The 121,896-nt window shown below is 40.5% G+C and overlaps 1 protein-coding gene across 1 annotated transcript; it reads right to left on the bottom strand.

The window, feature by feature from the left end:
• Positions 1 to 66,163: 66,163 nt before the first annotated feature.
• PPP4R2 (protein phosphatase 4 regulatory subunit 2) lies at positions 66,164 to 118,077 on the bottom strand. Its single transcript, XM_072720427.1, has 9 exons — positions 117,802 to 118,077; positions 116,670 to 116,751; positions 81,707 to 81,877; positions 74,331 to 74,424; positions 72,718 to 72,755; positions 71,778 to 71,852; positions 71,383 to 71,526; positions 70,295 to 70,584; positions 66,164 to 70,041 (listed from the first exon to the last, which is right to left on the bottom strand). Exons 1-9 carry the CDS (start codon positions 117,833 to 117,835, stop codon positions 69,725 to 69,727), a joined length of 1,245 nt encoding a protein of 414 aa, XP_072576528.1. The 5' UTR covers positions 117,836 to 118,077; the 3' UTR covers positions 66,164 to 69,724.
• Between the last annotated feature and the right edge of the window lie 3,819 nt (positions 118,078 to 121,896).

Raw genomic sequence — 121,896 nt, forward strand, 5'->3', positions numbered from 1 at the left:
GGTCTATATGGCGAGATTATGGACAATATGCAGAAAACACAGAGATGATGACCCAACTTGGTTCAGATAAATCAGCATTACTGGTTGTTACATGTAATGATCTATAAATCAGCAATTCCACTTCTACTGTACATGTAAATTCATTGCAGAATTGCTTAGAGGAGCCCCAAATTTGAAACAACTTAAATATTTATTGTTATGACTAAATTGTGCTTCCCCGCATAAATTAACATGCTGAAGCCTAACCCCCAATGTGACTATTTGGAGACAGAGCCTATCTTAGGGGTTTTGGGTGTTCTTTGTTTGTTTATATTGATTTAGTTTCTGTCAAATGTAGTTTAAGAAGGGAAAGTACAAGTACCTTTGTATAGACATCACACCAGGGAGCCAGGGAGGGTGGAGGAGGGCACACATTTCCATGGAAACAGCAGCTCTAATCTCAGGAATGGTGGCAGAAGGCTGGGCAGCCGGAAGCACCCTCACCCGGGACCAACCTCAATCCCTGTTTTAGCTAGGTTCCCATTACCTGCATCTTCCCCTTCCCCCCAACTCTTTATACAGAGCCCCAGGAGTTAGGACTATGTTGAAGACATGTCCCTTGAACATGCACCGCATATCTGGGAAAACAAATATACACCATTGAACACCAAGCACATGAGAGAGGGAGAGGCAGCACCCTAAGAGGTGGATGAGCAGAGCCCCCGGCCAGCCCTGAAGGAGGCACTACTTCTAGCTGTTCTTTTAAAAAGGAGAAAATCATATAACCAAAGGGAAGGGGACAGGATGGGGGTCAGGGAGTTGTCCCATTTATACACAAAAAGATAATAAAGGTTAAGTGAGGTCATGAAAGTGGTCATAAGAGGTCAATCCTACAGGCTGAGGTCCTTATAAGAAGATAGAGACCCCAGAGATCTCTCCCTCCACCTAAGCACAGGGGAAAGGCCACATGAGGACACTGAGAAGGCAGCTGCTCAGAAGCCAGGAGAAGAATCCTCACCAGAAACTGAATCTGCTGGTACTTTGATCTTGGACTTTCAGAACTCAAAGAAAATAAATGTCTGTTGTTTAACCACTCAGTCCTTGATATCTTGTTGTGATAGCCCCAGCAGGCCAGCACCTGGTCAACTAAAACACCAATCAAAAATTGGCTTAATGAATTACAGCATATTTACCCAAATGGAGTACTATAGAGTCTTTAAGATGACACAGAAGCAGATTCACAAGCAAGACCCTGGAAAAATGCCCCACCTAGCCTTTTTTTTGTGCTGAGGCAATAAATGCCCCCCAAGTTTGCCTGTAAACCAGGACTTTTGTGCTAAAAATTATTTTATTCCTAGAGGCTTGGCTTTATCTGAGGGAGAATCCTATGTGATAAAATCCACCCCTTCTCCCATCCTATAAATATATTTCCCCACCTATATTATAATAATATTTTATTATAAAAATTTTCATACACGTACAAAAGTTGAATTTTACAGGGAATTTCAACATGCCCACCATGAAGGTTCTACAATTAATATTTTACTACCTTGCTTTATCAGCTATCTATCTACTGTTCATTCGTCCATCAATCCACCTTATTTTACAGATTTCTAAGTAGGTTGCGGACACGAGTACACTTCCCCTAAAATATTTCCACGTGCATAGCATGTAAGACTCCTTTCAGATAAATAAATACATAAATATATTAAAATTTTTCCATGCCAGAAGAGTCCACAGACCACACAATGTTACACTATTAAAGGGAGGGGCTTAAAAACAAATGGTGCTGGAGAGCCGGGGGCTGGGGGGCAGGAGGGGACCTACTTCAAAAGAACTAATTAGATTGTGTTTGCTACCTTGGTCCAGCCTTCACTGAGAAAGAGCACACCTCACAAGCCAAACATCAATATGTTTGTCATTAATCAAAACTGCAGTTTAAAAAAAAAAAATCAAAGGGAAAATAAAATAAGGGTCTGGATATATTTGTTGCTGTGTGCATTTTCCAGGAGGAGCTGGTGTCTCAGACTAGAAGGCTCTGCCTTGGTTGGCTCTTAGCCTTTAGCTTCTGGGAAGACAATACCAGCCAAGCATCCTTTCAAGTCCTTGAAGATATGGTCTGTTGCTGTTTTCTTACAAATATTTGCATGTTGATATCATTGAATGTTCTCGATTTTTTCAAGGGTTGTTTTAACTACAGAAACCTCAAACTCCAAACAGCCCAAGACAACTTTCATGCAACATACAGTGTATCAACTTTTCTACCCCGACCTAAGAGGTTTATTTATTCATTTTCAAGGTAGTTCCAGGTCTTTTAATTTCTAATTAGCAAACAATCTGGGAAGATTAAAAAGCCATGTGAACCACCTTTCCTTTGATAGAAAGGCCTTCCCCATCAGCCTAGTTTATAGGAAAGCAAAGCAATTTTTTTCCTAAACCAGAGATAACATTTCCTCTTGCTTTGATGAAGGTAGCCAGCATGGCACTGCCCCTAAACATACTTTGGAACATAACTGTACTCGTACATAACACAATTCAGAGTCTTTGCCAGAATGGTGCCACGCCGAGATTCCCACTGGAATTGGAATTGCTGAATGCCCTGGTCCCCACTCGGGAGTGTGACACTTACATGAAACGCCGCAGATCTTTTTTGCACAGCAGTAGATGCCTCCTGTCATAATGAAAACACCTAAAATTCCAAGGCTTTAGAGTGCCAAAAAAAATTCTGGGATAAACTATTCTTCAATAGAATAAAAACACCACTGGAACATCTGCCACGGAGATTAGAAAATCATTAGATTTAATTATTTCCCTACTATGGATGGTACATAGAAGTGCAGTCACGCAGGATTCCTGGGCGCCCGTATGGCACGCTTGGGTAATAGAGATGAGAACCAACGGGCGAAAAGCAGCTTATATGTCTTTTTAAACATATCTCTTCTAACTTTCACTCTCATTTTTTTTCCTATTTAAAATTCAAGAATAAATTAAAAAGCTAAATCCACTAAGACTTTCAATGGCCTTCACGGAAAGGAATAAATGACATTACATTTATCTGCTGAGAACATCAACAGAAAACTAATTTGAAAAAGAAAAGACTAATTAATAAAAGCAGAAATGACTACTTAACTTCCTTTGATCTTAGAAATTATTAAATAGTAAAATAAGCACTGCATTTTATTAGGCACAATAAAACAGAGAAGGCAAAGAACAGAGAGCGAAAAAGGTACTGACCTTTAAACACAGGGGCAAGTTCTCTGCCCCAGGAAATCTACCCCCAGTGGGGTTTCTGAGTAGAACTCAGGGCTCTTCGTGGAGCTGAACGACTGTGGGGCAGCCCATCTCCAGGTTTCTCGCTCAGTAAGGAGGGATGGAATTCACGTGCTCTGAAAATCCTAGCTGTTCCCATGAGTTGGTCCAGCTGTGAAGGGATGTGAAGGGATTACCCATAAAACCCTGGCCTAAGACCTGTGTTCAGACCCTATAAGTAGCCACAGCCCCTGATCTCAAATTCCTTACAGTCAAGTGACAAGATGAGAAAAACTCACTTGTAAACCAAAGAGACAATCTTGAAAAACAGGAGTGCAGGACAGAGGGAAGCAGTGAGAAAGCCAGGAAGCTGAAGAACTCTAGGGAGGAGGGAATCTGTCGCTGGACTCTCAAAAGACCGAAATTCAGGTCAAGCTCAAAGCCCTTAGGAACGTGGAGTCAACATCTGGACAGCCCAATGGCCCCACTAACTTGGATTCAGTTTATCTACACTTGTATAAATCAGACCAAACAAAAGAATCATAATATCAGAATACCACATTTCTACCCCTAAAAAACATGTTCTCTGCATATCACCCAAATGCTTTGTAAAGAGAAGGGGATGCATACAATTGCTTCATATTCGGGAATCATGCAATTAGGTCTTCAGCATTTGTTGTTGTTTTGGCTTTTTTCCTTGGGCTTAAGAAAATGCCTGGTACTTGGTAAGTGTCAAATTAAGAAGGCCTAAATGAATTGCCATTAAGATGCTAAAAGCTAACTGTCTATAATTGACTTGATATCACAAAAGGAACCAACAATTTTATATGCTTTAACTAGTTATATTTTTACAGTTATTTCAGTTGATTGAAAAAGAAAAAAAGAAAAACCATACAAAAAGTATTTTACTGAACTGAAATTGCTTTGGCCCTTAGAGAATTAACTATATGGAGTTTCCATAACTCAAAGTGACAAGAGGAGAAACAGTGGAAATCAGGTACTATGTTATTACCCCATTTTACAGGCAGGGAGATAGAAGCTTAAAAGCTTACGGAGACTGCCCAAGAACTCATGGCAGCTAAGACCCAACACTACTTTCCTTTTTTTTTTTTTTAAGATTTTTTATTTATTTATTCATGAGAGACATAGAGAAGGTGGGGGGCAGAGACACAGGCAGAGGGAGAAGCAGGCTCCGTGCAGGGAGCCCAACATGGGACTCGATCTGGGGACTCCAGGATCACGACCTGAGTTGAAGGCAGGCACTAAACCACTGAACCACCCAGGGATCACCTAAGCCCATGCTTTTAACACTCCCACTACATTACCCAAAACCTTGTCACAAGCAAACCTTCACCTCTAACTTGAACCACAGCATGTTTTCCAACACATGGCCTTAAAAAGGTCCTTTCTGAGAATTATAATTCTCCTATTCTTGTGTGGGTGGGATTCAGTCTAGCTGAGAGAGCCAATCCAAAATAATAGTAGCTAATTCACATAAATGAAGTCCAGAGGTGGACAGTGCAGGGCTGGTAAGGCAGTTTTAGAAAAGTACTCAGGGTTCCTCATCTTGCTGCACTACCATCTTCACAGCCTAAGATGGCTGCTGAACTCCAGTCATCACATTCATAGTCCATCCATGGGAAGCAGGAAAACAGTAATACAATAGTTCCTGGAAATCACAAATGCCTCCATTTACATCCATCATATGACCATGCCTAGATGCAAGGGAAACTGGGAAATGTAGCCTTTATTATAGGCTGCCATGTGTCCATGTAGAAACTGGAAACTCTATTGCTAAGAGATGAGGGAAGACACACTTCAGAGAAATATCTAGCATTTTCAGTCACAGGCATATGATTAACTTTAGTGGATGTGAGGACAGTGAGGCTAACAAAGCTTGGCACTCTATCCCTCAACCGAATTGAAATAAATAGGATTGTCATTTTGGTCTTGGTAGCTTATTCTGGTGGTAAAATAGAAAAGTTTTTGTGAATCCAATAAATAGATTTAAGTTTCACCTTCATCTTTGGAGAAATGTCCATTAAATTCTATAAAAAGCATGTGTCTGCTAGTAGCATGCACATCCATCTAAATATGTACTGAGTGCTAATGTACCAGGCACAGGCCCAGCACTGGGCATGAGTAGGAACCACAAGAGATCTGCCCTCTCCAAGCTTTGGTCTCAACACTACACAGTGATGAACATGGTCTTCACACTCCTAAGAACTTTGAAGTCCATTTCCCTCAAAAGGTCTCTGACAAAACCGATGTCACCTTCATTTCCCAGGCTGAGGAGATGAAGGAGGATGAGTTCCGTAATCAGACAGGAGTGCACAGCCAAGGAAGTACATCCCCGCTTCAGGTCAACTAGATCTGGAGTCCCCACTAAGCTCAATACAGGAAGAAGTTAAAACATTTACATAAAGCCACTAAGAAAAAAAAAAACCTATATCAGAACTGACATCTTCACAGGAAGTGCCTTGATCATAAACTACTATTGACATAAATTTAAAAGCCAGGACCCTTAAGCAACATTTTAGGGTAGACTCTTTTCCCCTTAATTACAAAATAAAGCATAGATGGTCTCTGCTCTCCTGAGGCTTCCCCTGAATTGCAGGAAGTTGGCTGTTTCCCACTCAATACTAACCCCACTGCACCAGATCAATAGGCCCTTTGGCTAGTGATGTAATTGGCTGCCTTCCTCCACCACAGAGCCAGGTCTCCCTCCCAGGGGTCTCAGGCTTCCTTCACCTGGAAAAAAGAAAAGAAAATAAGAGGAATCCTGAGTCAGTATTATGATACTCAGCCTTGGGCAGGCAGACCCATGTGACTTACAGAGGCAGAGATCAACCTGCTAAATAGAGCTACTCAAAAAGTGTGGTCCCTAGACCAGCTGTGTAAGCATCGCCTGGTAGCCCATTAGAAATTGAGAGTCTCAGACCCCACCCCAGGCACACTGAATCATAATCTGCATTTTAACAAGATCCTCAAAGGATTTACAAGCACACTGAAGCTTGCAGAATACTGTGTTTGAAGATGGGCTAAAAAGAAAAAATTTCAGCAGCAACAAGTTCCATAGATAGAAATGACTATTGATCTGGTTTGGAAGAAGTCCTTAATTACAATAAGATATTGCCTCCATTCACTGGCTTATCATAGTTAAACACAATCAAACGTGTGTAAGCCATCAGTGAGATGTTGGTGTTGGCGTTCTAATTATCACCTTGGGGAGTATGTTAAAAGTCTTGATTCCATGGCCTTGTGACCAGACATTCAAAAACCTGCAAGGTTTAATAAACTCACCAGGTGATTCTGATGCAGATGATCCCAAAATCACTGTAATACACACTACACAGTTTAACCATTATGCCATGAAATCAAGAAAAATAATGTTGACATTAGAAATGTTGGTCCCGGGACACCTGGGTGGCTCAGTCTGTTAAGCACCCAACTCTTGGTTTTAGTTCATGATCTCAGGGTCATGAAATCAAGTCCTCTATTGGGCTCTGTGCTCCCTGTGGAGTCTACTTGAGATTCTTTCCTCCTCCCTCCCTTCTGCTCCCCAATTCTAACATTAATAAATAAGTAAATAAGATCTTTTTAAAAAAAGAGAGAGAAAGAAATGCTGGTCCCTATCACCTAGAAGAAGGCACATTGGTACCATAAGGATAAAAATGGACAAGAGGTAAATCTTGTCTGCTCCTGAGTACGTTACACACATACACACATGCATGTACATCTAGGTGTGTGTTAAGTTGTACAGCAAGCTGCAAGCAATGTGAGATTCCCAGGTCGGGGAGGGGGTTAATAAGGTGCCTCATTTGGAATAGACCTATTCCTAATGAGAACAGAAGGGGGTGTTTGAACCACAGCTTGTGCACTTAATTGGTGGGAAAATTTGGGGCTCTGTGATTCACAGTTTAGGGAGTTCTATTTAGTCTAAGGTGACATATTATTTGTTGTAGATTCAGCTGAAAGGTGGGCAGTCAAATCGATGTTACCTCTTAGTGGTCGAGGTAAGACACCTTTTAGAGACATTGACAAAACAATTACAATTTCCAGCTGACAAGACTTTAGAGCCTCTGGTCCAGGCATGGAATGCCAACATCAGAATCACCTGAGGGCTTAATCAGCCCACAGCAGGACTACAAGAGTTCATGGCTTTTTAAAAGCCCCATGTAGTTGTGATCATCAAGTTTGAGAATTACAAAGTTTCATCGTCTAAATGAGAAAAAAGTGACATGCCCACAATCCCCAGCCCAGATGCCCAGATGAGCGCTCTCCATGAACGCTCTCCTGGGGGATGTGTAGCCACCCAGAAAGCCACTTCTGTCCCTGGGCCTTGCTGAGAACCAGGGAAGCAGAAGCACCAGCTTGAAGCTTTGTGCCAATCATGAATCAAATTCTACTCCTTATTTTTATTCTTTATAACCTCCTACTGAGTTTTTGGATACTTAAAATGCAGCTTCACAGATAATTACATTTTTTACAAATTGAAGGTTTATGGCAACCCTGCATTACGCAAGCTTACTGGCACCATTTTTCCAACAGCATTTGCTTTCATTGTGTCTCTGTGTCACATATTGGTCATTCTCATATCATGTCAAACGTTTTTATTATTATTATTACAGTTGTTCTGGTGATATGTGATCTTTGATGTTACTATTGTATTTGTTTCGGGTGCCACAAACCATTCCCTAATAAGACAGTGACTTAATAAAGATTAAGTGTGTGTGTGTGTGTGTGTGTGTGTGTGTGTTTCGACTGCTCCACCAACCAGCCTTTAGTACCTCTCTCCTTCTCCTCAGGCCTCCCTACTCTCCAAGACACAACAGTATTGAAATTAGGCCTACGATGGCCTCTAAGTGTTCAACTGAAAAGCAGAGTCAATCAATAATGCAAACTTCATTGTTGTCCCATTTTTTTAAATTGCCACAGCCACCCTAACTTCCTGCAATCACCACCCTGACCAGTCAGTGCCACCAACAATGAGGCAAGACCCTCTGCCTGCAAAAGATTAGGACTTGCTGAAAGCTCAGAAGATGGCTAGCATTTTTTAGTAATAAAGTATTTTTTAATTAAGGTACTTAACATTGTCCTTTTGGACATAATACTACAGCACACTTAATAGACTGCTCTCTAGTGTAAATGTAAGTTTTATATGCACTGGGAAACCAAAAAATTCATTTGACTCACTTTACTGCAATATTCACTTCATTGCAGTGGTCTGGAACCGAACCCACAGCATCCCTGAGGTATGCCTGTACAATCCGATCAGTCTCTGGCCTCACCCCAGAGCGTGGCTCCAGATCGTTAAGACTTGAGCCCTCGGGAAATGAGCTGATGTTTGTACCCACTCTACATCTGTTTAAGATTACACACAATGTTCAGAATAAGAGAAGAAGTAATAAAATTTATACACACGGTATCACATTCCCTTTCTAAATTCTGCTCCAGAGAAGAATACAAATGTAAATGTTAAAACTTACAAAGAAACAATGTGTTTCGTACACTACCAACTGTGTTAAGATGTAAAAGATAATTACATATACATACATAGCTCCTTTTATTTACATAAGATTTCTCCCAAGTTAGACAAGTAACTAGAGGCCTAATGGGCAAGGGCTTTTCACTGGAGTCTTATGCTTTTCCCGTTGCAAGCCACGCAATGGTATTGCCCACCTAAAATATTAAACTCACTTTTGTTTTTAGGAAAAGATTACATTAAGTGTTGTAAAGTCTGCCGTCTGTCTACAGCAAGAGCTGGCCTCAGTCCAGCGGGACTCTGGGACCCAGCAAGGCCAGCGCAACCTTCCTGTGTGTCACCCTTGCTGTCACTGACAAAGAGACGGATTGGGTCATGTGATACGGTCTCTTGGTCCCTAAATACATCCCTCCATCCCTAGCATGTCCCAGCCCCTATTCACCAGCTTCAACTGCACAGGATTTAGTTTTCCTAAATACCCACAGAACAATAACCATATAGAAACACCTGCACAGTAAGGAAGAGGGCCGATCAGAACACCACAGCCTGCACACCTGGAACCCTGTACCTGGCATCCTTCAGATACGGGCCAAAAGCTACCAAATAATCACAAAAACTCTCAGCTCAGAAGCTGTGTAAACCCTGGAGAACCATAACATGGTCTTGCATGGGAACCACGTGATCCCTGGGCATTTCTCCACTTAATTCTTCTTTCAGGTGAAAATGCTTACCCACCTCCACATAATATATATATATATATATATATATATATATATATATATATATATATACACACACACACACACACATACATATACATGTGTGTATATGTATAAATATATACATATATGTGTATATATTTATATTATAGCAGGAGTTCTTAATATCAGAACATAAAATCCAGACACTTCCAGGCAAATATATACACATATAGAGAGAGAGAAAGAAAGAGAGAGTTCTGAGAAGATTCTTAAGGACATTTCCAACTCCCCCCCAAATGTAAGCATCACTCTTCTGGAGTATGTATTCTTATGTGCAGTCCTAAGGCTTCCCATATCAGAACCACCTAGAATACTTTTTTAAATGCCTGTTTCTAAAGTCTGTCATCCTCTCGCATCAGAATATCTGCAGGTAGTGCCTAGGAACCTACCACCAGAACAAACATGCCTCCAACTTGGTCACATTGGAGAGTCAACAATATGAGAAATATTCAAGTCATTTCCCTATCTTGGCTATTTGTGGATAATGCTGCAATGAACTTGGGAAGGAAACAGCCTCAAGTGTTCATCACCAGAGGAAGGAATAAAGAAAATGTTGTATATACATACAATGGAATATTATTCAATTTTTAAAAAGGAGGAGTTTCAAACCCTTGAGACAACAAGGATGAAGCTTGAGGAGATTATGCATGTGAAAGAAGCCAGATAAATACTGTAACAAGATCTTGTTTACATGTAGAGTATGAAAAAAGACCAACTCATAAAAGCAGAGAGTGGGACGATGCCTACCAGGGGCCAAGCCTGGGGTGGGGGTGTGAGATGGAGAGAGAAATAAGGATCAAAGTGCACAAAGTTTCAGTTATTCGGGATGATTAGGTTCTGGAAATCAAAATACAGGGAATAAATACTCCACTTTTAAAATTTTCTAAGAGAATAAATCTTAGCTGTTACCACCACACACATAAAAACAGTAACTAGGTAAGTGATGGCTGTGTTAATCAGCTCGATTGTGGTAATCATTTCATGATGCACATGGCCATCAAACCATCAAACTGCACACCTTAAATATACACAAATTTTATTCCTCAAGTATACCTCAATAATGCTATTTAAAAAAATAAAATCAAAGGAGGAAAAAGCCACAACATTTTCTGCAGGTAAAGAATTTATATTCTCTCTAGAAAACTCTTCAGGATGGGATGGGAGCGAATGAAAGGAAAGCTCCCCAAAAAAGAAAAATTAGCTATTCATTTGATTGTTTTTTCCCTGAAAAACAGTGTATGAGTCAAAGTCAGGTAACACCACAACTGCAACAGCTTTTGAAATGCTGGATTCAAAGAGCTGACTTTCTAACTTTATTAAAACTTCTTCAAAAAACATGCCTTAGGGAGTAAAAGAAAGTCTGACTTGTTTATTTGATCATTCACTTAATCACCAAATATAACACTTTGCATTCTCCATGTGTGATTTATTAAGTATGTAAGCCTAATATTAACTCATGCCCAACCTGATACAGTGACAGATAGCCTAATACTTGGGATTCCAAACATGCTACTGTGTTTTTACAGCCTTCTAAGGTTTAACACCATCATATCTCTTGATTGAAAACCTCCCCGTCTCATCCAGAGGGGTTTTTTCCCCAAGTTTTCTTCTTACGAGTCAAGATCTATCCATGTAAAATTCCTTTTATGTCGGTATTTTAATTGAACACTAAAAAATAATAGTTCATGGAATACAAGATTTAGGGTAGCGCATAAAAAAATAAAATGACAATAATAAAAAAATATCTATCTTACTCACATAAATTAACGCAAAGCCCTAAAAACTCAACCTATGAATATCATATATTCTGCAGTTGGTTTTCCATTTTCACTCCCAAAATGCAATAAATTACAAAGTATTAGCATGCAGCAGTGCAGCTTGGGTACTCATCAGACACATAATTCTCCCCTAAAACATCTCGGCCATTTCTTACCCATATTTGTCTTTCCAAATCTTTATTAACTCCACCAAAAGAGCTTATTGAAGGCGTACCTTCGTTTTGACCTCAGGGGCTTTCAGCCAGTAAAAACAAAACAAATTAGAACTCTGATATTCACACGCATGGGGGGGAATCAATAGTTTTAATTTTCACATTGAGGCCTACAATTTTCAACTGACGGCCTCAGCAGGTTTTAATGGACACAAACAATTTACTTTTACTGTTTTAATTGTTTTTCGTCAATCACTTTTTATTGCCCCTCTACATCTGACTAAACAAATTAATCGAGCTGTATTCATAAATGATGACTCGGTAAAACGGCCGGTTATGTATATTTTACTATTTGAGTCTCAATTACAGGCGGTACCAGGAAAAGAGCTGGCCAAAAGGTGGCCGTGGTCATTAAGGCAGAAAAGAGAACAAGTCCAGAGGAAAATGACAGAACAGTGACCCTGTGTGGGGCAGGGCATCCTGGGGCAGTTGCTGGCAGTTCCCTCTCCTGTGTGAATGCAAAGTGGCTACCTGGTTGTCCCCGGGGAGGAGAGGTGGCACAGTTTCAGGAGACTGGGATGGCAGGTGAGGGTTGTGTGGGTCAAGTTAATTAGGAGATGCCACTGCAGCGCTGGCAAGCCTGCACGGAGTCGGATGTGCAGACTGCTGTGCACACCACCCACTTGCCTTGGAATCACAAAACTCTCTCCACTCTCCAAAGGCCTGGGATGTCCTAGGGCAGTAAGCTCTCACCTCTGAACAGTTTATTGCGGGCACCTTTGCATTTAATAGGCAAACACGAGGAAAACCCCTTTTCAATGAAAAAACTTGAGCACAATATGATGTTTCTAAAAGATAATGTCCCAGGCGCCTGGGTGGCTCAGTCAGTTGGGTGTCTGCCTTCAGCTCAGGTCCTGATCTCAGGGTCCTGGGATCAAGGCTCCCATCAGGCTCTCTGCTCTGGAAGGAGTCTGCTTCTCCCTCTTCCTCTGTCCTTCCCCTCCTTGCTAGTGCTCTTTCTCTCTCAAATAAACAAATGAAATCTTTAAAAAAATAGAGAAAAAGGTAATGTCCCTAAAAGTTGATCTGCAAGAGGCTTGCTTACCAAAGACAAATGTCTATACAACTGATACCGTGTTACATTTTACGCCATCTGCTTTGATCACATGGTCCAGCCCTGGGCTTCATTGGAATCATCAGTGAAAGTTAATCAATCTCTGCCATCATGGTTTACAGGACAGAATTTTCCACAAATGCCAACCAAGCACTTTCTAACTTTGAGAAGTCACGGCTTCTCACTAGAATATGGCTCTATCATAATGGGTTTGATTTTTGCTAATTCAATCACATGCACTGGCCAGGAAAAAAAAAAAAAAAAGGAAAGGGGAGGGTGAGGAGGGAAATAGTTGAAATAGTGTAAATGACCCTACCCTCCATGCACTTGCTGAGCACATGTTCTACAGAGAGTTGAGATCAGAAATATGACTCCACTGTCCCCACAGTCATTCTCTCACTCTCGGCCTTAAGAAACTATACCACATCTGGTGCTCCACTGAGACAGTGGAGAGTTAACTGTGTTGGACTTACTGACGGATGGGATCTTGGTTTCCAAAAAGGGGACTCTCCAAAAGATTTTCAAGAAATATTTGGCTGCCCTCAACATGCTCCTGATGCATTGCCTTTAAAACCTACCCCAGGGTAGGAGTCAACTCCTCTGAGCACCTATGGGCATCCCAACTAGAAAATTGTGCTGTGCCAAATTGAAATCTAAGCAGACTCTTCTCTAGAATGATTTATGTACACGCTACAGCAGTCAAACCCTCGAAATCTCTGACATGACCCAAAGGGCAAATAATTATTCCTTTTAATTGTGATAAATCACTCTGGAGTAGGCAAATATTTGATTCTCAATTAATTTCTTCGGCACTCCCAACAGTGTCAGTGCAGCTGCTCCATGACTCCTTCCACTGCCCTATTAGTACTGAGTACAGATCTGATTGAAGGGACAGGTGGCTGACAGTGACTTATAGGGGACAGCCTGTGCTCTCAGAGTATGTGATAAAAGCCTTGTGATAAAAGCAAAAAATATGAGGAAATTAATATGCGGTTCTAAATTGGCATTTAGATATATTAGATAAATCAGAGGCCATGCTCTGATACTGCAGAATGGCTAGAGAAGACAAAATGCTGAGTAGAGGATCAGCCTGGGTCCCCAGTGCCAATCTGAGAATTCAGATGCCTGTTGTATTATCCTCTCCAAAGACCATGGTTCTGCAGAGCAGCAGGGGACTAGAAGGGCATTTTCAGGCTCTGCTCTGTACTAGCTATGAGCCGGCATTCAAGTTACACATTCTCTGTGCCTCAATAGGAAACTGGGAATAGTCATAGCGCCAATTCTTAGGGTAGTTATTAAGACCTTATAAGGTTATATAAATACTTGTTGCATGAATGAGTAAGCAAATGCTAGCTGATATTATTATTACTCATATCAATATTATCTCCATTACTAGGAAAATTTAACATGCAGGGAATAAAACAATAAAGGACGTGAATACATGCTACACTTCCATGTGTCTGGCCTAATAACATGGCATAATGCCCTCCATCTACATTCTCTTTCCACAGGCACAACCCACTATATGAGGGCTTCTGTGTGTTGGGAGACTGTGTCACAGTCCTATTCTGTCTTCCTCCTATGCTCTGCCAAGAGAGCTATAAAACCCATCTCTAAGGTCTGGGGACATCTCACAGAGTCCAATCTCATAGCCTTCTTTGGCCTGGGTCCAAATGACCTCAGAGAAATGGAGAACTCCATTTGTACCAGCCAAGCTTCTCAGACTCAGAAGTCCTTACCAGACTTCTTAGCATTGAGGTTTGGGGACCGTGAGAATCATCTTAAAAGAAAGTAGAAGGGTTGTTTGTGACTCACTCAATCATAATACGTCGTAAAGATAAAAACATAAATCCAGATCACAATTACTTCCTGGTCACTGAAATATGGCTGCACGAGACATCTGGCTCCAAATTAGGGGTTGGAGACTCCAAACCAGAAAGCTACGGTGAAGAAGACCAAATCAACATCATGGTGACTAGGTGACCTAAAAGAAATGAGAGAGGCCCCGTGCCAATGCTGTTCAATTCAACACGTTTTATTGAACTGTCTCCCCTGGACACTGAAGACACAGCAAATAATGGGGCATATGGTCCCAACCCCCATGAGACTCAAAACCCAGAGACTGATCAAGTTTTTACCTAAGTATAAGGTTCAAAAATGCATCATCTAGATTCTTTGTTTATGAGCAAGAGAGACCAACTCCAACTAAGGGAAAAGAGGATGTAATTAGAAGGACCGCTGTGGTTATTTGCAAAGATGACCCTAACTTCTCACCCCTTCTGATCTCCATACCCTTTACATGTAAGCAGGCAGTGTCCACCCACCATGGCTGGACTGACTCACCCCTCCCTTTGACACTAGCCTCAACTGTGTGATTTGCTTCAGCCAGTGGAATGTTGCAGGACAGCATTAGCAGAGGCTACAAGTGGACTTGCAGAGTAACAAGGGAGCATAGATTCATTTTTCTCTGTATCTGCCCTCTAAATACAACGAAATACCCTGGAAATAATCCCAACAACCATAAAAGGTGGAGAAAGGAAGATGGATTGGCTAGGGACCTCAGGACTTGAAGGACAAAACCATGATAAGTTCCCTGGTTTCTCTTTTGAATTCACACATATTCTAGACTACATACCAGAGAACCTTCAATCCAGAATCACCAAGAGCCATTAAAAAAAATTGTTTTAAGTCCTGTTCTGACCCAAGTCCCCATCAGGGACTTGGAAGGGAGACCTAAGCCAGTATCAGTAGCAGCCTGATCTACCCACAGTACTGGCACTAGAGCTCCAGGGAACAACCCACTCTAATCTTCCCACAGCATCAACAAAAGACAAACCTGAGGAGGTGGAATCATCCCACTTTCCACACCTCATTTTACCAGCAGAACTTCCATCTCTGAACCTCTGCCCAAAAGGCAACCAAGGTCTGGCATCCCCAGCTCCCCACACAGCTACAGAAGGTAAACAAGGCCCAGGGTCTCCTGATCCCCTACCCAGTGGCAGAGAACCACCAGATCTTATGACTTTTAGTCTTCCACCCAACTACAGAAAGTGGTATATGGAAGGGCTTTCGTTTCCCAAGGCACCAGAGAGTGAGAAGCCCACCTGCACCAGATGGCTGAAAAACAGGCCAGGACAAACAGTCTCTGTCCAACAGGTCCAGAAACCCTCAAGTTCCACCTATCAATACCAGGTGCACAGGAAAGTGCCCACTCTCAAGTCCCCCAGGTCCTGAGCAGCACCAGGAGGGATATGGAAGGAGTTCTAGGAAGCCAGAAGAACAGAGCAGAATAGCATTGCAAGGGCTCAAAAAACTAAATTGCCATTGGAATTACAGCCCACAAAAGTAGGCCAGAATTTACACACTAAACCGAATAGAGTGACTTCCTGCTAAAATTAAAAGATTAAATAGGATCAAGAAATAGAAAATCTCAACTTGAACAAGAAAAGAGTCATCTGATACCAATGCTGAATAAATCAGATGTTGAACTGACAAAAATTTTAAAGCAATTGTCATAAAATTGTTTCAACAATTATTAATTCTACTGAGCAGATTAAAAGACACAAAACTTGGATAAATAAATAAAACTTGTATTCCAGTATTAAAAACTGGAAATTAGGGATGCCTGGATGGCTCAGTGGTTGAGCATCTGTCTTTAGCTCAGGGCATGATCCTGGGATCTGGGATCGAGTCCCACATCAGGGCTTCCAATGGGGAGCCCACTTCTCTCTCTGCCTGTGTCTCTGCCTCTGTGTGTTTCTCTTAAATAAATAAATAAATCTTTAAAAAAAAAAACGGGAAATTATAGAACTGAAAATACAGTAACTGAAAAAATTTCAGTGGATAAGCTCAAGAATAGACTGGAAATGACAGAGTCAGTAAACTTGAGGACAGATCAGTAGAATTAGCTCAATGTAAAAAAAAAAGAGAAAAACAGACTGAGAAAATTAACTGCCATTCAGGGACCTATGGGCCAATGTACATTTGTGTCTTTGGAATCCCTGAAGAAAAGAGAAAGAATGTGCAGCTGAAAAAATATTCGAGAAATCATGACTGAAAATGTCCTAAATATGACAAAAAATATAAACCTACAGATTCAGAAGCTGTGTGAACCCCAAATAGGATAAACCTAAAGAAACCAATGCAAGGTACATTGTAACTAAGCTCTCGAAAACTAAATACCAAGAAAAATCTTAGAAACAACCAGAGAGAAACTGGTTACTTACGAGCACTTACCAAGGATCACTAATTCAAATGAGTTCTTTCTTATCAGCAACCAGGAAGGCCAGAAGAAAGAGGTACATTTTTCAAGTGATGGGGGAAACAAAAAAAAAAAAAAAACTGTCAAACACGAGTTCTGGATCTGATGAAATGATTCTTGAAGAATGGAGGAGAAATGAAGACATTTCCAGATGAAAGAAAACTAAGAGAATGTGTTGCCAGGAGACCTACCCTTGAAGAATGGCTGAAAGAAGCTCTCAGACAAGCATGAGAATGGGAATGGAAGTAGCCTAACTTCACGACAGGAAGAACAATAGTGAAATAGGTAACAACAGAAGTTTAAAAATAGACTCTCTTTATCACCCTGAGTCATTGAAATCATATTTTATGGTTGAAACAAAAATTATAACACCATTTGTTGGGTGCCTAATGAAACAATCGAGACAATTGCATTTAAAAAATATAGAGGGTCAAGGAATCTAAATAGAAGATTTTAATATTCTTTTCAGTGTATTAAAGCACCAATATGAGTAGGCTCTGATAAATTATGTACATGTACTGTAAAACCTGGGGCAATTGCTAAAAGAAAAAAACTAAATAAATACAATTCAGGAAAAATATACTAAAAGCACAAATAAAAGAATTATTAAAAATATTCAAATAACCACAGGAAGGCAAGAAAAGTGGAGTAGAGAAATGAGAAACAGAAGAAACAAACATAATATAAATAATAAAATGGTAGACTTAAATCCTAACCTTTCAGTAGTCACTATAAATATGAGTAGTCTAAATATACCAACTCAAGGACAGGGATCAGCAGAGTGAATAGCATACACTGTGCACAAGAAACTCACTTCAAACACAATGACAACATGTGAAAGCAAAAGAATGAGGGGTGCCTGAGTAACGCAGTTGGTTGAGCATCTGACTTTGACTCAGGTCATGATCCTGGAATTGAGTCTCATATCGAACTCTGTGCTCAGTGGGGAGCCTGCTTCTCCCTCTCCTTCTGCCCCTCCCTCCTGATTGTGCAGTCTCTCTCTCTTTGTCTCTCTCTCTCTCCCTCTCCCCCCCCCCCAAATAAATAAATAAATAAAATCTTTTAAAAAACAAGAAAGTAGGGGCACCAGGGTAGCTCAGTGGTTGAGCATCTGCCTTTGGCTCTCAGATCATGATCCCGGGGCTGGGATCGAGTCCTGAATGGGCTCCCCACATGGATCCTGCCTCTCCTTCTGCCTATGTCTCTATTTCTCTCTCTGTGTCTCTCATGAATAAATAAAATCTTTAAAATAAATAAAAAGTAAAAGAATGGAAAAGGACATATCATGCTAAGATTAATAATACGCCAGGAATAGACTGGAACTGTCTCAACTTGGTAAACAGCTTCTAAAAAAAAAAAAAGAACTACAGCTAATGTCATACTTAATGGTGAAAGGTTGAATGCATTACCTCTAATACTGGAAACAAGACAAGATGTTCTCTCTCACATCCTTTTTTTTTTTTTTAAGATTTGACCTATTTATTTGAGGGAGAGAGAGAGAGAGAGCACGAGCAGCAGGGATAGGTAGAGAGAGAGGGAGAAGAAGGCTCCCAGCTGAGCAAGGAGCCCCACACATTGCTTGATCCCAGGACCCCAGGATCATGACTGGAGCAGAAGGTAGACTCAACCAACTGAGCCACAATTCTTATTTAACACATTACTTCAAGTCAGTGCAATTAGCAAGAAATGAAAGACACACAGATTGTAAAGGAAGGAATAAAACTGTCCCTATTTGCAGATAAAACTTTCTTAAATAGAAAATCTTGAGGTGGGCAGCCCGGGTGGTTCAGCAGTTTAGCGCCACTTTCAGCCCAGGGCGTGATCCTGGAGACCCGGGATCAAGTCCCACATCGGGCTCCCTGCATGGAGCCTGCTTCTCCCTCTGCCTGTGTCTCTGCCTCTCTTCCTCTGTGTCTCTCATGAATAAATAAACAAAATCTTAAAAAAAAAAAAAAAAAAAGGAAAAGGAAAAGAAAATCTTGAGGTATGTACAAAAAAATGACTCCTAGATCCAGTAAGTTCAGCAAGAATCAGGACACAGAATCAACATACAAAAATCAACAACAGGGATGCCTGGGTGGCTCAGTGGTTTAGCACCTCCCTTCGGCTCAGGTTGTGATCCTGGAGTCCTGGGATCAAGTCCCACATCAGGCTCCCTGCATGGAGCCTGCTTCTCCCTCTGCCTCTCTCTCTCTCTGTTTCTCTCATGAATAAATAAATAAAATCTTTTTAAAAAATCAACATTTGTGTACACTAAAAATGAATATTTGATAACAAATTAAAGACACAGTAGTATTTACATTTGCACCAAAAAAATGAAATGATTAGATATAAATGTAATTAAATAAATATAAGATCTGCATGCTGAAAAATCTTAAAATTCTGATTTAAAAACTCAAAGCAAACCTACATAAATGGAGAGAGATCATGTTCATGGATTATCTGAGTCTGGTAATACTCTACCTACCAACAATTTCAATTCTCCCCAAATTAATCTAGGTTTCATGTCATTTCTATCAAAATCCCAACAAATTTTTTGTAGGCATAGATGAGCTCATTCTAAAAATTATATACAAAGGATTAAGTCCTAGAATTGCTAAAATAATCTTGAAAAAGAAGAATGAGGTAGTAAAACCCGCTGTACCTGCTATTAAGCCTTACTATACAGCTAGAGCAACCAAGACAACATGGTATGGGTGGAGAGAGAAACACACTGGTCAATACAAAAGAATAAAGAAGCCCAAAATAAACCTACACAAATATACCTAATTCATTTTTCATAATGGTGCATAAGTGTTTTGACAGAGGAGGGATGGCCTTTTCAATAAATGCTAATGGAGCAAATAGTCAGATCTTGTACACTACAGAACAATCAACTCAAAACAGATCATGGACATAAATGGAAAACGAAACTATAAAACATTTAACATTAGAACAGACATAGGAGAAAATGTTTGCGATCTAGGACCAGGCAAAGTGTGTGTCAGCTTAACACCAAGAACAAGGTTCTTACGAAGAAAAACTGATAAATGGGGCATCATCAAAATTAAAATCTTCCACCCTTCTGTTAAGAGTATGGCCAGACTAGCAGTTAATTTATCCAACAAAAGATATATAGAACTCTCAAAACTCAACAGTAAAACAGCAAAAAACCCAAATCAAAAAAATGGGTAGGAAGAGACATTGCATCAAAAATTATATACAGGTCACAAGGGCATTAAAAGATTTTCAACCTCATTAGCCATTAAGTAAATGTAAATTAACACCATAATGAGCTATCACTTCACACCTATCAGAAGTACAGAGAAAACTAGATCATTCACACATTCCTAGTGGGATGTGAAATAGTAAAACCACAGAGTTTGGCAGTTTCTTACCTAAGAAAACATAGAGCCATCATGTGCCCCAGCAATTGCACACTTAGGCATCCATCCCTGAGAAATGGCAATTTACATTCCCGCAAAAACCTATATACAACAAGAGGCCGCTGTTCACAGAGCTTTACTGATAGCAGCCTAAAATGGGACACAGCCCATTTTTTTAATCGGTGAATGATTAAACAATCTGGGGTACATCCATACCATGGAATATGACTTAGCAATAAAAGGAAATAAACCACTGACATACTCAACAATTTGGATAAATGTCCAAAGAGAATCATGCTGTGAAAAAGCCAATCCCCAAAGGCTATAAACTTATTTATGATTTAATTTATATAACCTTCTTGAAATGACAAAATTATAGAAATGGAGAAAGGAGGGATACCTGGATGGTGCAGTTGGTTAAACGTCAGACTCTTCCATTTTGGCTCAGGTTGTGATCTCAGGGTCATGAGATGGAGCCCCTCATCAGGCCCCATGCTCAGTGTGGAGTCTGCTTAGGACTCTCTCCCTCTCTCTCTTTTTGCCCTTTTCCCCTCAAACAAATAAATAAATCTTGGGGGAAAAATGGAGGAAAGATTAGTGATTTCTGGGTAGGAAGTAGGGGACTAGAAAAAGGTGGGCATGGTTATGCAAAATTATCTCTGGGGTATGAGAATTGTATCATATCTTGACTGTAATAGATACACAAATCCACACTTGTGATAAAACTGCACAGAACTAAAGACATACATGCACCCAAGTGAGTACAAGTCAACTGAGAAAGCCTGAACAAGATCAGTGGGTTGTATCAACGTCAACATCCTGGTTGTAATACTGTGCTAAATAATTTTGCAAGATATCACTGTTGAGGGAAATTAGAAGAAGGGTACACAGGACCTTGCTGTATTTCTTCCAACTCCACGTAAATCTATAATCATGTCAAAATAAATTTTTTTAAAGGGGGAAAGTTGGAATTTCACTTTTTTAATGAGCTTGTATATTTGAGCTTTCTTGTGCCTCTGCCACTCCATGAAAACATGCCATGATTAGCCTGCTGGAAGGTAAGAGACATGTGGAGCAGAGGCAGCTGCCTTAGCCAAGGCCATCCCAGATGTGCCCACAGCCAGCCATTCCCCAGTCATGTGAGCAACCCAGCAAGGCACTGGGACCAAATGCCAGCTGAGCCCAAACACACAACTTAGTTTTGTGGAGGCTTAGTTTTGAATGTCACCGAAAGTTTTGTGGAGGCTTGTCATGCAGCATTATCACAACGATTGGTAACTGATACAATAGCCACATGTCAGAAAAGATAAAACCAAGGGAGAACCAGAGATGCAGGCAGCACTGTTAAATCAAGGTTCCCATGGAAAAAATTCAGCAGCTCCCACCATTTTTTGTGCTTGAGTTTTTTTGATTCAAATATGAAAGATTCAAATTCCCAGTAGAGTGTCTGCTTGACTTAGCTTGGACCTTGACTGCACGCAATGAGAGTGCATGGGACCCCCAAAGGAAAACTGGAATACAATAAAAAGAAGGGAGAACAGACGCTACGCTAGCCCAGCAAAAACGACAGATGTCTTGTGCCAAGACAAACAAGTTGTATTACTAACATCGCGATTCTGATCAGCTTCTGAAACAGATTTAAAACACACAGTTGCCATTTTGATCATTTGAGAGAAAAACAGCTTTGAGGAAGTAGGCCACATTGAGAGCCAGTGGGAAAGAACGGTTAATATTTGGACCCTGGAATCAGATTGTGTAGATTTGAATTCAGCTCTTCTGCAAAATTACAAATGTCTTCATTGAAGGCAATTAATTAGAAAATGTCATATCCTATATTCAGATAGTAAGGATTTATAATGCTGATTACCATATTAAAAGTTCTGATTACTTGGGGATCCCTGGGTGGCTCAGCGATTTAGCGCCTGCCTTCGGCCCAGGGCGTGATCCTGAAGTCCCAGGATTAAGTCCCACATCGGGCTCCCTGCATGGGGCCTGCTTCTCCCTCTTCCTGTGTCTCTGCCTCTCTCTCTCTCTCTCTCTCTCTCTCTCTCTGTGTGTGTGTGTGTGTGTGTGTCTCTCATGAATAAATAAATAAATCTTTAAAAATCAATCAATAAATAAATAAAAGTTCTGATTACTGTATTAAACAGTTCCAGAAAACTGTTGAAGTGGGATTAACCCAGCAGGTCACTCTGAGTCAGTACAACAGAATCAAAGCGTAGGCTCAATTTGTATCCTGGCTCTACCATCCATTGCCTGTGTGACCTTGGGTAGATCACTTAACCTCTCTGTGCCTAAGGGCCCTCACCTGTAAAATAGCGATAATAAGAGCACCCAGCTACTAGGGCTGTTGTGCAGACTTAATGAACGTATCGGCAAAGCATTTAGAACAGTGCCTATTCTAAATAACAGTATTAATTTAAAACATAACTTCTCAATACATATACTGCCTATTATTCTTTAATCTTTTGCTTAAATAAGGAAGTCCCTTGCTTTATCCTTTCTCCTGGCAGAAGACAGAATTTATAACATTTGACCTATGAGTTTTCACAACAGGAAAGGCCATATGGCAAATTTCATCCCCTAACAATTGGGGGAAACAGCTAAAGAGCTGCCATAAATCCCTAAATCTTTATTTTAATGGCTCCAGTGACTGATCCTTTGATACCCAACATCCCACTTTGCTATTGTAAATGTCCTATTCCTTTCAAGGTTTCAAAAGGATGTTTTATGGCCATTCCTTCATTGATCACATGGCTTATTGACACGCCACAGCTGGGCCAACTGAGTCTTCCCAGCAGCACAGAGCCACGCCCCCCACATTTGTAGGCATTGTGATTAATCGTCAGTGCCGCCGCAGCTACATGGTCAACTTGCATGAGGCCACATGGAATTGGATTAAGGGAAGGCTCCTTGTGTAGTGGGTTAAAGAAGTAATTTTTCATCTCTAGAGACCTAGGTTCTAACCTCACTGAAGCCCCAAGAGATAACATGTTTTGTGGCTTTAGTCCATCCCACAATTTGTCAACATCCAGCAGGAGTAAAATCCTTCTTAAAGGCCATTAATCAAAGAAAGTAGAGTCATCATGGTCAAGGATTGATGAGATATGGGGCTGCAGTTGACACCGTCAGCCTTGTTAGAAATGGCTTCCTTTCAAAATACAAAATAAAAATAATAAAATAAATTGTTTCCTTTTGTTAAAGCACTTCATCAGGTGAAGGCAGGTGAAGACAGAGACAACACCATCAGTCCCCACACACACACCCCTCGGGCCTCTGCCAACCACCCAGCTATACTCTGCCTCTAGGGACTTGTATGTTCTGGACATTCCACATAAATGGAATCGTTTGATATGTTGCCTTCGTGTCTGGTTTCTTTCACTAGGTATCATGTTTTTAAGACGCATCCATGTTGCAATGTCTATCAGTACTTTATTTTTTTTTATGGTGGAAAAATATGCCATTGTATGGATAGAGCACATTTCGTTTACCTGTTCGTCAGTTGATGGACATTTGGGTATGGCTGTGTTTGGGCCACTATGAATCACCCTGCTAAAAAAACTTCAGGTACAAGCTTTGTATGCATGTATGTTTTCAATTCTCTTGGAGAATTACCTAGAAGAAATCTGGGTCATAAGATAATCCTATGTTTAACTTTTTGAGGTATCGACAGGCTGTTTGCCAATGTGCCTGCACCATTTTACATTCCCACTAGCAGTGGGTGAAAGTTCAAATTTCTCCATATTCTCACCAACACTTGTTATGGTTTGTCTTTATTGTAGCCATCCTAGCAGAATGTGAAGTGAGAACTTGCTGTGACTTTGATTAAGTATCTTTCATGTGCATTTTGCTCATTTATATGTCTTTTGGAGAAATGTTTACTCAAATCTTTTGCCCACTTATTAATTGGGTTGTCTTTTTATTGTTGAATTATCAGAGTTTTTTGTTTATTCTGGATACTACTCCCATACCAGATATATGATTTGCAAATATTTTCTCCCATTCTGTGAACTACCTCTTCACTTTCTTGCTGGTATCCTTCGACCCACAAATTGTTTCGTTTTTTGATGTCTTTTGTTACTTGTACTTTTGGTTGGTGATTCCTTTCAAGTGGAAAAGCCACAGAGAAGAAAAGAAGGCAGGGAAAAAAAGGAGGCTTCTGGATCACTCACAAATCCTGGGCTGCCCGTTTGCTTTTATGAAAGGTCACAAATTTTCCAGCCCAATAGACCAGTAGTCTGAGGCATGCTTATCTTTTAGTTGGCCCACAGAGTAGTTCTGTTTTCATGGAGCCAGCATTTAAAAATGTGGATTTCTGGAATTTTCCGGAAGGCTCAGTGGTTGAGCCTTCAGCTCAGGTTGTGATCCCTGGGTTCCTGGGATCCAGTCCTGCATCAGGCTCCCCCAAGGAGTCTGCTTTTCCCTCTGCCTAGGTCTTGCCTCTTTCCCTGTGTCTCTCGTGAATAAATAAATAAAATCTTTTTTTAAAAATGTGGACTTCCATCATCACCAGAAACATTTGAAGGACAGGCTATATACAGTCATTACTTTCACTCTCCACAGGAACTGAGCAGTGTCTGCTGCTTTAGGTGGGGCATGCATTATCCTGTTATCATGCTCATCTGCCCCCACAGAGGCTCTCTACACATCTGAAGACTAGTTCTGGCCATGTCAAAGATTTCTCAAGTCACTATTTGCCCCATTTTAAAGGTGAGACCACTGAGGCTCAGAAAGGCAATAACTAGCCCCACATAGCTAGAATTTGATGGAAATGTGACTTAAGACCCATTCTTCCTCATTTCAAGTGCATAGTCTTAACCACTAGGCCATACTGCCTGAATGTCATCTATCTGGACTATGCTACTTTTCCCTTCTGCCCTCAACAATCACAAACCTTCTATAAAATTATGGTTATAAAAAAAAAATTATGGTTATACACCGAGCACAATTTTAGGTCCTGAGAATGCAACAAAAAAGAAAATCCCTGCCCTTATGGAGTAGACATCTTAGTGGGAGGTAGATAATGATAGGAGCTACAAAAAAAATCAAAGTCAGGCAAGGGGAGGGGTGATATTTTGAATAACAGGGCCAGGGGAGCCGTATGACACAGAACAGAAGTGCTAAAGGCCCTAGGAGAAGGATAAACCCAGTGCTATGGAAACTGCAATGTGATACTCAGGAGTCAGCAAAAGAAACCACTTGATGTTAGCTGGTGGGCTCCAGGTGATGTCATAGTAAAAACTAGACTTGGGCTGAGTCACAAATGTAAACTATTCTAGAATCGTCAGTGGTTGTCTATCACATTCACACCTTCCTGCATAATCCCTCCCACCCAGCTGCTGGAGCCCATACAGCCATGCTGTGTCCCCTACAGCCTGCCCCTCACCCCTACCTTTCTTAGACCAAACCAACTAGATGAAGCAGGGCAGCTGGACCCAAGGACAGACAATCAGCCCGAGTTGTCGGGTGACCACTGCCATGGCCTAGCACTTGAAATTGAGCAGAGCAAGCCAGGCTCTCCTGAGTACCTGTTTGATTTGGGAAACACAGGGAGACTGAAGCAGGGAGCTGTGCATGCTGCATGCAAAGAATGGCAAGCCAAGGCCACGTACAAGTTTAGGTTATGAAGGAGGAGAAGCAGAGTGAGCACAGCAAGTTGCTCCAACAGGCGTATCAAGATTGTGCTGCATAGACAGCGTTGTTGCTTGACATCCATTCTGTTTACTGGGTCCCTTCCTCTTAGACGTACCACACTTCCCAGAATGCCTTGCAGCTAGGGGTGCACATATAAACCTGGTTCTGCCAGTCAGCCCCACGTGAGAAATGTAATTTCTCATTACAGAGACAGAGAAGCAAGAAGATGAAAAAGAAATTAGGAAATAATGCTTATCTAGCATTTCCATTGTTTCCAATAATAGCATGCCTCTCACTTTTCAATGTCTCTTGAGCCCTCCTAGGGGGTATTCCTTTCCTTATTTTACATAAGGAAATTAAAAGAAAGAAAGAAGAAAGAAAGAAAGAAAGAAAGAAAGAAAGAAAGAAAGAAAGAAAGAAAGAAAGAAAGAAAGAAAGAAAGAAAGAAAGAAAGAAAGAAAAGGAAATTAAGTCCAATATAAATTAGTTACTTATCCAAGGCTCCCAAATTAACAAGTGGCTTTACTCCACCATAGATAACTCAAAAGTCCTCACTTGTCCCACCATTCCATACTAGGTTTTTTTGTTTTGTTTTTTGTTTGGGTGTACATTCGTTTTTCACTCCGGTGTGGAAAGGTTTAAGAAGTGCAGGGGAATCCGTCAGGGGCAATGCTAAGCTCTACCACCCAGAAACCCAGCCCCTCACATAGAAGAGATCCCTACAGACTTGGGCCAACAGATTTCATCTTGTCGGTGAGCCATGAGTCATTCAGATTTGCCTGAAATAATGCTGAGACAACATCTGAGAAGCCACCTCAGGTTCAAAGGGAAAATGATGCTGTGTATGGATTAGCAATCTCCACCATGAGCAAAGGACAGGAAATTAACTGTAAGAATCTAAGTGCTTGTTAATTTGACCCCAAAATTCCTAGGCAAGATTGCATCAACTTTGGTGCATTTTTTTAAGTTTTATTAAGTAATCTCTCCACCCAGCATGGGGCTTGAACTCATGACCCCAAGATCAAGAGTCACATGCTCCTCTGACTAAGCCAGCCGTGCCCCAATCCTGATGCTTTTGACTCCCAGCACCCTGTTTTTTGTTGTTGTTGTTGTTGTTGTTGTTTTTAGTTTCTATCTCTCTAACTTCCCTTTGAACATACTTTCCTAGAATCCTTCTTCCTACAACCCCAAGTTCCTGGATCATGGTCTTGGTTGAAACATCGTTAATTAATATCCCCCATCATTACACACTGGACTTCAGTATCAGGGTCTTGTGGCCACTGTTTTTCTCATTCAAGCAGAGATGTCATTCTACACTTATAAAGCTCAAAGTGTGATTGCAGCCTTTTTATTTATCAAGGCTTTCTAGGAAAAATCGGGTCTGCATCATGCTTGCCAGCACAGATTCTTCATAGCCCATACAATATATATCAACACATATAAGCAATTCATACATGAATAAATTCCATTGCCACTGAATACATGCATGGCTATAAAGAGCCTGCATATATGTGTATATACGTGCATGTGATCTTACATGTCCTTAACCCTAGTAGTGCCATAAATGTGTGTATATGTATGTGTGTGTGTGTGGAGCAAGAGAGGTAGAGAGAGACTGAGTTTCCAAATCTGTAAGTTCTGCTCCAGTCCATCAATGAGAAGTAGATGGGGAAAAAAATGGTGTTAAATCCATATAATGGGAAACCACATAGCCACAGTCATTAAACAAAGAAAGCAGGGAAGCAGTGGGTCTCTAAGTCCCAATATGAAAAAAATCTCCATGACAGAGTATTAAGCAAACAAAGCATATCCACGGGGAAACCTGTCATAATTTAACAGAGGTGTCCACAGATATTGGACAATCACAAACACAAATATCCACCAACAGGGAGCAAAGTAAAGATGTATGAATAGCTCCATTTCTGTTAAAACAGTAATATGTTAGTTGCTTGTACATTAAAAATAAATTTAGGGGATGCCTGGACGGCTCAGTGGTTTGAGCATCTGCCTTCAGCTCAGGGTATGATCCCAGGGTCTTGGGATCCAGTCCCACATCAGGCTCCCCATAGGGAGCCTGCTTCTCCTTCTGCCTATGTCTCTACCTCTCTCTTTCTCTCTCTGTGTGTCTCCCATGAATAAATAAAATCTTTTTTAAAATAAATAAATAAGATAAAATAAAATAAAAATAAATTTGGAAGAGGGGTACCCAAGTGGCTTAGTTGATTAAGTCTCTGACTTTAGATTTTGGCTCAGGTCATGATCTCGAGGTCATGGGATCAAACCCTGTGTCAGGCCCCATACTGTGCACGGAGCCTGCTTAAGACTCTCTCTCTCTCTCTCTCTGTCCCTCTGCCCTCTTTACCCCTTAGCCCTAAAAAAAATTTTTTAACAAAAATATAAAAATCAGTTTGGAAGAACCTACACCCAACCATGCAAAGTCATCACCCTTGGGAAATGGGACTACGAGAGACATGGTTTTAGAGGTTATATAGTTCCATGGCTGAATTTTTATTAACAGGATGTATTAAGATTTTTTAAATCTACTTCAAAAAATTCTAGCTGTCATTTAGAATTAAGAATTCCACTGAGGACCCCTTGCAGAAAGAGCAGGAGAAAGGGGAAGTGGATATTGAGACAAAGACACACAAAGCTCCCTTTAAATGCAGAATCCTAAGCACTTTGAGCCCTAGAAGGATATTTTCAACCACCTGCATAAATTAGAACTATCAAAGGCTAACTTTTTAAAGTTGGAAATGAAACACAGCCATGCTCCCAAATATAAACAGCCCTAAAGCCAGAGGCAGCAGCTGTCTCCCGCAATGCCCAGGGGAATTGTATTCCTGCAGGAGCCTTTCATTTCTCCATCACGGAGGCTTGTCAGCTTTGCCTCCAGGACAGGCCCCTCAGAGCTCAGATCTGAGCACTTCAGTTCCCCAGGGACCCACTGGGACCATGGGGAGCCCTCTGCCTCTGACCCTGGCACGTCCAACTGCTCAGACTTGAATGGGACGGGCAGGCTATTTGACCCAAACATTATTGCTCACACGGACATGTACTTCTTGACATTTTTTTCTCCAAATGATTTCTCCTTTAATTGCTCTTTAGGCCACTGGATGCCATCAGCCCTGTGATGGCAACTGGACCTTCCTGTGAACTGCCACAGGAGACACCCCACCACAATCTGCTCAGGGCCATTTGGTGTGGGGCAGGAAGTTGTCATGTCTTGGGACCCTTCATTCCCCCCACAAATTAACTCCCCACTCCCCTCATCCAGCTTCCCGCTGTGTTATTTCTGTGACACAGACGCATCCTTTCAGTTGAGGTGGTGTTTCATGGTTTTCTTAGAAACCTTGGTTTGCTACAATTTATGCCTTGATTAAAAATGTGCTGTCGGGTGAAACATGCCATTCAGGGGAGGGTGCTTTGTTAATTAGTAAAACAAATCAGGTCAAATGTTCCTCATAAAGATTTTGCATGTCTGCAATTCTGAAATGCCTTATATTTGGCTTAATTTTGTTTTATACAAAATAGAGAAAAGAGGAAATCTACATTTTCTTGGCGAGTTAAACAATTAGTAGCAAGAGAGACATAGCTCTGTTTTTTTTTATAAAATCATATATTATAAAAATAATTATTTTTAAATAATGACAATTTCAAGGCCAGTTTGTGTGTGTGTGTGTGTGTGTGTGTGTGTGTGCAGTCTGAACCACACATTTAGTGCTAATACATTCAGTGCTCATGATAGTCTCTTTTTTTTAGTCTTGCTATTTTTTTATTAATTTTGTTTTAATTCCAAGTCTTTTTTTTTTTCTTAATTTAAAAGTAGCAGCTACCTGCCTGAGAGAGGACATTGGCCTATCTGGTTCTTTGGGAAACTTTTTCCATTGTGCCATCCATCCAATATCTGCAAAACTTAGATCCTTTCTGGACAAATGGCCTCCAAACGCAGGGTTGAGTCCATTTATATAGTACTCCTTCACCTGTTCCTAAAATCATATGGGCACATTGTTTACCCCTCTCATTACCTCTTAATGAGAATAGGAACTCATCTGACTTTATTCCCAGGTCCACTGCTAACACAGTGCCTGCCAGGAAGTAGGTGCTCAGAAGACCTGTGTTGCATTCCTGAACTGATTTTTTGTTTTTTCAGGTATGTTCTCTTTTTGCTCTCGATTGACCTTCAACCAGGCGATGGCTCTCCCTAGCTTTAAAGAAGGACCTGAGGGGACAGACTGTCTTACTCGGCTTTCTATTCTTAGAAACCAGCACAGAGGTCCTTAACACTTTGTAAAATTTTTCGACCTCCAACTATACTCCAGGCATTAAGATACAAAAATAAGAGGCCTATGATAACCTGGCCTCTTATTGATAAAAATCAACAAAATAACATTATTTAAAACGGACCCCGTTCATGCTTTACAAGCATATCTGCCTTTCGTTATCCACGCAAGACTCACAGGCAGAGTTTTTGTTCCCACTTTACAAACAAGAAAACTGAGGCTCTAAGAAGTTAGAGAATTTGCCCTGGTTATAACTTGCTTAAGTCAAGAGTGAGCAGAGCAAGGAAGCCAACCCAGTATAATCAAGAATTGCTGGCAAGACCAGGCAGCGTATAGTTTCACACTAAGGACCACGGAGAGGCAGAGAAAAGGGCACAACTGAAAATCAGAAGAGGAGAGACATCTACTGTTTCAGCAAAAATCCTTTGGTTCCAAGTGACAGAATTAGAAATCCAACTCCATGTGGCTTTAAACAGAGAAGGAGGAAATTTACTGGCTCTTACATGGAAATGTCTAGGGATAGGAACATGGCTGGATCCCAGTAGCTCAAACAATGTCAGGAAGGCTGGTCTCTAAGTGTAGGTTCTGCTCGGCTCCACGTTCACTGCTAGGCAGGCTTCTGTGCTGACGATGGCACAGATGTCACCAGCTCAGGTGGACATCCATTGGCTGAGCAACCCCCTCACCCCCAAAGACAGGGCACCACACCCAGGAGTGCTTCAATGAAGTCCCAAGCCCAAAGCCTATCTGTAAACCAACCACTGCATGTCCCCAGGCACCACCTCTCACCACCATATTGGTTTATCTCCTCACCCAGCATGATATAATAAAGCAAATATATAAAAATCAAATTGGGGGCACCTGGGTGGCTCAGTGGTTAAGCGTCTGCCTTCGGCTCAGGTCGTGACCCCAGGTCCTGGGATCGAGTCCCACATCAGGCTTCTCCCTCTGCCTAGGTCTCTGCCTCTCTCTGTGTTTCTTATAAACAAACAAACAAACAGATAAATAAATAAATAATCTTTTAAAATAAATCATATTGAACACCAAATTCGATTAGTAAAAATAATTAGATTACAAGTTAAATAGTGAAAATAGATTATTTAAATTCAAAAGTAAGTAAATACAAATTTAAACTTCAAATAATTTTTTTATAGATTATTTGAGACAGAGCGGGGTGGGGGATTGGGGTGCAGAGGGAGAGAGAAGCAGGCTCCCCACTGAGCAAGAAGCCCAACATAGGATTTGATCCCAAGACCCCAGGATCATGACTTGAGCCGAAGGCAGAGGCTTAACTAAGACATGCATGTGCCCCTAAATAAATAAATTTTTAAACATTAAACTTTTAAAGCCACAAGCAGCTCTACAGTAGGTGGCTATGAGACGTAGATTGAAAAGGGAGAGAAAGTTGTTTGCAAAGAATTTCTTTTTGCTTATCACCAAGGCTAGCAGCATGAATGAGTGCCCCAAATGCATTAGAAGTACCCACATCTTATTTGGAAGGCTGGTAGCTGGTGAGTTAATCACACGTCCAAGTGAAGATACCAAAAGAAAAACAACTGGTAATGCCTCCATAGCATTTTTTAATAAACTTTTTTTTAAAGGGATGGGTGTTTTATTTTATTATCATTATCATTATATTATTATTATTATTATTATTATTATTATTATTATGGAAAGTGGTGGGGAAGTAGAGGGAGAGGGAAAGAGAATCTTAAGCAGAATAGAGCCCAGGATAGAGCCTGACACTGGCCTCCATCTCACTACCCTGAGATCATAACCTGAGCCAAAGTCAAGAGTCCAAACACCTGGGTGTCTTAGCGGTTGGGCATCTGCCTTTGGCTCAGGTCATGATCCTAGGATCCAGGATCGAGTGCCACATCGGGCTGCCTGCAGGGAGCCTGCTTCTCCCTCTGCCTATGTCTCTGCCTTTCTTTGTGTGCCTCTCATGAATAAAATCCTTTAAAAAAAAAAAATCAAGAGTTCAACACATAACCAACTGAGTCACCCAGGCGCCCCTTTAATAAACTTTATTTTGAACTGACTTTAGATTTACAGAAAGAGTTTTGACCAACAGGGCACAGAATTCCCATCACTCAGTTTCTCCCATCATTAACATCTGATATTATCAGGATACATTTGTCAAAACTAAACTCACATTGGCACATTACTATTAACTAAACTTCAGACTGGATTCGAGTTTCACCAATTTCTCCACTAATGTCCTCTTTATGTTCCAGGATCCAGGGCAGGCTACCACACTGCATTTAGGGGCATGTCTCCCCAGACTTCTTTGGGCTGTGAAAGTTTCTCAATTTCCTTTCATGGCCATGACAGTCTTGAGGACTATTGGTCACTGTCCTCTAGAATGTCCTCTAGTCTGACTGCTGTTCTTCTCATGATAAGATTAGGGTACCTACACAACATTTTAACTTAAAACATATAGATATGCCATCATTAGCCAACAGTTGGAGGAATGATCAATCCCTGTGAAGATGGGTCTCCTGACCAGGGTTGCATACCTTCTTTCTTGCATAAACCACACCCAGAATGCACCATCCATGAATCTTGAGTTCAAGTTCTTTGAAGAAGCTGCATCAATTAAGAATGCTTTGGACTACAACTAACAATGGCTTAAGTAATGCAAACATTTAACTATCTAATCTATGAAATAGTCTGAAGATATGAATAAACTTTTAATGAACTTTTATTAAATATGAATAGTCTTGTCTTAAAAGACTTTCTACTGACTTTCAGTATTGGGTTAGAGCCTCATGATCACAAAATGGTTGCTGCACCTCCAGACTCTCATTTAACACAGAAAGAAGATGAAACCATAGGGCCTAACACACCTCTTCCTGATTTCGGGAAGCAGTGCTTCTCAGAACCACCCCCTCCCCCAACACACTTTCATGTATTCGTTAATCAGAACTGGGTCACTGACATACCAGGCTCCAAAGAAAGCTGGAAATTCTTGGACTTGACTTCCAGCCTCTGTAATAGAGGCAGACAGGGAGGAAAGGGGATAGAAAGAGTCTCTGAGTCACCCAGCCAACAATATCTCCCAAGGAGAGAGAACCTAGAACCATTCCAAAGCCATATGAATGAAGAATTCTTCAGAATTTGAACAAATATTTTTCAATATTTCTTGCCCTTGTCCAATTCAACAGCAATGTTTTTCAGCAAATTATGCTTCCAAAGCATTCATCTTGGTTATCATAGAAATGTTAGATGTACTTTTATCTAATTGGATTACACAATATTCAATTTATTTATTATTTAACCCATTTAACTGAATTTATTCTAAATTACAACACAACTAACACGAACAGGTTTGGGAGCTCAGTCAGCTTGGTGTGCCGTTCAGCACAGCCTGGGGCAGTGGGGTGGACAACGCAAGCCAACAGCCTCACCTAGAGGGCTTCACTGAGGGAATGCATACATGTCATCAGCGGCCCATGGGTCTACGGTGAGAACTTCTACAGAACAAGCACCAGGCTAGTCTTTGGGGACAATTTAAACCAAAATTCAGAGCCTCCAAATAGCAAATTATCCATCATTCAAGCCTTTACCTCATGACAAAGATGGCACAAACATAGATGGGCTTGAACAATAGAAATACTAAGTGTTGGCACAAAAACAGGACTGTCCAGGTAGAAGGCCATAGCGGATGTTGCCAGTACCAGCCCACCTCCTCTGGGCCTGCCGCTACAGGGCACACAGTGGGACCACCAACAGCCAGCACCTGCATCTGCTTACCTGGGGCTTTCTCTATCACACCTTTCTCTAGCCCTGAGGGCTGCCGAATTCACACCTGGATCAACCTTCCCCCTGGGTGGCCAGCAGGAGCCCGTATATAAATATCCCAGCCCCCACCCCTAGTAGGACAACTCTAGGAAATGTGCTCTACACCATTTCCCAGAGTTTCCATCAAGATTTAGCTACATGATCCTCTTATGGGGAGAGGGGGAAAAGAGATTTTTAAAAATGTTCAAAATAGAAAGACTTAGCTCTAGTGCAGCCTATGATAGCTGGCTTGAAAACACAATCCAGCCTGGCTCTTTCAATGCCCTGTCTCCCATCTCAACTCCCCTCAAGATGATCCTGAGGATGACCTCCCAAATAAGCTACTTAGGACTCAAATCCTTATCATAGGATCTACTTCTGAGAAATACTAAATTAGGTTGAAGAGTATTTATAATAGCTTCCATTTACTGAGGCGTCAGATATGTGCCTGGAATCGTGCCAGACAGCCTACACATGTGCTCTCACTCATTTTCACAACGATGCCACAAAGAAGAAATTGCTGTTATTACGGTCAGGTAAAAAGCTGGGGCTCAGAGAGGTTAAGTAACTTGAGCAACAACACACAGCTGAAAAGTAGCAGACCTCAACAGATGAATGGATAAACGAACTGTAGACACAAACATACAATGGAATATTCAGCCATAAAAAGGAATACTGATACATTTGACAACATGGGTCAACCTCAAAAACATCATGCTAAGCGGAAAAAAAAAAATGAGAAGTCACGTGTACTATGATTCCATTTATATGGAATATCCAGAACAGATAAATCCACAGAGACAGAACTCCAATAGGAAAGGAGGGAGGGAATGGAGAGAAACTTCTTAGTGGGTATGAGACTTTGCTTCAAAATGATGGAAATGCTCTGAAACTAGATAAAGGCAGTGTTTGCAAACCACTGTGAATAAACTAAATGCCACTGAATTATTCACTTTCAAATGGTTCATTTTATACTATGCGAATGTCCCATTTATATATATTTTTTTTAGTAACACAGCTGGGAGTTTAAACCAGGGGCCTCAGACCAATAAGCTCTTACATCACTGATTCTCAAAGTGTGGTCCAAGGACCATTGGACACCTGGAGGAATGTGAGGAATGCACATTCCCAGGCCCCACCCCAGAGACCCCGACGCAGAAGCTCTGGGAGCAGGCCCAGCAATCTGGGTTTTAACAAGCCCTCCATGGGATTCAGACGTGGTACGGTTTGAGGACCAGTAGCTCCTGCCCAGAATTTAAAACAAGTCTTATTCTTAGCAACACTGAGTTGATCTCAGTCAAAACACTTCACATGAAAATGAAGTATTTGCTGGATGCACTGAAATTGGGATTTCAAGGGCTTACACTGGTGGGTTTTAATGTGTGTAAGTCATCCCACACATTCAGTGTTTCCCAGCCCGGTTGGGGTCAGGGTGCCCTTTCCTTCAAGGTGTGTGGACACCCCCAAAGCTCAAACTGGAGCAGGGCAGTGCTGCGCTGGCAGGGAGGTGGTCTCAGCTGGTCTGGTGAACACATGCCCCAGCCCTATCCTGGGCCTCCGGATAGACAGTCAGATGAAGATGGACGTGCCAGGCCAGCTGAGACCAAATTAGCAAATGTTTCTCCAAGATAAAATAGGGGACATTCTTGGAACATGCCAGAACTAATTCTCATAAATATCCCCAGGCTCCAAGGAGTTCCAAATCTGTTTTTTCCTCAGTACCAGAAAAACAGATCCAGTGAATTTACTAACCAAAGCTGTTAGGTAGAAAACCAAAATTCTTTCATGTTTTAAACTAGGTTTATAGTTTAGTTCAATGCTGGGTGAAGCCCTTCACCTATGGGGTCCTTCTTCCTATTTTCCGTAATACTGCTCTGGCTATAGGTTCTCTTTGGAATGGTCTCCCCCAAGGCACAAACAGATGCAAAAGAAATCAAGAACAAAGACTTCCAATAAAGATTTTTGAGCCTAGTTAATTAGGCCAAAGAGAATGAGACAAGGAGCATCTTTGAATTTTGTCCGCAGCCAATGTGATCAAAGGAACAGCAAAGTGTGGCCCCTTGGCTGTGAACAAGAGAAGAGGTGAAGGAGAAAAGCTCTAGCCAAATGAGGCTCCATCTCAAGGGGCCAGAAGAACCATATCATATCAGGCCACCAAGCCACGGCCGCTCATAGTCTCATCACTGAGGACTACTGCTCTCCAGACCACAAGGCCAAAGTTTCTCTTCCTACTTGCACAGGTTCTGACCTCTGAGGATTGCTGCTTTTAAAATAAGCAAAGAAAAGAAGCAACAGAGATTTTCCCCAGGTCTGAAGCCTAAGAGAAATGAGTAATTGCTGACAAAGCGTCTCAGAAGGCACAAGGGCTTCTTCACATTTACTCAAGATATACTGAACCTCTGCTATGTGTGGGGTGCCATCCTGGGACTCGGATTATGGCAGGGAACAAAACAGATAGTAGACACTGAAGAGTAAATATTCACTATAGGACGCTGTGCTGGGCACTTTACATGCATTATCTTATGTAGCCTTCAAAATAGGCAGAAGTTATTACTTTCTAGGTCTAGTAAATGTGAACCAAGAATCAGACAAGTTGGAATGCCTGGGTGGCTCAGTGGTTGAGCATCTGCCTCCGGCTCAGGTGGTGATCCCAGGGTCCTGAGATCAAGTCCCGCATCAGGCTCCCCGCAGGGAGGCTGCTTCTCCCTCTGCCTATGTCTCTGCCTCTCTCCTTGTGTCTCTCATGAATAAATAAAATCTTAAAAAAAAAAAAAAAGAATCAGACAAGTATAGCCACTTGCCCAAAGTCACACAGCTGGTCAAGGCTGGCGCCGGGCCGGGGTGGATTTTAGGGGGTCTGACTCTAAAGCCCACACTCAACCATACCGTAACCTTCAAGGAAGGGAGATGGAAATGTCTTACCTTCGCTTCTATCCTTTCTCACCCATGAGAATAGCTCCCATATGTCCTGAACCCAAAAATAATGCCATAGAGGTAATTTAACATTCTCTGAATTGTTTTACGTTCTTGCCATGATCATGTATTGTGATGAAGATTATTTTTATTTTTTATTATTTTTTTTCTCAAAGGAAGGCTAAATGCTAGTTATAAAAATAGAGGCAGTACAGGAAGTATTTGTGCCATTCATTCAACGAAGCTCTGAGCAGCTGTTGCATATGTGGGACACACGGCAGACACGGGAATGAGGCAGACACTGCACCCACCTTCTTGGAATTGATATTTTGGCAGGGGAATGACTGGGCACTTCTTTCAGTTGGGGTACAGGTAGGGGGTGCCCCAGCAGAGCCATTAGGCCTGGCAGCCTCTCTGGAGTTGGGGGAGTGGTCCCCTGAGGAAGTGATGACTGAGCCCACAGAAGAAGGAGAGGCAGCAAAGGCAACGTGGCTGCAGTGCACCATGAGAGTGAGCAAAGGCCTTGAGAGAGGAATGGACAAGGCTGGTTGGAGAAAAAGAAAGAGGGTCCACAGATTCTAAGAAAAAGCAAGCAGATCGGTTTGCCAAGGAGGGGACAGGTCAGGCAGCAGATGGCCTTGTGAGCGTGTCCCGTGAGGAAACTTCATCCTTGGAAAAGTGGGCATCACTGAAGGATTTTAGGCAAGAGAGTGAAAATATATAATCACTCAAATCCCACCATCCAGACAGGACAATGGTTAATATTTTGCTATGAATCTTCGCAAACCTGTTCCCGGCACTCATCGCCACAAGCATGGCCTAGCAGGTGACATGGGTACTGTTATTGTCAGCCTTTCCACATTACATATGTATAAACGGAGACAAAGAAAAGTTCAATAACTTGTCGAAGATCGCATGGCTAGTAATGGACATAGGACTTGAGCCCAGGCACAGCTCACAACAGACCTCCTCCCGCAAAAAAAAAAAAATCTCTTCAATGCAGAGACAGACTACAGTCTGTTGTCCAGTGTGCTTTTTTCTCTTAAGATATGGTGGTCATCACTTTAGGTCATGAAAGTGGCTCCAGGTCTTTATATTAACGGCTGCCTGGTATTCCGTTATATTAAGAGATCAAATTTTAGCTAACCGGCTCCTGGGGGTGGACAGCTACCTTGTTCCCATTTTCCTACATTTGTGGACAAACCACAACAGCCATCCTGACACACGCATCACACCCTGGATGTTTCCTTCAAACTCAGCTGAGTTGTCTCTTCCAGGACCCTCTGGTCATCTCAAAGGCCTGGCTTGCCCTTGATCTGAAGGTTTGGTGTCCGAGTGCCAGTTAGGTTAACAGAGATGTAGGGCTTCATTTGGCAGGCGTGACAATGACAGTTTCTACCCTGATCCAAAGCAGATGGAGGGACCCGGAGAGATATTAAAATAAAGAGGGAATTGGCAGCTGGGTCTTCCTTTGGGAATCAGAGAGGCCAGTAAGGATGAATTAAGTGTTTTAAAAAAAAAGGTGAAATGAGCTGGAATCCAGCCATAGGCTCATCTTGCATCTGACAGCAGCACATATGCCTGGGAGCTGGACTCTCATGTGGAGACTGTTGAGGCGAAGTTGGTGTGGTGGCGAGGAGCACAGGATCTACAGACCCAGCCCCTTCCCCTCCCCTGTCCCCTGTGTCTCTCATTCCCTCTCACTGAGCTCCAGCCTCACTGGCCTCCTGTCTCCTAAACCCTGTGAGTCGGTCCCCTGTCCAAGCTTCTGGGCTGGCTGAGCCCTCCTTCTAGAATGTTCCTCCCCAGATCCTGCCATGGATGGAAACTTCTCATCACCCACTCTTGCACCTGCTCTCCAGGAAGCCTTCCTTAAGCACTCTCTCCCTTGTGTACCCTCATCACCACAAAAACCTCCCTTTATTTTCTTTAGAGTGCCCATCAAAAGTATCTTGTTTTTTTATTGATCTAGAATCTGCCTTCCCTTATCAGAATGCAAGCTTTGTAAGGACAGGGGTCTCATCTTCCTTCTTCCTATTGTATCCCAGTCCCTTAGCCCACAGCTTAGAACAAACAGCACAAAACGCATGTCTGATGAATGAATAGAGTCACACCGACCTAGGCTCACATTCCAGCTCTGCCACTATATATGGCCCTGGCTAAGTATTTATTCTGAGCCAGTTTCTTATTTTTTCAGTGGGTGTGATAAAGGCTCCCACCTCCCTAAATTATCATGAAGATGAGCGAGATGATTCCCATGAAGATATCATGGAGCCCAGAGCCCTCAGCACCACAAGCATCGGGGCAGGGCAGGTGGATGAGAGAAGTCTTTCTAGAGGAAATCCTATGTCGGGCACTCTTGTTACCACCTTCAGCTCTTCCCTGGGCTTTCAGATCCATAATTTTATCTGGACCAGGTACAGCACAGGTTTCTTTGTGGGCTGCAGGAGACAGCTGGAGCTAATTATCAAACAGGTTCTGAGGACCAAAACGTTATTGTCATTTGATTACAACCTTGTTCAAAGATCAGTTTTTAACAGTGAACAGGGCCTCCGAGGCAGGTTCTGACTTACTCATTAAAGCCTGTATGCGCTGTCCGTCCACTCAGAGCTGAAAATGCCAATGATTACAACCAACCCGGTCTACACTCCTGAGATTAACAATGGTTTGTTTGTTTGTTTGATTTTATTTATTTTTTGATAAGAGACACAGAGAGAGAGACAGAGACCTAGGCAGAGGGAGAAGCAGGCTCCCTGTGAAAAGCCTGATGTGGGACTGGATCCCAGGACCCCGGGATCACGCCCTGAGCCAAAGGCAGAGGCTCAACCACTGAGCCTCCCAGGTGCCAACAATGGTATTAACTATTGACAGAATTTAATATTTGCATGGCTGGACATGTCTCTCCTTGAATTCTCCGATTCCCAGCAAGAAACCCCTCGCCTTATCTCATTAGCTGTTCCACGTGTGGAGGGAGATGACAACTCCCACCTCACACAGGGTTGGTTCTCCTCTATCAGGAACAGGCCTCTTTTTCCAGAATGGAAAGGAACCGGGTAGTTCTCAAGTATAGTGCGCTCTCTGGTGGTGATTATTCAGACTGCAGCACCAGCATTCAAACCACCGCCTTCCCCAGGGCCTGCTCCCAGGCACAAGGGGAAGTGGCCTCTGGGACTTCAAGATGACCTTTTACTCCAGATGAATGGAGGAACCTCCCCACTCGCACATGATTTTTATTAAATTACATGTGGGAGGAAGAGGGTAATGGGTACAGTCTCTTAAGATAATGGGAATTAAGGCTTTTGCCAAGATGAGGCCACACCTCAAATCCTCTGCTGTGGATTTCAAAGCAAACTTGAACCTTGAGGGGAAGGGGATGTGGGGGGGCGCGCTGGGGTTTGTTTATGCTGAGCAAGAAAGGGCTTCCCGTTGCCAAGAAGACCGGATCTAAAACGCTCAAAGCCTCACTGGGCTGCCAACCTTTCTTATGCAATCCCCTTTGATGACTCTGGTGCAAATTTACGGAACTATGTGGAGGTGATTTCCCGGGAAATCCACCCAGGATGGGGGAGGGTGAAGAAGAGAAAGCAAGGTTTGGGGCAGATCTCAGGGGCTGGGTCCTGCCCAACCTAAGACAGTTAGTTGGCAGTTGTGGGATGTTTGCCTGGGCTCCAAGAATAGATCCCAGATCATCTGAGTATCAGGGTGCAGTGGGGAGGGGATGCCAGCGCTGCTGGAAATCAGGTCACTGGAAAAACCCGCGTCAAGTTCATTCCTCTTAACAACCTTTTTTTTTTTTTTTTTTTTGAGGCATTTTCCAAAGAAAAACTTTTTCCCACGTTCTTGATACAAGTGTTTTCTGCTGCCAAAGTTGAAAAACCCCAACTTTCTTACCCTGCCGTTAACAACTAGATTCCTTCCACCTCCCCAGCATCCCAACTTATCAAAATGACCCCTTGATCCTCTTGTGGTCCTAAACTAGACACTATGCCAAAGCCCATCAAAGAGGGAACAGGTGAATAAATCATGGGTTCCGCACTATGGAACACCGTACACCATTAGAACAAGCGTAAGCCACGTCCACTGCCCTGGAGGGATGCTGTGTATATTGTTGCACAAGAAATGCTATGGAGTTCTGGGCAGGGCACCATATGTGGGAAGATGTAAGTGGGCATCTGTGTTTGTAACCTATTTGTATAAACAAGAGAAGGATACACTCCAAATCATGGACATCACCTTTTTGAGGGGGGCAAGATGACCAGGTAGGGGAGACGTATTTTCTTTCTCCTCTAGATGTCATTTCTTCCATAAAGAAGAAAATCCAACCATTCCCATATCAGGTGATCCCAAAGCTCACCCTTCTCCCCCCATGAAGCCTTTCCCTGTTTCCCATAATTAGGTACCATCCTTCCGACCTTTATTCCCCCCATAAAGCTTTTTTTTTTTTTTCGCCATTCTTTGGTGCTCCGTGGTGTATATTTTAGCATTGACAAGAGTCTTATCTGCCTCTAGATTTCAAGTGTTTGCAAGACCAGGAAGGAACATCATCTGTAGAGCCCATATACATAGCCCTGGCATGCAATAGGTGCTCAATAATTGTTTCCAAAGCTTATAAACAGAAGAAACATTTAATGATTTGGGGATGGATCCTAACAACAGGGGGGAAACGCAGGGTTTCAAACCACGCCACAGATTCAACTCCAGGTGAATTAAAGAACTCAATTTAAAGAACCAAATATTCAGTCTATCGCAGTGGTTCTCAAACTTCAGGGAGCATCAGAATCATCTGAAGGTCTTGTTAAAACACCGATGTGGGGTCCCAGGCCCAGAGTTTCTGATTGGGTAGGTCTGCAGTGGGACCTGTGCCTCTGCATTTCTCACAAGGTACCAGGTGAAGCTGATGCTCCCGAGACCACAGAACCACACTGGAAACAGCTGGTCTATGATCTTACGGTGAATTACTCCATTTTAAGCAAAGGAAGAAATCACAAACAGCAAAGGAGAATTGGACCAGTGGTTCACAGGCTTGGTTGCCCATCAGAATTACACCTCCACCCTCTTCAGCCTGTTGAACTACACAGTCCTATCACCATCTGAGGGTGACAGGAGAGCTAAACAGTCTACATTTTTGGAGACACATCCTTCCGGGCGAATCTAAGGCACAGCCAGTTTGGGGGACTACTGGATTTACTTATGCATAATTTAGAAGCTATATTCCTAGAATATAAAGGAAAAAGCAATGGGAAGGGATTTGCACGAAATGTGGGGAAGGGCTGAGGGACTTTGTCATATAAAGAGCTTGTTCAAATGTTTAAGACAAATTTTGAATCCCCAGTAAATAGGAAAAGACTAGAAAAGACCATTGGTAGCCACCACAGCAATTACCTACCAGTCCCCTCTGGAACTCTCTAGAACATTCTGCAGGTGACTTCTCTGATCAAATAATTCATCTAGTTCCCTCCTATGGGCTTCTTGCCCCAGAAGGAAGGTTTTAGAGGAAAAAGGCCCTCCCATATTCTCTTCCATATGCCCTGTCTCTGCACTTTTAGAAGCCCCACAAGACTCCCCAGAGCACCTGGAGACACAGAGATAGGTTCCTGCTTTGAGTCAGGATGTACCAAAAGCAACCCTTACCTGGGTGCACTCTTACTTGGCTACTCTGAGGAGGTATTTTTTACTTCTCTGTTGAGAAAATGGAGGCCCAGAAAGGTTTTCAATACTAACACGGGTAGCAGAGCCAAAGTTTGGGGCTCCTGAAATCTTCATTAGCAGCTCACCCCACTGCCGTTAAGAATGCCATCTTCTAGCCCATGTGAAGTGCAACACAGGTGCAGCTTCCAGACCCACCTCCCCAGAGAGCCCCTCTCTACGGCCCCAAAAAGATGCCACTTATTGGGCCCAGGCATGATCTCCCTTCCCACACACAGATTTTCCCTTTGTTCTCATAATGACCACGAGATGGTACAGTGATCCCTGTTTTACAGACGAGGAAACCACAGAAAAGTTATGCACTTAAAAAAGAAATGGAAAAGAAAAGTTATGCACTTTCTCTGAAGTCATGCTAGGCAGAACTCTCTCCCCACTCAAAGATTCCAGGCTGTGTTTTCTTTGCGTGTTTTTTTCCCAAATACAAGGTGGGATTTCAGCCCCAAGTAGATCCAGTCCCAGATCTGGGGTCATCCCCGCAGCCTGGGCTCTGGCTCCAAGTTGACACAAGTTGGGGGGCTGATGGGTGATGGTGGGAGGCTGTTAGGTCCAAGGGGTCTGGCAGGAGGCTCTCATGAGTCCCCAGTCCTGGCACCTGCCTCTCCTGCCCAGGTGCACCTCCTTGAGAACTGTGAGGGCAGGGTAAGTAGAAGCAGAGGGAAGGCCCCAGAGAACAGCCCACTCCCCGCAGCCCCTCGAGGTTGCCTGGGGCAGATGTGATTCCCCTCCACCTTCCCTTGCACCACCCCTGCAGTGTCCTGCTAGGATGACCAGATTGAAATTGCGTGTGTGCATGTACACACACACACACACACACGTGGGTTCAGTTTTAATTACAAATACACAACAATATTTGTTTAGCATAAGTATCTCACAAATACTGCATACAGAAGGAGAAATTCTTCTACCTGTCAAGGTCTTCCAGCTGGACTAAGGATTAAATTGAAATGAAACAAATTAATAGGAGAAAAAATCTGGAGCACCTGGGTGGCTCAGTGGTTGAGCATCTGCCTTTGGCTCAGGGCGTGATCCCAGGTCCTGGGATCGAGTCCCACATCGGGCTCCCTGCAGGGAGCCTGCTTCTCCCTCTGCCTGTGTCTCTGCCTTTCTCTGTGTGTCTCTCATGAATAAATAAAATCTTAAAAAAAAAAAAAAAGAAGAAATCCGAAGTTTTAGTACATGCGCATGGAAGCCTAAAAATGAAATTAAGACCTAAAGAAATGACCAAAGCAGGCAGTTTTTATACATAGTAGACAATAAATCCATGAGAAACGGATAGAACAAAGAAAACTTTGAGAGCTTCAGCTCGTGAGGAATTCTAAACAGGATTTGGGCTGGGTTAGTAAATTGGTAAAAATGTCACAAGAATCGTGTAAACAGCCTTCTGGGCTCTAACTGTCCCGTCTCTGATGACAAGGACGTCTCTTTACCCCCTGGTGCAGGGAGGGTACCTTTCAGGTGGGAGCTTTATTTCCAGCTCTCAGGGGGATGGAAGAGGAGTGTCCTTGCACAGGTTGTCTCCTAAGAAACTTCTGTGTCAACTAACTGGAACCACAGCCGAGCTTGTCCGCCTGATGCGCAGCTAGTCCGTAAAAACGAACGCCAAGCTCTCGCGGCGCAGAGGGCGAGCCCCTAGGCTGGTGCAGCAGCACCCAGACAACCTGGAGCTAATGCTGAGGAGGTGGGGGCCGTTGATCGGAAGCCCACGGGGCCATGCTAGCAGGTGCGGCTCTGCCTCACGGTTTTATCCACCTCAAGAGACTTGATTCTGAAAAACTGGCTTTACCCTTCATTAGGTACATCTGGCAATTCCGTCTCTGGGGTGGTGCTGGTGAACTACCTGTCCTACGGGCTCCTCTGAATGATAAGAAAGCATTCCTGCCCTTGCGCCTGGGCCTAAGTGGCCCTGGGCCGGCCGGCGGTGCCAGGGTTGAGGGGACCGGTGACCTGTACTGTTCAACCTGCCACCTGGACTGACAAGATGGATGCTAGCTTTATTATTTTTTTAAGATTTTGTTTATTTATTCATGCGAGACAGAGAGAGAGAGAGAGAGAGAGGCAGAGACACAGGCAGAGGGAGAAGCAGGCTCCATGCAGGAAGCCTGACATGGGACTCGATCCCGGGTCTCCAGGATCACGCCCTGGGCTGAAGGCAACGCTAAACCGCTGAGCCACCCGGGCTGCCCTCAGCTTTGTAATCTGTGTGCCATAGCTGCATGTTCTGCAGGGCCTACCTTGGCCCCTATAAGTATCTAAAATTCAAGTTGAATGGGGCATTCTGTGTTTTACGTACTTACTTACCTGCATCCTCAAGCCTCTGGGGCCCAGAACTGGTCTCTTCTCTGTCTGCTGGGGGTGGGGGGGCTGTTAGCCTCTCCCCACAGCCACCCATGCGGCTCCTTGGTCTATAAGCAGACTTGCTCTGGATCAAGCCAAGCATTGCACTAAGCACCTTAAATTTCCATTATGATTTATTTGTTGACCCCTAGGTGACTTAGAAATGGTTTGACATTTCCAAACACTTGAGGGCATTTCCATTTTTTTAAATTATTAATTGCTAATGTAACTGCACGGTGGAGAACGCACTGCTCTGCCTGGATTCCAGCCACACCGGCATCCTTGCTCTCTCACATCTAGCCGCTCTCACCTCAGGGCCTTTGCACTTGCTGTGCCCTCCTCCGAGGAAGCTCTTCTCGCAGATACCTGCAAGACATGCTCATTCACTTCCTTCCTTTTTTTTTTATAATTTTTTTTAATTTATTTATGGTAGTCACACAGAGAGAGAGAGAGAGAGAGGCAGAGACACAGGCAGAGGGAGAAGCAGGCTCCATGCACCGGGAGCCCAACGTGGGATTCGATCCTGGGTCTTCAGGATCGCGCCCTGGGCCAAAGGCAGGCGCCAAACCGCTGCGCCACCCAGGGATCCCTTCACTTCCTTCCTATGTGTACTCAAATGTCCCCTCTCAGAGGCCTGTCCAAACCACCCTATAAGTAATGACAGCCTCACCCAGTGCTTCCTGTCTTCTCTGCTCTGCTGTATTTTTGCCTCCATAAAAATGTTAGCATCACATGACATATTAGGTATTTGCCACAATTTTTGCTTATTATCCATCCCTGGAATGAAGATGGCAAGACTCTGCTCCCTTGGTTCACTGCTGTATCTTGGTGCCTGGCCTGCGGCAACACTCAGTACTGTGTTGAATGGCAGATGAGCTATGAGAGCAGTAATTTTAGATGTGCTGAGACTTGTTTTATGGCATGGTTATGGTCAGTTTTTAGAGCTATTTCCTGAGTATTGCTAAGGGTGTGTCTTCTCTAATTGAGAGCAGAATTTTACAAACTCGTCCATGTCAAAATTTCCCCCAGGATGGTAGATATAACAATTTAGCACATTACCTACAATATCTTATTGAATTCTCATCACAACCATCCCAGCTATTACAGCTATGTAGGATGTTGCCACCTAAAATTAATGGCAAAAGAAAACCAAGCATTTTGCTAAGTTCATAGGTTTTGTGGGTCAGTCACTCCTGTAGGGCAGTGTAGGGGCAGCTTGGGTCTGTTCTTGAGGGCTGGCCACTGCGACTATCTGAAGGCGTCTTTGTTCACAGGTCTGGTGGTTGAAGCTGCCCATGGACAGGAGCATATCACAGAGATGACCTGCATTTGGCCCTTCACGTGTGCTGGGTTGGCTTCCTCACAGCATGGTGCCTCTGTTCCAAGAGGAGGGTGGTATTTTTATGATCTAGCCTCAGAAGTGCCACAGTACCCACTCCTGCCATACCGTGGCCTGGGCTGGACTCAGGGACCAGACGCGGGCCCCATCTCTTGCCAGAAGGACAGTGGACCTCATTGGAAATGAGAGCATGTAGAATCGGAGATCACACTGCTACGATCACACAGTCTGCCACGGTGATCCTCAGAGGTACATTTTATTTTTCTCAATTTTAAAATGAGGAGAAGAAAGACACAGGAAGGTGAAATAATCTGTCCAGGGTCACTCGACTAGTAAATGGCAAGGTGAGGACTTAGTCTAGGTCTCCCCGACTCTAAGTCACAGGAAAGGTAGACAGGTGTTCATTTACGCTCAAGCTTATTTTTAAAACATAATTTAAGGTAGATAAATGCAGGGATGCCTGGGTGGCTCAATCAGTAAAGCATCTGACTCTTGGTTTCAGTTCGGGTCAAGATCTCAGGGTCCTAAGATCAAGCCCCATGTCAGGCTCTGCCCTCAGCTCGGAGTCCACTTAAGATTCTCTCCCTCTGCCTCTGTCCTACCCCCCAATAAATAAATAAATAAATAAATAAATAAATAAATAAATAAATAAAATCTTAAGGTAGATAAATGCATAATCATGTTTTATATCCAGGAAAAAATTTCCATAACTCATTCATCCACTACTAGTATTTTAGGGAGTTTAAAAAGGGACACTCTTAGGGCAACTGAGTGGCTCAACGGTTGAGCATCTGCCTTTGGCTCAGGTCCTGGGACCGAGTCCCGCATCAGGCTCCCCACAGGGAGCCAGCTTCTCCCTCTGCCTATGTCTCTGCCTGTGTGTGTGTGTGTCTCAGGAATAAATAAATAAAATCCTTTAAAAAAATAAAAAGGGACACTTTTGAGTTTCATTTCCCCTGGAAGAAGCTGGGGGTTTTGTTTGTTTAGTAAAGTCATTAGAAAGAAATGAACTAAATGAAAATCAATTGACTTTCCAGGGTCCCTTTGGTTCCTCCCGTAGTTTTGGACTGTCGTGGGGGTGACAAAAGCTCTCCCCTCTGCTGCCCACTCAGCCCAGAAAGCTACACTGGGAACCTGCAGGCTGCATCTCCCACCCAGCCTTTTGGTTTGGAAACTACCTAGAGATCACAGACAGATCAGACAGGCCAGGTGCACCTACATTTCCCATTCTCTTTTCTCCCCCAACCCAAGGAACAAAAATAATAACTCCTCCCATGGAAACCCCAAGCACAGAAGGTCACATCACCAAGTTCCTTCCAGAGCCCGAGTGTGGTTCATTTCTAAGAATTCCCTCAATTGCTTAATAGAAAAGGCCAGGGGGACCCCGGAGACACCCTGGCCTAGTGGTGCTTTAGCTTTTTGGAGCATCAGAACACCTGGGACCCCTTATTTATAACTCAGATTCCTAGGATCCCCCACAAGAGCCTCAGAACCCCCAGCTGGGGACTGGGCACATATATTCAAAGCTCTCTAAGTGGGTCTGATGGACACCGTTGGGTAAATAAACCTCTGCTCTATCGAACCCCCCAGTATACAGCTGGGAAAACAAGACCCAGGGGGAGGAAAGGACCTGCACGAAGTGGCCAAGCAGGTTAGTAACAGGGTTGGATATGAGACACAAGGATGGGGCCATGCACCCAGCAGCAGCCTCCCTAGGATTTTTTGCAAGTGACATTTGCCTGCTTGTCCTCTGACAAAGTCGGTTTATCAGGCTGAGCTGTTCGAAATAAATGAACAGCAACGACACACTGCCAGGTTGTAATCTTAAAGGTCACCAGATCTTGGGGGAGGCTGAACTGTCCCAAGAACACAGGTTTCATCTTTCCAATAAGGACAAATAACAAAATTACCATCATGCCCAGGTCGCAGTCTGGGAGAAAGAGATGTTGAGAGGACACCTGATTTGGCTGCTGCTTTCAGGGCCCCAGTAGCGAAGCCCACCAGTAGCTAAGCCCCTGGTGTTAGTCTTCCAGAGAGACCAACCCACTGAAGTATCAGATCAACCCTGGGAGGTAGGTGCTACTGCTATTCCTACTTAGCAGATGATGTGCTGATGATAACATGTATGGTGCCCCATGCCTGGCCATTTAATGAGCAGTAAGTCCTGCTTCTCCACCCATTTTAGCGATCAACTGAGGTGTAGAGAAAGAAGGAGCCTATTCACATTTGCATAGCTGCTGAATGCTTTGCCGATGCTTTGATGCCATGCCCCTGGAAGATGGAAACTCCCTGAGGGCCATGGCTCTGGCTTTGCACACCAATTTTCCCCAGGACCATGCACAGCAGTGAGCACACAGTAGGGCTTCAATTAATCCAATTCAGTGCAATTAAATCTAACACCATGGGACAAAGACTGAAATGATAAACCTGTCCTGAAAATCAATAGTACCTACCATCCACACCTTGCCTCCTCAGGGCCTGGCACCCAATAGGAACCGGGAGGGAGCCAGTGAACAGTGACCATGGCTTCCAAGAGAACGTGCTCTTGCCCCCAGTATGTCCTTGGAGAGGGTCTGCAGAGAGGCCTCTGTGTTAGAAACGCAGCAAGCCCCCAGCAGGCATGGGGCCCTTTGGGGGAAAGCAGAGCGAGAGCAGGCATGTTATTTTGTTTTTTGTTTTGTTTTTTTAATAATAAATTTATTTTTTAATGGTGTTCAATTTGCCAACATACAGAATAACACCCAGTGCTCATCCTGTCAAGTGCCCCCCTCAGTGCCCGTCACCCATTCACCCCCCCCCTGCCCTCCTCCCCTTCATAGCTGGGGGCATCACAATGCCAGATTTCAGGTTGTACTACAAAGCTGTGGTCATCAAGACAGTGTGGTACTGGCACAAAAACAGACACACAGATCAATGGAACAGAATAGAGAACCCAGAAGTGGACCCTCAACTTTATGGTCAACTAATATTCGATAAAGGATGAAAGACTATCCATTGGAAGAGAGACAGCCTCTTCAATAAATGGTGCTGGGAAAATTGGACAGCCACATGCAGAAGAATGAAACTGGACCACTCTCTTTCACCATACACAAAGATAAACTCAAAAGGGATGAAAGATCTAAATGTGAGACAAGATTCCATCAAAATCCTAGAGGAGAACACAGGCAACACCCTTTTTGAACTCAGCCACAGTAACTTCTTGCAAGATACATCCATGAAGGCAAAAGAAACAAAAGCAAAAATGAACTATTGGGACTTCATCAAGATAAGAAGCTTTTGCACAGCAAAGGATACAGTCAACAAAACTAAAAGACAACCTACAGAATGGGAGAAGATATTTGCAAATGACATATCAGATAAAGGGCTAGTTTCCAAGATCTATAAAGAACTTCTTAAACTCAACAGCAAAGAAACAAAAAATCCAATCATGACATGGGCAAAAGACATGAAGAGAAATCTCACAGAGGAAGACATGGACATGGCCAACATGCACATGAGAAAATGCTCTGCATCACTTGCCATCAGGGAAATACAAATCAAAACCACAATGAGATACCATCTCACACCAGTGAGAATGGGGAAAATTAACAAGACAGGAAACCACAAATGTTGGAGAGGATGTGGGGAAAAGGGAAGCCTCTTGCACTGTTGGTGGGAATGTGAACTGGTGCAGCCACTCTGGAAAACTGTGTGGAGGTTCCTCAAAGAGTTAAAAATAGACCTGCCCTACGACCCAGCAATTGCACTGCTGGGGATTTACCCCAAAGATACAGATGCAATGAGGCATGTTATTTTGAAACGATGGAGGTAGAGGCTTGCTTCCCCCCAGGGTCACCCTCCCACACTACCGGTTCCCTCCCCAGAGTCAGCAACGCAGGGAGCTTCCACCCGTCCCTCCTGCCAAGTTGGGCAGGAAGCTGGCTTCTATCTAGGTGTTGTTCAGACTCCAAGCTCTCGGCCCTGAAGGGACTTGGTCTCAACCCACGTGGTGCTTTCCACTAAGCTTTCTGAACTGCCATCGTCTGTCATGGCAAAGTCTCATGGGCCGGAGTAAGGATTGAGCTCTGTACAGGTGTCATTTTTGCCAGGCAGGGAAATCCAACATGAATTAGTATTTTCCTTCCCTTTGGATAAATACCTAGAGGTGGAATTGCTGGATCATGTGGTAGTTCTATATTCATTTCTCTGAGGATCTTGATGTGCTATTTTTGTTTTATGATGATACCCTATGATGTGTCCAATTGACTCAGAGACAGAGTCCCCAAACAGTGCTATGAACGCATGTTTTGCCCATCAGGATAAAGAGTGGATGAATAATGTTCCTGATAGAAAATTTGGAAAAAATCGTTTTCAGGATCCTTTCTGCAGGATCTTCAAGTTAGAAACCTGCACCGCACTGTTGATAGCAGAAAGCTGGTGCAGCCACTCTGGAAAAGTGTGGAGTTTCCTCAAGAGCTATCCTACCACCCAGCAATTGCACTATTGGGTATTTACCCCAAAGATACAGATGTAGTGAAATGACAAGACACCTGTACCCCAATGTTCATAGCAGTAATGTCCACAATAGCCAAACTGTGGAAGGAGCCATGATGTTCATCGACAGATGAATGGATAAAGAAGATGTGGTCTATATACACGATGGAATATCACCCAGCCATCAAAAAGGATGAACACCCACCATTTACATTGACGTGGATGAAACTGGAGGGTATTGTGCGGAGTGAAACATATCAGTTGGAGAAAGACAATTATATCTGGTTTCACTCATATGTGGAATATAAGAAATAGCGAAAGGGACCATAAGGGGAGGAGGGGAAACTGAGTGGTGAAAAACTAGAGAGGAAGCAAACCAAGAGAGACTCCTGACTCTGGGAAACAAACAAGAGGTCGTAGAAGGGGAGGTGCATGGGGGGAATGGGGTGACTGGGTGACGGACACTAAGGAGGAAACATGATGAGATGAGCACTGGGTGTTATACTGTATGTTGGCAAATTGAATTTAAATAAAATTAAAATAAAGCATAGTACAAAAGTGAAGAAAACAAAAAAATTAAATTGAAAAAAAAAAAAAGGAATTTGGCATCCTCACCTTGTCTTCTCCAAAAGCAGATGGAAGTTGGCCACAGTTTTGACCCTGATTTGACAAAGAACCTAAATCTTAAATATTCTCCATATAATCCTCATGCACCTTCTCCAGATGTTCCAGCACAGGATCCTAGTTCCCACTTGCAGGAAGGAGGAAGGAAAGGAGAAAGAGAGGAAGAGAAAGAGACAAAACAGAGACAGACAAGCAAAGGTGGTGGGGAAGAGAGAGGTGGAGGGAGAAGAAGGAAATAGTTCAGGTTATTTCAAAAGCAAAGAGCACATACACTTTGAGCCAGAAGTCCTACTTCTAGGACCTTATCTGACTAACATAGTTGCCTACTTGTGAAATGGTACATATGCAAGATTATTCATTGAAGGACTGTGTTAGCAAAAACAAAAAAAAAATGTTAAGAGCCTAAAAGTCCACTCAGATAGGATGAATTACATATATTATGGATTAAATTTATAACATTATAGATAAACTCATACGATGAAATACTCAGCAGCTGTGAAAAGAATAAAGAAGCTCTTTAGCAACTGTTGTGGGAAAAATCAAGATACACTATTGGGTGTAATAAAAAAAAAATCACAGTCCACAACAGTCCTATCAAATGCTTCTATTTGTGCGTGCAAGAATGAAGTAGAAAGCTGAGCTCTGTTTGGGTACTTGATTATATTTGCATTTAGTGTGTCTGCAAGGACCTGGAAGCCACTGGTAGTATTTACAGAGGGGCTCGGGGTTGGGATTGTATTTGTGCCTGGAACATCTTAAATCATGTGATTGCATTAGCCTTTCAATAGAAAGATTAAGATGGATTTTTTAAATTGTAAAGGCAAAAATAAATAAATAAATAAATAAAATAAAATAAAATAGTAAAGGCAGGGGTGCCTGGGTGGCTCAGTCAGCTGGGCGTCTGACTCTTGATTTCCATTCGGGTCTTGATCTCAGAGATCCAGCCCTCACTCGAGCTCTGCACTGGCAGGAAGCCTGCTTGAGATTCCCTTCCCCTTCCCCTCCCCCTCTACCCCTTACTCCCTGCTCTTTCTCTTTCTCAAAAATAGATACAATTACATTAATTAATTAATTTATTTATTTATTTATTTATTAATTCAGGATCACTCTCGGGCAGGAGTTGGAAAAATTCATAAAGGACCAAGACAGTGAATAATTTGGACTCTGCAGGCCTTGTGGCCTCTGTCACAACCCTCCGCCAGTCTTTGAAGTCTGAAAGCACCCTGTATGGGGGATACAGTGGATGTGGCTGGGTTCCAATAAAACTCTATTTACAGACATTAATTTCATATAATTTTCACACACTATGAAACTATTCCCTTTTGCTTTTTTTCAATTATTTAAAAATGCAAACCCTTTGTTGGCGCTCAGGCTGTAATTTGCCAACCCTGCTCCACCACGGGGTGTTGGTGGCCGGTTCCTCACTTCCACGGTGATGTCACTCTGCTTGGAGTGGTGCGTCCAGCAGGGCGGCACCGGGTTGCAAAACACTAGCCAGCAGGATGGGAGGAGCATTAAAGAAACTGGAGCAACTGATCCCAAGAGAAGAAAACTGGGGTGCGGTGGGGGGTGAATGCCATCATCAGGTATGTGCTGGGCTGTAGCACAGGGTCCGTCTCATAAGGAGAGTGACAAGTTACAGCAAGGAAAACGTGGGATTTCTCCCAAGGGACGCAGACTGGAGTCACTCGGGATGGAAGTGAGCTTTCAGGGACAAGGGAGCCCTGGAGCAGCGTCCGGGCAGCACCGGCGCCCCCCACCCTGCCCCCCACTCCAGGGCACCCCAGCCTCCACAGCCACCACCTGCATCTCCCTGGGAGCTCTGCGGCCACAGGTACCCCGAGGCCCCTGGGAGCAGCTCTTCACCACTGTCGCGGATAAACCCCCAGGTGCCCCTGGGCGGACACCTGCCTACCTGCCCTTGCGCCCTGTCCCCCAGGACTCCCAAGGGGCCATGACGCTGGTGAAGCAGGAGAGGAACTCCCTCTCGGGGCCACGCAAACTTTAAAAGCCTAAGAAGGTTTGATCAAGTACGATCAAGTGTGTCAATTCTTTGTTTTTTCTAACTTTTTGAATGGAAATCATAATCTGAGCCTACCACCCCTTCCCGCCTGAGAGAAGACAGCTTAAGCTCATCACATGCAGATCTTCTCCATGATTTCTAGGGCTTTCTCCATCTCCTGGGGTTTTAAACCCGGTCATTCCACAAGGCTCTCAGGGCCCCCTTCCCTCTTGTGGGGACTGATCAGATACCCAAGGGGCACCCAGGTGGGGGCTCGCCTATCCAGGAGGGACCCACTTCCCTCTTCGATCAGCTGCCTGGGAGTCACGTGTCCCCTGTTCTGTCCACATCTCCTTTCCTGGAACCCTGCACCTATGGAACCTCCCTCCCTTGGCCCCTCCCTCCCCGCAGCTCCTCCCTCCCCCGGCCCCTCCCTTCCCTGGCTCCGCCCCAGCTCCTCCCTCCATTGGCTCTGCCCCCGGCTCCTCCCTCCCCTTGGTTCTGCCCCCAGCTCCTCCCTCCCCTTGGCTCCTCCCTCTCCCCAGCTCCTCCCTCCCCCGGCTCCTCCCTCTCCCCAGCTCCTCCCTCCCCCGGCTCCTCCCTCTCCCCTGGCTCCTCCCTCCCCTTGGCTCCTCCCGCAGCTCCTCCCTCCCCTTGGCTCCTCCCTCCCCCAGCTCCTCCCTCTCCCCCGGCTCCTCCCTCCCCCCCGGCTCCTCCCTCCCCTTGGCTCCTCCCCCAGCTCCTCCCTCCTCTTGGCTCCTCCCTCCCCTTGGCTCCTCCCTCTCCCCTGGCTCCTCCCTCCCCTTGGCTCCTCCCTCCCCCAGCTCCTCCCTCTCCCCCGGCTCCTCCCTCCCCCCCGGCTCCTCCCTCCCCTTGGCTCCTCCCCCAGCTCCTCCCTCCCCTTGGCTCCTCCCCCCCTTGGCTCCTCCCTCTCCCCAGCTCCTCCCTCCCCTTGGCTCCTCTCCTGGCTCCTCCCTCCCCCGGCTCCGCCCCCGGCTCCTCCCTCCCCTTGGCTCTGCCCCCAGCTCCTCCCTCCCCTTGGCTCCTCCCTCTCCCCAGCTCCTCCCTCCCCCGGCTCCTCCCTCTCCCCCAGCTCCTCCCTCTCCCCAGCTCCTCCCTCCCCCCGGCTCCTCCCTCCCCTTGGCTCCTCCCCCGGCTCCTCCCTCCTCCGGCTCCTCCCTCTCCCCAGCTCCTCCCTCCCCCCCGCTCCTCCCTCCACTTGGCTCCTCCCCCGGCTCCTCCCTCCTCCGGCTCCTCCCGCCCGGGACTCCGCGCAGGTGTAGCCCGCAGGCCCGTCCGGCAGGAAGCAAGCCCCGCGGGCCCACAGCCACGCAGCGGCCGTCCGGTGGGTGCCGCCGCTCACCGTCTGCACGACCCGAGCTGGCGGTGGCCCCTTGGCGGGCTCCGCGTCTCCATCCCTTGGCGTCGCCCTGGCTCCTTCCTGCACCAGCCTGTCCGCAGAGCAGGCCGCCTCCCAGCTGTGTCCGGGACGTGACCGCTGCTTTCCCCCGGAGGGCGCCCGTTTCTCCTCAATTTCTCTCTCCATCCCATTCTGCTTTTTTTTTTTTTTTTAAGATTTTATTTATTTATTCATGAGAGACACAGAGAGAGAGAGAGGCAGAGACACAGGCAGAGGGAGAAGCAGGCTCCGTGCAGGGAGCCCGACGCGGGACTCGATCCCGGGACCCCGGGGTCACACCCTGAGCCGAAGGCAGATGCTCAACCGCTGAGCCACCCAGGGCTCCCCCATTCTGCTCTTTCACTTTCGCGGGGGGGGGGGGGGCCTTGCACCTCCCAAAGTCTTGTCTCGTTGCAGCTCCGCGAGGGCGGGGACAGCAGCCAGGACGCGCCCGGACAGACAGGGCGCGGGGGAACCGCGGAGCTTCTGCATCCCGAGGGTTTTATCTGGGGGAGAGACAGACAGAGAGAGGGAGGGAGGGAGGGAGGCAGAGGGGCAGGGCAGGGGGATGAGCCGACCGAGCGGAGCGCAGAACCTCCCCGGTCTCCGAAGGTGCGCGGGGAAGTCGGTTTCCCGCCGCAGCCGCGGGACGCTGGGCTCGGCCTGGGCGTCCCCGCGGTTTGCCGGGCCCCGCAGCGCCGCACACCTGGGGGCTGCTCACCCGCCCACCCCCTTGCGCAGCCCTATTGTCCGTCCTTCGAAACGATCCTGGCACGTTTTTTTTTCAGCAGGGCCCCGTCGCGAGGCTCCAAAACGCGCCTACATAGCCTCTGTTGTGGTTACTTTGAAGTTTGTTGAATTGTTTTGTTTTGACAGGACTGTCACGTCTCAAAATTTGTTGCTGACTAAAAGCATATGCGGGACCTCGTTTCCTTCCCTGCTTTATTCCTATTTGCAGAGAAGGGCCGCCCCGCCGCCCTGCAGCTAAGCACATGGCCGCTAGGGGGCACCGCGAGGCCGCGCTTCCGCGCCGCGGGGCCGGCCCAGAAATGCAGGCCCCGTGGGGCGGCCTGGACGCGCCCCCTCCCGGGCTGCGGCTTCAGGACCCGCGGCTCCCGCCGCTGAGGCGCCCGCTGCCCGGCCCCCGGCAGGCCTGGAAAACCACTAGTGCGACCCTGGCCACAGTCACACGCTGCAGAATTTGCAATTAATAGAACATGCAAAGTACCGTATTGACTCAAATATGCTCGTTTCTAAGTTCTTGTCATGAGCGGGGAAAGTGTCTCCATCAACTACCATAAGCATAGACAGAGGAAGTCCGAGACTCCTGTAAACTGCAGCCTTTGCAGAGGATTGCTCTGTAACAGACTCTCCGGACAAGGCAGATAGAGTAGGTGACAACAATGAGCACCTAGGGGAAAAAAAAGAAAAAAATGAGCACCTAGGGACTGTGATCTTAAAGGGGGCGGGGGGGGGGGGGTGGTCATTCAGACTCTATCACCGTCTTAGAGGGTGGCAACCTCAGAGGACCCTGTGTAATCCTGTAAATGGGATGATTGATGGGTTTGGAAGGATGGAGGGGTACAGAGGGAGGAAGAGGAAAAGGTTTTAACCATGCAGGTAAATGTTATAGGGTTGGGAAGAAGAACACTCAGGTTCTGACATCAAAGAACTCCCCCCCCCTTTTTTTTTTTTTTAAGATTTTATTTATTTATTCATGAGAGAGATAGAGAGAGAGAGGCAGAGATAGATACAGGCAGAGGGAGAAGCGGGCTCCATGCAGGGAGCCCAACGCAGGACTTGATCCCAAGGCCCTGGGATCACGACCTGAGCCAAAGGCAGACACTCAACCGCTGAGCCACCCAGGTGTCCCCGAGAACCCCTTTCAAAGCTTAACCAGCTGTGTGTCATTGGAGATACTAATTTACCTCTCTGAGAAACTTTTTTATTTTTTATTTTTTTATCTCTACAAGAGCAGTGATAACGGTCCCTACTTCCAGGTTGTGAGGACCAGGAAAAGTACATCTAAATCACTTGATGCCTAACAGATGCCAAGACGGCTACACTAATAACCATTTGTTTCACAGGCCCAGGCCGGACAGGTGGCATAACTTGAGAAATGCCACTTCCGGGCGTCAGTTTAAAAAGAAATGTCTCTATGTTGCTATTAATTATTGGGTCCCTTTTGAAATTCCTCAAGTGCCAGGAAGCGCCAGGAGAGGTTTCAGTACTTTTTAACTCCAATGGATTCGTGAAAATTATAACCCCTTGTTAATTGCCATTTGCTTCAGACATTCCTGCCACAGTGGATCAAGATGTGCGTAAGGATCTACTTTCAGATCGTGTTGATATCAATAGCAGGTCAACGGCTGAACTACTTTAGAGAGCATCTGAATGACACAGGTTGGGACGCCTGGGTGGCTTGGTGGTTGAGCTTCTGCCTTTGGCTGGGGACGTGATTTCCAGATCCAGGATCGAGTCCCACATCGGGCTCCCTGTGGGGAGCCTGCTTCTCCCTCTGCCTGTGTCTCTTATGAATAAATAAAATCTTTTAAAAAAAATGAATGGCACAGGTTTCACAGAACATTAGGAGCCTGCTTGGTGTACTATTTGTGGGGAGGGGGGTGAAGAGAGTTTGCAAAAAGCCCACCCCCTGCCCTGAAGGAGTCTCTCTCTATAAAGAAGACAGGATTTGCAGCAAGGGATATGCAAAAAAATTCACTGAAAGATCACATCACATTTTATTTTCAGTTTCTAGCAATCACGAGATTTGGCGGCCAAAGCTTGTAAGACGCTATTTGGGCAGAGCCAACCGCGCATACACTAGGGTGGGGTTTCCTACTGGTGCATTTCATTAACTAACACCTTTCTGATTTCTGCTGTGCCAAGCCTGCTCCGGCGTTTGGTTTTCACCCTCATGCTGGTCTCCTCCTTGGAGGAAGGTGGTTTCAAGACTCGGGTGGGAGTTACTGGAGAACAGAAAGCTAGGGGAAGAGTAGGGGGCGGAATAGAAAAAGACAAAGTGGGGAATCCCTGGGTGGCTCAGCGGTTTGGCACCTGCCTTCGGCTCAGGGCGTGATCCTGGAGTCCCGGGATCGAGTCCCATATCTGATTCCTCGAAGGAAGCCTGCTTCTCCCTCTGCCTGTGTCTCTGCCTCTCTCTCTCTCTCTCTCTCTCTCTCTCTCTCTCTGTGTGTGTCTCTCATGAATAAATAAATAAAATCTTAAAAAAGACAAAGACAAAGGGTACAGACGCAGATAACAGAGTACTTTGTCCTAGCAAGGAAGCCCTGCCTGCGTCTCACTGGCCTGAGCTGTGAGGCACGGCTGCTCGGCTGCTCGTTGGTGGCTGGGGGCCAGGACCTCCCAGCCTCTACCTTAGAGGCCGGCAAGAGGCAAGTACACGATCATAGCTCTGGGATACAGATCAATCATCCGCCCAGGGGCCCAACCAAGAGTTTTCAATGTTTTATTTTACCAACTAGGCACAACCACAACCACCAACTCTCCCCTCCACCAGCATTTCAGAGAAGATTTTAACACTGCGAAAAGAGGAACAATTTCAGCATAATGATGTGTTCTCCTCATTGCATCCATTTAGTTAGACGACAAACTTTCCACGTGGTCCACTTCTGCACAACACGTGCAGGGGGATGTATACCGCAGCACCAAAGAGCCCACCTCTGGCTTTTTGAGCCCCAACACAAGTAACTTTTTCCTGGCACATTCATATACATGACTGTGGCACACATTCTAGTGGAAATTAAGTCTTTTTTCCAGACTTTTACAAGCTATCCTAAGTGCAGGGGTATATTATTAGGCCAAACTGAGGCATCTGTTTCTGCTTTAGATCGGGATGAATATTCTATTAACAGAAACCGGGTTGGGATCTAGGTTCAACTCCTGAATGAGAAGTAGGAGCTGAAGTGGGATGAGGGGAAACTTTTTGAGAAAGACACGTGCATCCGAAAGCTTCCACAAGAGCAGAGCCCTTGGGCGGACTCCTGACAGAAAGGAAAGACCCTGCTGGTCCTCAGTGCCAGGGAGCCCCTGACATGAAGCGTCTGGCTGAGGGTTCCACCTCCACAGGGCCAGGACTGCCAAGGAAGAACGTGGAGGAGTGGTGGCTCCCAGGGGATGGTTGTCATTTTGCTTCTGAAAAAAGGTTACCTGGCCAGTCTCTTTCCTATCTTTCCCCAAAGAAGATTCTACACCTTTCAAAAGAAATAATCCCATTTAATGGAAAAAAGCAAACATCAATTGGAAGAAAAAACAGACTTTCAATCTTTTGTCAGTGGTACTGTACTGTAGGCCATTTCTCCACTGGATACATTCTAGGTGGTTCAGTTACTGGTTGCAACCCTTCGTGACAGTCTTCTGCTCATTTCCCTCAACCTCGGTGAGGTTCTGAATTGTCCTAAATGTAGGACCAGGCTAGTTGCGTGATTACACCCTTGGAGGATGTAAGTATGCATGAAAACAACAACCGCTGGGGCGCCTGGGTGGCTCAGTCAGTTGAGTGTCCGATTCTTGGTTTCGGCTCAGGTCATAATCTCGGGGTCGTGAGGTCGAGCCCCCAAGCCCAGCTCTGAGCTCAGTGTGGAGTCTGGTTGGGACTCTCTTTCTCACTCCTTCTGCCCCTCCCCATCGGGCTTGCACTCCCTCTCTCTAAAATAAATACATCTTTAAAAAATAAAATAAAATAAAACAATGACCACTTAGGACAAAAATTGGCAGACTTTCTGCAATGAGTCAATCATAAATACTTTAGGCCTGGTGGGCCATACCGTCTTTGTTGCAGCTACTGCACTCTGCTTTCGTGGTGAGAAAGGAGCTGTAGATAATACATAAAATGAATGGGTGCAGTTACATTCCAATAAAACTTTAATTATAGACACGGAGACATGCATTTCAAATAATTTTTCATGTTCTACAAAATACTACATTTATTTTCCATTTTTTTTCAACCATTAAAAATGTAAAGACTATTTTTACCTCATGAGCCATGTAATAACTGGCATGTACTCAGGAGCAAACTTAAGGAAAACACACAAACCTACAGGAAGAAATTTAAATTTTTTTCAAGTCATAAGTATAAACAAACAGAAAGATATACCATGTTTTATCCTTTTACATTCTTTTTCATCACAATAAGTGTACTCTTTTACACCATCACCTGTTTCACCCATCCCCCACCCCCCTTCCCTCTGGTAACCATCAGTTTGTTCTCTATAATTAAGAGTCTGTTTCTTGGTTTGTCTCTTCTTTTTCCTTTGCTCATTTGTTTCTAAAATTTTACATATGAGTGAAATCATATGGTATTTGTCTTGCTCTGATGGACTTATTTTGCTTAGCATAATACTCTCTAGCTCCATCCATGTCATTGCAAGTGGCAAGATCCCATTCTTTTTATGGCTGAGTAATATTCCATTATATGTGGATCTATACCACCTCTTCTTTACCCATTCATCTATTGATGGACACTTGGGCTGCTTCCATGGTTTGGCTATTAAAATGCTGCAATAAACACAGGGTTGTATGTGTCCTTTTGGATTAGTGTTTTTGTATTTTGGGGGTATACAGTAGTGTGATTCCTGGATCATAGGGTAGTTCTACTTTTAATTTTTTGAGGAACCTACATATGATTTCCCACAGTGGCTGCACCAATTTACATTCCTACCAACAGTGCAAAGTGGTTCATTTTTCTTCTTATCCTCACCATTTGTTGTTTTTTTGATTTTAGCCATTCTGACAGGTGTGAGGTAATCTCTCCTTGTAGTTTTGATTTGTATTTCCCTGATGATGAGTGATGTGGAGCATCTTTCATGTGTCTGTTGGCCATCTGGATGTCTTCTTTGAAGAAATGTCTGTCCATATCTTATGCTTATTTTTAATTGGATTATTTGGTTTTTGGGTATTCAGTTGTATCAGTTCTTTATATATTTTGGACATTAATCCTTTATGGGATATGTCATTTGCAAATATCTTCTCCCATTCCGTAGGCTGCCTTTTAGTTTTGTTGATTATTTCCCTTTTTGTGCAGAAGCTTTTAATTTTGATATAGTCCCAATAGTTTATTTTTGCTTTTGTTTCCTTCTCTCAGGAGACATATCTAGAAAAATGTTGCTAGGTGGATGTCAGAGAATTACTGACTGTGCTCTTTTCAAGGGTTTTTTTATGGGTTCAGGTCTCACATTTAGGTTTTTAATCCATTTTGAGTTTCTTTTTGCTTATGGTGAAAGAATGTGGTCCAGTTCCATTCTTTTGCATGGGGCTGTCTAGTTTTCCCAATAGCATTTGTTGAAGAAAGTTTTTCCCATTGGATATTCATTCCTCCTTTGTGGAAGATTTTTGACCATATAATAATGGGTTTATTTCTGGGTTTTCTGTTCTACTCCATTGATCTGTGTGTCTGTTTTTCTGCTGGTACCATACTATTTTTACTACCTATATTACAAAGAGGTAGTATTTGATATCTGAGATTGTGACGCCTCCAGCTTTTTCTTTTTCAAGGTTGCTTTGGCTACTCAAGGTCTTTTGTGGTTCCATACAAATTCTAGAACTGTTTGTTCTAGTTCTGTGAAAAATGCTGTTGATATTTTATCTATTTATTTCAAAGATTTTATTTATTTTTATTTTGAGCGAGAGAAAGAAAAAGCATGAGCCAGGGTGGGTGGGGGCGTGCAGAGGAAGAAGCAGGCTCCCCACTGAGCAGAAAGCCCAACTTGGTGCCCAATCCTAGGACCCCAGGATAAGGATTTGAGCTGATGGCAGACACTTAAGCAGTTGATGAGCCATCCAGGTGCCTGCTATTGGTATTTTAATAGAGTTTGCATTAAATGTGTAGATTGATTTGGGTAATACAGACATTTTAACGATATTTATTCTTTCAAATCATGAGCATGGAATGTCTTTCCTTTTTTTTTCTTTCATCAGTGTTTTATAGTTTTCAGAATACAGGTCTTTCACCTCTTTGGTTAAGTTTCTTCCTAGACATTTCATTGTTTGTAGTGCAATTATAAATGGGCTTTTCTTAATTTCACTTTTTGTTATTAGTGTATAGGAATGTAACAGGTTTCATTCAGTACACTGATTTTGTATCCTGGGACTGAATTCCTTTACCAGCTCAACACCATGTTCAACATCATAAAGATACCCATCGTTCCACAGTTTATTTTTTAAATGTATTATGATCAAATTAAAGTACCAACCAGATCATTTTTCTGGAATCACACAAGCTAATTCTTAAGTTCATATGATACGGCTAGTAATGTTGGTCTTACATATATTTCTACTTATCTTGTTTCTGTGTCTCAATTGCTGTACCTCCTGGCCCAGGCTCATAAACAGTCCCTTAATAAACACATATGGATGAACAAAGGAGCAGCAGAGCACTGCCTGGGTTGACTGATGGCTGTTTCTGAGTTGGTTGATTCCAACGTGCTCTTCTCTTCTCAAGCTCTGGGTGCATCTCTCAAGAGTGGTGGGCCAGTGGCGGTTGTGGCAGTGGCCACTTAGAGAACATATGCGAAGTGGCCATTGCTGTTCCTACTGTTGTCACAGCAATCAAGCTATGTGCATTGCTTGTTACAACAATATGGGTTGAAATTAATTGCCACTGGAAGGAAACATCTTTAAAAGGCTTACCCTGTGATTTTGCACTGAGACAAAAAGTTATCACATCCCTTCAAAAAAAAATGCTTATCGTGTCATGAAAGTCACAACAATAGAAAAGCAAGTAATTAGTAAATTAGAGCAATTAGTAAAGCAAGTACTTGTCATTGCAGGAATGACAAATTCTATACTTTCTTGCCAAGCAACAACCAAGAGCCTAAGATATGAAAACACCCACAAAGAGGCTGAAGCTGCCTTGCTTCATTGCAGGTTGCCCAGCAGAAGCCAAAGCCATGCAAACAATGGAGAAATCACAAAATTCATCAGAAGAGATGATGATGGCAAGCCAGCAGAGACTTGTTGTGACTGCTCCATGTGCGATGCAGGAACATCGCTAAGCATGTGTCAGATTTCAATGGGCAGCTTATTTTCCTACTTCACATAAAATCATAGTGTCTCTTACGATTTTAGATGGCTGGAAATACAGCATGTGGTTTGCCTAACAGAAAATTCCCCCTCCTCTCCTCCACCACACCTTAGGGACAAGGGTGGCTATTTCCCACATTGCTTACTAATTTTTTAAGGAATCCTTAAAGTTCAATGGTTTGTTTGTTGTTTGTTTCTTCGCAAAGTGGGGGTAAGGGAGGAGAGGCTGATTTCACATGTCCCCATGTCAAACTGCCCGAACTGAGTGAACAGTGGTTACAAATGAAAACTTTATGGGCTCTCAACCAGGGAAGCTGGTTAAATCAAGTATGGTTATCTACCCACTGAAATACTATGCAGCTGTTAAAACGACTGGCGTGGCTTTGTAGGTACTGAAACACACGTATTACAAAAATATATTAAATAGGGCAGGAAAGGTAAGGTGCCTCTTGCTATGTGTAATGTGCACATTCACTACAGAAAGGAAGTCGGGGAGACCTCTAGCAAGTAAGGCTTTCTTCCAATGGTCAAGCTCTAACATAAGGTTGGGACCTCATCCTTCTCTTAGACATATGCAATGATCACACAGCCTACAAATGGCAGAGCTGGGGTTCAAATCCAGGCAATCTGGGTCGAGGGTCATTGCTCTCAATCAAGCATGTTGCCCTGTTAGTGAGAGCATTTCCCTCAGGGTTGAGGCAGGGATATGGAAGCAAGAGTAGTAGGACAACCACCACCCAGTGTACATATACTCCTTTGAGTTTTTGCCAGGTGTGCATTACTAATTTTTAAGATAAATTTTAAAAATAGATTATATACTGAAAATATCTTGTTGGAAAACCATGGGTGCTGGAAAATGTAAGGTGAAACCAGACAGTGAAATATGGAGTGTGAAACCAAATGCTTGGGTTCAGGACTGGCAAAGCCCCTCAATGTACCTAAACGTGGGCAGTCTGAATGGCTCTGAGAAAGTTCAGAAATGTGGAATGTGGAATAGCTTCCTCTCCGCTGGCCTCACTCTAATTTGACAGGCCTTGCAAGATGAAAAGATCGGAGCATAAGGAGGGTGAAAAACATGAGATTTTGGAGTCAAGAGCCCCTGATTCTCATTCTGACCTTGCCCCTTTCAAAGGATCCCAGGGCAAGTTGCCTTCCTTTACCTTAGCTATCTGTAAAATGGGGCTAATATTATACATCTCATAGGGCTGATGGGAAGGTTAAAAGAGGTGACACATGCTAAGGATAAGAGGGGCATAAAGCAAGTGCTCAATTAGTGCTTGCTATTATCATTGCTATTATTCTGTTATTGACCAGGATTGAAACCTCAACTTTGATTCTGGTGAAACTGTTGTCTTCCCCAGAATACATATGTTCCTCTCCATATTTCTCCTTAAAAGAAATGTCAGATCCTGGGCGGCTCAGTTGGTTAAGCATCTGACTCTTGACTCTGGCTCAGGTCATGATCTCCCGGTCCTGATCAAGACCCAGATCAGGCTCTGCGCTCAGCAGGGAGTCTGCTTGAGAATTCTCTCCCTCTGCCCCTCCGACTCATGCGCTGTAATAAATAAAAAAGAATGTCCCCACTTCAAAAATGAGGACACTAAGGCTCAAAGAAATACTATAGCTTACCCAAGGTGGTCCCGCTGGGGAAGGCAAACCACACTTACCATCATCACTGCAACTCCTATGCCCTTCTGTTCTGCCCATGACACCTGCTACCTCCCTGCTCATCTCTCAAGGCCAAATCTGAGAAGCCTTTCCAGACAGCCACAGCTGCACTCAAGTGAGGTCTCTCCTGTGAATCTTTACGTCACAGACCACCCTTTAGTTAAAAACCTGCATTGCTTCTTGTTCTCCAAAGGTGACTGAATTCCTCTAAGATAGGAAATACTTCTACTCTTTTAGCTCCCCCGAATACACAACTCCTACAAGTTGCTATCCAATTTAATTTTAGGTATATCCAGTCAAGGTGAAAAGTGGGAGACTATGTACTCCTAAATGCACATGGCAATTGTTACGCCATCAACTAAGCTTACCCTTTCATGCTGTAGCATTACAATTGCAAAGAAAAATATCCGAAATGAAGACAGCCCAATACTGACCACTAACCCTCAAATTCTCAGCAAATATATGCAGCATTAACACTTGCAAGCCCATTCAACTGCATTTCTTGATGCAATTATCAAGTCCTATCATACCACATTAAAACAGATTTGGCTGGTTTGACTATACATCCCACTTAGAGAAACACCTGCCCACTATCAGGTGAAGGTGTGTTGTGCTTTTCTATAGGCCAGGGAAGGCTGATCTTACAGACCTAAGTCTTCTGTTATTGGGACACTCATTTGCTGGTGATTCAGTCTACCTGCCTGTGGATTTCCTGTCAAGGGCATCCAACTGTGAGTACTGCTCTCAATTCCATAAACCTAGCAGCAAAGAAAGACTTCAGGGATGAATTTACAACCCTTCAAGTGGGAAGAAAGTAACTGTAGGATTAGTAAATTTAGGAATCACAAAATGAATTGTGTAGACAGTATCCAAAGTCCACCAGATTTCAACTATTAACCACTTGCCAAGTATAGGACTAGCTTGTCGAAGTAGAAAAATTAGTAAAATAGTGGAGTGGGTAGACTGGGAAACAGGGAATTGCCAGCATTTGTGTCACTTCAGTTTAAAAATCCATTGCCTTTGGGAAGAAAAAGCCTGTTAAGTTTACAAATCCAGCTAACCACAAACTCTACTGCTGAATTCTGAACTAAAAAAAAAAAAAGTCTGTTGCTCTAAAACAGAACACAACAGGAAACAGTACACAACAGGAAACAGTATTCTAGACAGGCAAGTGGCCAAAGTTGGTGCATCTTCTTCCTATTTAGTGCAATAATCAGACTTCGTATCATTATCCCAGAACTCTGCACTACCAATCCCATTTACTGAATAATAAAGTTGACTGGGGATAAATTACAGATCAAATATGAAGAAACTGAAACTCAAGAATATTTAAATTCAAACACATGCTAACTAGTACTATCTTCTGAGTCCAAAGCCTCAAGTGTCACCTACTGTGCAAAACACATAAAGAAACAAGAATCCAGTATTCTGAGAAAACAATCCATTCTCTCCATTTTAGGGCAATTCTGTACTTCTAATGATGTAGTCGTCTAGAGGAAACATTTCTAAAATGAGCCTAATACAAATGTTGTAGATCTGTGCATGCAAATTAGTGCCAAATTATGCCAAGAGAATTTTTTACAAGGTAAATCAGGATTTTGTCAGATACCAGGTTTGAGTTGTCCATTCAAACCAGCTGTACCCTCCCTGTGGAAATACCATTATCACTTAAACAGCTGCAATAAAATAAAGCATTCAGCTTTTTCCCTTATAGACCAGGAAATGCTTATGGATCCTAAACCATCTGAAGTGACTGGGGAAGAGGAGCTGGGAGAGAAGAGGTGTGAACTATTATGGTAAATAAAGTAATTCCACACATAAAGATATTCTTCTAATTTATATTTTATTGCATTATGAAAATAATACATTTGGCAAAGTAATCTAGGCTCCAAATTGAAATAAAAGAAAATTCTGAAGAAAGTGTACTGATTATTTTGTAAATGTGAAATATTAGATGTATCCTAACCAATACATACTAGCATTCTTATTAGGCCAATAATCCAATAAACCTAATATAAGAATTCCACATAAAATCACAAGGTGTTTTTGCATTCATCCATTGTATGATTAGCACAAACCTCGAGAGAACTGAGCTTCATTTGATCAAAACCCATGTTATTAAGAAACTCCTGTTCAGAAGACAATTTGAAACACTACCCCAAATTTTTATTTCCTTTGGTTCTACAAGTTGCATTTTCATCCTTATCACGTTACATTTCTCATAATCAAACATGGTAGCAGCTACAGGTTCTGCCCAGTACCTTTATAAGTAAACTAGTATATTACATTTACATTATTTGAAAAATTACTGATTTTACAAATGCAAAAATGCATAAATACATGCCTATCTACACCGGCAAAACAAAGTACTCTGAACCTCCATGCTTCAGGCTGCACCTTCTGGCAAAGGAATTCTGGGATGCCTTTCCAAGCCAAAGGGTTATGGCTCCTGATGGGGAATTCCACTCCTCTGTCCACACTGCTGAAAGGCGAAATTACAATAAACCCTAACCAGGTTAAATTTACCTAATCAACATTTAAAATAGGACATTTTCCACTACTCATTTCTGTTCTGCTACATTTTCAGAACTGAATAGATTTTTAAATGTACTAGGATAAGGTTTTCTTTTTTTTAAAAGGGAAAAGTGCTAAAAACATATTACATATATTCTGTATCCTCATCAGCATTTCAAGTTCTTTTTACATGTTGGGTTCAGAGTCTAAATTCTAACAGGTAAACAAACTGCTCAAGGCCAAAAAAAAAAAATATTTAAATCACTGAGGTCTTGCTTCTTCATTTAGATCTTTTAATATGACTTTGCTGATATGTTAAGAAAATGTGCCTAAAATTAGCCTTTAAAAAATCCACATTCATATCAGTTACTATTAGAACTGATGTTTCCATCAAGCAAAGTCTGTGTAAGTGCACCTATGCATACTTGCGGAAATCTACTTCCAAATGGGCATCAGTATCTTAAACCAGCTGAACAAGGTTTCCCAGTTTAACTACAGAAGTATCCCACCTATCCTAAAGGAGATATCCATGAGCATTCTACAATTATCTGTATAAACAGCAACAAGTTCGATCTATGATCAACATATGAATATCTAATAAATATTAAAACTATTAAACTATAGATTAAAATGCAGATCTCTCATAGAGTTAAGTGATGGCATTTTGGTACATTCACCATTATTGTACTTTATTTAATAAAGAAATACATTTGCCCTTGCAAAAATAGCAATTGCAAGTTTACAAATAAAACCACAGACCTCAAAGTCATGACGCTAAATCCTCAACTTATAACCAACAGAAGTAAATTGATTTGTTTACAAATGGTCCATGGCACAATCAAAACAAAAAAATATCAAAAGGTCACAGGATCTTAAAGAATATGTTTATTGACAATAATTTCATAAATATTCTAAAGAAAATTTCAAAATTTCTAAACTTAAAATGTTTAAAATCTGTTCTCATTGGCAAAATATCCCTCAACAAAATAACAGGTCAATAGGTCACTACAAATGAATGTCACATTTAAAATTTGCTTCATTTTAACATTTTTGCAAAAAAAAAATTTTTAATTTACAATGTGTGATTTTTCTCCCCTCCTGGGTACAATAAATCGATATTCAGTTTTTACTTCAACTACTAGACATATTCTTAAATATTTCATTTAGCTGCTGTGAACCTGACAGTCAAGTCAGTCAGTAGTATATTACCCTATAAACATAAACGGAGCCAAATTATTTTGGTAATTTTAGTCATAAGCAATTTAAGTAGTCAAAATGCAAAAGCTGTGGTCACCACCCACATCACCCCAAAGATTATGATACAGTGTCAGAAATTGTTTGCATCAGTTTTATAAGTTCATCTGCGTACTTCAGGTATCTGAAACTAAAAAAGGGATTCTTTTGTATTTTGATAAAAATGTACTCGAATATTTCATAACATTAATATTTATTGCTTTATATGAATACTGTATTGAAAGCCCAAGCATTCAGTTTACACACAGAAATTATACAATTATATACCGCTTCACAAAGGCAGTGAACACATTACAGTCTACAAAATCTACTTTACAGAAATTTAAAAATTCTAAATATCAAAAGGTACAGCTGAAGAAACAGGTATAAATTTGGCAGCCAGTAATTTTGACAGGGAAGTTGCAGCTTGCATGACTTTAAATATGTGAATTTGAAAATATTGAGTTTAGAGTAATCATTGTGCTTTGTGTTAATCTGAAAAATATAACACTGGCTGTCGAAGAAGCATGTTCAAAAATATTTAATGCACTTCAAAATGTCATACAAATTACGGTGGTTTCTATGCACCCCTAAAGCTTCAGTCATTTAGCTCCAGTACATTACTATAGTAATATATTAATTCTTCCAGTACAGTGGGGTTTCATACCATTGACATTTGCATACTCTAGAATAATTTAGAAAGAAATGTGTAATATTCACAATGTTCAGAAAAGCAAGCAAAAGGTCAAGGAACCTGCCGGGTTCTTCTGAGATGGTCTCATGTCAGCATTCATTCTACAAAATAGTAAGCTAATGTTTGAACACAGTTTCCAAGATAAAGCATATTTTCTCATAAATAATGAAGTCTTTTTCTCAGGCACCTCAGAAGTATACAAAAGAATTTTAGTTTGAACAGATCTCTTGGAATGTGTTTAACCTGGTATTTCAACAGACTTATTTCCAGGGTTTCACAAGGGCCAGATTTTATTTGAATTACTCAGAAGAGAAACTGAAACTGTCTTCTGAAAGAGGTGAACTCAATCATTACCAATAGAAAAAGTATCCACTGTATTCATCTCTTATAGAAACAGAAAAATATAACATTTCCCCCCTTAGAATAATATATATATATGTATGTATATATGACTTAAAGTTCCATTGTACATAGTCAAACAATAAAATCTGGAAACCAGCATGAAACCCTACAATTCACATGTTAAAATGTTGAAACTATGACCAAAATATGAAAACTGCTAGAGTTGTCAGAAAGAGACAGACAAAAAGATTTCTTGCATATGTATAAACTAAATGTGATAATCTCCAAAAGGTTTTCAAAATTATAATTATTACCTTCCAGTTTAAAAACTTTAATTCTTAAAAAAAAAAAAAAAAAAAAAATCTATACACAAACCACTGATTTGACCAGACCGAAAAAAAGTCAGCGGTACGCAGGACCCAGAGGAGCTGATATTCACAGTTCTTACATGTACAACTCTTTCAGGATTTATCCCATAAAGTACTTTATTTTACAACCTGCTTCTCTTGTAAAACTAAAGGTCCACTTTATTACATAAAAGTTTTATACAGTGTAAAACCAGAACTGTATGTAAAATACTGCATCTACGTGTTTCTAAATAGTTAGTCTTGTTCCATTGGTTCATCTGTGACTTCTGTGGCTTCGTCATCATTTTCCATGGATGACTCTGAGAGAATCTCTCCAGTTTTACTGGAGTTGGATCCTAATTCTTCTGTCTCATGGCAATCAGAACCACTACTTACAGGGCCTGTATTTTCACTACCTTCAGAATGTAAATCTTTCTCAGCTTGAGTCAGATCAGATTCCTCCATTTGATTATTTTCCTCAGAAGTCTCTTCATTCACAGTTAAGGCATCATCAGATTCTTTTTCTTGATTTTTTCTTTCTGGGATCATTTCTCTTGATGTCATAAAAGACTCTAAAAATAAGCAAATGTTGTTGTAGTTAAATTTTATTTTCAAAATACCTCCACAGTTAAGTTTCATGAATTCTGATATTCTACAGTTCAAATCATATCCCCTGAAACTCAGCAGCAACTACATACAGGTGGGAGAAAAGCCCAACATCAGCATTAAAAGGAGTTCCATTATGTTAAATTCTTTCACGCAAAATGAAGTACAAGAATTTGAGGATCTCCTTACTCCACCCTTTTACAGATGGTCTCTAAATACCTTCTTCTTCCTCTTCTTCCTCTTCTTCATCCTCTTCTGTACAGTGCTGTCTGGTACAACTACTTTCCTTGTCTTTATCCTGAGATGATGATGATGCTTCTGTTTCTTCTACCATAACTGAAGCAATTTCACTGGAAGATGTTTGACTGGCTGTCTCTCTGACTTCACTTTCTTTGTCAAACCTGAGTCTTTTTACCTCATGCCCCTCGGCCTCCACAGCATCTTCATCTGGATGTTTATTTTTTATAGGGCTCACTGAGGAACCTTCGGATTCAGATGTTGCAGAGTCACTGTAAATGTTTTTTTAAAGTGTCATTAATATATTGTTTTCTTCATCTTCCACATTCTCATTTTTAAGGTCTAATAATTTTTAAAATTGTTATTTCAGTGTCAAAGTTAAATTATAACATCTGGGCAGAGAAAAACACAAGAGAATAATTTCTTTTTTTTTTTTTACATTGTTACATATATTTTTTAATTTATTTTTTTAAATTAGAGTTCAATTTAAGAGGATAATTTCAAGGGGACCTAAACTTCTCATGAACATTTCCCACTAAAGCTAGTCAACATATTATAGGACATTTCTGCTCAATTCTCCAGTAAGTTAAATGTCTTCCTGTAAGAGAACTCCAAGTGTTCCAGATGGACATACTCATTAAAACCGCTCACTGCTCTCCTTAATGTGATGCAGAAAATTTGAGATGGGATATAAATAAAGTTTCCTTTAATGATTTACAATGAGAAAAAACTCACAAAATTTTCAACTCATGTATAAATCTTTTCTCTTTTCAGGTTCCTTTCAAAACCAAAAATCATCATAACTTATAACCACTTTATTTTCTTAAGATCCTGTTTATAATAGGATCCCTCCCACATTAGCAGTTTTAAGACATTTCCATGAACATGTTCATATGCTAATATGCCGAAAAGGTCCAAAAAACAGACAGCTCCTAATACCACACACTAAAACCTTGCTGAGTTTCCTTAAAACAATACTATGTATTGAATAATGAGTACTGAAAACAATCGATAAATATCAACCTATTTTGAAAACATTTTTTGTTTTTAAATATAAATCACATACAAACCTGTGACTTTTGTCCTCATTTTGCTGTAAGTTTGACTCTTTGCTGTCTGTGCTCTCAGGCAAGCCATTTGTTGTCATGGGGACTGACAAAGAAACCTTTGGTCGATTAAGTGGCCTGGGTGTTCCAGGCCCATTTATATTAGACCTAGGGTTAAGATAAATGAACATCATTTTCCTATTTTGGTTAAGAAGTCACCCTCCCAAGGTTTGCTTATGTGAACACATCATGGAAGTATTTACTCTAAATTGGACTTTCAGGTTTATGGGCTGTAAAATTGTTTAGTATATATTATATCTTCCATAAAATGCCCAACTTTATTTAAGAAAGTATACTGAACCTGCTTCTCAAAATTAGGAAAATGCAAACTCTCTGTATATTAAAATCCGTAATCTCACCGTTCAGTGTAACTTGGTGAATTTCCAGGAAACATAACACCATTCATTCGATTTAAACTATTGGAATTGTTTTTCCTATGAGAAAAGAAGAAAACACCATTATAGTTTGTTTAGCTTTCTTTTTAACCAAAAGAACCATAGGCCTAAAAGATCTTTTGTATGATCTCATGGTCACAGAACCAAACAGAATTCTGTGACACAGAATTATGGGATTACCTTAATCTCATTTAACCCAGGTATATTCTTGTGAGAGTTCTAAAAACAAACTCAGTTACTGTCTATGAAATCACAGAAATTTTATAAACCCAGTGTTTCTCAACAGTTGACAACTTTCTCCTTTCACCTCCCCTTCACCTAGCCCCTAGCCCACAGTCCCACAGGATTTTGGCAATATGAGAAGACATTTTTTAGGGAAAGAGGGGTACACTACTGGTATCCAGTAGGTAGAAGCCAAGGACATTGTTAAACCTGCTGTAATTCCCATGGTAACCACTCATAAGAAAAACAACAAGGACTGTGTCTTAAATCAATACATTAATTTGCTATATAAATCTTGACAACTGGAAATACTTTTCCATCACAAAGAGGAAAGTCATCAAGTAGCCATTCCAGACCTAGGACTTAAGACCTAGAGATGCCATGGTAAGGTATCTAGGATGGGATCTCAGGGCCCTGAGTACCAAGACAGTATATAAATCCACAAATGTTAAGATTATAGTAAACCAACAAATCACTTTAATCCAAATCTCTTTACTAGAAAGACATATAGGTCATATCATTGGTAATATTCTACTTGAGGGACTGGGGAGTAGGTTCACAAGTATTTATAGATGTCATCCTGCTTCCTTCCATATAAAATAAATGTAACCTAATTTTAAAGACATATTAGAAATGATATATTAATTAGTATATACAGAAATGCAAAAATCTCTATACTTACTCTGAAGAAGGATAAACACAGCTAACAACCATCACATTCTGCAATAACAAAAATTGATGCTTTAATATGAGAAGCACTATGACAAAGTTTAATCATTTGTTTTTAAGCGCTCAGAATCCTGGCAGATGAAGCTCCTATCTACTCCAATTTTCACTAATACAAGAAATTAAATGGTTAAAAATGAACTTTTAAAATCAAACAGAAACTAAAACAGTAACAGACTATATCTAATAACCTACTAAACCATTTGCTCCTTTTGCTAGTATTATTTTAACTCAACTCTAGCTACTTTGAAGCCCTGACATTATATATCAGATGTAATTCAGTGGAACCACACTCTTATTTGAGATCAAAATCACACTGAGGTATTTAGAGAATAAAGTATTTAGGCCAAGTATAATGAATTTCCTTAAAAAGCAGTACCCAATCAAAAACTTGATGTGTAGTAGCATCATACACCCCAAAAAAGAGGCTCAGACCTTTTTAATAATATAGTCTTCCAAAGAGTACCAACTTTATTAAAAGTCAATATTCATGAAAAATGTAGTATGAGTCAGAGTTAAATGTTTTACATATGATCCCTTCCACAGCCTGATTATTATCCATACTTTAAACCACGACTTAGGTTATGTAACTGATCCATGGTCACCTAACTATGAAACATTGCAACCCTGATTTGGTGAGAGGGTCACTCTTGGTACAACTACTTTACCCCTTCATTCAAAGATCGCCAAAAGCTAATTATTAAGCTTTCCAATAAGCGGAAATAAGTACTGATGACTAATCATCTCAGTTTCTGGCCCTTCAGGAATTTTATTAAATCAAGGGCATGGTAGCTCAACCAAACTAATCTAGTAAGGCCCTAGTATCTATTGTAAACATTAAGTAATGGTTTTGGATTCTTGCTCCAAGACAAAAATACACTGAGTTTGAATTAGAACCATAAAATGAACACTGGCCTATGTTTTAGGATCAAAGAGGGAATTAGCCACCCACTGGTCTAATCTTGGTTCCCACAGGGCTCCTTCATTGGTTCTTTACTCCAGACATGTAAATTTCCTACTTTTCATTTCCTCAAACACCTTGATATCTTCGTTCATCACACTGTTTCTTTGCTTCAAAATGTCCTTCTCTTACAACTACAAATATCCCCTACCCTACATAAAAACAATGCTTTATTCTTAAATCTGATCTACATCTTTCTCAATATCTAAGGTAAATTTTTGCATCAGATTTTCCAAAGTTGTGCACCTCCGAAATCCAGAAAGAAATGAATTCAATGGGTAAACAAGCATGCAAAACACAACTGAAGTTACAATATCAATTTTGAACTTCGCAGAGCCTTTAATGTTAATGTATACTAGGAATTTTGAGGAGACAATAATAAGCTGCTTTCCTCAAACTTAACTGATCACAAGTCCTCCCTCTGGGTCCCTCTTACTAAATCTTGCTCCAAAACTTAGTTTTTCCCAAATTAGGAAAACAATTTGGGAAAACTTCCAGGTAGGTTTCAGAGAACCTATTTGAAGAATAGGAGCCTGAAACAGCTTAGTCAGCACTCCCTTCTGAAATAGAACTAAAGTTTAATATAATCCCAGTGATAAAATAAATACCTTCTCTACTCCTCTGAGAAATTTGTCTGTTCCTGTATAGTTTCTCCTTGGATCTGTTAGCAATTCACATAGTCGCTGAATGGTAAAAGGGATACTGCAAAAGAATATAATTTTAAAGTTTGAGGTCATTAATTATCAAGAGAATTAGGAACATTATTACTCTTACTATTTAAAGATTTATCTAGTCACCCATGTATTAAGTGAGAAAAAGAAAATGCTGTAATAGGGAGATGAATAGATGAGTGACTTAAAAAACAGGCAAGACAATAAGCACATCTATCTTTTTAACAAGAAAATCCTTTGCCTTAAAAAGCTATTAAAAAAAGGCACACAAAATTTTTCAAGTTTCAAAACTAATGGAGAAATAAATATATTTTAACATTCTGCGTATGATAATTTTAAGTTTACAAGAGAGACAACACAAATAATAATCAAGTTACAGTTTATTAAATACAGGAGCTTTTCCTCAAGCATTCCTTTGCACATAAAGATTTCTTTACAGTGTCTCCAAATAAAACTACAAATATTGTTATCAGATGGAAAAGGCAAATGATTCCAATGAAAAAGTATTATAAATAGGATTCTACTCCATAGTTAGTTTTACATACACTCTGTTTCATCAGAAGTAAAATACACGCAAACACAGTATTTTGATAAGTGCCTTACCATAGTCAAATTTTCACTTGATCCTACCAAATACAAAACTGAGAGTTGGAACTAAAATCATTCATAAATATTTAAAAAATTATCTCACATACTATTAGTATTCCTCAGAATTACAATCTGAACAGCAAACATGAAAGCATTAAATAGGTCAAACACAGCTAAAAAGTACAAACATAAACTTCAAACCTCAGTATTTGCCATTCAAATCTATTTATTCTCCTTATAAAGTGAATTACGAAACCTCAAAGTAAGAGTTAATATTCACAAAGTTCTTTACTGTGTATAATAGGCCTTTTGACACAATACTCTCCCCCACAAGGGAAGTGGCTAGTGTGTAACAGTGCCAAAACTCAAACCCAGCGTCTCTAACTTCAAATTCCTTGTCCACTCCTCTATTATTCTAAACATACTTAAAATATTTTTTATCTTTTAATGGGACAAAACTAGTTAGTTCTCGTATTTTCAGCATCAATACTATTCTTTTCTTACAAAAAAGTCAGTATAAAGTTTATAACAGATTTTGAAAGGGTATAAAGTATGTTATTCACACGAAAGCAAACATCTTACTTATGACAGGCCAAGAATCTTTTCTCAAGTAGCACCAAAACTTTAAAAATCAGAAAGCTATCATTCTATCAACAAAAGACTGAGTGCTAACTAAAAGACAGAGTGGGTATCTGATGTCACAAATACTCAGAAGCAGCTAGAAATTACAGAACTCTCATGTTCATCATGACTGCTAGAGGAAATTCCTTTGGGTTTCTTCCTTTTGAAAATATAGTCAGAGTGGAGTACATAGTCAAAAGTAAGAATCTTTAAACTAGAAAGTCACACCGACAATGTTACTTACTAATAATGAAACAGCTTACTGGTCTGTCTTATTCATTCCTATAAAGATACCACATAATTGAAAACCTATAACTAATACAGAAAACTGTTAACTGTATTTAAAAAATTAGAAAAACATTTCCCAAGCTAAATACATAATAAAAAATACGAGTTTACAAACTGTCTTTCCTCAGATTTCATTGAAAGCTTAAGGACATGATCTCCTCCTTTATATTAGGTTCAGCATATTAAGTCATGTGTACACACACACACACACACACTTGAAATGCACTACCACCATGAATTTCTGAGTATTAATGGTATACCTGCACCTCAGCCTCTTCTCCAAGTTCATTACTTTCCAAACCTTAAATACACAAATCCTACCTATGCTATTCCCTCATTAATGAACTCACAATGCTACTATAATTAAAAGTGTATACATTATTCAAAAATCAGCAAAATAGCACCAAGTGTTAAAAGTATTCAAACGATACTTAACTGACAAACACTTAAACAGATACTACTACCTAGCTTTGTCTTTTCCTCCAACTAAATTTCTTTCAAACACCAAAAATCAGTATTTTCTTTTAAAAATGGCTTTAAAACCTAATTATCTTTAAACTTTCTATTTAACAATATTTACACTAAATGTTTTGGCTAATTTTCTTTTCAGGAAGGTAAGAAAAAGTGTAGCCAATTATTAACAATGCATGTGTTGGTGAATGATACTGCTTTTAGGGGAGAAGTGTATTATGTTTGCATAGCATTCTTAGCAATAAAAGAGCCTAAGATGATAATATGAGTTTACTTCTGGATACTTTAAGGAATTTTTGAAGGTATTTTACAAAGTGTCCAATAGATGGCACTAAAATGTCATATAATACCCACCCTTCTGCCTGAGGAGGCTAACATACAAATATTACTTGTAAATAAAAGTATCCTTTGAAAACATTATTATAATCTTGACAATTGCAGTGAAGATCTCTTTACACAGTTGCACTTTTTAACTTTTTAAGCAAATATGAAAGCCTACAATAAGCCAGAAATATTTACTTGGTAGGAGAGCAGGTAAATAATTACAATAAATGTTAATAAAATTCTGTACATACTATCAAGACAGAATAACCTGTATGCCAGGGAAGCAAGCAAGAACCTGAAACATTTAAGTTAAATATTTAAAAGAAGCATAAGAATAAACCAGATAAACTGAAAATGAATGGTTGGTACAAAAACTGTACCAAAGGTTTGCTATTACTCTGTTACTCTTTAGATATAGCATACAAAACAGTTTATTCTAACTCCTAAAAATATTAAACCTTTTTCCAATGAAAATCACTAAATCAAGACCCTATGTGCTAAGAAGAAAAAAAGCAATAATGCACACAATGAAAAATCTGAATCAGCATCCCTAAATTTGGGGGAATGAGTTAAGGATGTTCAGTGGAATGATATACTATAAAAACAAATGACTCAGTAGAAAAATATGTGGGGTTATTTCAAATAAAATACATTCACAGTTTAATGTGCAATACATTATCTTATTTGCCTACCATCCTAAGATAAAAACTAAGATTACATAAGGAACTGGGAGACGGAGGGGCACTTTTAAAAAGAACATAACTGGCATTTTCAACTTTAAAAAACGGTGTGTCTACAAAATCCAGTAAAACCTAGAGGGGGAAAAAAAAAACCTACATTAAATAAAGGACCCAAAAATGACAGGTCCTTTCAAATGGTATTACTCAAATACTATAGAACACTAATGACCAGTCTACTTTTGATGTACCAATTATAAGGTAGTGTGGTTAAAAAAGGCATACTTGCTAGCCCACTGGGAGACCATGTCCACGTTGAATTTATCCCTCTTACAGCTTCATGTCCATATCTAGAAAACAGGGATTCTGAAAGTGTACTTTTCACACTGATTATGAGGAAGACTAAATATATATAATGTATATAAACCACTTAATAGTGCCTGGAAGATTTTATAAGGTGTTCATTAAATCTTAGTTCCCATCATCATCCTGATGCAACCCACTAATTAATGGAGCTGTAGAAAGCATTCCAAAGACCAACTATGGAGGAACAAGACCAAAAGTTTATCTGTCTTTTAAAATAGTCCTTTTAATTCCAAGGACAGTAAGGAACACATTTTATGCTAGTTATAGAGTATAACTGAATTTGTTTTTTTGTTTTTTTGTTGTTTTTTTTTTTAGTATAACTGAATTTGGCTGCAATATCCATTCACTGAATAAAAAAATATCAGGGCACCTGGGTGAGTGAGTTAATAAGCATCTGACTCTTGATTTCAGCTCAGGTCATGATCTCAGGGTTGTGAAATCTGGCTCTGGATAGGGCTCTGTGCTGGGTGTGGAGCCTGCTTGAGATTCTCTCTCCTCCTCTCCCTCTGCACTCCTGACCCTATGTTCACTCATGTGCTCTCTCAAAAAGGTATTAAGTCTTAGACACCTGAAAGCTATGACAATTCAAATATCAGGACAGGGACTGTACATCAGAGAAAAACATCTAAGCATGGACGATCAACTCAATGCTATTTTTAATAGGAGAAATTTTAAACAAGAAGGCCAACAAGCAAAGAATTTCCTATCTTATATTTTAACCTGAGATTATAGTTTGACTATAATTGACCTCAGGCTATTTAAAAATATTTTATCATTAAGATATACAAATATTCTGAACGTATAATACAAGGTATTTAGTTGGAAAGAAGGCATTCAGAAAAAAATGCTCATTTAATTCAGAAATTAAGATAAAAATCAGATAACTAATTACCTTACTCCTTTATAATGCAAGCAACTTTCCTCATGAAAAAAGATAAAGGAATATAAAATATAACACAAAGACCATTTAGTATAAAAACTAAGAGAGAACCATAAAATCAGACATCCTGTTAGGAAAAATGCTAAAATAGCCAGGTCACTTTAGTTTTATGCATAAAGATGTCATTTTTACAATGTCCTTATTTCCTATGAAGGGTTACATTTATACCGTGCCTTAGTTATTACCACAATTACTTAAATCTGACCTGAACTATTTAGGTAAAAACTAGCTTAAAATAGATCTCAGTTATCACACACATACACAAAAAAATCTACATCTATATATCTCAGTTATCAAAGGCTGAACAGGTTCAGTTCTGTTTACTCTTAAGTCCTACAAAAGTCAGAAATACCAATGGAATCATGTGACATCTTTACATAAAGCAGTATGCTCTAATCTGTACTGAGACTTTAACATTTGTATAAATACACATATACATAAATATTCTTATGTGTATATATATATTTAAATATTTATTTATTCATGAAAGAGACACAGAGAGAGGCAGACATACATAGACAGAGGGAGAAGCGGGCTCCCTGCAGGGAGCCCATTGTGGAACTTTGTCCTGGGACCCTGGGATCATGCCCTGAGCCAAAGGCAGACAATCAACTGCTGAGCCACCCAGGCATCCTTTATGTATATATTTTCTATCTCAAATCAAGTATCAGAAATTCTGAGATTTATTGAAAACATCAATGTAAAATGACAAGTACAAACAAAACAAATTAGACTCTTTAAAAAATGCTAAGTAATTGTAAACTAGTATCTGCACCATTCCCCAACCCAAAATAAATCTGTAGCAACTGTCAACATTTTTAATAAAGTTAACCACCTTTTATAGTGCCTACAATAATCTGAATTGTCATTGTCCTGGCATCAAATAAAAAATGTCAAGAAAAAAATATAAGCTTCTGCTATGTCCTACCTTTCAATTTAAAACATTTTATTAGAGCATCAAATCAAATCACATGACTAAAGGACAAGACAAGGCAGGAGTCAAATGAGGAGGGAAGGCTACTTAATTCCAATTCTCAATTAGTTATGCTAAATGAAAGCGAAGAAAACAAACACATTTAGCTAAAAGAAGTAATATGATCAATACTGACACACAAAAAATGCAAAAACTCCTGTTTTCCCCATCTGAAGAGAAAACTCAGTAAGTACCAATATAACAGGTCAAAGAAGAGAACAAAGTAACCAAATCTAGAACCTATTCTCTCTTCCCTGAATCATCTACACTAACTGTAAAGCAAACAATACCAAATAAAAAAGGATCATGCTATAAATCCATGATCTAGATTTAAGAGTATAAAAATCTAATATATGACCTTTAAAAAGGCATGAAGAGGTACACTCTCAGGTGTAGAAATTTACAAGAAATATCTGTGTGTGAATGCAACGTACATATAAAATAATGTCAAAGTTTTAGGACTAAGAAAAATCTGGTCAATCATGTATGTTAAAGTAACCTTAGAGAAAAAATTCAATATTCAGAAAGACTATCATGCCAAAAGATGAAGAGCTCTCTTCAGTTGTAACCAATTATACCTGTCTTAGGGATGGTGTGATAATTAAAAGATTTTTTAAAGTATCAAATTGTTATATATACTTTTTCCAGAACTGCTCATAAATATATAGCCACACTACTTCAGTCAACCACCCACAGTAACTGAAACTTACTGCTTATTTTAGAAAGGTCTTAGGTCTAACATTGACAAAAGAAAAGCAAAGACACATAGTTAATTTATATTATTCTTCCATGTCATAATTTAGAGGACATATAACTATCTTTTTAAAAACTACTAGAAATGTATATTATATTCTTTCTACCCCTTGAAATCCCTCTTTGTGTACTATTAAAAGAATGAACTACTAGAAATAAAATATAAATATAGAAACATGCTTTTCTTCCTTTAATTGATTTGATCTAGTCATTATTTGTTTGAAAACCTGTGTTCAGGCATTCACTGTTGTAGGCCGTATTTGGAAAAGGCAATTCACTCTGCTTTACAGAATCCTTAAGGTTCAAGAAATCAAGCCAACAAGTGAATTGACAATTTCACTTCAAAGAGGGAAAATTTAAATGCTGACAATATTCTAAAATAATTTTAGAAAATGGATGATCTTTTTCACGACTAAATACCATGAAGCATTTAATAGAGAGCTTTTACTAGTTAAAAGCAAAAACATTACAAACTTAAAGTCACCCCAAAGTAAGAAAAATAAAAAAGAGTAAGACTGTTTATGCTACCTAAAAATACTTACAAATGAAATCTTTCAAATAAAACCTACCCCAAATATGAATTCATGGTTAACATACCCATAATGTCATTCAATTTGGTATCGTCATCCCACACTCCAAATTTTAATGTCAATCTAAATATCGAACAATTCAACTTTATAAATACTTCTTCCTTTCAATAAAGAAAACTCTATAAATACAAAGTCCTAAAAAGAAAAATAGTTAAAAATGACACAGAATATGACACGCAGCAACATTTTTTAAAATGGCAGTTTATTTTAATGCAGTGTATCTTTTCAATGCAATGTTTTACAAAGGGCTAAAAATGATTATTTGTTATTTAGGAGTAAAGAGGGAACTCCAAAAAAAAATTCTTTTAATGGGAAGTCTAAGTATAATACGTTCATAAATTGTTATTTTTTCATTTTTTAAAAAAAATGTTACTCAAAACTCAATGATGTCCAGCTTCTAGGCAAGTATAAAGATTTATAATATCACATATAAAATGGGAAGAAAAAAACTAACATATATCCTGAATGTTTCCACCATCAAATCCTTAAAGTCCAAATGCCACTGATACCCATAAAGGTGGTTAAAACTAAATAAATAAAGTAGGTACTTTATTTAATACTTGTAAGCTAAACTATTTTATATACTTGTAAGCTAAAAATCACTAACTACTAAATGTCACCAGAGACAAAGAACTTAATGGATAATCCATGATCAAAGCTTAAATAATAACATGTAATGGTTGGCTAAAAATTAAATCCTTAAAATAATATTAAGTGCATACCCATTAAATCCAGTGACAATTTTCAGTATTCTTTCCTTCATTTCATCAAAGGGAATATATTCGACATTAGGGTTGGGAGGACCTCTTGGTTCAGGAGCTGAAGTTCTGAAATCATCCATCACTTTCTCCAGTTTGAAAATAAAATAGCCTTTAAATTGGGACCACTGAATCCTATAAGCAAAAAATAAAAAACACAGTATCATGTAGCTTTACAATTCTTGAACACAAAGCACAAATACAGAATACACTACGACACCGACGCTAATAAAATTAAGATCTAGGGGCGCGTGGGTGGCTCAGTAGTTGAGCATCTGCCTTTGACTCAGTGTATGATCCCAGAGTCCTGGGATGGAGTCCCACATCAGGTTCCCTGTGGGAAGCCTGCTTCTCCCTCTGCCTATGTATGTCTGCCTCTCTGTCTCTCTCTCATGAATAAAGAAAATCTTAAAAAAAAAAAAAAAAAAGATGTGAATAAGGAGCAGTGAGAATATCTTTGTTCAGTAGCATGTACCATGCCTGATGAATCTGATTCACAAGCTCCAAACCTGTACATTCAATTCTCCCCACCCCTGAACCAAATGAAACCCCAATCTCTGATAAAAATCTTTAAAATGGACAACCGTGTGGCTGAAAGCCCACTATGTATGTATATGTATATACATCTCAATTATTAGCATTTTAAAAATATTTTGTTTCAACTCTATTACTCCTAAAAAAGTTAACCAGGGAGGTGTTACTGTCCCATCTTCAATAGGTTATTAGAAATTGGCACAAGTTCACATTTAAAATAGACAAGTCAGAATGACTCGAGACCCTACGCTCTCAGTATTCAAGCTAATGCTTACATAAACTAATAAAGGTTTCTTGTCGTGTATTTATGTTAAATAGCAAAATAATCTTCCATTCTTTTTCTTTCAGCTAGTATTTTCTGGATCTTATGTCTCTTAAAAAGGTTTATTTCATGGGTTCTATTCAACATGATCTGCAAAGTAAAAATATATTATTTCTTTATATACTCTTAGTATCTATTCATTTACTAAATTAATATAAACATCTTTTTAACCCTGTCCTCTTACATTTTACCACTAATATAAAAATATTTGGTGATGACACTTGTCTGAATAGCCTGAATTCTAGGAGATTCAAGAATCAAGAAATGCCAACCATTTACCCAAAGAGAAAGTAACAAACATTAGTGGCAGCAGAGAAATCTTACACGGGTGACTGCTTATAAGCAAAACAAAGAAGTACTAATCTGCAATCACTCTTCCCTCCCATCCACAATCCTATAAACTAGTGCAGCAATTCTCAAAGTGTAGTGTAAGAGGCCAAAGCCATTTCATAAGCCATTTTCATAAGAGTTGACATTTTTACTATGTTAATATTTGTCCTGATGGTGCAAGAACAGGAGCAGGAAAATGAAGACACTTTAGCAGAAATCAAGACATCAGTACCAAACTCCTGTTAGTAGCAGTCATCCACCTTCTTCATTCATCACAAATTCACAGTAAAACGAAAAAGCATTTCACTTAAAAGTTTAATAAAACGAGAAATGCCTGGGTGGCTCAGCCGTTGAGCATCTGCCTTTGGCTTGGCGTGATTCTGGAGTCCCGGGATAGAGTCCCACACTGGGCTCCCTGCACAGAGCTTGCTTCTTCCTCTGCCTATGTCTCTGCCTCTCTGTCTCTCATGAATAAATAAAGAAAATCTTAAAAAAAAAAAAAAAAAAAGACTGTGAATGTATTTAATGTCACCAAATTATATACTTAAAATGGCAAGATGTGTTATGTATACATATGTTATGTATATGTACCCCAATAGAAAAGTATGACATAGTCAACAGGCACTTGAAAAAATGTTCCCTGTCACTTGTGATCAGGGAAATACAAATCAAAACCACAATACAATACCACTTTATACTCTTTTAATGAGAATGGCTAAAATTAACAAGACAGGAAACAAATGTTGTCAAGGATGTGGAAAGAGGAGAACCTCTTACACTGTTGGTGGGAATACAAGCTCGTGTGGCCCCTCTGAAAAAGCTGGAGGTTCCTCAAGAAGTTAAAAATAGAGCCACCCTATGACCCAGCAATTGCACCACTGGGTATTTACCCCAAAGATACAGATGTAGTAAAACAACGGAACACCTATACAGCAGCCATGTTCATAGCAATGTCCACCACAGCCAAAAAGTGGAAGGAGCAGAGTCGTCCCTCAACAGAGGAATGGATAAAAAAGATGTTATATACACAATGGAATATGACTCAGCCATCAGAAAGAATATCTACTATTTACATCAATGTGGATGGAATTGGAGGGTATTATGCTGAGTGAAACATGTCAATCAGAGAAGACAATTATCATTAAGGTTTCACTCATGTGTGGAATATTAAGAAATAGTCAAAGGGACAATAAGGGAAGGGGGGAAACTGAGTGGTGAACAATTAGAGAGGAAAATAAACCATGAGAGGCTCCTGCCTCTGGGGGGAAAAAAATAGTAGCAGAAGGGGAGGTGGGTAGGAGGGATCTGGTGACGGGCATTAAGGAGGTCACGTGATGTGATGAGCACTGGGTGTTAATACTAAATACTGGCAAATTGAATTTAAATTTTAAAGAAGTGTGGAAGATTGTATAAAAGATTCACATAGGCATTTCTCCAAAGAAGATAAATGGCTAATAAACATATTAAAAGATGCTTAACATTATTACCAATTAGGGAAACACAAATCAAAACCACAAGATACCATTTTACATCCACTAAGGTAGGAATAATAAAAAAGATGGGGCAATAACAAGTGCCGGGGAGGATGTAGGGAAATTAGAAATCTATACATTTTTGATGGGAATGCAAAATGGTGTAGTCACTGTAGAAAAATAGTTTGGCAGTACCTCAAAATTAAAGATAGAGTTAACACGTGACTTGACAATTCCATTCCATTAAATGAGTAAATTATATGGTATATAAATTTTATTAATATTAAAAAATTTTGGTGAGGATGATTATTAAAAGCTGATTTGCATGATCACCTCTTCCTTCCATTCCCTGGTCTATTTTGGGAATGTTTTGTGTGAAGAGGCAGCCCATTTTAATTTCTGACATGCCTAATAATAATTTCTGGTTAACATACAATTACCAATGGTTACTAAAATTTATCTCTAAATTTCACTGGACTCCCCACAAGCATTCAACTAAAACACACCACGGAAGACTAGTGAAAGAGAAGTCTTATGCTTTTCATTTTTTAAATTTTAATTAATTTTTTTTTAGCAAATGTGCACACATGCACATAAGTGGCGGCGGGGGTGGGGGACACAGTGCAACAGAGTAAGGAAGAGGAAGAATGAGTCTTAAGCAGGCTCCCTGCCCAGTGCAGATCCTGATATGGGGCTCTATCTCATGACCTCAGCCAAAATCAAGAGTCTGATGTTCAGTCGACTAAGCCACCCAGGTGCATGCATCCCTCCCTCACTTTTCATTTCTTAAATTAAAATTTCTTCTTGTTTTATTAAAGCCACTAAGTAATAATGTTTTACAAATTAGGATTTCTACACACCGAGGAGTTTTTTCCCCACCTTTCCAGTAACTTTTTTTTTTTTTAAGATTTATTTATTCATAGAGATGCAGAGAGAGAGAGAGAGAGAGGCAGAGACACAGGCAGAGGGAGAAGCAGGCTCCATGCAGAGCCTGACCTGGGACTCAATCCAGGGTCTCCAGGATCACACCCTGAGCTGCAGGCGGTGCTAAACCACTGCGCCACCGGGGCTGCCCCCAGTAACTGTCACAAAACAGCCACACACATTAATGGGAACAGCTAGATGAGGAAAGATAGCCCAGGTAAGCAAACTATGCGGATCTTAACTTGGATAGGAATTAAGTTCCATTAAACTACAATGAATTTTGTATACATTGTAATTTAAATTTCAAAGATAACAAAAAGTTATTTTGAACTAGATCCAAGAGATGCAATTCAGAAGTGACTACACCATATATAGATGAAAAACCACTTACACAAAAATGTAAAAGATGCAGCTTTTTGTCACAACTATGTAATAAAAACAAATACAGAAAATACTTCCCTGAATATTACATAATTTCAACACAAAAACAGGCCATGAGCAAATCAACTAAGAATTTGGCAAAAAAATATTTTCTTAGTAATGTACTCATTAGTTGAGTAAAAACTAGAAATAAACCAAAAACGCCTTATTTTTCAAATGAAAATAACTCTAAAAAGATGCTCATAAAATATACACTTTAAACTTTAAAATCAATTTCTCCACATAAAAATTTCCAAAAAATACTCATAATTTAATCTACTTGGCTAAAATTAACTCATTATCTTACTGAAATTTATTACTCAATTTTTAAAAAGTAGTCTCACCTCCCTCTGCTTTTTCTCTTTCCTTTCCATCTTTTCCTTTATGCAGTTTCTCCTTTGGGAAGGCACAACTCTATCACTAATAAAGATATCCTCCTATGAAATACTACACACTGACTTTTTTTCTCCATAGGAATTGACCAGTCTATACTAAAACAAACATGCTTACCTCACAATTCTCAAGTTAAAGTATTTTTTAGAGGCTCAATGGCAGAAAATCTTTTTTCAGCTGGTTCTAGAACATTTTAGTGGCCAGTGACAACCACCACCTTAACGTGGTTGCCTCTTACAGTTCCAAATTCTATTAAGATTACTTCTACTCAGCCCATTGTTTTCCATACAAAATCTATAGGGGAAGCTAACAAAAGAGATCACAGTCACAGTACCTCTAGGGGATAGCAAACACTATACAATTTGCAAATATCAACGGGAAATATGTAAAGAATGAATGAATAAAAACAAAAAGAAATTTAAGGGGGCTAATCATTCATGCAAGGTGACAGGCTTATAAAATCTTCAAAAGGCAGTTATTTGAATCAGGAGGATTTAAAGTGTCAGGACTTTTACATGACAGGGAAGAGCGAAACCAAGTAAATTTAATCTGAATGCTGAATTACATGAGCAAAAACACGTGGCAAAAATAAGAACACACTGTGAATTGTTTACATATCAACAGCATTTTTAAGAACTTTAAAATACAAATTACTAGTTCAGAAAAATTCTGTAAGCAGAGCCCTCAATCAAGGATATTCCCTTTTCCTGATTATACCATATTATATTTTATCAGTTAAATGAGCAAAAAAAATACATATATATCTAAGAACAAAGAGCCCAGAAACAGAACACAAAAGGAAACCTGGTATATGGGAAAGGACAAATTACTCAGGAAATACGCTAAGAAATGATAGGACTACTACATAATTTTGCTAGAGTGTAAAAATAATTTTTTCTGATATTAGTACAGTTGTTAAAAATTAGAAAAAATAGAAACAAAATGAAAACTGCCCATAAACTGCCCAGTAATTATCATTAAAATATATTTTAGTGTATCTTTCACTAAATTCTATTTAAAATACAGTGCTCTAGTTTGATACCCTTTTCTTTCCCTCTTTATTCACTATGGCTATTGTCACATCATCAGTAGTCTTTGAGTAGGATTTTTAATTTATAACACATTTAGTTGCACCATTATTTAATAACCACCATTTCAAAGAGTTAGGTTTTCTTCCAGTTGATTACAATTAAAAATAATTGTGGTTAACATCCTAATCAACTTTGGAGGCATCTGTTTATTACTTTAGGATAGATTTCCTAAGTGGAATTACGGAGTCTAAAGTATAAATATCAACTTCTAAGTGTACTTTCAAAAATCTCTCAGAAATGCTGTACCACGTTATAGTGTCATCAGTATAGAAACACCTCCAACATTCAAGTATTAAATTCTCTCAAAATTACTGTCACAATTTAATAGTAGAAAAACACTTCAATTTGCATTTCATTCACTGCTAGTAAAATTGAATATTTTAACCTGTGTTCACTTGTCACAAGAGATTTCTTTTGTACCTGAATAGGTCCTCTGCAACCCTCTCATTCTGGGGTTCCTCAACTTTGGCACCACTGACATTGTAAGCCTGATAATTCTTTGTCACAGGAGAATGTCCTGTGCACTGTAGGATGTTGAGCACCATCGCTGGCCTCTATCTCCCAAAGTCAGTAGTGACCAATCCCCACTGTCTCAAAAGTTGTGACAACCATAAACATCTACAAATATTGCCAAATGTTACACAGAAGACAAAAACTGTCCTCCATTAAGAAGCACAGCACCATCCCCATCCCTTTAAAATTGTCTTTTTCTTACTCTTATGATATCATGGAGAAAGCAAATTACTATGTGACACAAGTATGAAGATAACTTTTGAATTCCCATTTTGTACTGCTTTAAAAAAAATAACTTTAACTATTGTTTTTATATAAATGTTAAAGTGACACTAAAATTTTTGTCTAATTATTCCTACTTTTTTTTTCAAAGATTGTATTTATTCATAGAGAGTGAGAGAGAGAGAGAGAGAGAGAGGCAGAGACACAGGCAGAGGGAGAAGCAGGCTCCACGCAGGGAGCCTGATGTGGGACCCAATCTCGGGTCTCCAAGATCACATCCAGGCCTCCAGGTGGCGCCAAACCGCTGCGCCACTGGGGCTGCCCTAATTATTCCTACTTTGAAACTATCCTTGAAATGTTACACATTTTCTTGCTCAGAAGCTCTTATCTGAAGATGGCAAGGTATTTTACCTGCTCCAAAGCAATAAAATTCTAATACAAATACTGAAAGTGAATTTTTCAAATTAAAATATTTCCTGATAGTTGTACACATCAAGGATCCAATCTGATGGAAAAGAGCTTCAAGAAGTAAAATATACATTCAGTTAATACCTCAGCATGAACTTGAGCCTCTTCTTTGGCAACCTACATATGCATAAGGATTCTAACATGTCTAAAGAGTCAAGTTACTTTTCCTCTACCCACCCATCTCTCCCTACCAAAGCAAAAAATTGAAGAAATAGTGTGTTCTGGTTAGCCTGCTTATGCTTAACTCTTAGCTAACCTTTGGTCCCTTACTTAAAATCTTTCTAAAATTTACTAATATACCAACATGAGCCCTCTTGTCCCTCATAAACAACTGAACCAAAGATACATCACCTCTAACCGCAAGGCTCAGGCTGAGGACAACCAATTCAGAACTCAGGGGGTCCTGGGGTTTTTAACAGCACAAGCTTAGTGGCTGAGATGGATCTACTCTGTTTCCTGCTCGAAGGGAGTAGCTCTTCTCACCACTTTCACCACTGCTACTATCACTTTCCATACAATCCATATGATAGCAATTCCAAATTCCCATCCACAGGCACTGGTCCATTCCTTCAGTGTCACCTTTGCCAGAACATAGGTAGAGTCTGGGCCCTTTCTGCATTCTACCAACTCACATTATTAATCAGAGTCAACGGCAATTAGGAAGCTCAGAACCCTGATCCTCCACTAATAACATGAGTTTATAAAACAAGATACAAAGACAATAAACAAATAGGACAGCATAAACCATTAGGTGTAGAGATTTAGTGATGGTACAAGAGAACCCAGAGAAAGGAAATACAAAATGAAGGCTTAGAGAGCTATCTAGGAAAGGCTTCAGGACTAAGTAGAACTATAAGCTGGATGAGAATATGGAAAAATAGAAAGATGTAGAAGGATGAGTAGAATATGGAAAAACAAAGTGGAAAAGTATAGGACCTAAAAGAAAAAGAAGCTTAATTAGTGGGACAAATTTCTCAAACTTAGCGTTTATTGACATTTTCAGCTAGAGGGTTCTATGTTATGGTGGACTGTCTTGTACTTGTAGGATGTTGAGCAACGTCCCTGCCCTCTACAACTTGATGCCAGTAGCACTCCCACCTCGAGTGGTAACAACCAAAAATATCTCCAGACAATGGCAAAAGGACCCTAGGTGGAAAATGGTACCCTTCCCCCCCCCCCCCCCCCCACATCAAGTACCACTGCAAAACACAATTCCTTTTGTTGAGGATTACACTGGTTCCTGAAAATTAGCAAGGCTGGGAAAGAGAGAACTGCAAGGTCAAAGTCTCACAAAATTTAAAGAATAAAATAATATGCATATACATATTTTTTAATGGTAGAGAGAAATTCTAAAATGCAGAGGATTCATTTAAAAAATAAAACACTCATTAAAATCTATCTCACGACTCACTTCCACAGGAAAATGTGCTGTGAGATGTGACCTTAATTTTTTTCAAGTGTAATCTATGTACTGAGAAAGGTAAAGGTAAAAAACAGCAAAAATCTTTCCACACTGACCCAGAGACAAACTCATGTGGTACAGATCAAAGAATCTCTAATTGTTGGGTTTTTTTCTTTTTTTAAAGTAGGTTCCAGGCCCAGCTTGGAGTCCAATGCGGGGCTTGAACCCACAACCCTGAAATCAAGGCCCGAACTGAGATCAAGAGTCAGATGCTGGGGCACACGGTTGGCTCAGTGGTTGAGCATCTGCCTTTGGCTCACATTGTGATCCTGGGGTCCCAGGATTGAGTCCTGCCATCAGGCTGCAGGGAGCCTGCTTCTCCCTCTGCCTATGTCTCTGCCTTTCTCTCTGTGATTCTCATGAACAAATAAATAAAATCTTTAAAAAAAATGAGAGAGAGGCTTAACCGACTGAGCCACCCAGGCATCCTGGGTTTTGGTTTTTTTTCTTAAAGACTGAAATATAAGTATGTAAATGTTAAGGCTTTACAATTTCTGTTATCGAAATATAAAAAAGAGTTTAGACATCCACGAGTGGTGGGAGATTACTGTATACTTTGTATACAGAATTCATCCCAGAAAATCTTGAGTATGAAGATGAGGCTCAAAGAGTCTTTGACGGTATTTGCAATAAGGGCTTTGGGTAGATTGGTATGTGTCTCTTTTGTGCTATGTCATATACAGATTATTTTTATTCATGTTTTAAAGTATGCCCCAGAGTTATTTGCTACTCTAAAACTGCTAATTAAAGATATAATTACTTAGAAAGCATTTTCTGTATTTACATACTCTCAAAAGGATGAAAAACAGACCATTAAAAGCACTGCATCTACTGCAACGACAATTTATACTTTGGTCCAAGAACTATATGAACACAACGACAAATGGATACCCCCCCACCCCAAGAATGTCTACCTATATGTGATAAAACCAAGAAAATAAGCTAGACGGTTGGCTAAATTCAAATTTCAGCTCAGTCACTTTTTCATTTTTCATCTAAAATAATCCCTTTGTTTCCCCATCTATAAAAATGGAAATAACTGTACCTACTTCACAGAACTGTGGTAATTAACAGAGTAAGCAGACAGTGCTTGTCAGCAAAATAAGTCACACTTAGTAAGCACTCAAACTCAAGACAGGGAGAACATCTGTGAATATCACAGTAGAACTATGCAGAGAGCTTTCCAGGTGGCATTAGTAAAAAAAAGACTTAGAGTAGTAAGCCAAGACCTCTGTTAGGCCATAATAAAATGTCTGGGCTTACCTTATGTACTGTCATACAACAGATTATAAGAACTTCAGGCAATCTCTTGAGCCTAAGAATACTTCTCTATTCCCTTCATTAGAGTAGAGAAAATTTTACCCAATATTCCTCCCTCCACCACTAACAAAATATTTCCTTAAAAAAAAAAAATACACAGAGTATTGCAGCTAACAGATAAGAGAGAATAGGAAGAAACACCTATAGATTATCTAGTTTTGTCAAACCTTTTTTACAGTTCTCGATGAACTAGAAAATATATTGCACTTGCTCCAAAAATTCTTTGACTCCACCAGGATCTCCAATCCATTGATCCTTCCACTTTTCTATGGTCTCTCATCCCCTTTTATATCCTTTCCCTTCATTATCCAGCTAAAATTAAAATTAATAATCATAAAAAATTAATAATCATTATAATCACCCCCTTGCATACAGTTGACTCTCTATTCCCTCTTTGGCTTCATAGTACTCACAAAATCAACTCCACTGGTTAAATGTAATCCCCACCAAATCTGTGCCCATATGGCAATGCACAGAGGAGAGAGAATATGAAAGTTGTAGAAAATAAATATGGTCTAACCACCATGCTAGTTAGACTCAAGTACACTATTAAAGCTGACAGGTAAAATATTTCCCCAGTTTAGTTACTCTCAGACTCCTGTAGATAACCACTTTATATCATCTCCTCAAACCCCCACTGAGTTCTTCCTCACCATCATAGTCAATGACTCTGCCTCCTGTTTTCACTTATAAAACTAAAGCAGTGAAATTTCCAGAGTTCTACCACATTTATCCACCTATTAGCAGGATCAGGTACACATTCTGAAATCTCACCTGTAATCACATATAAACTATTAATTCTTTCATCTATTAAGAATCTCTCCATTTATGCACCTACTCCAGAGCATTTCTTGTGTAATTCTCCTCTTTATGTTGTCAACTACATCTATATCTACTCTTTAATCTCTAATGAGTCATTTCCATTACCATGCAAATATGTTGATATTTCTCCTATTTCAAAAATTTCCACTTATCCACCTATCCCTCTTACTTCTCTCCTCAGCAGGAAAATTCCTTAAGAGGTGTCTCCCTCCCATTATCTCTCAAATCCACTCCAATCAAGCTTTCAGCCCCACCACTAAAATTAATCTACTCTTATTAATAAAACTCATCAATGATCTCATATTGCTAAATTCAAAGGTCAATTCTCACACATTTCATCCTTAATTGGCCTATAAAATGTATTCACATGGATGACCATTCTTCCTTAATTATTTTCTTGGGTCTTCTTTCAAATAACTGGCCTTTGTTGCTCATTTTCCTTTACAGGTTCCCCAAACTTAATTCTGAGCAATCCAAAACTCAGACTATCTCTTCTCTGTCCACACTTGGGGATCTTATCCAGTCTGGAGATTTTATTTTTTTTAAAGGTATGTATGTATGTATGTATGTATGTATTTATTTATTTATTTATTTATGATAGACACAGAGAGAAAGAGAGGCAGAGACAGGGGCAGAGGGAGAAGCAGGCCCCATGCACCGGGAGCCCGACGTGGGATTCGATCCCGGGTCTCCAGGATCGCGCCCTGGGCCAAAGGCAGGCGCTAAACCGCTGCGCCACCCAGGGATCCCCTTTTTTTTTTTTTTCCAGTCTGGAGATTTTAAATACCATCTATATGCCAATTATGTCTCCTGATCTCACTTTCATCCATCCACCTGCTCCACATTAATATAAAATTCAGCATGTCCAAAACTCAACTCCTGATCTTTCCTATATATTGCCCCTGCCACAGCCTTTCCCATTGCAGGTATGATGAAATTCTTTTAGCTGCTTAGGCAAAACCCTTGAGTCATTTTTGACTCCTTTCTTTCATACACCACAGCCTATCTACAGGAAATCCTGTGAAGTTGTACCTTCAAAATATATAAAGAATATGATGACTAAACCTCACCACCCCCAGCTACCTGAGCCATTGTCTTTCTTCAATAATATCATTATCTTCATCTTCAACAAACCCTGCTTCTAGCTTATTTTACCTAAAGTATATTCTCAGCACAGCCATTCTTAAAACAATCATCTTAAACCTAATGTCACTTACCTACAGAAAACTCCACAATGGCTCCTGACTTCATCCAGAGTAAAGTCCAAAGTCTTTACAATGGTCCCCAATGTCTTACATAAACTAAATCTAATCCCCTTTACTTCTCTGACCTTCTGTCCCTAGTCAATGTATTCCAGCCATTGTGACCTCCTTGTTAGCCTGTGAAAAGGCAGGACACACTCTTAAGGACTTTTGTGCAGGAAGATTCCTCTGCCTGGAATGCTCTTCTACTATATAAGGCTGAGTATTTTAAATTACCGTATTTAAAATTACAAGTTCCTCCACCCTTAACGCTCATTTGCCTACCCTCATTTTTCTATTGCCTTTACAAGTAAGTAACATAATTTATTGTATTTACTATATGTCTACACATTTGTTCACCAATATATATGTGTGTGTCCATATATATCACAACTATCAGAAAATATGTCTGACAAAAGTGTTTAATTATTTGGTGAATATCCTGAAGCCTGCTTTGGTGAGAATAATACAACCCACCTACAATAGGAAAAAAAAAAATCAGGAAAATACCAGTTACCAAACAGATTTGGGAAGTACTGATTGTGCAACTGTTTTTGCAATAGGAATACAGATTCATATTTGAACTGCAACGCATAACAGAAATTGGAGCAAACGTGTAACCACTAATGTCAATCACTGGTCTCAGCACTTTGGACATATTAATTCAATCCTTACAACCACCCTATGAGTTAGGCAGTATTATTTCACCAATCTTATCACCAGTGGGCAACTAAGAAACAAAGAGTTTTTGTTTGCCTATGGTTGCACAACTAGTAAGTGGCAGAGCCAGGATTTTAACCTAGGCATTTTGGCTTCAGAATCCATACTCCTAGAAAGTCATGACATCTAGTTACAGACAAAGAAGGAAAAGGAAGAAAAGGAGGGAGGGAGGGAAGAAGGGCAGGCAGGGAAATATGCAACTGGAAGCTACTCTGTAGTAGGAAAAGATACCAATGAGTCTAGGTGCCCTCAGGGAATTCACAATCTAAACAAAAAGGAGAGCAAACAAAATCTATACATCCAATGGTGGAAACAAGACTTGCCTACATCCAGACTTTTAATATATATCTTAAAAAGATGAGCACAAAGGAAAAGAGAAGCCTCTCTTCCAGCAGGGAAGAGTATGTGCAAAGTCACTGAGGTGAGAGAGCAGGCTTCACCAGAGAACTTTAAGTAGTTTAGGAAAGCAGAAAAAAAGGGAGCAACCTGGGGAAGCGCAAGTTTTAAGCAGAGGCACAATCCTATAATATACATCTTAAAACGTCATGATAAAGATTTTAAATTTCAACTTGAGGAAGGTGCATTAAATTTTAATCACAGAACATATTTACACTGTAGCAAGACCACTGCTAATAACACAGCTTAGAGACTAAACAGGACAAGTAAAACTGAAGTTTAGGAAACTATTTAGAAAAGCCTACAAAGAAAATCAAGATGAGAATGATTGATAATGTCTACAGAACAGTAACCCAATGTTTGAGAATCTTCATGTCGATTCCCACTAACGATGTCCTATTTCAAGTTCTCATTTCCTCTATCCTAAACTCCCATAATAGTCTCTTAAGTGTTTTCCCTAGCTCACCTAAATTAGATTCCAGCTCCCCAAGGCAAAGTTCTGCTTTATCTCTCCTCTGCTAAAAGAAAAAAAAAAAAAAAAAAACCTTCAATAACTTGTAAGGTCTTTCTAAAATTTTCTAAAATTTTATGTAGTATCAGCAAGATATACCTTCATACCACACACTTTTTCCTGATATTCCTTTGCTCATTTTCCCCTCTAGGTGGATTGAGCTAAACTACTTCATGTAGGAAGCTCTCCCTAATCCTCAGAAAACAACTTCTTACTCTACTGCTCCTGAAGTACGTTATTATCTTAAAGCAACTATTATATTCTGCCCAGACCATAATCACTAGGTTCTAGACTCTTTTTCTCCACTTGTGAGGTTCCATGAAGCTAAGCATCATCCAACAGAATTTTTCCTTGGGGAAAAAACTTGTCTTTTGTTACAGAAATACTATGATAGGAACGTAGGCAAAAGCTAGGCTTCAATTTATAAGCATTTCAACAATTCAGAGATGTTAGTAAAAATGAAAAATTTCTAAACATAAAAGAATAGAGGTTCTTTCTTACAAATCACAGTTATAATCTCCTTAACCATTTTAGGATAACAACTTTAACACTTTATCTGTATGAACTAGGGACACCGTATATGCATGTATTTATGCTGGTTACAGCACATACTAATGAGGTTGGCTCCCCAGCTCACAGTTGCCACTTTCTTAGAAAGGTATGTGATGATCCTCCAGGAATCAATTGTTTCCCTGTCCACATCACTTGCCCTTGCAAAAAGTGGATTAATCTCAGGGCCAGCCAACTGGACATTTCCCCCCCAGAAATGTGAAATATGGAGAACACAGACTGGAAATTACTGGACTAAATCACCCCTTTGTCAGGAACCTAAAAGAAACATCCAGCAACTTCTAGTCCAGCCTGAGGTAGCCCATTCTCATATCCTTGGCTTGGTTATTTTAACTCAACCCGTGATGCTAAGTTCTACCTCAGTATCCTTCAAATAAATCTTTGTCTTTTCTCTTATCTTCTTCTGGGCTTGAGAGATCCAAAATCAGTCTGTTCTGCTTGCAAGTAAAAGTTTTAAATTAATTTGATTCTTTCAAAAAGTCATATATTCTTTGAGGATTACATCTTTAATGCTCAATCTTTAAGCAGAAATCTGAGCTGAGAAAAAAGCCTTTTCTGGATTTTCAAATTACAACTTCAAAGTTGACTTCTTATATTTTAATATTTAAAATGGTGCGACTCTAATAAATTAATTCAAGTCTAAGTGGACACTGCCAAATGAGCCATCTTCAGTCCAGCAGACTATCCATGGTATTCAGAGATTTGGGATTTTAGCTTTGTTCTCTGCATGTAATTCTCCAGAATGTCAAAGACCCTCTATATTGTTATATAAACTGCCAATCTCTTTATGACATATCACTACTATAAAGTAACTTTGTTATTTTCTTCTTTATTAGCAGCTCATCCCTTCATTATAGTTTCAATTTTATCTTTTCAATATAAATACCTAAGGTCCTCAAAATATTATGATGTTCCTACAGCAACCTAAAGCTTAATTTTCCTAGGTCAGAAATTAGAAATGTATATATTTATGAATTTGTAAGTCTGGAGATTGTACATTTCAATCATATCTATAAAGTTTTTCTTTTTGATGTGAGTATAAAAAATAGAAAATATTTAAAAAGGTAATTATTTAAAAGTCAGAAATGAAGGCAGCCCGGGTGGCTCAGAGATTTAGTGCTGCCTTCAGCCCAGGGTGTGATCCTGGAGACCCAGGATCGAGTCCCACATCAGGCTCCCTGTATGGAGCCTGCTTCTCCCTCTGCCTGTGTTTGTGCCTCTCTCTCTCTCTGTGTCCCTCATGAATAAATAAATAATTCCTTTAAAAAATAATAATAAAAAATAAAAATAAATAAAAGTCAGAAATTATAAAATAGGAAAAATTAAGTTACTGATGGTAAAATTTTCTGAGAGAGAAATAAAAATATTCAAACTGAATACTAGAAAGCAAAGTTGATCCAAATAGTATTTTTAAAAGGACATTGGCATTTCATTTCCAACTATTCCTGAAACATATGAATTTAATTCCTTAGAACACAAGGTTTGCCCAGGTATTTTTTAGTTTTCCTGGTAGCTTTTTTTTTTAAGCCACTAAATTCTCACTTCCATTTTGTATTTTACTTGGTGAATATAAAAATTCAGCAAATTCTGGGGCACAAAAATGGAGGAACTGTCACTTCTTTTAAGAAAAAAATGCACTGTTCAAATTGTTTTACACAGGTATCCTACTTTTTAATAAAAACTACATTTTAAATATCCAGCCGCATTTAATACTCTATACCTAACATCAATAAGAAATTCAGTAATTTCAAAAATCAGCACACTTAGAAATCTTCATCCCATTAAGACGATTCTAGAATTTTAAGTTTTATACTGTTCAACAATAAATTTTTAAAAAGCAAAATATCGAAAAGTCCTAAATAAGGATATGATTTTTTTCAAGATTTTATTTATTTATTCATGAGAGAGAGAGAGAGAGAGAGAAGCAGAGACACAGGCAGAGGGAGAAGCAGGACCCATGCCAGAAGCCCGACACAGGACTTGATCCCGGGACTCCTGGATCACGTCCTGGGCCAAAGGCAGGTGCTATACCTCTGAGCCACCCAGGGATCCCCTAAGGATATGATTTTATCCACAAACCCTTAAAACAACCTGGGGCACCTAAGTGGCTCAGTAGGTTAAGCATTTGCCTTGGGCTCAGGTCCTGATCTCCAGGTCCTGGGATCAAACCCCAAATCCGGCTCCTTGCTAAGTGGGGAATCAGATTCTCCCTCTACCCACTCATGGACCACACACAGGTGCGCTCTGCTTTCTTTCCTCCTTCCCCTCTTAAAAAAAACCTTATAACAACCTGAACTTTTGAAGACTACCAACTAAATATAAAAAACTAAATACTTGTATTTCTTAAAACCTTTTGACTTTATACAAGTCAATAATTAATTCAACCTTACACTGAATACTCAGAAGCCATTCTTTCAAGAATGAATGATACTTCCAAACTGCACTAGCTATCCAATACTTAAATATGTGCTTCTCCTAAAACTTCAAAGAGCTAACTACACTATATTCATCAAATCTAAATCAGGATCAATTTTAAGATTCTCCAAGATTTTAAGAATCCTAGACTACTACTGGTATCTGAAAGACATTCGATTTCAGAGATACTAAAACAGAAAAAAAAAAAACATACTAATGAATAAAATTTATCTTAGTTTCAATTTTAAAATGTCTTTTTCTGGGTGACAGAGACTCTGAGGTTAAACTTTTTCAAGTTTTTACTTATTTCAGAGTGAGTGGGAGAGAACATGCAAACTGGGGGAGGAACAAAGATGAGGGAGAGAATCCTAAGTCGACTCCATGCTGAGTGCAGAGCCTGACATGGGGCTCCTGATGTAGGGCCTGATTTTACAAACCCCATGATCATTACCTGAGCTGAAACCAAGAGTCAGACGCTTAAACAACTGAACCATCTAGGTGAGCCAAACCTTAATTTTAATAAGATTTGTGATTATGGGAGGCGTGGGTGGCTCAGCAGTTGAGCGTCTGCCTCCAGCTCAGAGCGTGATCCCAGGAGTCCTGGGATTGAGTCCCACATAGGGCTCCCCAAGAGGAACCTGCTTCTCCTTCTGCCTATGTCTCTGCCTCTCTCTCTTTCTCTCTCTGTGTCTCTCATGAATAAATAAAACCTAAATACATATATATATGTGTGATTATGTCAAAATTTTCAGAAATATCTGGAATTTATATATACATAGCAGAAAAATTTGAAAAGCAGAAATTTAAAGCAATTTCAATTTTATCTCCATCTAATCCAATCAATCTCTATAGCACTTCATACATTATGAGGCTATTATCTCTTGAAAACTAAAGCTTTCCCCTCCCTACCCAAAATCTAAAAACAAATATATGACAAAAATTATTATTATTGGTTGACCCCTTCTATATCTGATTAGCCTTAGGCTCATAGCATATACTAATTTAAAGATCAACTGAAAGAAATTACTCTCTAAAGGAACTACACTTACACAGTTCCCCCTAGCCCTAATTTTAAAAATGAAGACAACATATTTGATACAGGCAAATGCCAATAAAAGCAGCAAACAAAATATTGTATGAAATAATACTGTAATGCTAAAATAATAAATACTATAACCAACTGTGGTTTGTTTGCTCACCACTGCATTCCATTCCCAGCAACTAACCTGGCAGAGAATATAGGCTCAATAAATATTTGCTAGCATCTTAATAGAGATGTGAAGGAATGAAGGAAAGGAAGCAAAGCACAATCAGAAATTACACAAAAACTAAGTGGTGGGAAGATTACAAAAAGAACTTTTGCATTCAGAAGAATTTCACACCAGCATATCTTACGCAGAATGTCATATAATATGAATTATAATGTAGGAGGCTCAAAAAATCCCAGACCCTCTTTCCCATTTTCCTTTAAACTGGGTACATCTAAAATATTTACTTCACGAAACTCCCATGAAATCAAAATTTCAAGAACATATCTGCATATCTGAAACCACACCTGAATTTAATCAGTAGGTATAAAAAGAAAGATGTACTAATTGCACAGATGAGTTGCAAATATGATGGACTGAAAGTGTTTCTCCAAAATTTTTATGTTGAAGCCTTAACACATAAAATTGTAGTATTTGGAAATGAGGTCTTTGGGAGGTATAATTAGGTATAGATGAGATCATGGGGGTGGGTCCCTAAAAATGGTATTAATGTCCTTATTAGGAGACGGGCGGGGGGGGGGGGGGACTGCTTGCTGTTTCTCTATTTCATCTCTCATACCCTTCCCTTCCTTCTCTCATTTCCCTTTGCCATGTAAGGATAGAGCAAGAAGGTGGATTTCTGCAAGCCAGGAAGACAACCCTCACCAAAGCCCAAATATGTTGACACCTGATCTCAGACCTCCAACTTCTGTGAGAACGTAAGTTCTGCTGTTGAAGCCATAATCTACACTATTTTATTATTATAATCTAAGACAGCAAGCCTACTATTGAAGAAATAGTGACATACACTACAGAAGGATATAAAGATCAAAAGCCAAAGAATTTAGCTTGATAGGAGAAATAATAGTTCTATTAAAATACCCAACATAGAATAGGAAATGGCAAATGGAAATTTTATGAAGGCAAAGTTACTATATTGTCTAAAAATCTGGGAAGGCTTAGACACAAAGTTTACAAAGGATAAATAGAATCTAGACAAAGGAAAACTAAAAGGGAAGAGAAAGCAAGCTTCTTTCTCACATACATATCTCAGGATTTGGACACAGTAGTTTCGATTATTTTCTAAAGTCGGAATACTTCTTTAACAGAGGAAGACAAGATTTTGCTTTTTCTTCTATATACATATTTAATTCAGCTCCTACTTTATGTCACGATTTCAGCCTCCTCAAAGCTTGGGGAACCTCAAGTAGAAACAGATTAGTAAGCAAAGAGCTGCAATAGAAACCATGATCAATGCATATCAGAAATATGGTGGTTTCTATTAAGAAAAGGGGGTCTAAGAAAGCTTTTCAATAGATACTATATATTTGAATGGAACTACCTGAACAATCTTCAAAGACAGGTGGATGTTATACCATGAGTAAGAACATCAGGGATAGCCAAAAGAAAGATGCAATTAGAATTTAATACTACCAAAAAAGAGCACTGCATATTCAATGAAATCCAAGTAATTTGGGCAAGTTACAAATGGTAGCAAAAGACAATATTGGAAAAATAAAATTTTAAAGTATTTGCCTCACTGAAATAAATGTGTAAGAAGGAATGATATTAACTCATAATGCTAACATGGGAGACTTTAAAAGGAACAAAGAGTGACCATACATCCTAACTAGAACAGTCCTGGTCTACATCTGTTCATCTGGTGTTCCACCCAGTTACCCTTTGTAACGTATTTAATGATGCATTATTAGTAATTGCACTAAAATATGCAGGTTTGGTAGGCCTCTCCACTTTGAACTTGCAACCTTCTGCTATGATGACCTTGTCAGCTTGTTTCTGAAATGCATGGATAATGAAGAGAATACATTAAAGATGACAGAAACAACTAATTTATCTTTCTCTCACCCTTTCCAGACTCAATGTATCTAACCCTTCCCTTTTAAGGGTTAGTATGCAGGGGACTTCTCAAGGCTAGGGCAGTTAGCGCCTTTGGAGGTGGAAGAAGTGGTCAACACTGCCACCACTAATGTTCTACTGATATATCAGCCAAGTTATAGCCTGTGATTTCATCCCTGAATCACAGTTGCCAAGCTACCAATGAGCAGAAGTTACAGGAAATTATAGGTTAAATACGTGCAGAGTAGCTAATGTTAACACACAAAGCCAGTACTCTTAATGAAATGACGAATTAAAGCTTCTCTCACCTCTATGTATATATTTGTCCCAGGAAACTAGCTAATGGATGTATTTGTGAAATAATATACAGACATATACATGTACATACACACACACACACACAAAATGGTCTCTCTTCCTGGTTCCTAACACAGAGCTCCCAAAAGCCTTGAAAACAGGGGTTCTAGGACACCTGTTCTACTATTTAGTCTTTGGTCCCAGTTCCTGACAGCTCCTAAAACCTTTGGAATTTCCTGAGTGATAAAAACAGCTTCTGTTCTAATGATGCAACTCTGGATGGGCTCCTGAATGGGGGCTGGTCACCACAAAGACCAAGAGAAGATTAGAAGCTTAGAACTTTCAGCACCTTCTCCCCATTCTCCAGAGAAAGATAGAGGCTAGAAGTGGAGTGAATAATCAATCATGCCTACATGATGAAGCCTCCATAAACTATGGGATTCAAAGAGCTTCCAGAATCACGAACAAGAATGCAGCTACATGCTGGGAGGGTAGTGCACCCCAAACTCCACATGGACTGAAACTTCTAAGTTCAGGATCCTGCTGGGCTTCGCCCTATGTATCTTTTCATCTGGCTATTCATTTGTACCCTTCAATATCCAGTGTAATAAATCAGTAATCTAGTTATGTAAACAGCTCTCCTGAGTTCTGTGAGCTACTCCAACAAATTAATGGAACCCAAGGAGCAGGTCATAGAAACCTCTGATTTTTTTTAGCCTGGTCAGAGCACAGGTGTAACATCTGGGATGTGTGACTGGCATCTGAGGGGGAGGGAGAGTTTTGTGAGAGTAAGCCCTTAATTTATGAGATCTCAAATTAACCCCAGGTAGACAGTGCCAGAACTGAACTGAACTGTAGGACAGACACTTAGCTAGTTTCAAAGAATTGCTTGGTATGAGGAAGAAAGCTAACACATGTAGTGTTAGAAGTGTTCTGAGTGTGAGTAAAGAAGCAACTGAATTTTCTAGGCAATATTTGATAAGAGGCAAACATCTGAGACTTCCATCTTTACTGAAAAATCAAGAAATACACTTATAATGAGGCTATGAATCTTTGACAAGAATATTTATCTCTCAAAATTAAACTTTACTAAGTTTCTCAAATAGAATTCCAAAAGGTAAAAGTAGAAGACTTGGTTAAAGATCTTGATTCTACCCATCATTGTTTTTATTTCACAAGTCAAAGAATAAACTATGAGACACATTTTAAAGCTTAATGTATTCTTTTCCCTATGAAGTAAAATCTTTCAATCTTGGTACCATTGACATCTTGGGTCTGATAATACTCTATTGTTGGGATTTATCCTGTGCAACATAGGTTCTTCAACAGCACCCCTGGCCACTACCTATTTGATGTCAATAGCATTCCCTTACTAGTAACAATCAAAAATGTCTCTAGTCATTGTCATCCCTACTTGAGGACCACTGCTGTAAATATCTGAAAAGGAAAGTGAAGGCAAATGTTAGAGAATTAAATGCAAATTTGAAGAAAAAGCTCCCATTTCAAAATCTGAAACATCTTCAAGTAGTTTTAATCATTGCAGAGTCCTATGAGCTTACATAAGCACAAGTAAGATCAAATATTTTACTTACATCTAAATAAAAGAACATATTTATTCAAAACTAAACTTAAGACAGTACAATCCTTAAGGTAAGCTTATTTTTGTAGGTGGTTATTTTCATTACTTCTGCTTGAGTATCAGGACTCTAGGACATTTCTTCAATCTCAGAGTGCTCGCAGTATTCAGTCAACTGAAGAGCAAAATGTAGTTTTTTAACTTAAAATAACTGGTTTGTTTTGGCCTATTTACAAAGAAACAGGCCAGAACCAGATTGCAAAGAAAAAATTCAAAAGGACAGAACTTCAAATACAGTCATAAAATTAAAGACACAGCTCATACTTTGTCTCTAAAGTGTCTTTAACTGATAAATATGACTACCTGTCTATGGAATGTGACTAAAAAGACATATATGCCAGAAACTAAAAATTCAACCCAATCATTACAAAGACTATTCTTTGCTATATAGTCAATATAGTCATGACCATTGTTTTTAAACAACTTGCTGTTTGATGCGGTCTTAAACTCAGATTATTCCTAACACATAAAAGTACAATTATTTAGAAGTAATTTCATCAGGCTACTTTATATCAATAAAAATCTAGCAAAAACCCTGAAAAACAAATCATAACTTCATAAATGAGGAAAACAGAAACTATAATTGTTAATAAACAAATGGAAAGATGTAGGCACAAAATAAAAGCAAATTAAAATGATATACAATTTTTCATCTATCAGATTTTCAAATTTAAAAGCCTAACAATGCTTGGTGCTGACAGGGGTAGATAACTTTCATACACTGTTGGTATAAGTGTTATGTTGAAAAACTTTTTGGGAGGCCAGCTGCCAAGATTTCATAAAATAATAATGCACATAAACTTCCATCTATAGATCCCATTCTTTAATCTGTGCTCACTTAAGCACTGTTTGAATTGTTTTGTAATTCCAAACAACTTAAAGGACCATCAAAGGAGGACAGGGCAAGTGAGTTACAGTATACCCCAAACAAGGGAATACTATGCAACCCATAAAAACAATGAGGCAAATTTTTGTGTTTTGATAAGATATCCAAATACAGGAAAGGGTGTGGGATCCCTGGGTGGCACAGCGGTTTAGCGCTTGCCTTTGGCCCAGGGCGCGATCCTGGAGACTTGGGATCGAATCCCACATCGGGCTCCCGGTGCATGGAGCCTGCTTCTCCCTCTGCCTGTATCTCTGCCTCTCTCTCTCTCTCTGTGACTATCATAAATAAAAAAAAAAAAAAAAAAAAATGTACTAGTCATCATCATTTAAAAAAAAAAAAAAAAACAAATACAGCAAGTTAACAAAAAGCAAACTGCAGAACTTTGATACCTCTTTTTTAAAAAGAATTAACACATATACACTTATATACACAAAAAAATTCTGTTAATATAAAAGAAACAGGTTAAAAGTACGGTCTGATTTTTTTTAGTACTTCTGTAATAAAAAAATTTTAATGACAAGCTTATCTAAGCAATACTAATTTCCATAATCTTTGTACATGAGTTTTTCCACAGTATAGGCATAATTATTTAATTCATGTCCATTAAACTCGATATGCAGTTATTCTCACCAAATTTCTCCTTAACCGAAATGGGGACGTAAGCAAAAAATGTATGTATGATAGTTTCCATGTTCAAGATAGATACAATATTAAGACAAAGTTTTAAAACAGGTATTTAAAATTTACCACCTGTTCACTCACCTAATATTTTGTCAGAAAATAAAATGTGAAGTGGCTACATCTTGACCATGGCATTGATTTCTGTCATATCCTACAGCAACTAAGACAGCAAAATCAAATGCCACAGGCAAAATTTACAAGAAAACCGGTATCCCCATGAATTCTCTCTAATTCACAGGGCAAGACTAGAGAGCCATCAATATCTATACAGGAGTAAGAAAAAGGAAGAAAAAAGGAAGAAAAAGACTACTTGTCTTACAACAGTTCATCAACAGGAAAACGCTGAACTCACCAACAGTACTTATTGAGGAAAAAAGAAAACTAGGCCACATACTACCCACATTCAAGATTACACCCTGCAGAAATACTCTGTCATGCCAAGTCCCTAGAAAAGGTGGGACCTGTCTCCAAATAATTACTTTGAGGCAAAACATCTATAATCTCAAAAATCACCCTGCAGTCACCAAGGACAATATTCCCAAAATAAGACCAAAATAAAACAATCTCCAAAAATATCAAATTCACTTCAGTACAAACAATTCTAAATAGAAATATTTCATCAGTTAACAAGCTATCCTCACCCTCCCTCTTAAAGTTACACACACACAATAGTGCAAAATTCCCAAATGTATTTATAATAGCTTGCACCTCTCAAATTTCAAATCCTTCTGTAGAGTATTTTTTTCCAGTTTCATCACCTGTAAATGGAAATATTACCACCTACCTCCCAATAATACTCAGAGGTTAAGATTTTTGGTTGATTAAGAATAACAAATTCAAAAGGCATATATTAAAAAGAAAGCTAGACTCCTACTTCCAACTAAAATATGCATGTCTCACACCTATGTGCTTCAAATTTATGCTGCTGGAAAATTACAATTACTGTAAGTTTTCAGCCTTTGAGGTTACTGAAAAAATAGTCTAAATCACAAATATTAAGGGTATATCCAGTAATTTACCTTACTGACTCTTCCATATCTCCTGACAGTTTTTCTTAAATCACGAATTAATTACCACACCCAACCTCCCAATACTTGCCACAATCCCCAGGAAACTATGGTGTCAGTGCTTACAAGGTAAGCCTTCTAAGGTCATACATGATGGTATGCCACAGGAAAGGAAAGCTGGACAGAGATATCTAGTCAGGATTAGATAAGCAGCAAGAAAATCTCAAAACAACTAGTTAACAGATTCCTATCAAAAGTCTATTTTCAAATTCTAAAGGTTTTAAAAGAATTCTCAGAGTGCTTCAGTGAAGAGGAAAGAAGTGAGAAGACACCAAGTGATCTAAAAGTACACGTTATAAGAGGACCTAAAGTCAGGATGCCTGAGTTTAAACTCCAATTCACTCACCAAATGTACTATCTTAAAACTTTTTAAGTTCGGTAAGTCTCAGTATCTTCTTTTTAAAAAGCAGATACCTATTTAAGAGAGTAGTTGTAAAGATCAAATTAAGATACACATATGAAACATTTGACAGTGCCTGGCACAAAATAAGCGTCTACTGAAAGTTTGCATTTTACGAAGAAAAAACAATTTAGCCCAAAACACAAGTCCTATGTGGAAATTCTAGTCCCTTAAAGATAAATCCCAATTTCAGGTCCACAAATTTAAGACCAATAAAAACTCTGTATGTAGGAGTACTGAGAAGCCTTGTATACATCAAGAAGTAACATTACGAAAATAAAATTTTTAAAGGGTCCATAATACTTAAGAGATACCCAGCCATCTGCAAGGAGCCTAGACAAATCAAAGGGAGACAGGAAAGTAAAATGTATTCTAGGTCTGAAAAAGTCTAAGTCAGATCTACTTACAGCAAAGAAGGAAAATAGCTAAAACAAACTTCTGGAAAGCAAAATGACTCTCTCTCTCTCATGAATAAATAAATAAATAAAATGTAAAATTATATATATATATATATGTATATATATATAAAAGGCGGGGGACAGCCCGGGTGACTCAGCGGTTTAGCGCTGCCTTCGGCCCAGAGCATGATCCTGGAGTCCCAGAATTGAGTCCCATGTCGGGACTCCCTGCATGGAGCCTGCTTCTCCCTCTGCCTGTGTCTCTGTCCCTCTCTCTCTCTCATGAATAAATAAAATCTAAAAAAAAAAAAAAAATGAGTAGCTCAGTCACAAGTATAAGGAAGCTTGATGAAATTTAGAAAGTCTTGGGCCTAAACAGAGATCACTGTAACTGGTCAATATGTTTTCATTATTAGGACTTCAATTTCAGTAAGCTGCAAAACTCTTAAGTATCAAAACTGGTATTAAATAAATGTTATTTTTGATGCTAACTTTTATTTTCATATCAGTGTACAAACAAAATAAAGAATCAAAGATTTACTGAATGCTTGCTGTTTCAAAAGACTGAAGTTCAGCATTGTTCATTTTCAGCTGGGGAGCTGAGGAAAATAGGGCTTAGGTAACTAACTTGTTCCATCAAGTCATTCAAACAGATTATAATGAAACTAGAATTTTCACCAATATTATCTTCTAAATCAAGCAAATTATAAGCACAGAATCAAGAAAGATACCCTGACAAATATACCTCTCCAAGAGTATCTTCACTGTCATAGAACCTCTCAAAGCTTTTCTCCCACCCGTGCCCCAAGTCACTAATAAGTATTAACAAAAAAGCCCTAGTTATCTAACTGCCATATATATGGCACATTTTGAAAAAGCACTGGGGCACTAATACTGTTATTTTACATCATTACTAATTTGACACTTAACTATTTTTCACTTTGCAGTCAACGGTGTAATCTCTCAATAATATTCAATGTATTTGGCAGGAATGGAGTTTGGAGGGTGCCTACAGAAGTGCCTATTACACAAGGTAGATTCCACAAAAGCAGTGCCAAACCCAGGCAGCCCGATAATACGGACAGGCTTGCTGTGGTTGAAACCAGAGAAAGCAAAGACGAGCAACTGAACACATCTGAAGGCCTGTGAAGGCAAAAATGAAGATCTAAAATATATTTCTCAGATTCATCGGGTATTTTTAAAGTAAAATGCTTTCAGAGACATATGTATTAAATGAAATAACAGCCAACATTTTCCTCTTCAACTGTCTATACTCTTTTAGTCACTGAATACATTTAAGGCTTTTGTTTTGTTTTTTTTGCTCTTAACACTGAATCTTGATTTTGGTACAGAAAGACAGAAGGATGCAGACAGACACACACACACCTTCACTCACAAACTCCCATTTCATTAAAGTAAAAGACCTACAATTCACAAAACAGAGGGAAAGCACAGTAAATTCTGGATAAAATCCGTAACTTCTTACTAATATGTTTTGAGGCAACATGAAGTTTTTGACAGACTTCTAATAATAGTCCATAAGCATTATGAATCTATGTATTCATCATTCAGCAGGCAAAAAGATCTATGGATGTAGATAAAAACCACAGGTGTGTATACAGGTGACACTAAGAATGGCATTCTGTGAACCTCTTTGTGGTTCCAATGAATTAAGAGGTAACAAACAATGACTGGTCTTTCTCATCCAAATATACACAACTAATTCTCCTTTTTTCTTTTTCTTTTTTGGTCTCCAAACCATTCACCTCTGCAACATACTCCCAAAAGTTAATCTTTCACCATCATCAGACATTTTAACATCAACCACTATCACTGTGCCCCATTCTCCACCCTTAATCACTACTGCTGCAATACTATATCCCCAGGTAACTACTGCCACAACACAGAATCCTATAAGCTTTCCAAGCTGAGGAACCTTGGAAATTATCTATTAAAAGCCCCTCACTTAGTATCTGAGCAAACTGTATCCCATAGTAATTTAACTGACTTAAATAATGGAAAATAAAATAACTAGTTACAGAAGCTTCCTTTCACTTAGGGGGTGGGAATGAGAGGGGGATGTTCATTGTGTGCCAGTTACTGTATTAAGTACTTTAGATGTATAAAAATACATTGAATTCCCACAACATCCCTTGAGATAAACTTATTTTATCTCAAGTCCCACGTTAGTCCTATTTTACAGACGAGGAAATTAAAGTACTAAAGAAGTCAGCCTTGGTCACAAAGTGATAGAAGTAGGAATTCAAACCCAGGTCTTGTGTTCTCCGACTCAACCCAGAGCTCTTTACACAAGATGAAGACCTCAGACTTGTTTCTTAAGCCAAATTCACTGTTTATGCCCAACATATAGACCATTCTATTTTTATACCAAATTTTAATATTTATAGCTACATCCTTTCATTTATCATTTATTTGAGTCCTCACAAGAGCCAAGGCAACTATATGGTGAGGAAACAAGCTCACAATTACCGTGCTCAAATTCACGCAGGGAAGTCGCCAAGCTAAATTCTGAATTCAAGCCATGCTCCTTCCAAGAATGATATTACCACATGCTAACTCTCATGAAATTATGGGACTAGCCAACTACTAGTAAAAATCTGGGCTCAACATGGAAAATATGAGCTCACTTGCACACCAAAGAGATTGAAATTTTAAAGTTAACTCTACTCAGAAAACAAAGTTGGCATGCCTAGCTTCCAATGCATCAATCAATAGATTTTGTGCAGTATACACAACACATCAGGTTTATAGCATGATGTGATGAAACAAATGAAAATGACTACAGTTTTCTTCATGTCTATACCTTAATCACTGTAGTTGCTGATATTTGAAACAAAAGGACATCCACGTAACTAATATTTACTGAAAATCTACTGTGCTTCCTCTATATACATGACAGGACTTTACATGGCACATGAAAAATTCATATTAAGTACATATTTTAGGGACGCCTGGGTGGCTCAGCGGTCAAGCATCTATCTTTGGATCCCGGAGTTCTGGGATCGAGTCCTGCATCGGGCTCCCTATGAGGAGCCTGCTTCTCCCTCTGCCTATGTCTAAAAAAAAATATATATATATATTTGAGTATTTATAGATTTTAAAGTGACTTAGAGGGGATCCCTGGGTGGCGCAGCGGTTTAGCGCCTGCCTTTGGCCCAGGGCAGGATCCTGGACTCCCAGGATCAAGTCCCACGTCGGGCTCCTGGCATGGAGCCTGCTTCTCCCTCTGCCTGTGTCTCTGCCTCTATCATGAATAAATAAATAAAAATCTAAAAAAAAAAAAAAAAAAGTGACTTAGAAAGATATAAGTAATGCAACAAACCAGTGGTTTCAGATTTTGTTTCTCTCAAGGGGAAAACATTAACATAGTGATTATATTTTTGTGGAGGAGTAAAATGAAGGATTAACTTCCATATTTTTCTCTTGAAAAAAAGTAAGCCAAACTAGAGAAGAGTACTAAATGAATAATTATATATACAAGGATATGGCAAAAATTATGAAGGCAGTATAAGAGATTGACTTTTCTTTTTTTAAAAAAAATTTATATGCTTACTTGATTGAGCACGCACAGGTGCACAGGCATGAGTAGGAGGGGCAGAGGGAGAGAGAATCCCAAGCAGAGGCCCAACTCCAGGCTTGATCTCAGTACTGAGATCATACCCTGAGCTGAAACCAAGGATTGGCTGCTCACCCAGGCACTCTAGGAGACTGATATTTTAGAAACAATGTTTAGTAAATACTATGTTGACAAAACAAAATTCTCTCAAGCAACCCACAGAAGGATCTAATAACCTCATTCACTTAAGGAGATTTTATTTACAATCATGAGGTCTCAGTTGTTGGTAACTACTTTTAAGTAACCTAACTTTTATTTTCTTACTGTTAAGTCAAAATTGCTCAACACAAAAAACTTGAAACTGCAGGGGGCAGGTAGGGGGATGGGGAAGCAGACTCAACATAAGCACTCTCAACACAGTAACTATTATTTATTGAGCATTTACTCTGTTTACCAAGCGATGAGCTAAGTTTTCCATGTATTAACCACTTATACTACAAGATACTACTATTATTTCCATTTTATAGATGAAGAAACAACAATTTTTATAAGTGTAATTGTGAGAGGGTGAGTGGTACTATAATTTTCTACCTCTCCAAAACCCCATATATTAGACATAACTAGACAGCAAAACCAAAAACCAACAAACAAAAACATTTACAATAAAACTACCTGGAAAAAAAAAAAAAAGCTAGCTGAGAAGGTAGCGAACCTCACAAATCGCAAAGAATAAAAGGATAAGAAAAAATGACAGTCGCATGACCTGTACCTTATTAGGTTCTATACAAGAGAAAGCAGAGAGAAGTAATTTAATGGTGCACTTGAAGGGCCTAGGAATAGAAGAACCACAAAACTACCAACAAGCATTCACTAAAAATCATGACAGGTCAATCTGAGAACAGCAGCTAAAACTGAATGGGTTTGCCCACCCCATTAGTGAATGAACCAAAGGGAGCCCACAGTGGGAGCTGAAGGAGAGCTGCAATCTTGCTCCAATGTGCTCCCGAACATGACCCTCCAGAGATGACCCCAGTATGCAGAAAAGAGGACAATAAAGATAAAGGAAAGATGGGGTCCAAATAACAGCCAGAGTGCAAAAGAGAACCTGGAAATTTCAGAAAGCAAGCTCCACGTTCTTCAACACTTTGCAAAACAATCAGAGAGCTCTGTGAAGTTAGGAAAGCTACTCTGAACCGTATTTCCTCCTGAAAGGTCAGGAAAAAAAAAGGTCAGGAAAACTAGTATCATGTAAAAATGTCCAAGAGAAAAGTATCAAGGTCAAACCCAGCACAAAGTTAATTATAAGAAAAAAAGAGTAAGAAGCAGAGCAAACATCCCTACAGACAATGAAAGAAGCTAGAAAGATCTGTCCAAAAACAGATCAAAACTGTATACTATTCCAAAATGAGCTAAAGACATTGAGAAAAATGATACATAGTCAGAATTAGAGAAACTTAGAAAACAAATATAGCAAATGATTAGAAATTTAATAAATCAGGAGACAGACTAAACTAGAAAATACATGAAAACAAGTGAACATAACAGATATCACAGAGTTCAAAGAAATTTTTAAAAATCAAAACAGAATTAAATTAAAAATTTCACCTTGAAAGGCACTATCAAGAGAATAAAAAGAAAAGCAGTTGTTGAAAGTATATGCAAATCATATGTCACGTAAAGGCCTTGTGTTTGTAACACAAAGAACTCTCAAAAACCAGTAAGAAAACAACTCAAATTTTAAATGGGCAAACACTTGAAGAACCATTTTACCAAAGATGATACACAAATAGCAAATAAACACATGAAAAGATGCTCAATATGATTAGTCATTAGGGAAATACAAATTAAAACCACTTTGCAACATGTGCCTATCAGAAAGACTAAAACAAAAAAAGAAGGACCATACTAATCACTGGAAAGGATGTGGAGAACCTTAACTCCATAATACTGGTGGGAATGCAAACTGGTACAATCACTCTGGAAAGTCTGGCAGTTTCTCAAGAACTTAAACACAACACTTACCATATGATCCAGCACTCCCAGGTTTTTACTCAAGAAAAAAACAATGCCTATGTCTATACAAAGACTTGTACACAAATGTTCATAGCTTTTTTGATAACAGAAAAAAACAAAAATAATCCAAGTGCCCATCAACAAGTGAATCTATTAAAAAACTGTAGGATATATATAAATCCATTATATATATATATATATTCATTATATGGATATATATTATATCCATATAATGAATACTAGTCAGAAATAAAAAAGAATTATTTCCTGATACCTGAACATAGACCTCAATTATGCTGAGTAAAAGAATCCAAAGAATACAAACTGTATAATTTCATTTATATAAAACTCTAGAACAAGTAAACTAAACTGAAGTGACGAAAAGTGGATGATTAGCTGCCTTAGGGGAGAGGACCACACCCAGAGATGGAAAATTACAAAGGCTCATGAGCAAAGTTCTGGGAATAATGAATGGATATATATGTTCACAATCTTGAGTGTGGTCAAAATTCGAATGTAGATGTCAGAATTCAGTAAACGATGTTATTTTTAATAAATGAAGCTTACTACATGTCAATTATACCTCAACAAAGCTGTTTTTAAAAAAAACAAAAACAAAAACAAAAAACAGGGATAGGGCAGCCCCGGTGGCTTAGCAGTTTAGCGCCATCTTCAGCCCAGGGCATGATCCTGGAGATCCAGGATCGAGTCCCACATCAGGCTCCCTGCTTCTCCCTCTCCGTGTCAGGCTCCCTGCATGGAGCCTGCTTCTCCCTCTCCCTGTGCCCCCACCCCCCCCCCCCCGTCTCTAATAAAATAAAATCTTAAAAAAAATTAAAAAAAAAAAACAGAAATAAGGAAAAAGAATTCAAAGACAAATATTATATGGTCTCATTCCTTTGGGGACTATAAAAAAATAGTGAAAGGGAATAAAGGGGAAAGGAGAGAAAATGAGTGGGAAATATCAGTGAGGGTGACACAACATGAGAGACTCCTAACTCTGGGAAACAAACAAGGGGTAGTGGAAAGGGAGGTAGGCAGGGGGGATAGGGTGACTGGATGACGGGCACTGAGGGGGGCACAGGATAAGCACTGGATGTTATGCTATATGTTGGCAAATCGAACTCCAATAAACAAATATACAAAAAAACACCTTTATTTACAAAACCAAAAAAAAGGCAAAAGGATTCAGGACAAAATAAATACTGAAGACACGCAAAGATGAAGTGGTGAGCAGCTGATATAGAGCCACTATAAAAGTAAGATTAAATGATGGTTAAGAGATTATGTAACAGCTATATAGTCAGATAGTGCAGATACAACTACTTTTCTTAAATGGGGGCTAACAAATTGGGTGAGTATATAAACAATTTTTTATGTTCTTAGTAATTATTACACTGGTGATGTTGGTATTATTACTAGACTTTTCCACTGTGTCCCTGAGAACCAGAACTATTGGGGTGGAAGAAGTAAAACACCGTAGTCCTGATTCTGAATCGGAAGCATCAGTATGAATCACAAAGTATTTTATTAGTTCAACCCATCCCTCCTAAAACACCAGAGAGATCTGATCTGCTGTTCTTTACATTTTGAAAAGTCTGGAAACAATGACCAACTCAGTAATAATAAGCATCTCTAGTCCATAAACACCATTTCCTACTAAAGGCATAGCTTCTTGAGAAGGGCTGATTCTGGGTCTGGGCTAGGAGTTTAGGCCATATTCTAATACCACAGACTACTGATACTATCAAAGACTACTAATACCAAGGATCAAGTCAAAAGGACTCTGGAATCAAATGAAAGAGGCTCCCACAGGTCAAACATGAGACAATATGATTACCAAAAAAGAGTAACTGCAACTAAGACTCATTGAATTTGTTTAAATCCACAACTGAACACCATCAAATGTTAAAATTCATGATTGAAACCCCCACATGGGGCGCCTGGGTGGCTAAGCATCAATCAGCCTTTGGGGTTCTGGGATCAAGTCCCCATCAGGTTCCTGCTCCTCGGAGGGTCACTTCTCCCTCTGCCTGCCCCCCACCCCACCCCCCTCCATCTCTCATGAATAAATAAAATCCTAAAAAAAAAAAAAAAAAAAAAAAAAAAAAGAAACCCACCACATATGTTTCTGTTTATACAACACATAATATATACTTGGCATTAAGTTACAAACTGTTACTTTCAGTAAAGTGTTAAGGCAATGTCCCATTTTCAGGACAAAGTAACCTTTTCAACATAAAAATAATTTTTTGAAGTAGCCAAACACAACAAATTTGGGAATTGGTTTAGATAGATAATCTCTGTCTTCATTACAGTTTAGTATGCCATATCTGGGCATCTTTCCCCACTTCCTATATTAGATGTTGACAGGTAATTTTTAAGAGACCAGAAAGGAAAAGTGTTCCAGTACTCTTTAAATTCTCCTACAACCTCCTGCTAGTAAAAACCTACACTGTAATTCTAAAATCTCTCTAAAGCTAAAAACACAAGTGTCAAATTGAGGGTTTTTTAAATGAAAAATAAATAGCCTAAGCAGTCCCTGATCTTTATCCATCAATAAAGTCCACATATTTCTTCTGTTAATGATTACTTGCTGTAATGTATCAATGAAAATAAAAACTGGAATTCTTATCTCAAGCAACCCATCCCTCCTAAAACACCAGAGAGATCTGATCTGCTGTACTTTACATTTTGTTAAAATCTTTGTCTAGAAGTTAGACAAAGCTCAGTTTAACCATAAATGGATGACAGCAATTTTGCAGATTTCAGAATCAGAGGGCATGCTCAGGGTTCCCGGGTGGCTCAGTCAGTTAAGAGTCTGCCTTCACTTAAGTCATGATCATAGGGTTCTGGGATGGAGTTCCGCCCACTGGGCTCTCTGCTCTGAGGGATGTCTGCTGCTCCCCCTGCTTGTGCTGTCAAATAAATAAATTAAAAAAAAAAAAAAAGCACATTCATGTTGATTAAAAACAAAGATTAAAATTAAATGTGTGAACACCAGCTGCTTTATGACAAATTTAAAAATACTTTCCAAATATGAAGAATCTAATATCACCATTTTAATACAAAATACTATTAGTAATGTGAAAAAATGGGAGGAGTTTAAAGGGGGTGGCAGAACTTAAGACCCCTATCAAGACAAAATAATTACCCCCAAAAACCAGGTTAAACTTTCCTAGCCACATGGTGATCCAGTCTGGCAGGGTAAGAAGTTTTCTTTCAGAAGTTTTCAACTATTTACAGTCAACATAGGTTTATCAAAAGACAGTTTATACAAACCTGATAAGGAGAAGAGATTTTAAGTATCTATCTCCAAATAGTTTGATATCTTTTGTATCAAAACTCTGAAAGTAAAAAGCTTCTCCTCTTGGTATTGTAGGGGGTTAAGTTTGGACCAGCTAACAACTGGAAAGAAATAATGGCAATCTAAAAATTTATGATTTAGGGATTATTTCTGAAAGCTGGCAACTAGTCATTTTACGCTTATCTACATAAATACCAGTTAATTATGTTGCATCAATTTTTAAAATCAAGATGTTCTAAGAGAGACTATAATTCAGAGGCAATAGGACTTCTTCCCTAAAGAGTTCCTCTTTTTAAGTGGAATAAATAAAAATATAAGATTGAACGCATCAAGATACATTCTTAAGTTGACTGGTAATTTTAATAAAGCAGCTTATCTACATGACTACTAAATCAGAGGGTCTTTTTCCTTTCTATAATTGGGCTAGTTATTAAAAGGCTACATATACTACAACCACAAGCAAATCTTGTGAGAAATGAACATCTACTAATAAAGCCAAAGAAAGTATACATCACTTGCTGAAGCTTACACTCACTGAAGAACTCAAAAAAGAATTTTAAAAATAGACAAGACCCAGGGGAGCCAAAAGAAAGCTCATTTAGTAACACTGCACCCAGAGAAACCTTTATCCTTTCTTGCTCCCACCCCCCTACAAAGAGTACAAGGAAGTCACCAAATCTGCACTGCTTTCTACAAACTCACTTAGTGATGGCAAAAGCAACTCCTGCCACACAAACTACACACACAATGAACTGGAATGGTCCTTATGAAAACAATCCTAACTTCATAGTGTAAGTTTCAGATTCACAACATTTGGAAACAAGCCTAATAAAATGCTGAGCATATGTAACAAGTTAGCTATCCTAGAAAGTTTACAGGACAGTCAAAACTGTAGCATCTGGAATTTGTCAGATAATCACCCTAAATCCTCAAGAGAATAAATAGAAGTGACACTTCAAACACCCACATATATAAATATGACAACAAAAGGTTGGATACAGGACAATATGAGAAAATACCACCACCAAAAAAAAAAAAAAAAAAAATTTGAGACAGAAATCAAAGCCACAAAATTCTGGAAATAAGCTTGTTTGTTAGGGCCAAAAAGGGTCCTAACAGGATAGGCATTCTTTTCTCTAGCTCTTCAAGACAAATTGTAAATCTACAAAAGCAGAGATACAAAGAAAATGTTAACAAATTTTTAAAACCCATTGGAGTACGCGTAAAGGAAATACAGTATATGCGCTAAGTGGAGCTTGTACAGCTGTACATAGATTATTCACCTCTTCTGAAATTCAGCTCTTCTGCCGATATTTCTTCTGAAATATCCTTTTTTTTTTTTTTTTTTCCCCTCTCCTAACCAATTCTGAATGAAAACCTAGGAGCGAAACAACCAAGGCATGTTTTCAACTCACATTGTCTCTCCAGTCTTGGCTACATGACAAAGAAACTGATCCAGGACAGGACAAACTTCCTTTTTTCCCCTCTTCTCAAAATCTAAATAAGAAAGAAAAATTGTCAGTCAGTATGTTCAAAGTCCATCAACCATTTCCAATACACTATACAAACAAACTTTTTCTCCAAGTCCTTCCTGAAATATTAAGCAGCTATTTAAAAAAAAAAAAAAAAAAAAAAAAAAGAGGCCAGCCTCTCTCAACCAAAATATTCACTTCTGATTCTCCCAAGTTCTACTCCCAACAATGGTGTCTCTCCACACTGTGAACAAGAATCCTCCTAAAGAGGGCACTCAGCTTCTCCATAAATCCTTGAGGCGCTGTTTCTCAAAGTGCGGTCCAGGGGAACACCAACAGAAGTCTCTGGGCCGCTAATTAAAATACAGATCTGAGGCCCCACGGAAAAAGCCCCGCAAACTGCGGATCGAGGTTAAAGCCCGTAAATCTGCGTCTTGGACTGCAGCTACCTGGTGCCGCCGTTCTCCAAAGGACTTCGCGTGTCAACATGCATTATGGTGAAAACGCTGGAAAAAAACCACACGCTACTCTAAGTCTGGGAACCACGGTGTTCCCAAGCCTGTTGCGTGGAAGGCGGGCGGCTGAGGCGACCCCCTCAGAATTAGGGCGCGTGCAGGAAGGACTTCAGGAGCGCTGAAAAAAGACTTCCTGAGACACTTTAAAGTTGCTCGGCCGCCCTCTCCCTCGCACCCCACCCCCCTCACCCCAAACCTTCTACTTTTCCTCTCAACCCGACGCCCGGCGTGCGGGGGCCTGACGGAACACGGAGCCTGCCCGTAAGGGGGCTGCGGGCACACGGCGTCTCCCCGGAAGGGTGGGCGGGACGCTGGGGCCCCTACCGGAGCCTCCCCGGCTCCCCTCCCCCAGCCCAGACGCCGGCGGCCGACACAAAGCCCAGAGCGGGGCGGGAGGGAGCTGCCCACAGGGCTCCCCGCCCCTGGGGAGGTGGGAGGGGGATGGGAACCGCGGAGGCGCCCCCCCCCCAGGCCGGGGCCTCGGGGCCCCCCGGCCCTGGAAGAGAGGACGGGGGGCCGCGGAGGGTGAGGAGCAAGGGAGAGGGGGCAGCTACCCCCACCTTTCAGCGCCTCCTGCAGCCTCTCGACGTCCATGGCTTCCCGGAGTCCCTCGCAGCCTCCGCCTCCCTCCGCGGGTCTCCCGGGGACCGGAACGCCTCCCCCCACCCCCCCGACGCCCTCCCCCTCCCTCGCACACACTCCGGCACGCAGGCGACCGGGGGGGGCACCGAAGGGAGCCGGGGGAAGCGAGCGAGAGAGCGAGACCGAGCGAGCGAGCACCTCCCCGAGCCGCTACCACCAGCCCTCCAACATGGCGCCCGGCACGTCACCGCGCGCACGCTCCCCGCCGCCGTCCTCGCGCCCGCCGCGCGCCCCGGCCCGGAGCCCGAGAGCGCGTGCGCGGCGGAGGCAGTCCCGGAGCGCCGGCGGGCCCGCGCCGCCCCGCCCGCCCCCTGGGGGCGACCCCCGGCGAGCCCGCGCTGAGCTCGCGGCCCCACGAGCGGGCGCGGGCCGGCTCCCGGAACGCGAGTCCCTGCCGGTTGCTATGGCTGCGTGATGCTGAGCAATTTGCCGAGCCTCTCTGAGCCTTACTTACTCTCCCTGTCGGTGCAATGAGTGTCGACCTCCGCGTGCAGGTGCTCGGAGATTTAAGTGACTGTGTGCACACAGCGGTCAGAATGTGCGGTAAAAAAGACCTTCGGGGGCACCCCGGGTGGCTCAGCGGTTTAGCGCCCCTGGAGTCCCGGGATCGAGTCCCGCGTCGGGCTCCTTGCAAGGAGCCTGCTTCTCCCTCTGTCTGTGTCTCTGGCTCTGTGTGTGTGTGTGTGTCTCATGAATAAATAAATAAAATATTTAAAAAAAAAAAAAAAAGCCCTTCAGGGATCCCCGGGTGGCTCATAGGTTTAGCGCCTGCCTTTGGCCCGGGGCGTGATGCTGGAGACCTGGGATCAAGACCCGCATCTGGCTCCTTGCATGGAGCCTGCTTCTCCCTCTGCCTGTGTGCACACCCCCCCCCCACCATGTCTATCATGAATGAATAGATTTTTAAAAAAAAAAAAGCCCTTCAGTGTTATTAATAATTGTACCAAGAATACCTCCCTGCTGGAACCCAGCGCAGGGCACTGACCCACCTTGAAGAAAGGCAATGCATACAACAAAGAGATTAAGCATTTAGGGACTGGGACCTCATGCATTCAAAGCCCACTTCTACTGCTTCCCGTGGGACCCTGCCCCCGGTTGTTTATACACTCAGAGCCTCAGTTTCTTCACCTGCAAAAAACACCCCCGAGGCTTGAGTGAAACGGTGGACGTGAAGCCCTTAGCACGGTGCCTGGAACTCTCAAGCCCTTGGTTAACGTGGCTGCTGTTTTTATTGTCATCGTGATTTGGGTTGCATCACATAAGCACCCAGGAAGTTAGGGAGGGCGGGACCTCAAAAGTCCTCTCCAACCCTGACATTTCTCAAATGCGAAAGCTGAGATGTAGAAAGCTGGCCTGGCCAGAGGGCAACCAGAACCCAGAACATCTGGCGCCCGGCCCAGCGTGTTCATTGTTACTACCTTCACTGATGTCTGAGCTTTTCAGGGAAAAGATGCTGAATTGTGTTCCACCTTGTCTTCTGAAAGCCTAGCACAAAGCCACCAAAGGAAGGGGAAGAGGGAAGAAGGGAGGGTGGAAAGAAGGCTATTTTTGACTTGTCTTAGAAGGTACAGATTTGGACACAGCCCTTAGAACTGCTGACCCTCTTAAAGATAATGTCTCTGACCCTGACCCTGGGTGGCAGATGTAGGCAAAAGCTCCCTAAACCCAAAATACTTCTCATTTTGCCATCAGAGAACCAGTCCCTCGTGTCTTTAGACCCTTTCATTGTTCAGAGCATCTACCTAAATAGCCTTGCAGGGGAATGTATGAAGGTGGCATCATCAAATATACAGTTACCACGCGCTAGATTTAGTTTTTATCGTGGTCCCTTCTAGTCTGAAGGGGCCTATTCTCTCTCTCTCTCTCTCTTTTTTTTTTTTTTTTTGGCCTATTCTCTAGATACCAAGCCTAGCCTCCCCTTCTCTCTATCACCCAGTCCTCTGTTCCGGCAGGTCTCTCTTTTGTAAGACCTGTGTGAGACAATATAGTTACTACTAGCCAGGTGTGGGTATTTACATTTTAATTAATTAAAATTTTTTTAAATCTAAAATTCAAAATTGAGTTCTTGAGTTTCTCAATAAAATTCATTTCTCAGTCACACTACCCACATTTCAAGAGCTTAGTAGACACATGTGGCTAGTGGTTTCTGTATTATGCAGCACAGATCAAGAAAATCCCATTATCAGGGCGCCTGGGGGGCTCAGTTGGTTAAGCAGCTGACTCTTGATTTGGGCTCAGGTCACCATCTCATGATGGTGAGATGGAGCTCTGGGTCCTAGGACTCGGTGCTCAGCAGGGAGTCTGCTTGAGATTCTTTCCCTTTCCCTCTGCCCCTCTCCCTGTGCACACACACACTCTCAAATCTTTTTTAAAAACTAAAGAAAATCCCATTATCACAAAAAGTTGTCTTGGTTAGAGAACATACCATGCGAATTTCTTCCATTTTGCTTTGCCCCTTTTCATCAGCGGTTCCCCTCACTTGGAGATGTCTTGACTTCCAAATGTGGGAGAAAGTCTGTGATAGGAGGTAAAGTACACAAAACAGTGACAGGCTAAGGGAATAAGGGAAAGTATCCCAGGAGAAACTAGTATTTAAGCTGAGACCTGAATTATGAGTGGAAGGTAGCCAATTGAAGTGGAGAGAAGTTTGAAAACAGAGAAGCCACAGATGCACAGGCTTTGAAACCAGAATGAACTAGGTGGCTTCTAAAGAGTCATAAATTCAATCCTGGGACACCTGGGTGGCTCAGTGGTTAAGCATCTGCTTTCAGCTCAGGTCATGATCCCAGGGTCCTGAGATCGAGTCTTGCATCAGGCTCCCTTCCCTGCAGGAAGCCTACCTCTCTCCCTCTGCCTAGGTCTCTACCTCTCTCTCTGTGTGTCTCTCATGAATAAATAAATAAGATCTTTTAAAAAAGAAAGAAATCTTTCTTGCCCTCAAGGAGATAGCAAACTGCCCAGAGAGATAAGGTGTGAGCCCAGACTCTGAGGCAAAGTAAAAGGCAAGTATGCAAATCAGGTGGTGTAAGGGCTGTGAAATTTCCTCCAGGCAGGGATAGAAGATGCCTTTTAAAAGGGCCTCACCTAAAGGTTGTGAAAGATTCCCACCAATAGGGAAGAAGCTTCCAGGCAGAGAGAGTGGTATTAACCAAGCAAACAGTCCTTGATGCCCGCCTAGGTACTGGGGAAATGATGGACTTTAAGCAAACATGAACATGCAGGAGGACTGGCCCATTGCTTTGAGTGTATGCAGGAGAGAAAAAGCTGAACTTGAGAAGATAGATACACGGTAGGAAGTAGAAGAAGGAGACAGCAAAATGGGAGGAAGAAAAGGTCTATGTCAGAGAAAATGTGCAAGGATGTTCTTATAACCCCACAGAGAATTACTGGAGTTTGGCCATCCCTCTGAGATGAGTCTGTGGAAAGGGATGAGTACAGAGGGTTCTGGAAAAGTCTGGAAAAGCCACACCGCATCTGCAAGGGCTGGAGAACAGGGAATAGGGCAGGTTAAAATACCAGTATAAAAAGCCATGGAGGTGCTTTGATTTTCATGGCCTTTTAGTCCTCATTTGTACCCCAAGATGAAGCTGAGGTAGGAATACGGACAAATGAAGGTGAATACATTTTTCTAAATAGGTGGGTAGCTTCACATATCACCAGGGCTAACTTTTTTCTAGACACTTTCAAGAGCTAACAGGTTTTTATTTTGTTTTATTGAAAATAAGGGTAACAAAAGGTCTGCTTGGAAAGACCCTGGGTTGTTTTCTCTGGCACCATGAGGGATGTGATTGTTGATGGCAGGCATGTTGGGCTGAAGAGTCCCGACAGGAGAGGAGGCTGGCAAAGCGTAGTAAGGGCTGCCTGGGTGGATGACTTAACTAAGGTGGACTGTGATAACAGGAGTTTGCTTCTAATTGTGTGAAAGAAAAGGGGAATTTATTAGGAGAGAAGGGTATTTTATGGGATCCAAGACTCCCCACCACACCCATGAGACCTGCTCTTCTTCAGCTCTG

Source organism: Vulpes vulpes, chromosome 9 (genome assembly GCF_048418805.1).
Source record: "Vulpes vulpes isolate BD-2025 chromosome 9, VulVul3, whole genome shotgun sequence".
Taxonomy (NCBI): Eukaryota; Metazoa; Chordata; class Mammalia; order Carnivora; family Canidae; genus Vulpes; species Vulpes vulpes.

Bases quoted from the DNA above. Each gene is read 5' to 3' on its own strand.
- PPP4R2 (XM_072720427.1), bottom strand. From the start codon at position 117,835: ATGGACGTCGAGAGGCTGCAGGAGGCGCTGAAAG. The intron at 116,752-117,801 runs GTGGGGGTAGCT...TTTCTTATTTAG, and splicing joins GCTGCAGGAGGCGCTGAAAG to ATTTTGAGAAGAGGGGAAAA. The intron at 70,585-71,382 runs GTTTGTATGTGA...AAACATTTACAG, and splicing joins AATGAGGACAAAAGTCACAG to TGACTCTGCAACATCTGAAT.